Here is a 117,188-nt window from a genome sequence, read left to right as displayed (position 1 = left end):
TTATTTGAAATGCCTGCTCTTTTTGGAATTGTATAGTCATTCTATGTTGCAAAATGGACATGTACACCTGGGTTTTGATATTTGTGAAACTGTAAAAACTGTGGTAAGAAATATAAATTATCCATAATGTATTTAATAGTATCAATCTGAACTTTTATTACATGTGTTCATATTACGGTGCCAGCACTGAGCATAACCACCAGAACTGAGAAACAATCCGTTGCTAATTAACCTCCTGCTAGGTTCACTCCCCGGAGGACAGTGAATCTGGAACCTGGCAGCTACTATCTTGTGCAGTGTTAAAATCTGTTCCGTGATAAAATCAAGCTGTGGGCACAAAGCTCCTTCTATGGGGTGAGGAGAATGTAAGGAATGCACACCGGTGTGCATCACAAACAGCATGATACGGAAGTGGGCAGGACATCAGGAGTGAAAGTCAAAAGTGGATTACGTTGGTCGCCTAGCAGTTTGAGGTGAAGGCTCTTAAGGGCAGGTCACGCCAGCTTGCATGGAAATATTTCTAATTTCTGTTTCTGATAAACTGCACGTATTTGCAGTAATGCACCTGTTCTCTACAGTGGCGCATTTGCCTGGAATTTATTTATCTATTTTTAGATGTAGGGAACTTCATTTTTTATTATTTCAGCTGTTTAGCTTGTATGCACACAAACGTTGTGACAGGGAGAGACATCAGGGGCAGTTCTGCTTTGTTGTTCCTATGTGTCTAACCTTCGGACCTCGCTTGTCATCTTATGGATTGGTCTTTGTTGCAGTTTGGGTCTGTCGTGAATGGAGAGATGGAAGAGGCAGACTCCTACGGGGAGATGTGTTCAAGGTTTTGAAGCAACCACAGCTAACGCACAGTTTAAATCTGCAGCAATGGAGGAAACTTCAGGATATACACACACCCTTCTGTGTGGCTCCTCCCTGTTTTAGGTCCTGCAGTTCTGGAGAGAGTAAGTGCTTAAGGAAGGAGAACCACATAGCTGAAAAATACTTTTATTTAAAAACCCTGGAAGTACAATACAGTATATCAAGTATAGTGTACAATACAAAATAAATATGAAATTTGTTTTTTAATTAACAATGAAACAGAAGATAAATGTAATTCATTCTTTGTTACGGAAGAAAGGCTGCTGTGATAGTTAAGGCAGTGGATTGACATCAAGATTCTGTTCTCAGGCTTTCTGCTTGAGCTCTGGACACCACTTGCCAGTAGTGTTCCAGTTAACCTATGTAATTCCATACACCACAGGACACTGTGCAGGTAAACTCGCTGTTGGCAAAGGGCTCAAATGACAGCAGTTGATTCTGGTGGGTTTTGTTGATGATGAAATGCTTCCAGTGTTGGAACAGGCTTGGGAGGATTTTTAAGGTCAGCATCAGCTATCCACTAAAGCAGTCATCTTTCTGGCATGTTGCTACACTTCTGTTTTGCATGTGCTTAGTAGTTTCCTGCTCTACTTCGGATAGTATTTACCTATCCCTGGCAAATGATGAACTTTATAAACTGTAAGGTGTTTGTTTTTTTCCTCCCTGTTGGAATAGGTTTGTCTGGTATTGTTCTTAATGATCTAGCAAAAGGGAAAGTATCTGAAAAATGACACAGCCTATTTTTGCATTTAATATATCACATAGGTAAAATGTTACCTTAATATATTATCTGGCTATCGTATATAAATATATATTTTATACTTATGAAAGGATAATCACTGCCTCAGTAGAAAGAGGAAATCCAGAAAAATTGTGGGTTTACGATAAATCTGATTCTCCTGCTTGGCCTCAAGTTGCATGGATGGGAATTCGTAGCCAGTTAAAAAGTACACTTTCAATTACTTCTTACAGAAAACAACTTCATCCTAGTGACAGAACCTACCTGGCCAAGCCTCACATTTGAGTCTGGGTGGTAACTTAACTGTGGACTTGGTAGTAGCAGCCTCTCTTACAGGTAACTCTTAAACTAGTGGCCTGTCTATTTTTTAATACTGTGGACTTACAAGTGAATGTATTTTGGAGCACCTGCTTGACAGGGTTTCTCTCCCTTAAATATGCTATAGATTGTGCATTTGTGTATTTATAAATATATGGCACAAAAAGGTGTTAGTTATCTCCTTAGTGTACAATGGAAGCATTCTGTCTGAAATGAAGCAACCTCTTAATGATATAACTGAGGAAGGACTGCCTAAGTGATATTTTCAGGCACAGGATCTGAGTCACATTCTACACGGAGGAGCTCCTGGAATGCGGTACGGCAGCACTTTTTAGCACTTTTTAGTTAGAGGTAGTGGATTTTCACCCTTGTCCAGAGATGGGCAATGGGGAACCACCGGTGAGGTCATATCGTGGCACCAGGCACATTACAAAGAAAAGAGATCCCCTTGAAAGCAAATAGAGTCTGGTCTGAAATCTCCCTCTGGAGAGCAAACTTCTCCCCACCACAGGCAGTTCCTGGTGGATTTCTAAAATCAGGTGGTGGGAGAAGTAATGGTCTTGTGTGCTCTGCAGTTTGGAGGCAGTAAAGGAAAACAAGGTGAGGACGGAGGAATATAGGGATAGTCTTTAAAACAAAAGGAGAAAATGACCTCTGCAGGTGGAGTAACTTCGGAGATGTGATAGATCCCCTAATCTCGTACTGTGTAGTACATTGGCTGAAAGACATTTCACTGTCTTAACCTTCTCTCCCCATTCTTTGCTTTTCCTCCCCATACACCTCGTGTGTAAGTCCAAAAGAAGGATGCACAAGGAGGTAGGAGCCAGGTATCCCTTTCTCCTTGTTTTGCCAGGAATTACTTTTCTGCTTGGTATTGAATTATTAGTTAATTACTGAACACAATGGAGCCACGTGTTGGTCATCTGTATTCCCCATTACATGGCTGTGCTGCAGCTCAGCTGACAGCAGTTCCTCCAAGCAGATCAAATGGCCTTGCTGTCTATTGCCTTTTCTAGGCTGTTCAAAGGGCTGAGCAGAGGGCAGTACCCTTCTGAGCTAAGGGGAGGATGTAATGGAAAGCAATAGTAAAATACGTCTGGGGAGGGAAATCTCCTAAATCACCTGCAGTGGTCAGAGAGAGAAGCAGAGGACTGAAGAAAGGATCAGCAGAGGGACCTGTGGAAGAAGGAAGAAGAGTGTGTGAAGGAACAGGCATGGAAAGAACAACATACAGCACAACTAGAGCAGGGAGACCACGAACAGAATGATGTAAGCAGAGCAGCGAAAGCTCAGGCAGGGTTTTGAAGAGTGAGAGGAACTTAAAACAAATAGAGGATGCAAAATGAAGCTAAGAGACAAGCTGAGCCAGAAGAGCAAACAAACCTTGCTCAGCTCTGGATCTTTAGCACTGAAAAGATGAGCAATAAAAATAGTTTATCAGCAAATTAACAGCATTATTAAATTTGCTACCATGTAGGGTACTTAATAAAAGTAGAGCACTAATAATGGCTTTCTTTCCTCAAGTGCTCAGCACAGAGGACTTGACAATGAATGGGGCTAAAAAAGATGCTGTGTTTACTAGAGGTAGTATCCTTGGCAAAGCAAGGCATCACCATGGGACAGCGTGCTGCTGGTACTTGCTTTGAAAAGAAGCAACATTTCCTTTCCCAGTTAAAGTACCAATAGTATGAGATCCTCTTGATGGTTTCCTTCTGCTGCTCTAATCAGGCAACATCAGTGATACAGGAAATAGTCTTTCAGAAATGTTCATCCCCCAGCATCCACAAGAAATCACCAGGTATGAGTTCTTAGTCTGCAGTCTTCCCTTCTGGGACAAATACATTTTCCCTTTCTCCCTTGTTATGGTGTTTTCCAAAACTCAGAGCAACTCAGTAGCATATGGAAATGAAATCTGTTCACGTATTTCATCTTCATCCACATCATCTTCTTCATGGGTGGAGTTTTCTGTCTCATCCTGCTCAGATTCCACCCTTGTGTCAAAGAGCTGCTCTTCCAGGAAGAAGCTCCCAAAGCCGTATTCCTTATCATGCGCCTTTGTTTCTGCAGCTGAGACGTGGGGAGATCCCAGAACAAAACCTGCAAACCTGCCAGATTTTTGAAGGGATCAGCTGGGAAGGTTTTATGTATTTTTATATATTTGTATGTATGTATACACACACATTGTAAATGCAGGAGATGCTGCCAATTAAGCAGAGATGTTGTGAGGACTTGCCTATAGGCTATGCTGGTCAGGGGAAGTTGTAGCAGGAGCTACGGAGTCAAGCACAACAGGGAGTAAAAAGCAACAGATGGCAACGACTCTGAAGATTTGTTCTTCTGCCTCATTGTCCTTTCTGTTTTCAGTCTTCCCTATATAAGTAACTTTTGCTCTTCTAGAGGGCATCTGTACCATCTTGTGACTAAGCAAGACCTGACTTCGTTTTCTCATCTTGACAGTGCTTGTGGGGTAACCCAGAGTAAGCATTTGTATCACTGGATAGGTGGTATTTTAGCTTCTAAAAATAAATTAAAGCTGTGGAACAGTTGAGACAAAGGCTGTTAGAATTTCAGGTAAGTTGACATTGCTAATGAAGGGAAAACTGGTGAGAATTTAGCACTCCCACATTCCTGTGCTATCACCTTACTTATGGTGCTGCATGCGTGTTCCAGGCAAGCTGAAACTAAGCTTGCCTGCAGTTGCCAAAGAATTCCTGCTTTTGGTGAACTTTGAGCTGCAGGCTGGGAATTCTGCAGCTGCTCCAAGCCAACACCAAAGTGGAGGTTCGGCTGAACAAAGCGTGAACTTAACACTGTTCCTACATTTCAGTTCGCCGCACATCTTACTTTCAGTGGACAACTACACTGAAGATACAGAACGGCAGAGCTGGAGGCTTCTGGCAAGCGCACGGAAACAGACGGCAGTTCTGACACCTGGGTAAGTGTCGACAGCATCAGAGAAATGTAAGAAAAAGGAGCTGCAGCTACACTCTGCAATTCTGGTAAACTGATCAATAATTTACATTTAGACTTAACATTTCTGTGAGATGAATGGTGTCACCTCGCTCCTCTTGGAAGCACTGTTAGTCTACATGGGGAACAGAGTTGGACTGCCTCTGTTTTAGAGGTTTGCCTTGTGCTGAGCCATCTTTTAGTGGCAGCTTAAAGGGATACTCAATTTCAAATCAAACTTCTAGTTCTTTTTATTTTTGTATTTTTCTAGTGAACAACTTGTAAGAATATTAACTAAATGAGGGCTAGAAAATACATGTGCCTCATTTGCTTGTCCTGTGCATTTGGTGATATTTTTTTAGAGTACTGTAGCGAGTTTTCATTTTTTGTATCTTCAAATCATGCTACAGAATGCAAGTCTCTTAGAAAATAACAGTTTAACAGTAAATCTATATCTAAATGTAAACCTGGCAGAGAGGCTGTCTCTATGCCCGTCCAAGAAAGATGAAGGTTCTGAAATTAGTTTTAACTTTTTTTTTTAGTGGTTAAATTCCAAGCTGACTGGGACTCCCTTGAAATTGTGACATTTGGTTCTGTGGCAAGGGCCAAGCCTTTGTAGCAGGCTACTAGGTGAAACCGTGCTCCTAACATCTTCAAGTGTTTGATTTTGAAGGAAATACGTGGTGATTATGGTTAATCCTATATCCTGCAAGATTTTCTGGCTGCGTTTACTGGCTCTTCCCTTCACAACATGTGTTTGTCTCTTAAGCTGTATCTGGAGTAGCTCCACTACGTGCTATACTACTTAGGTGCAGATACTGGTATTTTCTCTGTATTCAGTCTTAGATATTCTATGATGCTCCTACTTCAAGTAGTAGGTTTCCTTGGCTGTGCAGACCTGCAGTCAGAGAGCTTAATGCAGCAAATATTTGAGCAATATACTTCAACCTGCCCCAATTTTCCACCGTATAAAAGTGTACCGTTGTAAAAGCTGATAAAAAGGGCATTTCACTGGTTAGACAGTGATCTGGGTCACTGTGTAGGAACTTGCAGAGGCACTGTAGGTAGCCTGGAAGCTTTGGGGAAAGCTGTCAATACCATGAATTAACTGTGAAACTCAGCGAAATCCCAGAGTAATCTATGGTCAGAGAGGAATCAATGGGGCTTAATACCACCAGCAAGTAATATCCTTGAGACATGGGCTGTGATCTTTAGTGGGATTACTCAGTGGGTAAAGCCGAATTTTCTTACCGATGTGGGGACTGGAGTTTGGATACTGCTAGCCATGATGGGAAGTCAGGGTTCCTGCAGAGTGAGCGTAGCTCCTCCAGAGCTCTGATAGTTTCTGCTTCACCTTGTTCTCGGTATTCTTCTTCAGTAAGCCATCTAAACACTAACTTTTTTGATTGCAAGCGGTTCTTCATTTTTCTAAAATAAAATGAAATCAATTAATGTTTCTGAAGTCTTCTAGCACGTAATTATGGCCCATCGTTTTTCTCTACTGGCTGCTATTAACATGCATTAATCATGACCTGGGAGGTCTTTTCCAATCTTAATGACTCTCTGTTTATCCTCGTATGAGGAAAAGCTACATACTTGCATTAGAATGAAAATTTTAAGACAACAGGTTTCATGTTTGCAAGCTGCTTTCTCTAGGTCTTATCCAGCCTTCCGGAGAATGCTGCTTCAGAAGAGCTTTGGATCAGGTCCTTACTGTGTATGCACGGACTGTAATCTCAGAATTAAATAGATGTCTACTTGCTCAGCCATTTTTAGGTGAAATATGCAAAATGTGTCTACGCAGAGACATGGGCTGAATCAAAACCCAGTCTGCATATGTAAATTTAAAGATAAGCAATGCTCTAAGTCTGTTATGAGTTGTTCATGTTGTTTACTAGATCGCTTCTCTTAAATCTTGCTTTAAATTACAAAACTGAGTAGTCTGAGGCCAAAATGTTTACAATCTGATGTTTTTTTAGCTGCTGCGTAGCGATGTATAATATAATTAGATATCAATTAGAAAGTGTGCCATGTTCTGTTCCCTTCTGTCGACTGCTTTCAATTTAAATGTTGTGATGAGTTAAGATAAGCAAGGGCTGCATGCCCATAAAACTTTCAGCTCTGTATAAAAACACCTGCTCCAACCAGCAGCGTTCAACTTTCCTCCTTATTTCCCTGAAAAGCAAGAATGAATTACAGCCCTCGTCCAGGTCAAACGGCAAAGGTCTTGCTGGCTCGGTGGAATCCATATTGATCTTAATGCAAGATTCTTAATTTTGCTATATGTGCTGCTCTTAACTCTGACTTCTGTGAACTCCTAGTCAAATCTTACTGATTTCAGAGCAAGTTGATCCTGCTTCTGTCAAGTAAGTACTGATACTGCATTACTGTTGAAACTGCTGGTGCTTCTCAGCTGCTGCTGGCAAATCAGTCTTTGACAAATGAAAAATTCTACCTAAAATAATAAAGCTTCAACATGGTCCACAGTGGAACATCTAAAAGGAGCAGAGGAGCAAAGCAATATGTTCTTCAGAAAACTAAACAATGCGTCAAAGACTAAAAAAGAAGTTGTTTCTTATTCTTTTGGTGATGTTGGTTCTAGCCTTGGCCTCTTCCTGGTTCTTTGAGGTTCAGCAGCAGTCCACAGCTATGGAACAGGCCGCACTAAAGAGTTTTGATCTGGATGTCATTGCTGAAGGTAACAAGCAGCTGTAAATTGTGAGGGCTTTTTAGAATCTTCAATTGAGTGTTACATCTGTGATAAAAAATGCTTTACATTCAAGGATGAGCAAATCTGTTCTTCCCATATTGCTAACAAAATACTTAGCAAACTAAGATCTACATTGTGAAGGCAGTTCCAATTCCAAATGCCACAACATAAAGGGGGCACTGCAAATATGGGAGGGAGAGTGTCCCCCCAGTAATAATTGATTGCTTGCATGTACTAAGGGCAGACGTACATCTATGGTGATAACCTTAGAATATTAAAATCAGTGGGAACCCTTATTTTGGTGAAAATGGGTTTTTAGTCTCTGAACTCTACAATGACATTGAGAGCCATCTGGCCTACACAGAACAGTCAGTTTTTAACATACACTTCCTAGGTGATAGTTCACTTTATCATGTGAGATTCAATACAAATTACCTGCAGATTTTCTCACAGCAAGTGATACCAAGGTGATATTGCTGCACTCTAACCAATTAACCAAACAGAAATGTTTTGATTGCCATATGCTGCAGACTAGAAGGTGCCACATTTGTACTTAAGAGCACCGTCACATTTGTCCATAAAACAAAATTCATGTTTATAACTGCCAAAGGGAAAGTAATTAAATTCCTGTGTCTTAGGGATTTAAACTTTTCCTATTGTAGCTTTATATTTGGTTAAAAGAAAAACAAAAACTAGCAATAGAAATTCACCAGTGTTTTTTTTTTTTTTTTTTTCCCCATTATTAGCCTCTAATGTTTCCTGGTGGTAAAGGGACCCGGACAATCCCAAATACATACAAACCTGCCTATGTGACAAGCAGCACCAAGGGGATAGCACAGGCCTTTTGAGCAGAGGCTGACTGCTATTATTGCATATGCAACTTGGGGTATGGTGACACCGCAGTAAATCAAGACAAAGGCTGTTAATTGCAGCGTCCACGTGAACAAGGTTATGCTCAGTTCACTGGTAAGCGGTCCATGCTGATAGCACGTGGCAAAGCTACTCGTTCCAACAGCCAGAAAATACCCTGTGGAAACAGGAAAGAATGACATGGAGAAAAAGATGAAAACTACTCGTATAAACTGTACTAGGTTGGTTGACAAAGCTTGCAACTTCTCTGTAGTACAACCTGCTGTTTCTTGTGCTGTTTTACAGGTACTTGCATTGAATTTTATGAGCTCTGTGTTTTAGTAGTTCACGGGGTGATCTATGAAGAGCCATTGGGTAATGCTGTAGGAGCTGCAGTGCAAGAACCTTGAGGCAGGTGCCAGATCAACAGATTTGCCAACCCCAGCAGTTAGCAGTTTGTGCGTCCCGGTCCCAGATTCAGCAAAATAAAAACCATCATAGCTGCCCGTTCCCTGTCACAGGGAAAGTGTACGTGATGACAAATCAGTGAAAAAATAATGCAGGCAAAATCTGCTGTTACAGCTGTTACTGGCCCACTATACCAAACTCTTTATTTAATGATACGATGTGAGTAAATGCTCACTGAGTACATTAGGAACCTTTGGAATATTACATCATCTTTGGCTCAGGAGAAAAAAGTAATCCATAAATGAGCTGCTTGACTTTTTTTTTTTTAACGGATGGGTATTCATCTAACCACTAAATTATCAAAAAATGTACTGCGGATTTTAGTTTAATTTTCTTACCCAACAAGTATATCCTGTGTTCGGACCATAACCACTCCATATTTTCTTTGAAACAGAAAATAACATAGAGAGAGGACATCCAGCAGCCACTCATTAATATCCAGAAGGTACTGTGCTGAAAATTTACAAAAAAATAAGTAGGGAAAATACAGAAATCTCGGTCAGAATCAGGACCGTTGTGTGCAAGTGAATTCACAGGCAAAAACAGATGTGCTATTTGGTAGTCCTTCAGGGTTTCTGATCGGTGTTGGACTTCCACTGCACTTGTGCCAGTTCACATCTGCCTTGTGATAAATTCTCTGGTGAATGGAAGAGAATCCATCCCAGTTGCCACTAAAATTACATTCTGATTTAGAGATTCATATTCTTAAAACTAAGCTTAGCTCCAGTCCAATAAAAATAATTTAGGTTTCGGAATAAACTTTTCTCCTACATCAACAATCTCCTGTTAGAAGCAGCTAATTAGAACTTGATTCTGACTTAATTATATTCACTTGACTCCTGTACCCATTTCAGGGGAGTTACCTGGCTACAAAAACAGAGCAAGGTCAGAATCTGGCCTTGGACTCTTGACTTCCTATATTATTATTATTATTATTATTATTATTATTATTTTGTTTTTGCAAATGTAGATTTACCCTTGGAATAAATCTTTTAAGCGTCAACAGGACAAAGACTAGCAGAGCAAGAACACCCAGTATTACTCCAGAAAGGTAAAAGAACTTGGTATTCCTGTAAAAGAACAAGAGAGGACACTGTGAGAAGTATTTTCTAAGTTGTAATTGGTTAAAAATGCCAACATTTGTAAAGATAGCAGTAATCTTCAGGAAGGACTTAATGCAGCTGTAAGTCAGAAGTGGTAGTTACATGGTTAACAGGCCTGGTTTAGATTTTAAATTCATGCCAAAAAAAAATCCAACAAATGCTATACAATGCACTGGAATTGTTACATGCTAGAAGGTTTTTAAATTATTTTTTAAACACTCACGCTTTCTGGTTTTATTGACTTGCTAGTCACTTTATTTTCTCGTATGTAGCAATGTGGTTCTGTACCGTAAGAAGAGTGGTTTTTTATTTAAAAGGAAAAAGCAAGTTTTTCTAAGCTTACGCATTGGTAAAAATCTGATTTAAAAAATATAATTTAGTTAAAAAAGAAAATACTGCTGCTCTGCTTGTTTTAAAGGTGCCTCCTGACAATTAATTTGTGACTCATTTTGCTTTGAAGTCATGGGCCAAGTGTTTTGCTCTAGCAGTAAGTATCCTCCCTTATGAGCTATGCAAGACATGCATCAAAAGAACAATGAGGAAGGGTTGGCAAGAAGGTGGAGGCAGACCAGGCCCCGGATGACCTCATCCTAAGCATTTCTGCCTGCAGGAAGGCATCATTTTTGATGCATGCGACATTCTTTAGCATTCAGCCAATCTCCCTGGTCCACAAAAGGGAGAGAGGATTTTTCTGAATCCACACTTGCTTGCTGAGGATTGTCCTGGTGTTGCCCAGTGCAAGATGCCAGGATGCAGCTACCTGACAAGTCCTCCTAGATATGTAACAGTCTGTCCAGGCACAAACGGTATGAAGTATCATTACTTTTAATATATGTTTAAATATATGTCCAGTTTCCTTATTTCACTTTCCCAGACAATCGCATCTGCAGCTTAGTAAAACAAACCAAAGATGCACAGACTTTGGGAGAGAAGGTCAAAACGCAGCAGCTAGTACTCACCTGCTCAGACTGTTTGCAAAATGGAACAGAAAAATTCCAGCTACAAACAAAAACAAGAGCTTTCCATCTAGCACTAAAAAGGGGGAAAAAAGACAAATAGAAATGGACTTTAGAGTTATACAATCTAAAGCATTGGTTATATATAAAAGATCAGCAGAAAAGTGCCAAGCTTCTTAAAAAGAGATGGTACATTCATGTACACTGACAATACCAATCTATCTGTAATCTGAACTGAAAGCTTTCTTACTTACTTTCTCGTTTCACACTCACGATGTACAGTTCTTTCCTGAGGGGCTGTATTTTGAAGCAAATATCCTCTGCATATTGTTTTATTTTTAGGAAGGTTTCTGTAGATGTCTCTGGTTGCCAGAAGATTTGAACAGCACATGCAGCAAACTCAAAAACAGTTTCTGAGTTACGACAGTTGCTTTTTTCTGAAGTAGGCACAAACCTGAATGTTTCTGTGCTGTTGATTTTTACCTAAAATCAAACAATAACAAAATACGTAGAGGAATAGCTCAGAATCAGTTTTTTTTCTGTCGCTGCTTTTTCTGACACACACAGCATCTATGCCATACATGTGCTAATGAGGCTTACCACAGAAACCTAGAGAACATAATGTTACTGGAATTTTAAGTTGTTTAATATTGGTTATTAATTGTATGCAAATATTAGTTGTTTGGGCCTTACAGCATGCTTCAGAGAAATCCAGGTCACCAAAGGTCTATCGAAGGGCCTCAGTCCATCCACAGGCTCTGGGGGTTTGGTTTTACCATGAAACTTGCCCCCACACAAATTTCTAACAAAACTTGCAGTATTTGACTGACTGCTGTTTCTTTTGTGGATATCCATACTCCTTCTCATTCCCCTCTTTAACCATAAGAAATAGTACTTGCTTTTCTTGTAGATAATAATGCGATATTTATGTTAGGGACAGATGAGAGAGAGGGAAAACAAAAGGCATCATAACCAGAAATTTAAATACAGCACATTCCTGTTGCTTATTTTGGTGTTTCTTGCTAGTTCCTAGCACACTCCCCCACCATAGCGTAAAAGATGTCCATCTTCTGAGATGGGGTGATCTTGCTGAATGTTAAGTTTCATTGTGAGCTCTTGATCTGGGCATATTAGACAACAACAAAAAAAAAAAAAACATGAAAAAAGCGATGCCACAAATAAACCAGGCTTCTACTGGGGAAGAGTCAACACATCAGCAAGCAATTTGTTTTGGGAAAAATCTTGACTTCCTGCTTTTAAGCACTTCCTCCAGGAAAGCTTGTGTTGCTGTTGGAGGGCTTTACCACCTGAAGCCTGCTACCATTCATAAAAACATCTGCAGCACGTTCCCAAGGGAAAAAGTCCTGGGAACGGACAAAGAGGTGTTCCACTTCCATATCTGAGAGCCAATTTCTCCAACACAGAGCAAAACTATTTACTTCCCTTGACCAGCAACATTATTCCCAGGAAAAAAAAAAGAATCAGATACTCAGCTTGTTCCTTAACCTGTTACTGCTTCCAGTGTTACGAGATTTTGATATTGTATTGCTGATCAGTAAACATGTTTCTTTTAAGATGACCCTCTGTGTCAAACAAAAAAACAGCAGTAGCAGTATATTTCTAATTTTCAGGGTAACAATCTGATACATCTTTAGTTCTTATACTGGGGATGCTCGTACTCTTCCTCATTCCCCTCCCATTCCCCTCCTGAAAAGCAAGTCTAATTTCTTATGGTTCTTGTAGACAACAATTCAATCTTCACATTAGGGATAGAAGAGGGATGCTACAAGCAAGTGGTTCACAGAACTGCGGTTTATCCTCAAATTTAGAAGCTGTATAAAGGTGTCGTGATGCAAAACATTTCTTGCTGGGGTTAACAGCGGTCCATCAGTAGGAAAGATGCGCATCAAAATAAGATGCGACACTAAGTTAATGTTTGTTTGGCATCCTGTTGTAACACTGTAAACCTGGTTGACAACCTTTTAATAAAGGGACAGCAAGCTTCACCGCATACAGACTGAAGGATCCCAATGCTGTATTTTTATCATGCTCCTACCTGATCCTGCCAGCTGGTCTTATACTCAGCTGGGAGAAGTTCTTGTGAAGTGTAGGGTATATCTGGATGAGGTAAGGGACTCTTACCTCTATAGCTGACCAAACGTATTGTAAGTGCAGGGTTCTGTTTTGCACGTAACAATAGCAGTTTTCATCCCGTTTCTGGATGACATCCCCTTCTTTCAAGAGGCTACAGTTTTCACCTGGGGAGGGAAAGTTAACTTTAAATATGTATCTAAGACAAATGTGTAATTTTCCTCCTTTTTTTGGTATATGCTGAGGGAATCACAAGCAATTTGCAGATAATTGAACGTAAAAACTATGCTGCAGGGTAGCACATCGAATTTGATTTAGACAAAAAAATCAAATGACACTTCTCATCAAGTAATTCAGGCTCTAAAATAAACAGTAACACCTTGGGGGAGAAAAAATTAATCTAGGGTGAGATTTTTTTAAAAAATGCAGTCAGTAAAAGCTTGGCATCTCCATCCACGTTTTGATGGCACAGGAATCGGGCCTCTGGGCCAAATTCCCTGCTGGCACGAGTGGGCGTAACTCCACTGTAGTCGGCGCTTATACCAATGGTGAATGCAACTGTGGGAGTCTGAGCAGGTAAACAGGCTCACATATTAAATAGTCATTTAGCACATGACATTGCTGCTGACTACAGAAATCACACCCATCTCCCTCTGAAATAGTTCGAATGTTAAATAACATAACTCCTCTTCTTAATTTGTACCTTTAGCATCATTTTCCCTGACACAGTCCAGCCACTACATGTTAGCATGACAACTGCACTGACAGCTTGCCAGAAGTCTCAAAACATGGATGCGTACTGGTATAACTCTCCTGAGATGTTGGTGACCCCCTACGATCCTCACAATTAGATTGCACCTTTCAGCAGAAATGCACCTGAAAGATTTATGGAGCAAACCTTCAAGAACAACGTACATTCCTATCTATATAGATGTGTAAAATATGCCCTACAGTGCCTTGCTGCAGTGTTCCAGGAACATAATTAAAGAGCAGAATAAAGGAAATTAATACAGATCAGAACAGAGGGAATCATCTGGCTCGCTGAATAGAAAATCTAGGTCTAAGCCAAGCTCAGTAATAACTGCTGAAACACTCACACACTCAGAACAGCAATATGAACGTGTCCAAAACAGACTCAATCTGGACAAGGAAATACTCTTTGCAGGTTAAAACCTGCCTTGTCTCTGTAAGGAAGCTAAACCTAGCCTAAATTATTTTTTAAACAATTTAAAGCAATCAAAAATACCTGAGTGCATGTTCTTATCTAAGTTTATTAAGCCATTCCAGAATTAGAATGTGTCCACAGATGATCCTACTAAAGTATGCTGGCTTGAAACTTTAATTTGGGCGTTTTTGTTGTGAAATACTAACCATCTGATTAATTTTAATCCATACCAAGTCCAACGGAAGAGAGCACAGCACTTCAGACAAGGGCTGACTGTCACTCTTGACAGGCATTGCCTTTCCATAAAGGTCATCAGAGGAAGCTGCAAAAGGATTAACTTGTCTCCCAGAAGTGCAACTGACTAAGGCAGCTAACAGGTGAGGCTGGGTGTTATCCCAGGGCTAGAAGTGAGATAGGTTCAGTGGCAGGAAACAGCAATGCCCTAGCAGAACCAAAACACAGCCTGGAGCACAGATGCCTTTCCTGCAAGGTGTATTTATTACCAAGAGGGTTTTCTGCCCAGGGCAAGCCACTGTGCTCCTGTGCACACTGGTGAAGACAGAGCCACTGTGCTTCTGTCACTGCTGTGGTCCACGCTGGTGGCGGGCTGGACAAGCAGAAGCCACAAAGGATATCAGAAAAGCCTACAAGAAAAGGAGGGATGGGAGAGGGACAGTCCAGGTGGGGGCCAAAACGAATGGCTAGGGTAGGTGTTGGCACATGAAACAAAAAGCATCCAGTGCCGCTAGTCCAGGAGAAGGGAGCAGGGACCTCTGCAGAAGCTGCTGCATTTGAATTTAATTGTTAGGAATTAATTCTCCTGTGGCTGGACAGTTTATGTCCTCAATATACAATACTAGCAAGTGTTCTCGCCTCCCTTAACTTTAAGGCACTTACATGCCTTTTCTTGAGAAAAAGCTTTTGCTTCAGACGTGACATCAGCTCCACAGAGCGAAACGATCCATTTCCAGAAAGAAAGAGGCACCTGAACAGGTGGCTGTAGCTACAGAAGGACTTTAGCTGCCCACAGCGAGGGCAGGCAGGGGGCCAGCCCCCACTTTTTCGGGTTAGGAGCAGCAGCCAGCACCGCGCGGGAGGCCGCAGACCCTGGATGCGAGCGGGGCAGCAGCCCCCAGAGCTCTGCACTGCTCCCCCAACCCACAGCCACCCCCTGCTGCCCCCTGCCCCCTTTAACAAAGACACGCCCTGCCCCAACCCCCCCAGAGCCCGCCAGCCGCCTTCACCACCCCTCCCTCGGAGCTCCCCACACCCGGCCTCGCCGCTAGGCCTGCGCCGCCCCGCCCGGTATGGCCCGGCCCCGCCCGGCCCCGCAGCCCCCCGGAGGCCTGAGGGGAACCGAGTACCTGCCGCCGCCGCCCCGGCCAGCACCGCCAGCACCACCAGCAGCGGCCCCGGCCCCGGCCCCGGCCGGGCCCGGGGAGGCCGCGCCGGGCCCATGCGGTGGCTGCGGCTCCGCCTCTGAGGGGCCCGGCCCGGCCCTGCCGCCGTCAGGGCCGTCCCTTGGGCTCCTCAGGAGCTTGGGGCTTTGTGCTTGGAGGAGCCGGGGGCGGTTTGGACAGAAAGCGGGGCGGAGGGGGAAGGCTGCGGGTCGGGGTTAGTGGCTGAGCCCCCAGAAACGCGCTGCCTCCCGGCTGTGTGTACAGAGGGAACGGCCGCAGCCCGGCTGTTGGGCGAGCCCCTCGGGCTCTCGGTTCGCACCGTCCCCTCAGCGCTGCGAGCCTTGCTGACCGGCTTTTTTCCTGGGAAAGGAGACACACCGCGCTCAGCTCTCCCTGTACATCCCTTCCTACAACTCTGTGCACCTCGCTGCTAATTGACTTTGTGTGACTTGTCAGAGCACTGCAGTCAGTCAGTGTAACCCTGTCAGAAGCCGCAGCGCTGGGGGACCGCGCTCTGTCAGACACAGCTAGAGACCCTTGGTGATTCCCCACACCGTGCTCGTCCAGGGAAGGTACGGCAGTGTGACACCACAGCACCAATTCCTTCATAAGAGACACTTCCTATTCTTTCATGATTAATTATAATTATAATGCGTTTTCATCACTTCCAGTCTGAAGCACACGCGTGTGTTTGCCTTCCTAAATGGTGCTGCTGCTCAGGCCAAAGGTTGGACTGTGAGCTTAAAAGCGGTATTTTTAACTGTTTGCTTACAAATACTGCCACTGGTGAAGCACATTGGTGCAGCACAGCTCACCAAAGCTCTGCCCTTGTCAGCTCTCAGGCCCTGGGTAGAGCTGAGGGAGATCCCTCCAGCATTAACAAAGCCACACATCCATCAGTGGGAGGAGGGATGGACAAATTCAGTAGCACGTGAACTGCCACAAGTTCCTTTTAGGACAGAGTCGAAGCCCCGGTATGTGACACTATGCAGACACAGCTCTTGGAGTAGTGCATCCAGTGTTACCTGAGCTCAGAAGTGGGGGTTGGAAATATTTACAGGCTGCTAGCTTTTAGTCCAATGCTCTTTCAGTGAGGACAAACTTCTTAGTCAGACCTCCCAAGCCTTAAATATTTTACGACTACAATCTGCAGTGCCCTTGTTGAGCTGCTTAAAAGCTGAGTGCAATGTTAGATGTAATACCGAATCCTCTTTGCGCCACTGAATCCTTTCAGTCCCACAGAGGCCCTGGGTGCTGACACTTTATTTGCCATGTACAGTCATGCAAACAGACTACGGCTGCATGGTGGCGAGGTTCTCCATGCTCACCAGAGCCCTGCCATGTTGGGTGCTGCTCTGAAGAGCCATCACAGCCAGCCCCTGTCCCTGCCACCATGGGCTGCAGCCTGGGGAGGAGGCATCCTACCAGGTGATGCTCACCACCCTCCTTCAGCCTCCTGCTTCTAACTGGAGCGGGCGAGGGTTTTAATTCCCAGGTGTGCCACTAACATCTCAACATGTGCTCCAGATGACTCAGGGCACTTCCTCTGATTTTTTTTTTCCCTTCCCTCTTCTTACATCAGCAAACGGTACGCTTTGTTTGCAGTTATGGGGCGGTCTACCTGTCTTTGGCCAGGACCAAGTGGCTGCAGGCTTGTGAAAGCAATGGCATTCCTTTTTCCTTAGGCTGGCGTGTGGGCGTTGGATTGTGTCATTCGTAGGAGGTGAGCGTCAAAGGAAGTGGGATCAACTGCTGGAGATTTGTAATCCAGGTACTTAATATTTGGTTTCCTGGAAAAGAAGGGAAAAATAGAAAAACAGGCAGCCTTTGTGTCTTCAGCTTTCCCACGTAGTCAGAATAACACAATACCTATACGTGCCTAAGCGTATTTCTGGTTTTTTTTTGCTTTCATTTACTCGGGATGAAGAGCTACTCTGTTGCCTTTTAAATAGTTTCATATGTTTTGGTGGCTTCTGTTGAATGTTTATTCCAGTAATGCAAATAATTTGTGTTCCATAAGTGCCCTCACAAACAATGCAATTTATTATCAGGTACATTATGTTGTCTTTTTATTTGATGTAAATGGTCTCTTAGAGTTAAAATTAGACAGAAGAGCCATTTGAGACTATTTTGTTCATCTCCAGCTGTTTTTTCAGGAGTGCATTAGTTTGAAGTATTTCACTGGCAAAATATTGAGTTATTTTTTGGGGAGCAAAACTATCTACAAAAGATAAGTATAGCTACTTATTTTTTCCAGTAGTTTTATGGTAATCTCTATTTTATTTGACACATATAGATACTGAGCTAGGTACTGCTCTACTAGGGATATTTATCTCTCCTAAACTGCTCTAGGCAGTAGATAATCTTTTACGATCTTTCTTCAGGCTAAACTTATAAATGAACAATGGAAATGGTGTTTGAAAGGTTACCCGTGTCATATTTTACTGATTAGGCAAAAGGGCCTTATTTTTTCATTATGCTGTTATTTTTTCCTCTTTTTTTCTTAAACCTTTGCATGTTTAATCTGAGTGCAGGGCACTTACTGTAGCCACCCATGCTTTCAAAAACCAAAGTGCCAGAACACGTGTTTTGCTGTTATATCACTGGTGGGGGGGGTCAGGCAATCCAAGGCAATCCCAGTGTTTTTAGATAAACCACTCTGAGTAACGCAGCTCTTTCCGTTTTGTGTGACTTCTGACTTACGCAGCCTTCCTGGCATTTAACCCTGCGTTCGTTGGACGCTCACTTTCCCATCGATCTCAAAAGGACCTCTAGGTCAGAAGGGAGGAGAGCTCAGCCTGCTGATGGCAGAGTGTTTGTGGGAGGATGTATCTGCAGTTTCTGGAAACATGGTACTTCGCTCTGCCTTCAGCCAAGTATTTTGGTGTAAGTTCATTGATCCCATTGATGTTATTCCTGATGTACACAACAGTAAGCAAATTCAGCTCCAGGCTTCTGCTAAGTAGCAGTGGGCATTAAATATTTATCTAGTTTATTTTTAGCACGCCAAGTGTAGCTATATTTGTAGCAAGGAAGCAGCGATATAAATCTTACTGGACTCCTCCTTTGCTTTGCATCTGCAATAGGAAGGCAGTTTGGGTTTGTTTGTTGTTGTGTGTTTTTTTTTTGTGGTTGTTTTTTTTTTTGTCTCGGAGCTCTTATTAGTGATGTTAAATTTGCTCTGATTAATATATTATAGATTTTTTTTCAATCACCTCTTAACTCCCATGTTTAAACTGAATGGATCTTGTTACTTATCTAAAGGAGCACTGAAACAGCCTAAGGAAATAAGAGCCATAGCCATTTCAGTTACTTCACATACCACCCTGCAAAGCATTTCCAATTCCCACTGATACCACAGTCCAGAAAATTACTTACTGCTCCACAAAAATAGCTTTTCTGCCCATCTCCTCTACAAGCAGAGACTTGTCTCATATGAGGGGAAAATGTTAAGAGCGCATTCATGACCCAAGCAGCTGTAGGAAAGCAAAGCCTTTTTAACTAAAGCTTTTGAGAGTAAAATCTGAGCCTCTTTTAAAATGCAATTTAAATAAGGTGACTTGTAGCAGAAGTCCCTGTACCCTAAGTGTATTCACTTGTGAACTGCCCTTCCCAGCTTCCTTATCTGAGGCCCTGGGTGCTCTTTGCACGAAGTTTGATACAGTGCTGGCTCAGACCCTAGGGAAATGACCAGTTCCTGCACCAAGACCGTGTGCAGGCACGTGAGCAGCTTGGCACAGGGAAGTCACGTTCACTGAAGGGCCTCACCCCTGTGACAGGGCATACACCAAGGCACAAAGCACAGTGCTGGAGCTGAGCATATCCCCAGGACATGCTGCAGCCACCGAGTCCCAAAATAAGCAGTCTGCTGCTACGCTGATGGTGCGGAGCAAGGAGCCAATGATCCTTGAACCAATTATCAGATTTTTAGCCTCTTTCATTCCCAACTCTTACTGCAGAGCTAGAAGGAGATTGGGGTAACAAAGTAATAGCAATTGATTTGGTCTTAGAGCAGCTGTGAGCATGCCCTGAGATGGTGTGTAGGCATTAATACCTTCCATGGAGGACGGTCCCGATACTACAAGAAAGTTCATGGGCAGAGACCATTAGAGCAAACATTTTGAAAGCTGCCTGTATGTTTTAAGGACATCTAGCACACAGAACAGATAAAAAAACAGACTTACAGTTGGTTATCTGCTTACTAGCAAAGCCCTAAAATAAAACATCTCCTCTGAGGAACTTTTGCTCGATATAGGACAGGCAGATGGCCGCGCTGATGTGAGGGAGCCCACGTTTGTGCTGTGTGGTGGGGGAAAGGCAATTCCTCTGAAAAGACACGTGAAGGATAAACTAGGCTGGTGGCTGGAAATGTTGGAAAACAGCATGTGGTAGGATGGCATGGCTCAGAAATGAGCACTTTGGGCTCTTGCGCCACTGGTTTACATGCAGCTCTCAGCTCAGTAGTTACCCAAATCTATTACTTCCTTTTGATTATGCAGATGGTCTGCAGTAAATAGATCCTAGCCCAGAGATCAATTGCTAAATAATCACAGCACAAAAGCCAAGCGCTACTACCTATGTTGGGATCCCAACTGGTAGGCTCAGAAATGTGTCCAGGACTTCGATGGGAGCTGGAGAGTCCTCACCACACAGAGGCAGAAAGGCAAGTCGTGGTCTTGCAGGGCCACTTCTCTTGCTGCATCTGTCCGGTAGGGAAACAGGACTCACCCATTGTCATGAACTGTAAAACATCCTTTCAAATCACTGAGTTTGATTTAAAAACAGATCTTGAAAGCCTGGAAGGGAAGGAGAACTGACAGATAAAGTGAATCTCGTGTGTCTGCTATTAAAATTCACGGGACGTGATATGCAAGGAGGCCATGGGAACAGTGTGTTGTTTGTGGATAAGTGTATGTGTGTCTCTGTCTCATGCTTTCGGTTTTATATTCATATTAACTGTCGTTGCTTGTTACTACGTTTATGTAGTAGCCTCTAGTAATTGTTCTGGGGCTTGACAAAGCACTCTTGGAAAAATGAATTGCTAGCAGTATTAAACAAATGTGAAGAGAATTACTCTCTTTCCAATGAATCTTCATTTCCTGAAATTAAATTTTAGCCCTGGTATGCCCAACTACATTCATGATTAATCTCTGTGCTGTCAGAGGAGCTTGTCAAGCTCTTTTAGATCAAGGGAGGTTGTTAAGAAGATTCTGACCATGTCTTCCTATCACTTTGTAACCACACTTCTGCAGTTACTGGTGTGCCATTGTACCTGCAGGGGAAAACCAAGGACTTTGGATAAGCCAGGTGCAAGTTTGGATGTCACCTCTTCCTAACTGTGACTGCCCAGAAGCCAGGAACAGCAATATACTGCCTCAGGTCCTTCGTGTTAATGCTCTGGGCATGACTACAGTAAGTTGTCAATGGTCAGTTCTTTTATGGGTTCCTTCTTGGGAGGCTTCACTTCATAAAATGCTCCCATTAAATTTAGAAGATGGTAGCCTGCCTCAGCCAAGGTGTCAAGGACAGAAGAACTCAAGAGAATGGCTTCTGTAACCCTGTGTGTCACAGCCCAGCACTTTGTGTTTGAAGCAGTCGTCACTGGTTTTAACAAAGCAGGTGTTGAGCAAGAAAGGGCAACCTGAGCCATGCTAATATCGAAAAGGCCCAGAACAGACAACCCTTCTTAAAACTTCTGGGGACAATACAAAGGTAGCCTGTGGTTTTCATCTGCCGTTTGAGCCATTGAGTTTTTGGGTGTCTTGCTGCTTCCTATTTTCTTTTCTGTGCATGCTCAGACTGGTCCAGCTCAGGCTGTCTGTTCTTAACACACCCTTAACGAAGCATTTGCAAACTCTGTAACACTTCTGCTCTTTCAGAGCCTTTTCGTTTTCAGTTGTTCACTGCTTCTTTCCACAGCCTGCCTTTGCTTACCTGCACATCTCAGTACTCCTTTACCTCTCTCCCCCATAAAAAAAAATCCCAGGTTTGCCATTCCCATTATTAGTAAAATATGCCAGTTTGGCATTCATCCCCTCCACTCCCAGTACTCCTGGCTTCTTAAAATTTCTTCCTTTCCTGCTTTCAGACACAGTCCTCCTCCATTAAAAAGTTTCTTAGCCTGCTCAGGGTGCTTTAATAATAGGTGGATCTGAGAAAAAGAAGAGTTTGTCTCTTTCAGGTTTGAAGTAAAATACTTAGCATATTTTATGACAGCGAGCATATATCTTGATACAAATGCATCTCCAGACAGGCTGTTAAATTACTTTTTTTTCTTCCCTCATCAAGAATTTTTTGACTACTGCATTTTTTCCCTGCCTAAATGTAAACATGGGAGAGACTAGGAAAAAAGGGCTATCGAGTGGTTAGGTGGAAATACGCGAGTAGCTTTGCATGATTAATGGCTTTACCTTAAGTGTTGCACATAGGCAACTTACCAGTATCTTTCCCTAAAACAAGGTGATTAAAGGGCTATCCTGTGTAAATACTGAGGAGCAAAGGACAGCAATGCACGTCTAAGCCCCTAGGTAGGGAGAGCCAGGATGTACAGTCATTTTGCCCCCGCTAGTCACAGCCGCTCTTGCCGACACTTGAGGAATGCAGGATGTGCCTCAAATAGAGCTTTACAAATATTCTCTGCTGCAGTCATTTCAGCCATTCCTGGTATTAATATTAGCTCTCACTGACAACAGCTGGGGATTTTAGTGACAGCGACTGCAGAAGAGTATAAATGTGGGTTGTTTTTTTTTGTTTTTTTCCCCCCCCCTCTTTCATGCCAGCTGAAAAGTGAACATCAGACTCCCTATACTGACTCAGATGAAAGGTTGAACAAGCCCAGGCTCCTGTCTCTGGCAGTGGCCAGAGAAGCTTAAAGAAAGCATAGAAGAACAAAACAAGCATAAAATAATCCTTTCCCTACTCCATCCTCCCCACAAAGTGAATCTTTTCAGTTCTGGCACCTATCCTGATGAGATAAGGAAGAATAGCTTAAAGAATCCAGTGGCAAGGAGGGGAGGGAGGTGCTCCCTTCAAAGTACTGGCAGGTTTTTGTTTTCTGATCCAGTGCCAAATGCTACAGTGGTACTTGCCAAATGCCCTTGACATGGTGCTTGTCCGAGGGCTTTACAGCATTACACCATGCTGTCTGTGCTGCGCTGCTTCTGCTGAAGTCTGTGGGATTCCTCTCGTGCTGAAACTACTAATCGTGAAAACCCAGCTTGTTTGGACATTAGTGTGCATCTCTGGAGCACGAAGAACAGGAGATCCCTGCCCATGCTGTTAGCGGGACAAGCAGCTGGTAAGAGATGTATTTTTTCCTTGTCTGGCTGAGACTGGAGAACACGTATGCTGCACAGGTGGGCATCCTGGTTTACAGAGCTGTCACAGAGAGCTGGGAATCGAGACCACGCTCTGAAAGGTAGGGCAGATGCTGTGCTCATCTAAGGACTCCTGGACAATCCCACCTCAGGATTAGGTCTGCGCAAAATGATGGAGGCACAAGTGTGATTCCTGAGGGGAAAAAACACATCAACTTTTTAAGCTCTTAATTTTAAAAGCGACACAGTCTGGAAGCATCAGCATTTGTTCTGTCTCATTAAACCTCAAGCCTGAGTTCCCAGAACAGTTTTTCCAGAGGAAAGCTTCCATAGGCAGGTGTTTCTTGCCAGCTGATCTGGACCTTCAGCAGTTCCTAGCTCCAAGCAAGCTTCCTCAGCAGAGGGACGCGCCGCAGCACCGCTAAGCTTGCAAACGCCGTTCGCTACTTCAAAGAAGTTAAAAGTACCAAACACACCAGCAGACCTTGCCAGCTCCATAAGCCAAGCAAACTGCAGTTTAAGGAGGTCAGAAAGAACTCAGACACACCTGGAAATACTCATAAAGCTCTCGAGCCTAATCACTGTTGCTCAAGGTGTCCGGGAGCTCTGCAAACATTTGAACAACGTGTGTGAGCCAGACAGGTGTGGCTTCAGCAGCTCCGATGGCCAAAGGAACCCAGCAGGCCAGGAGCACTCGTCCATTTCTTAATTCGTTTGGGCCAGGATCAGCTCAGAGACCATCCTGCTCTGCAGGCAGGTGACCGCTGCTTGTGCTGTGGCTCTACTCCTCCCCATCCTGTGCACCCTGCCCGCTGTTGGGAACAGCACCTTCCAGCCCACATTCTCTAGCCTGATCTCCCTTGGCCATAGGACACCTGTAAAAGATGTTAATTTTGGAGAAAGATGGGGCGCAGCCGTCCTGGAGAATGAGATGCTTTTAAAGCATCTTTAAGTGACTGAGGCTTGCAACGCTCCAAATAGTTGGCTGTTGTTATGTAGGCATATATGTCTCTGTGAATGTTTCCCGTTGTTGGTTTTACTTCCCAGCTGGGCATTCAGGCCGGGTGTTACCTCAGTTTCTTTCGGTGTGAGTCAGCACCACAGTTTTGAGAGATGATGGCTACATCTACTGAAAATGGAGGCTTGAAACGTTCACAGAAGAACAGCGGAAATCAAAATATTGTGATGGGACTAACAATTATGTGCACAGAAACTGGTAACGAAAGCAGAAACAGAGGTAGGGTTTCTTAGCTGTGGGGATAACACGGCCCAGAGCTCCTCTGGGGCTGTCTGCAGGAATCAGCATGATTTGGGTGCGTCATTTAGGGGGAAAAGCAGGAAGCAAGCTGAATCAAAAATAATAACAATAATGCTAGAACCCATCATGGTACGCTCCGGCTGGATCTCTTTTGCTACGAGAAAGCAATGTTTAGAGACACTAATGCTATTGTACTCGTTAATTCCGAGGTGTTTTCTATAGATATTTCTTGATAGCTGCTGTCCCAGGGGGAAAGACAATAGCTATTGTATTTGCTTAAGACAGTGCTCCAGAATTTCAGCAGCTGGGGTAAAAATAGGAGCACGGAGACTGAACACAAGTAACGTCCTGTTGCAGCAGAAGGGTGGGATGCACAGGGGGTCACTGCACTCCGTTAATTCGAAGGATAATTAACCATGAAGCTTTGAACTCTTACTTAAATGGCTAATGTCCTAAGGATGCTCAGAAATGGAGCGTGGTTGCCACTGTTGTGCTGTGGCTGGCTGCCTGGCCCAGGGGAACCTGCTTTCGGGGGCATCCGCACCAGCCAGCGCTGCTTCTGCGAGCCTGCTCGAAAAGAGTTTCCCTTCCTCCTGAGAAATGCTGACGAGATTGTAATTGTTTCGGTGATTCTGACACGGAGCCTGTTCAAAAACCCAGCTGCAGAGCGGTGGTATTATAAATACTGTGCAGTTATTGTTCTTAGTAGTGTCATTTTCAGCATTACTAACAGCCTGTGCAGACCGTGCTGTGCGTCGCTCGGTGCTTCTCTGAAGTGATGTTCTCAGGGCAAGGTTTTCTCGCTCCCCCGATGCTGTAATGCACCACACTTTTTCCAGTGCAGAGGCAGCGTCCTGTGCTCGCTCTGTACTGGCATTTTCAGGAAAGAACATTTCCCGTTCTTGGCTGAAATAATTCATTTTCTGTGGGAGCTGCGTGCTTTTGGTGTGTTAGTGGCAGAACATCAGACTAGAACCAGGTTCTCTACTTAACTGGCTCCAGAAGAGCGGCTATGATCACTAACCACATATTTTTTAACAACTTGTAGACTGTGGGGAAGTTGAACAACACCTTAGCAAATAAGTTATTTTACATTTAAGACTTGTGCTTTTCCAGCCGGTCCTCTGTGCTGCCACATGCTGAAACTGGACCTACTGGTGTGGAGTGGGGCGTGGTGCTCACAGCTGCAGGACCCCGCCTGACTTTTGGTGCTGTTTGCTGTTACCATACCTGAAATGAGATGATGCTCATCACAACTGTGAGTGAACCTCGATCCGATGTCCTTCGGAGTAAGGCAAGGATCAGTGTTTGTGTTATTCTGATCCTGATGGGCCTGTTTTATTCTGTTTGTCTAGAGTAAGGATAACTTTCATGTTGATTTTCGGCAATTCTGTGCTGGGCAGCAGTTTTTCACAGCAGTGGCTCCTGACGGTGAGGCTGGCCCAGCTGGTGAGGTGTGAGCTGTGCGTACTGCGGGGGGATCTGAAGGGAATAAACTGCAAGATCTGCACGGGCTGCATGGGCTCCAGCCTCCTGGGACTGTCCTGCAGCGACAGAGGGTTGGAGAGCATCACTGGAGAGCTTGGTCCTGTTATCAGTGCTGCTGAAAGAGGTCATAGAGCATCTCGGAGGAGCTGCCTGGGGCAGAGAAAAGGCAGAATGGGCATGGCGGCTATGTCAGGACTAGGAGGGAGAGGGCGAGGCAATGCAGTGCCAGCGTGGATGGGATACGAGTGAGCAGGACTTAAGAAGCCTTGGTTTGGCTGCCGGTCCTCCCAAGTGCAGCTTGGCTACAAAATGGTGCACCTTTGGCAGCTAGGAGCTGTGATTTCTTCCTTAAGCTGGTATATTCCATGCAACAGAAACTCTGTTAACTCCTTTAGTGACAGTTTGTAGCACACATCCTGGCTGTTTAATTGGATTTATCATGGCTATTGGGAGCATAAATGTGTTTACAGATTTGTTGTGAAAGCTTTTTAGTCTGTTTTTCTCATAGCAAGTCAACTTCCATGTGGTGCAATTATGTTCAAGATGTTCCCTGTAGCACTGGAGTAATGTCAATTATATTGTGTGTGCATATTGTTCTTCAAAAGGATTTCATCCGAGGCACAATGCGCCGTGTCAGAAGAAGGGAGTCTTGGTTTTTATTAAGAGAGGCGTGCTAAGCTCAAAACACAGGAAATTCTGTCAAATCCTCTCATCTTATTAGAGAGAAATGCTTGTCTCTGTCTACTGAAACGTGAAACTTTTCCCCATTAACTCCCCTCCTGCAACATCTAGCTCTGCCAGAACTCAGTCCGTCCATCTACAGTTTTCCCTGCTTGTAGTGCAGCCCAGTGCAACCTTTTCAGCGTTGGAAGTTTGCAGCAAACGGTGAGACATTTCAGAGAGGAGTCGGGGCGAAGAAAAGAGGACTTTCATTTGGTTTGAAAGGTTTTGTAGCTCTTGTTTGGTTCATCACCCCGTGTAGTTCAGCCTGGAAACTTCCCGTGTGCTTGATGTGGTCGTGCTCAGAAGGACTCTGAAGAAGCCAAAGTTTGTGATTCCCTAATAACGTCGTGGTGGAGAGCAGTAAAGCAGTGGCTGTAACAACTGCTCTGTGCTGTAGGTGCAGAAGGAAATGGGGCGTGCTATCCGTGGGGCTGGATGGGGCAGTGCCACCCAGGGCTGTCCCTGGGCCCCAGCACCAAACGCGGCTGGAGGAAGCTTTCTAGCCTGAGAAAGAGCTGAGGCACTTCTGTAGGAAATAAGAAGCTGTTCTCTGCTGCTCGTTCCTCGATCTGGTGGCTGAACCCATTCCTGGCCTCGTGTGGCTGCTGGAGGCTCTGAGGTCCCGCAGGGCTCGCTAGGTGGGGTGGGAGCAGGACCAGGCGTCAGCCCCTGGTGCCCCAGCTTTGCCTATCACGTCTCTGTCACCAGAGCTGTCTGAGGAGTGTGCTCCACCTCACAAAAAGGCGGCTGAAGCATCTCAGCAAGGAGAAAGCAGGCAGGTGGAGGAGAGCAGGCTCCCATGAGCAAAATCACCACCTGCCAGCACTCCTCTGGGGACAGCCTCGCATGGCTGGAGCCCAGCGGGTACCAGCAGGAGCAAGACACAGTAAAAGTTCACGTTGGCTTCTTACAGGAGTGGTAGTAAGAGGATGTGGAGCTGTGTGGCTGCTGCAGAGGGGACGTTTTGGTCCTGGACCCGCAGTTGGATGTCAGGGGCTCCACCAAGCAGTGTTGCACCAAGGATGAAGCTGGCCCCTAATGCTCATTCTTGAAGTGTTGTGTTGTGTTTTTTTTTCCACTTAGGTAACAACGCGATTTCCTCTCTGATGACAGTTCAGATATTAAATGTCACATCTGCCTAATACTTTCATTCTTAACTACAACAAGCTTTCCCAGTGCTTCTAAAGCAGACATTTGTGGTACGTTTCCCAGCTGAACGATACTCAGAAACCAAAATTTGTTCTGTAACCCTTTATTATTGTTGTTGTTGTTAGTAGTGAGTCTTGTACGGGGATTACTCAGAGCAGCAGCACAACAATTCTCCCTAACGTGGGAAAAGTCAGGGTTTTCAGATGCCACCATTTTGAGCCTGTAACCTGTATTTCAGTAGCAGGTTTTCTTGTTCAAAGTTGCACTGAAGAACAATTTCCAGGGACTTTCCTCTCTTCTCTGTCCACAAGGATGCAGCTACCTGCCCTTCTGTCTTAAGCGCTAAAGAGATGAGGGAGCAGGATAAAGGACACAAGCAAATGAGAGCTACGTGGGAAGGAAAATCCATATTGCAATTGTTTGATAAAAATGCAAGGGATTGCTGGCAATCGTGTTTTTGGTGGCCCTATGCAGATTCACATCGGCTGTGAATCTGGGCCAAGAAACTGAGAGTACAGCTGTGACCATGTATGCACAAGCTTCAGCTGATCTTTCTCATTGGTTTAGTATATCTAAATCTGCAGGTGTACTTTGCCAACTGAAAACTTTGGCCTTGATTTATTTCTTTTTTAAAGTCTGAAGGTTTGTACAAGTATATAAGAGTGTACCCAAGAATGCAGAAACCTTTGCGTGTGCGCTTAATCAGGTAGATATTTGCCAGGCTTTCTAGAGCAGTTTAATGTACTTTCAGAAGAGGGAAGAAAAGGAAAAAAAAAAAGCATCTTTAAAAAGCACAAAATATACTCTGTGTACTCTATGGAAGCTCAGGGTCCAGGTCATTTTACAGAATTCAAGTTTTTGCTATGCTTCAATCCAGTTAAAAAGCCCGAAAGATGAGCCATTTTAAAGTACTTCACAAGACCCATGAGTCATGCAAAATCCTATCACATTTTTCCCTCTGCTGGAAATCACAGAAGTTGTGAATGGTAAACGAGCTATTAAATCATAGATAAAGAATGCTGCAGGATGGGTTGGTAAAAAAAAAAAAAATACATATATATATATATATATAATTAAATAATAATTTAAAAAAGAAAAAACAACAACCAAACACATAGTTTTAATCTAGCTTCTAATTCTCTGGGCATGAATTCAACAGGTAAGATTGAAATATCACAGCTTACCCTCAAAAAGGAGTGGCATGCAGCTGTATCCTTTGGAGAGCTGCTATTCCTTTTCTTGTTTTCTTTACTGCTCCAGGCATACAAAGATTTTAATACTTCTCCTTTATCTAGCACAGTTAATTTCCCCGCCCTATACCAGCTGAACTTCTCCAGCAGGTATGTTTGGGGGATTGTGGACCCAAGCTTTCATCTGCTCCCAAGTCTTCTGCGAACAAAATTGAGCATTTGTGATCCCACAGAACTGTCTCCTGGCCCAGCTGCTGCTCCGGTAGGCAGGGGAGAGGCGACGCAGTGTCCATACGCTCACATCTACAAGTGCAGCTCCGTTGGGTGGTGACCTAGTGGTTCCCCCAGCACAGGCCAGCTTACACTGGTGGCCATCCAAGGAGGAGACTCCTGAACACGTGCAGATGGATTGCACGGTGAATAAGAATTTGGGAAACACTGTTTTTTGCACTCAGTAAATCATACAGGAGCAACCTGATTTACAAGAGCTTTGCTGCCTTCAGGTCTGCGCTCCCAATAAATCACAGCTCTGCCCAGTGTCAAAATTCAGAGACTATCAACTGTCTGACATGCACAGTTAAATCCTGATTGAACAAAACATATGCTTGGAAATGAGAGGCCAGCTTTGAAGTCTGACCTATGAATTCTTTGAATCAAAAGGAGATTATGGCATATTGTGCTCTTAACACAATTGCTGAGCAATTACAGTAATAAGTTAGTAATAAGCTTTCTACGTGCTATCTTTTAAGGTGAAGAGGAGGGATTAGGTTCAGGTATATAGAAAGAGACAGCAAATCTAAAATCCATGTAGACCAGAAAATCTAACCTCTATTATCCTTCTTATCTAGTCTAGCTCTTTGCAATAGTTTTTGACTTCAGAAATTGATTGTGAGGATATCTATATCCCCTAGATATTTTTATTACTAGAATAAAGCCTACCTGAAACTACTGCTTGGATCCATAGATAAGTGGTGCAGTGGCCTTCCATTATTATTGGTTTTTTTTCGATACTTATGTCTTATTCCACTGTAATTGTTAGGATTCTTCTCCTTTTAGTTTCTTTTCCCTGAAACACTGTGGTCAGATTTCCCAGATCTTGCATTCTTTGTTGACCAGAAATTTCTAAAGGCTGAAATAGAAACAAAGGAAAATGCTAGGCAAGGGGCTTTGTGACCATAAGCCATAAAAGCACTTTATCAGACAGGAAGTCTCACTTCCTATTTCAGTCTCCATTTTTCAGGCACGTATTCCAGGTCAGAACCTTTGGCGCATATAGGATAATAATTAGGATAATAATAAGATAAACATTTGCCTTTTTTTTTTTTTTGCCAGTGTACTGTGAAAAGATTGAGGGAAACAGTTATGTTTCTACACATACATGGTTCAAATCTAAATGATTAAACTGTTTTTTAGCTGAGGGAAAATAGTGTAGTTTAGTAACTTTGCTTGTTGCATAGAGAGAAACAGTTATGCTTCTCAACAGACTGAAACAGTCTCACTATTAAATAGATTTCTGATGATTTCAAGCTACTTTTTCATGTTTCCATTTTCACGCATTTTTTTCCTCTCTCATAGTCACTTTATCCTCTCTTTAACAAATTCCTGCTTGAGAAAAATAGAATGGAAGAAAAGTAACCAAAATCACCCTAAGTAAGAATTGCACGTGGTATTTTCAGTGACATCTTAGAGCTACATCATTGCCATCAGACACATGATGGACAGCAGGGAACGCAAAACCCTGCTCCTCAGTGGGGAGAAAGCAGTGCTTACCAAGCATGGCTGGTCCTCTTTTAGCATCTTTTAGTGGTTGCTCTATAGCCTAATCCACTGCTCTTTGCAATGGAAAGGCAGCAGGCTGGCAGCAAGCTTTGGGCATTCTGCTTCTTTGTTATTCCCCACCACTGTGTTGGATCTGCCATCTGATCTTCCTTTTAGTAGCACGCGTGAGAGGCCAGTAACACCGTTGACAATGTCCTAGGTAAAGCTAAACGTGTCCTGTTCTCAGATGGTTGCAAAATTCCCAAGTTGAACCTCCACTGTAATTGAGCTGAGATACTCATTTATTGTAAAATTACTTTCATGTATGCTAACTTAATGAGCTAGGTATTGCCAGTGCTATAAATAGGTCTGAATGTAGATAAGGCCTATGGAATGAACAAAATGGCTCATTCCCACAAAAACGTCATCTGTTGTCAAAAATATCTGACATGTAACATCTCTCTAGCTCTTTCTTGTGGAGTAAGAGCAGACCTGCTTAACGTGCTTCTGAGGTAGGGGCTCTAGTGAGGGATTGCAATGTCTTGTGTAGGGAGGATGCGGATGTAAGACTTCTGAAAACAGGTACAAAGTTGCATTGATTTTAAAATATTAACTTAAGGTAAATACGTGACATGAAAAATTTAATCCAAATGATTAAAGTTTAGCAAGATCAAAGCATCTCAAAAGAGGGTGTCATTACAGGAAATGTTAGGTAACAGATGAAACTCTCAGCCCTGCTAGTAATCATCACATTAAGATGGATCAACACCTTAACAAGATCCTGTATTATTCTGTCTTTGAAAAGCTGGCAGCTTATTTTGAAAACAAAAAGGCCTGTACAGCAAGTGTTGGAATGAACCTTGCAGCGATCCACATATTACTCAAATGTGACCGCGTGCTTTCTGCTTTGTTTCTCAGCAAACCCCTCTGAAAAGGTCGTGCGTGTATTTTATTTCACTGCATGTCTGTGACCTTTCTCACTGATGTCGAGCTTGCACAGAGGAAAGCAAGCCACGGTCTTGACTTCTGTTTCTTTGTTACTTTCTGGTTTTGGTCTGTTAAACCCTGTGTCTCGCGTGTCTGTCTCAGCTACCAGTTGCCTTCTGACAGACACAGAAATCACGAGGCTAATCTTTATTCCAGTTCGTGCAGCTGTCACTTGTGCCCTCTGAGGCACCCAACCTGGGCCTTCCAGCAGAAGACAACTTTTGCTGCCCTACCTCAAGGAAGCAGCTAGAAGAAAATGATGGCAGAACACCTTACTCTAAATCAACAGCAGCTGTAATGTGGTGTAAGCTTAGAGGGTTTTGCTTTGCCCCAAGCACGAGAGGTCTTTAAGGACTGGAGGAAGAAAAGTTGCTCTTCATCTGTCTGTCAGCAGCACCAGGATAACTCAAGCACAGGTCAGAGCCCCGTGGTGCTGGATGCTGTTGACAAGACAACCCCCATGTTAGGAGATAAGAGGATGCTGTGTGGAGTTAGCAGATGGTGGGATCAGTTTGAGGAGTAGATACATTTACAGAGTTTTGCAGAAAAAAATAAAATCGTACTTTCCTAAGGAAAGAGTGACTTGTTGGCTTCATGGCAGGAGTGCCTTTGACAGCAAGATGTCTGCTTTATACCTTTGGACAGATTTCTTTCCACAGGAAGAGCACTCTTTCTGGAATGTCAAATGCACATGCTTGGTTATCATGCGGTAGATTGTTCCCATGCTTTCTTGTCACGACGGTGCTGGGCTAAGAAAGCTGCAGATCAAAAGCTTTACAGAGCGGTACGGCTAAATTGTTTCTTCTTTCATCATCCATTTAAAAAAAAGTAATGGAAGATGAGAAGCTGCCCACTTCAGGTTTGTATGCGAATAATTATAGGACAAGGCAACAGCAAGGTGCTTTCTGAAAGATGAGTAAATGGTTGGGCCTCTTCAGGAAATCTGTGGTAAGCAGGTCATTCAAAAATAACTTTCTGAGGCTATGGGAAGTGGGTGAAATGAAGTTAAAAAAGAGCTACTGAAGAGAGGAAAATGCTGATGAAAGAGAGTGTTTTATCTGATATCAGAAACTGTTGGTTTTCATTCTGATCCTGTTGTTTTTTTTTTCTTTAGGTAGCTTTTAGAGTGCCCTTAAGTTGTCTCAAAAGGTTATTAATTTTCCACTGGCATCAGAAAGGCTGAAATGATATTTGCAATGAAAGTAAGTGACTCCGTTGAGGTTTTCGCACCCACAGCTCCAGACTAACTGGAAATGCATTTAATAAATCTAAAAATTGATACCTCTCAGCCCTTCTTGCTCCAGGGCGGTCAGCAGTGGCTCTGTCAGTTGGACCAGAACAGCGCCACGGTATGTGCCCCACAAGGGGCATACATGTGGAAAAGCTAAGCTGTCCAGAATGAATGCCAGCTCTGAAGAGCTCTGGACAAGGTCTGAAGCAGACTGAAGCAGTGAATGCTAATCCAGAACTGAGACCTGCCATGAACAGGGGATTGCTTCAGTCACTATGGGAGGACTGCAGCAGCCACGTGGTGATGCTGAGTGAACCTTCCTAGCAATCAGAAAACTCACACTGGTTCGTGCTCCTGGGGAAGTAATGTCATCTCGGTAATGTCTAAGACATCGAAGCCTATTCCTGGTGAAAGCTGGTGTGGAAATCAGTAATGAAGACCACAACAGGTAGTCATGTGCGGAGCCAGAAGTTGGACTTGATTACCCTTGTGGGTCCCTCCCAGGTCAGGATATTCTATGATTCTATGAATAACAGCTGCAATATAAGGTATGCTGTCATCTATACAAAATCTACTTCATTCCAGTTTATCTGGAAGCAAAAGCATCAGTAAAAGGGCAGTGATAGGGACTGAAAGCCATATGCTGAAAGCCAGGCTGTTTCCTAGGGTCCTTTTGAAGGTTTTATTGCTGGTTGGAAATAGATCATAAGGTCTATAACACTTGTCATCACTACTTTATCCTCGTTTTGTGATTTTCTTCATGTGTAGAGAGAACCATTTGCAATTTAAATCGGTGCTAGATATTGTCAATATAAAAAAAATAAAAATGGGCATGCTACATGGACGAAAGAGCTCTTAGAAGATGGACAAATCAGCACAGGGGACGAAAGGATAATACCAGCAAAGTATGTGTATGTACACACACCCCTATAGACAGTTATATCTCAACTGTACAGAAGTGTTCCCTGCCTCACCATTGGTTACTAACTTGCTGTTTTCTTTCCAGAAAGAAAATCCTTGACAGAATTTAAGCGATGAGTAATGACTCCATTTTCTTCCCTCCTAGCTGCCAGGCAGGCACATACGTGGGTCCCCCATTGGCCAACAAAATGTGAACATTTTAACCTTTTCTTGTTGTCCTGCGCCTGCCCTGTCACTTGGTGCTTTTGCAGCGTTTTCCCCCTTTAGCCAGGTCTACTTCTCTCAGTAAGCAGGGCAACTGTATTTACAAGAAGCAAGAAAACACTTCACTGATAACAGCAGCATGCGTCTGGGGAGAATGTCAGCGCTTCAACCAGAGTCTTGCTGTTCCCTTGGCGTTGTCATTGCTGGATCCTCTGCCCTTCCTTACAAGTGGGTTTGAGGAGGTGGTTGTTTTGGCTGGAATTAGAGAGGCACAGGTGGTATCACCAGCTGTAAATTGGAGGAGGCACTTCCTGATTATGACCACTGCCTACACGTAAATCACTGCCAAGAGAGGAGCTGGGAAGCATAGAAGCCTTCTCCTTACTTGGAAAGAGGGCCTGGAGTGTAATCAGAACTCCCCTCTTCTGCAGCTTTTTCACCTGTGGGCTTCAGGGTTCTTTGTGAGCGCTTGGCTTCCCAAATGCTGTGACATGGAAAATCCTTATCCGTGTTTGACAGAAGGACAGACTGAGGCATTGAGCATTTAAGCTCATGCACTTACCATTTGGGTACTCAAGTCCCTACAAAGCACTAGGAGCTCAGGAGACACAAGTACAGGGTGCACTGGGGAGTCAGGACGTAGATTCAGGTGTCTGCTCAACCACGCCGAAACATCCCCTACGAGTGGTGAATAACCCCTGGATCTCTGTCAGGTCAAGATTTTGCCCTCTGGCTTTCCATGTTTGTGGCGAGAGGCTTGTCCAAAGCTGCAGTGAGCGCTAACCTGGGGTCTCTGGCAAGGAGTTTGGGTGCTGGTTTTGGAGGGCACTGCTGCACAGGTTGGCAGAGTGCTGCTCTCAGGTGCCAGCACACCCAGCCAGGTGTACTTATGTGCTTTCATTGCCAGGTTGAGTATTTTTTAATTTTTTTTTTTAATTACTGTCTGGTGCTCACTTCTCTACCTAATCACCTGCACATAATGAAGGCCTCTGCTGCTGGCCCTGACTTGCTTTGTCTGCAGGAAATTTGGGGTGCCATGTCTCCTCATCTGCCTCCTGCTGAAAACTGATTCTTTGGGGTGATCGCTCAGCCCGTTGTGGGCTCATGGTCTTGGTTTTGGGGTACTTTTTCCCTTTTAACCCATTGTGTCCTAAATGTGGGTCCACTGCATGTACAGATGGAGAACAGCGAATGAGGGAGAGGTGTTGCAGAACCAACCCACCAATGTGTGCCGCTCACCCACACACATGGGGAGAGGGAAAGATTAAAAGATTAAAGTTACAAACTAAAAACCGCCCCAGGCTACCGCTGAGATCTGAGTGACTGCCTGCGAAGCCAAACTCCCACTCTGGAGGTGCCGCGCCACGCTCGCTGTCACTCACTCCACACTTGCTTTCTCCTGCCATTCCTTCCTGCCGCTGGCTTCGCTATTTTTACAGACCCCAAAATTAAATAATAATTTAGTTTGGCTACAAAGAAGGGTCCTGAGCAACTCCTGGGCATCGCCTGGGGGCTCATGGGGGTAGTTTTCCACCCCTCATTGCACTCCTGGACGTCTGGACCCTGGAGACTCCTCTGGCAGCCTTCTCCTGTGCCTCATTTGCCCACATCACAACCAGTTTCGGTTCAGTTGCGGCCCAGGACTGGCGTGGGAGGGACGGCAATTTGCAGCCGTTAGAATTTCGGTACCAGTGTGGGGAAGTTTGTAAGGTCTTTAATGCTTTCCCTTCCCTCCAGAGAGATGTCATGCAAGCCTTATCCTATCAAGCTTACAATGAAGTATGCCTACAATTTTATATTCCTTCCTGCCATTTGTTAGTGTTTTCTCACATTTTTTTCCATATCTTCACTAGGAATGGATGAAGCATGGCCATTTTGGTTTTATGGCTGAACGGCACAGAAGTAAAACTGAGGCCTGGGCTCTCCCAAACAGATATTAGTGTTGCACCTGTGTTGGTATGTATGATACAAAATTAAAGAAGATTATTTCTAATTTGGCTGTAGTGGTTAATCTGAACCTAAACGATGGTTTTGTTTAATACTCAGAGTATTGTGCTCCAAAAGTAATTTTACCAATTTTTTTGTTGTTGCTGTTTTAAAGTTTGGGGGTACTTTTTATCACAAACAGGCTGTTTCAAAGCAAAAAGTTCAGCTCTGCTATTTTGAAAATGTTGAAATGGTATATTTTGACATCTCCAAAGTTCCTCCTCCTCCCTCTGCTTTTCAGATGAAGGTATTCGTCAGACACAGGCTGAACTTGCGAATATGTTCGGTTCCTCTAGGGTTCCATATTTAATCAGGTATTTCACCCAGCTCTGCGTAAGCACTGGGGTGACACCAGAGAAGGGGGAGCACTGGGACCTTCTTTCTTGCTCCTGCATGGGGCACGTGGGACAGCTGGACAGCCAGCTCATAGCTTGGCTTCCCTGCTGCTGAGGACAGCGGGAACCTTGCAGATCAGGACACGTTCAGGTGACTCGTACCTGCCCTTAGATACCTGGGCTTCTTCCGGCGTGACTGGTTTCTCTCATCTGCTGCCAATGGTCTTGTCAGGGCAAACGTGCTGAGCTGATCGGATGCCCTGGTAGGGATAGCTGCAAGGGGAGCTTTTCAACCCTGTTGCTAGAATTTGTGAAAATGTAGATGCTGACGTTTACGGCAGGACTGGAACTATTGATGTTGAGGAGTCGGATGGTTCCCCTTTCTGCCCTGAGGAAAAACTGACTGTATGAGAATGTGCAAGTACCTGGCTATATATAAATAAATATACATATAGTTATTGAAAACTGCTTCTGTCCACCCTCCTGCTTGTGCCAGGCAGGGTCCTGGGCACGGTGTCAGACAGATAACACATGTCTCGGGAGCAGCATCCTGCTGGGAGTTTCATGATGCAAGCACTCACAGCCCTTCATGCCGCTCTTCCACACCTTTGACAGAAGAAGCTCAAATTGCTTGGGTCTGTGCCTCGAAGGAGGCCAGCAGCAAGATCTGTGCTTCCCACGGGAGGTGCAATTCTTGATAAGCATCTTGCTGTCTGTAACGAGCATGGCTAAAATACCACTTTGGGCACAAATCTAAAATGGAGTCATTTCCACGTTCCTTCCTGTTTTGATGACGACTAAATGAGAAATTTTTGCAGTCTTGTTTTATGCGCTACATGCTTGCATGGCGTCTTTGTGATGAATCTGTACCCTCCAACTAATTATAATTAGTGTGCTAGTTTGTTTACATAGGATTAATCTAATTCAAATGACTAGATGAAATTCTTTGATCTTCAGGGTAGAGGAGGTCAGACTATGATGATTTTACACAGTTGCTCCCGGCCGTAAAATCTATTCATTTGACAATCAATAGAAAGATACCACTTGCAGTGTTGATAATTTCCTCCTCTCATCAGCCCTGACCCTGTTTTGCTGGTTTTCACTCTCCTGTCAAGTTTAAATCTCTTTTTGTCTTGGAGCTCCACTCTGCTCCATCGTGCCCTGCTTTCTGCCCCCACTGAAGCCTTCACACCCTTCCATTTCCTAGTCTCCACCCAAGCTTTTTCCGTGACTGCCTTCTCTGCCCTCATTGCCCACGGTCTTGTCTATATGTGTGGGTACTGTCCTTTTAATTTGAAGCCACTTTCTCATTTACATTCACAAAGTGTGCAAGTTCTCTTCCAGAACTCTTCCTAACTGTGCATTCAGTGAGGTGGTGTAGCTGCCAAAAAAAAACAAAAACAAACAAACAAAAAAAACCACCAAAACATTCTGCTCCATATTTGTTCTTCATTCTGTTGCACGAGTTGGTATGCATAGCGTTTGGGAGTCTGCAGGCTTTCTGGGGCATGGTCTGTAACAAGTCATCGGTCCAGCCAGCCCTGCCCACTGCACAACTCTGGATACTATGAATATTTATGATGCTAAATAATCATCCCTGCCTCTCACCTAGCACTCTTCACCAGCAGATCTAAAGTTGCTTCAGTGAGGACATCAAGTCGTGATTCCAGACAGGGAAATGGAGGTAGTAGAAGGTGAAATAACCTGCCTGGCATCGCCCCATCAACAGCAGAGAGCCAGAAGCCACGTGCAGCACTCTCTGGCCCCAGTCACGTGTTCCAGCCGCGAGACCCTGCTCCACGATAGCTAAGAAAATAAGTGCTTATGCAATGCATTTTTGTCTTCTCCATTAAGAGCAAACAATTTGAGCGTTTTCCTCCCAGGCATTAATAGCATCCTTGAGAAATATGTTTCAACATGCATTTTCGGTAATACTTGTGTGTGTGTTACAACCCAGCTAGCAGTTGTGACCTGCTAAAGGAAACAGACTGCAGCGAGGGGGAGAGGCGGCACCTACGCCCCCGCGCTCTGCTCTTCCTCCTCCTCCGCCCCTTAGCTCTTCTGGTGGCAGTCGGAGACACTGGGGACCAACCACAGAGACGTTCTGCACGGAGCTCTTTGGGGAGCTATACCAGCTGCTGTGTTGGCAGCCTTGGAGTTGCCTCTGGGTCTGCCTTGCCATCTTGTCTCCTTGAATATAATTGCTTGCTGCTGATTTTTTTTTTTCCTTTGATTCTGTGGAACTCATATCCTACTCAGATTCCTTCTCAATCTTGCAATCTGGGGAGTCGGAGGAAATAGAGAACTGATCAGCTGCCTGTTTCCTCTGTATATTATGAAAGTGTCCCTATGCCATGTGTGATTTTAATCTTTTTTTTTTTCATCTGATCAGACAGCACATCAAAGAGTCAGACTGTGCTGGCGAGGTCTGTGCTCTGAGCAGGGAAGGATCCGTTCCTGCAGAGATGCTCCCTGCTCTCAGCTCCACAAAGGTGACAGCAAATCTATCACTCCCCCCCTCTCTAACCCTGTGCTGTACCTCCCCCCCACCACACACGCTATTCAGTTTTGCCAATTTTATGTGGCAGAGCATCTGATCTTTCTTGCAGAGCCCTCTGTGGCAGGAACACTTAAGGAGCCATGTCTAAGGAGACTCCTTCAGGAGTGGCAGAATATGCCTGCCTGGGGACCTGCGCATACTGTGAATAAAGCTATTTCTCACTCTTTGGAGGTCACGGGGAACCAAATCACTTCATGGAACTAACCAGAATTTTAAGCAGTAACTACTTTCTCTTCTGTGTATAAATGATACCCAGCTCACCTAGGACAGTGGTAGAAAAAGCACATGCAGAAGGCTGGGTGGGTATGCTTGGACATAAGGGCATGAGTGCTATGTGTGCATTTGGACATGCATTACAAACTTTGGAGCGCTCTGCAGGGCCTGTGTCACCAAGAGATAAGACTAGATGGTCTTCAGGCTTAAAATTGCTGGCTATGATTCTGTAGCTTGCTATTATTGTAGAAAAAGAAGGTCTGATGTAGAGGTTGTCTTCTGAGCTACAGTTCTGCTACCTCCATCACTGGATCCACCTGATTTATTTACTTTCTTAATGTTAGAAATCCTCGCTTTCACCTAACCAGTCTCGGCGCACTGCAACCATTTCAAAACCAAAATGTAAAAGTGTGAAAATAGCTGTAAAGTTACCAGACCTCTTTCCATACCATCCTTCCGTTTGCACAGGGCAGACATCTTCAGGAGACTTCTACCTCCTGATGTCTGGGAGAAGGATCAGACCAAGCACTGGGGTGTCCTCTGGGACACGAGCAGAAGCAGTACCTGAGTGGGAAAATATTTGAATTTTAACAATAGAGGACAGTGCTAAAAACTACTGTAAAAGCACTTCCCTGCTTCTCAGTGGGGAGGTTTTAATTTGTCTCATCAGCTGCCTCTGGCTTTTTGCCCAGCACTGTGAGATCGACTCGTGAAGGGAGACAGCAGAGCAAGTTTGTCCTATTCCTCTTCCCCAGCGCGCGATGCCAGATGTGAGCAGATAACGCTGCCGCTCCTGCTCGAGGCACGGACCACGGAAGGCACTTGTAGAAGGGGGCTATGATCTTCTGAGCCCTCTCATCCATCTCCCTGACGCATTACAGAGCCCAGGACAAGGCTGACTGACACATCAGTCATCGCCAACTCCCAGAAGCGTGGCTACATATGGTTGGCGCCTTGCTAACCCACTTGAGCGCTTCCGAAGAGGTGATTTTAGTCTCTTTAGGGCAGCCGCGCACGGTTCTGGGTGGCAGGATTGCAGCACAGGACTGTGTATGGAACTTTTTGCCACAGAAGGGACTTCCATCCACCATCAACCAGGCCTGGCGAAAATGTTACTCCCCATCTTGCTGTGCACCCCATAGCCGTGGCTGCGTTTCTGTCGCACTGCACGTGCTGTAAATAAAGCGTTTGGGCCGAAAAGTCCATAGAAGCGTGATACTACTAATATTTTACAGCCCTAATTACCATGATTGTAGTGCCTACAGGCGAATGCAAAAACACTTTGAGTGGGAGGGGAGGAGGCAGCGCTGTGAACATTTTTGTGGTTTCGCCGGGCACTGTGCACCCGAGTTTTCTCATGGGAACCACGGCATGCCAGGGAGCGGAGAGGAGAGGAGAGCACCCCAAAGGGGTGAGCGGCGGTGGCTGTGTGGTAGCCGCGAGTCAGCCCCCTGACGGCCGCCATTTCAGGGGGGCTAGCGGCGCTGTGGGGCTGTGTGAGCAAGTGGGGTTCCTCCTGGGGAACCTGGGAGTGGGGCTCGTGAAGTGATCCCAAGCTGAGTGAACCCAGCGGGGGAACCCGACAGGGGTTGGAGCCTGAGCGGGGCCGGTGCCGAGCCGTGCCCTCAGGGTCTCTCACACCCCCACACCCCCCGCCGCCATGTCAGGCCCCATGGCGGAGGCGGCCCCGCCGGGCGCTGCGTCACGCGGCGGCCGCGCGTGGGCGGTGGAGCGCGCGCGGGATCTCCCCACGTGACCGGGCGGGGGGGGGGGGGCGGTGCAGGGCCTCCCCTCCCTTCCCTTCCCTTCCCTTCCCCTCCCCTCCTCGTCCCCTCCCCGCCAGCAGGGCGAAGCCGGCGGCGGGCGGCCGCGCCGCGCCCCCCCCCCCGCACCGAGACGGCGACGGGGCCAGGGACGAGGGGGCCGGGGACGAGGGGGCCGTGGCCGGCTCGCCCACCCGATGGGAAAGGAGGAGCCTGCGCGGGGGGGGGCACGGCAGGAACTTCGGCGGGGCTGAGGCTGCGGCGCCGGGACGGCGGTGGTGGCGGCGGGCAGCCCCCCGGTAGGTAGCGGGGCGGGGGAACGGGGCTGGGGCGGTGCGGGAGCCCCGCCGGGCCCCCCCGGCTGCAGCGTGGAAGTTGGGTCGCGGGGGTGCTGGGGCACGGCGAGGCGGCTCGGTTGGCGAAGTGTGGCTGGTGCTGTGGCTGCTGCGTGCGATTTTCCTTCCGTGCCCCGCTGCCAGCCCTGGGGAAGCGCTGCAGGAGGGCGATGAATATGCGAAGCGGCCAGCGCTCGAATCCAGACCCGGTTTGTCCGCGGAGAGTTTGCAAAACGCCCAAAGTGGTCGAGAGGCATTATGAAATAATCGCTGTTGCTTAAAACACAGGAACGCGGTGTTTTGCACTTTTTCCTCGCGTGCGTTCTCCTGGCGGCTCAGGCACCGCTCACCTGGGGCAGCATCCATCTCCGCACACAAACCCACAGGGTCGCTCCGCTGCCCTGCTTCAAAACCAGCTGCGAAGAGCCAGCGTGTTGCTGGCCGAGTCCTTGCCCCGTGCTTCTAGCCCCCTGCACCCCCATTTCCCATCTCTGTTCCCCCATACCCACAGCCATCTCCCTGCAGCCCCCCAAAACGGGGAGAAACTGGCAGCTCCCCACCGGCCAAGGCGTCCAGCTGGGCTGCTGTCGGAGCATGTCCCCTCGGCGCAAGGAGTTGGTGGCAGCGGCTGCTTGCAGAGAGTTAGGAGCGCTGCCCTGTCCCCATCGTCTTTTTTCTTTTTTCTCCACTTTCCTCTCTTCCCAGGAGCCGGGTTTGCGGTCAGAGTTCAGGTGGCAGCCAGTGTGTGGAGTGGAGGGAGTGCAGCACAGTGGGGCGATGGGCTCTGGGTGTCAGGGAGGTAACACAGAAAACGAGAAGGCAGGGTCGTGGGCTGAGAAGGCTGAGCGAAGGTCTGACTGGTGATTTCCTGGTTCTGCCGGGGCTGTAGCAGTTCGCAGCCTGAAATGTATTTTAAAGAGCCTTTCTGTTACAGGGAATTTCCTAGCTTCTTTGATAGGTCTGTGCATGAAAAATGTAAAGCAACGGGTGCCCTTCCCTGCGTGTTCCCACACCCCTCACTGGCAGAAACGTTCAGCAGCCGAGGGGGAGAAGCAGCAGCTCGGCTGTCACCGCCACCTTGGTTTACCCTTGCAGACCCTCACATGCTGGCTTCTCCTTCCTGTCGTTTGTCGTGAGAGGCTTTGCAGCTGGATGTCCTTTAGAAGATCCGCCCGTAAGGCGGCATATTGTAGGGGTTAGCTCCTCAGAGTTTGCCAGAGGACGTTACCAGCTTGCTGCTCCCCTGGTAGGTTTGTTTGGGGCTGCCGACGAGGAGGCCCGAGGCTTACCAAGCAGGCTGTGGACGAGGAGTGTTGCCCGAGGTGCTTTCCCTGGTGAGGAGCATACACAACTCCTGGCTGCCTTCTCGCTATGTGACCTCTTCACACGCCTGCCCTTTGTCCCAGCAGCACTGCCCGCGCTGCGCTCAGGAATGGGAGCAATGGTGAAAAGCGTGACGTTAGGGCTCTTAGAAGCTGTTCTAAGGTCACCTGAGGGACCTGTGGCACTGGGACCTGAGTGGGTGTGGTGAGTCTTGGACGCTACCCGATAGATCCACAGGGCCTGGCAGCAACAGCTGTGCTGGGTAACCTCCAGGTTAGCGGTCCCCTCTCATCCCGGTGCTGGCTCAGCAAACCTTTTCTCTTACCTGTCCTCCTGAGCCCTGCTCCCCAGGTTGACAGGCTTACCTGCTCCGCTGCCTTTGTGGCCTGCGAGCTGAGCTGTGGAGCCTGACAGGAGGCAGGAGTGCCCGAGGAAGCGGCGCAGCTGGCCGCGTGGCGAGGCTGTCCTGGCAGGGACAGGAGGGGGCCTTTCCGCCTCACGAGCTCCGAGACACCCGGCATGGCGGCGGGGCGAGCGCGGCTAGACACAAGGAGCTCAGCTTAGTGAGAGGAGAAGAGAGGTCAAGAGGGGGAGTGTTCAAAAATGTCTCCTCTGCAGAAATTAGGAGCGATCTTAAATGGAAAAATTGCATGGCCCTCTGAGGAGTTACTGTACTAAATTTGGAAAACGGAGTTGGTCTTCCAAGTGCAAAACAGAGGGATTTCAGTCGTGCTTTTAATGCAAACCTCAACACAATCTGAACCGTGGACCCGCTACTGACACCTCCGTAGTACATATTAATCCAGTTTTATCTGTCAGGAGGAGATTTGTTGATTAGGAGCCTCGAGGTAAAGACTACTCCTGGGCTATTGCTGCTTCTTCCAGCCTGTGGGCTGGAAAAATTAGCTCCATGCCTTGCCTGGAGCACTTGGGCTGTGTGTAATTTCCCTGCCACCTTCATCTCGGAATTCAATTTAGTTCTCTGCACAAAGTCCGTTTATGTAGATTTATGTAGATTTGGTGCAAAGATGGATGACTCTCAGGAAAAATGCTGATTCTCGCAGCAGTTGTATAAATAAGTTGATTTGTGGTATTGATGGAAGAGAGTCAACATCATTTGAAATGGGAGGCTAGGAACAGTTTACTGAAATACCACTAATCCGTAAGCTGTTAGTTTTGTTTGTCTTGTCAAAGTTTGTGTGGAAGGGGAGGATTTTTCAAGGAACTTCTTGAGAAGTAATGACAATTTTTAAAATACCGAGTTATGTACCATTTAAAGGATTACCTTAAGTGATTTGCTTCATTTTCCTTGTTGCAGCTCACATCTTTGAGTGCAGTACTTAGCTGTTTTTCTGCAATTAACTATTATTTTCTACAGTTCAGCTGTATTTCTAAAATAAGCATCTCTTCAGTGTTTCCAGTTTCACCCTGAGTTCCCAAGCATACAGTTGATTAGGTCTTGGTCACACCAGCAGCTCCTTGAGGAGGCTGCCCAGATCTCAACAGCTAGCGCTGTTAGTTCTGTTTTACAGATCCCAACGTACAAAGAATGATATGTGCAGCTGTTTTATTTTTCAAGGCTTTTTTCCTTTTTTTTTTTTTTTTTCTCCCCTGGAGAGACTGTCTGCATGTATCCTGTTGCTACCACACGGATCTTTGTAAAGTTTCTATTGGCCTCCTAATTTTAATTTTTGCTAGTAAAATGTAATCAAAGATTTGATTTTGAACAGGAGTCTGATCTTTCAGATGCCCCCTGAATGGAATTTAGGTTTTGCTTGTTACATTCGTACATTTATTTTGAGTTGTTAATTGTAAAAAAAAAAAAAAAAATTATTTTTCCCGTAGTTCTACTTCTGATTACCAGTCTCCCAGTGACCATAAAAATACATTTATTCTTTCATCAGTTTTGTGGTGTGCTTGTTTTGTTTGTTTTTTAATGCTTGTTATTAAAACCATTTCCCCCCCGGTGTGTGCAAATCATGCCATAAGTGCTGATTTTTAGGTTACTACTGTGTTGTTGCTTTTTGAAAAGCAACATGATAGTAGAGCCAGAGTAATGCTATCAGACCAGCTCCGTTTCAGTTCTGTTACTTTCACAACCAATATAAATTGCACGCTTGAGGTCTTACCGATTGGATGGTTTAGCTTAATGCTATAATACGGGAAATTAACCGCTTGTAGTTGTGAAAGCCACTGTGTGTGTGAGAGACCTGAGGACTCTCTGAAGAGTTTCTATTTGTGGGCTAACTCTGGATAGCATGAGTTTTATGGAAACAGTGTTTTCTGACATTGAAACTTGTGGAAGTGTTTTTTCTCCAGCCATAAGGGGGGTAGGACTATGCAGCTTGTCTCTTGGGAGCCTTTGGAGCGCGATTGCTGTGTTGCCTACTGCTATTTCATCTTGTAGGGATCAGTGACACACAGGGCTCTTAGCAAATGGAACGGGCAGGTGAATTCAAAGCAATGTTTTTAAACTGTATGTGTTGTAATCCATCAGAATTTTTGCTTCCTCTGTGGATGTTGCTGCTGGAATTAAGATCAGCAGAGGCATTAGATCCTTTTTTTTTTTTTTTTAATATAAAATGGTGAAAACTAGAAATTTACTGAAGCAACCTTTTACTGATCTGGCTTCATTAATTCTCTGGGCTTCTGTGAAGCATCTCTTTCTTCTTTGTTCTCCTCTTGCAGTCCTCCAAATTGCTATGGGGGAAAATGATTTGAGAATTAAGGAGAATCACAGCTGATGAGTTTTTTTTTTCCTTCAGGTGATCAAATATTCAGTAATTCTTCAGATTGTTTTGTGATCATTTTGATCTGAAGATATAAAAAAGAGTGTAGTAGAAGCAGTGAGCAATATTGAATGACATTCTCGGGAACAAACATGAAGTGGGAATGCTGAAAACAAGCTGGCTTCGTGTTTGAATCATCTTCTTTGTAGGTGCATCGCAGCTATCTGCTGATTTGTTTTTTCACAAATGTTTCAGCTAAGTCTCTTGTTTGATAATATATTATCAAAAAAGAGAACTATCTCCCATTTTACCATTTCCATGTGTGTGTTTGTAATGAGAGAAAAAAAATCTCATCCCTTGAGTTGACAGTCTCAAGGAGGGATGGGGGGTGGGGGGTAATATGTCAGAATGCCAGCATCCTGGTGTTCACCCTCTCTCTGTTTTTACTGTTTGCAGGTTCTGTCATCCGTGATGGCGTCAGCTCTACCCAGAACCCTTGGGGAATTGCAGCTGTATCGAATACTACAAAAAGCAAATCTCTTATTCTACTTCGATGCCTTCATTCAGCAGGGTGGTGATGATGTCCAGCAGCTCTGTGAAGCAGGTGAAGAGGAGTTTTTGGAGATAATGGCTCTCGTAGGCATGGCTAGCAAGCCACTTCATGTTCGAAGGCTGCAGAAAGCTTTGAGGGACTGGGTCACAAACCCTGGTCTTTTTAACCAGCCTCTCACTTCCTTACCGGTCAGCAGCATTCCAATATATAAACTGCCAGAGGGGTCTCCTGCGTGGCTGGGGATATCCTGCAGTAGTTACGAGCGGAACAGCAGTACCAGAGAGCCTCACCTGAAGATCCCAAAATGTGCTGCCACAACTTGTGTGCAAAGCGTGGGTGCGAGCAAATCTGATGTGGTGGGGAACTTATCTCTACAGAGTGGCAGTGAACCGAGACTCTGGCAAGGACACCACACTACAGAGAGCGAACACAGTCTTTCCCCGGCTGACCTTGGCTCTCCAGCTTCACCAAAGGAAAACAGTGAGACCTTGGATGCTGCTGCTGCTCTGTCAGTTGCTGAATGCGTAGAACGTATGGTTCCCTCCCTGCCCAAAAGTGACTTGAGTGAAGTCAAGGAGTTACTGAAAACAAATAAGAAACTGGCAAAGATGATTGGCCATATCTTTGAGATGAGTGATGAGGACCCTCACAAAGAGGAGGAGATCAGGAAGTACAGTGCAATATATGGCAGATTTGACTCAAAAAGAAAGGATGGCAAGCACCTTACCCTCCACGAGGTAAAATCCCTTGAGTGACAGAGGGCTCCCTCTCCTGTTCCTATGCCTTTTTTGAGATGCTGCTTAGAGGGTACACTTCTTGTATGGGCACTTTTCCCAGGGTGATGAGAGCTGCGTGTCTTACAAGAGCTGTAGCCAGCCCTGTCCAGGAATGGAAATCCTGGGTGAAGTAGAAGCTTCCTTTCCTGGGGGCGTGTGTGTGTGTGTATGCACTGATGGCTTCAGCTTTGCGTCATCACACTGCTCAGTCCTTGTATGGTCCCTCAGACAGGGTCTGAACGGTTTGGCACTGAAATAGTGAACCAGTATTGCACTGAGCATGTTCCTTGGGTTTCCAAGCGTATGGCAACTTTTTAAACCAGTCCTGTCTTTACATTCCCTTGCACCTTTGAGGCTGTTTGGAAGTTTAATAGCAAAAATGGATTGTGTCTGGTAACAGGGTTGCCTGGCTTGGTTACTGCACTGCTGTCCTCCCTCACCTCTAGACCCTTCTCTCTAGCTTGTGTGAGGTGAAAAACGTTCTGCCGATGAGGTCCCTAACCCTGGTGGCGCAGGGTTTTTGTATTTGGATTGGTGTGAAGCTTAATTATACAACCCGTGGCACTTTTTTTCAGGGGACATAGTGGACTTAGGCCAGCCAAGTGAAGTTCAGGCGATAAGAGTTGTGAGGAGGAAGGGGAAGGACTGTCACCACTATTGAGGGGTGACTAATGTGCAGGTTTGCCCTTCAATACCTGCGTACCATCTGCTCCTTCCTGTCCTTAAAAGTCTGTGCAGGCCTCCTTCACTTCTGTCCTGGCTTTCTCGAGGCTCACGCTGCATGTGTTGTAACGCCATAGGTGTGTCTGTGTTGGGAATAGTTCCCTAGTGCCAAAGTACAGTACAAGAGAACAAACATTAAGTCAAAGCAGTGCCAGAACACTGTTGATACGAGTGCTGCATCAGCATTTTCACGGTTAACAGTGATTGCAAAATTTCAGTTGGATTTAAAATTTGGCATGTAAAACTGAGTTCCCAAAAGGGAAGGCAGTGTTTATGTTACAGGAGTGCCAAAAAAGCTGTACTGGCTTTAGCCTTTTTTCACTTCAAAAAGAAGTTTTTTAGGTGTGTTAACTGTAGTGTAAAACTAAGTTCTCTTTATGCTTCTGAGTGGAAGGGTAGGAGGAAATGTTTTTTTACATTTTTGCTTCTGTATTTACACTTATAAGGCAATTGTGTATCATGAGCAGTGACTTCACAAGGACTTGAACAAACTGGGGAGACACTTCCAAGGGAAGTTGTCAGTAGTGAGCTCCGTTTATGTCACACGCTTTTAGTTGTGCAGCTTTCATTTGCGTGCTTTGTGGCTCTGTGCGGCTACGTGTGTAACCTATGAATTCACCCAGTGTGCAGGAACAAATGTAGCCTTTCTCCCCTGCCCTTGCAGAAGTAAGTCTCTCCTGTAAGAGAACATGTGGCTGATGAGGTGGAGGCAGGGTTTGAAAGGCTTAATTGTGTAGGTGCCCTGTGCATGTTGCCGCAGCCGGGGTGGGAGAGAAGGATTCTCCTCACTTGGGGATGGTGGCAGGCGAGGCCTACAGCGCAGCGTGTGCGGCTCTGTGCTTTTTCCATCTCCCTCTGGAATGGTGGCTGCAGAAACACCGTGCAGTCTGGGCAGACAGTTTGCTGGCATGCAGAAACATAATATGAGGTGGGTGCTGGGGCAGCGCTCGCCTCAGGCGAGCCAGGCCCTTGCGTGGCTCTGCGAAGCTGGAGGAGTGAACAGTGGGGCTTGGGAGAGCAAAGAGCTGGAAGGAAGGAGGACCGCTCTGCTCTGTGACTTTGTTTTAGTGCTGCTCTGCAGATCTTTACTACATCACTGTAAAATCATGTTTAAAAATGGAATGAGAGCATGGTTTAGCTTTGGGAAATATTTCTATCACTATTATGACTAAGGGCACAGGATCAAAGGAGTATGTGGTTGACTTATGCCTCAGTTACGCATGTGGGGCCTCGCTGAACTTGATGGGAACTGCACACATGCAAACAAGAGGAATTTGCTCACAATTGGTTTGCTGTTTGTTTAAAGAGGCTGGATTTCACAAAGTTTTGTCTTGAACAGTTTTCTCTCCATTTCCACTTTAAAGCAAAAAATACAGAAATACTACATGATCATTGAGACTTTTTTTTGTTTAAAATTTGGTTAACCAGAGTTTATCTCTTGTGAAATCAATTTCAATGGATTTTTATTTTCAATGGCTTAAACAATTTGCTGCTCAGAAGGCAGGACCGTGAACGACCAGGGAGGTAAGTTTCTGCTCATCCAGATACTGTTTCTGCACATGTTAATACATTCAATACATTCCAAGGCTGTCACTCTGCCTCACAGTTCAAGGTTTCTGTGCAGCTGGCAATGAGCAGCTGAATAAACTTCTCTGTGAATTTAAAAAGCATAAGTAGTAGATGGCTTCTTAAGGTAAAGATCAGGGCACCTCTGACTCCTCAGGCGGGGTGGAGTTGTGTGCAAACTTGCCTCAAACTTCATGCAAAATTAGCGGTGAATTATTGAGAATATTCTCTGTTAAGTGTGAACACTGTAGTATCTCAAAGGGCTTGAGCAGCCATTACAGGCCAGTGAGAACTGGAGATACTGAGCTGTTCTGAAAGTGCATGCTATTGGTAGGAGTATCTGTGTAAGGCACTTATCCAGACTAAGTCTGATTAAAAAAAATATATGTATTTGAAACTAGGAGGTTCCAAAACTAATAAATGTACAGTCCTTAATCCATCCCATTGTCTCGGTATTACACACCTTTTCAGTCAGGGAGAGCTATTCGTGTTTAAAGTTGGACTGGAGGAGGGATGAGTATGAGACGTGCCCTTGAACTCAGTGACTCTTGCATGTTTGAGTCAGATTTGTAATTTGCGTATTAATATTTCAGTGCTTGTTTAGGTACCTATAAAACTGAAAAAATCCTGTTTAATAGTTTGAGAAACAGGAGTAAGAAATGCAAATGATAAATTTTGTCTAACTTGTTGTCTTCCCTTTTCCCTTGTTGACTCACCAAAACAGTAGGACTTGATATTTAATTATGTGTTTCTAGTTAGGGGGGGAAATTTATGAACCCCATCAGATGAGAATATACCCATCCCTCTCTGTAGAGCCTGTACGGTTACGTACTGCTCTGTCATCAAGGCTTCCAGCATACAGAATCATTATTTTTAGGCATACAGCACTTTCTGACTGCAGTATTATGCCTCCTGAAAAGGCAGGAAGCCATGATGCACTTCAGTTCAGTAAGTCTGGATGTGACCTGAAAGAAGAAAGCAGGAAAAACAAACAAACATTTGGCTTTTCTCCTGTGTTGAGGATAAACAGCATTTGTCTACAAGTACCCAAAGCATTTCAGCCCTTTCAGCTCTTTGCAACCTTTCAACACTTTATTGAGGGATTAAAAAATACTTTGAATTATTTTGTAAACATTAGCAATATTATTCATCCTGGGCAAAGTAATACCTATCACTCTGACCAAAATTATTGCTGGCTTTGATTGATAATCCTTTCCATAGGTGTTGTATTAATCTTTTATTTTTGTATTTTTTTCTCCGTCTTTCTGAAAAGACAGACATTATAGAACAACTGTTCCTCTCAAACGGGTGGTAGTTTATTTTAGCATTTTGTATTGTAGGAATGTAGCGACCTAGAGATGTTTCACAAGTTAAACCTTAACTTCCCACCCTTGTACATCTGATCTCCGTCAGATTTTTTTGTCTGTACAGAGACTAAAGGATCAGGCAACATACCTAGCTTGCCTGTTAAAGACACGTTTTCAGCCTGCTTAGCATTCAGGTATCGCAGGAAATGTCCTAATCAGATCAGATGCTTTTCTGCTAAAGATGGTGAAAAAATGCTTACGAAATATTAAGAACAGCAGTTTCTTGTGAGGTGCTACTGGGTGCTGGCTGCTGAGAGAGTCGCAACTCTCCTGGAACATATTTTTGCTTTTCAACCTCCCTGGAGAACAAGTGTTGTGTTAGACAAAATTTCTCATTTGGGTGACATAAAGGCCTCTGCCCAAGGACAGTTTGAGGGCTGTTCACCTCATGGGACAGCTTTGGTCTTTAAGGGATGGAGCGTGCAGTAGTTCAGGTGAGTTGCTGGCCTCAGATCTACTTCACAAGTAATGCTCTGTCGTGTGTTAGTAGGTGTGAGCTTCCCAGCCTTCTTGCCAGGAGGCAGTGTTGATCTGCAGCCCCACTGGTCTGTCCTCAGCTTCACCTCTTTCTGCTCGCATGGAGGGAGGCGATAAGGACGGCGTTCTTGGTGTTGATGGCATTGGAGGCCGCCTGTGTGCGCTGCTGCCCATCTTCAACCACGTACACCCGCGCGCTGACCTGCCGTTGTTTTGTGCTGCCAGCTCTGCCAGCTCGAGGGTTGGCAATGGCACGGCTCAGTCGGTGTGAATATGCTGACTGTGCTGTGGAAAACGTCGCTGCTTTTTAATATTCACTAGTCTGAGACAGATACAGAACGTTTTGTTGACGGTAGCAGCAGAGCTTAGGCAGAGCTCGTTTGTGAGAAGCCAAGCCCATGCGAAGCAGCTTTGTTCCCAAAAAGAAAGAAGATTTGAGTGCACTTTGGAACAAGTACCTGCAGCGTTATTTTGACCTCTTGCTGTTAGGCCTAATTACAAGTGCTGGCTGCTCTTCAGCCGAGGAAGAAGTGAAAATGTCTCTTTAGCTCCTGTTTACTGTGGGAGGAGCAGGGAATCTCTTCTCCAGCATCTCAGTTTTGATTTCTCTCGTTACATTAATTCTGTTGTTTGTCCTTAGCATTGATCGTTTGCTTTTCAGACAGCAATATTATAAAGCTGGTATAATTCATGATGATATCACCACTTCCTATAGGCTTCTGAAGAGCATTGTGAAACCATTTTGAGCCTTAACTTCAGGCTTTTTTTTTTTCCTCTTTATGAAACTATTGCCAGCAGCAGAGACACTAGAAATGTGTCCCAGCAGGCTCGGGAAAACATCCTTGAAACAAGTTACATTTGATTCATGTCTGAAGATAGTCTTCACAAACATGAGGGTGAGAAACATAGCTAAAAAAAGTTTAACCGTTTCTTAAACCATCACCTTCTACAGAATTTATGCTGTATTCACCAGGGAAAGCCATCTGTACCCACACTGTCAGATTTTTTTTTTCAAGTCCTGGGCATATTGCAGTTATAAAAATAGTATTCCCTGTAAACCAGGCTTTGGGAGCCAAACACTGTGAATGTTCAGAGCTACTGTTTTATACTGAGATTTAATTAATGTTGGGTTGAGGCACAAGCAGGGCACATTGAGAGTGTCTTACAATGATGTTTTACTTGAAAGGACTTTAAATGCACCAGCTACATTTGTGTCTTTTCTCAGAGGCTTACCTGTGTTATTAAGGATATAAAAAAAGTCGAAGAAACCCATCAGGGTGTACTATACGGTTACAAGTAATTTTACTTGGCATTGAAATCTTTCATTATTTCAGAAGAAGGGTACTTCTACAAATGTAATGGGTGAAAGTATACAAAATCATGAATCTCTGTGTTTAATTTCCAGCTGACAGTTAATGAAGCAGCCGCTCAACTGTGTGTGAAAGATAATGCATTGTTGACCAGGAGAGATGAACTCTTCGCACTAGCTCGGCAAATCTCTCGAGAAGTTACATACAAGTATACTTACAGGACCACCAAGTAAGGTTTTAATTAACTCAAAGGACCTTTACTTAATCAATTTCACAGCATTTCTTTTAAAGCACAAGAGATGCTTTCTTCTTGCTCTCTAGCTAGCAAAGTGCTCTTCTGAGGAGGTTAGTAAAATACTATTTAAGTCATAAAGCTTTCAAACTGCTAAGATTTAGCTGTCTTGAATTACCTTTTTAGTTGTTCTCTAGTTTTCCAGATTTCTGCAACGATAGCGCAGGTGGAGAGGCATCTGAGAGGCTAGCATTTCAAGTATTTGAGGCAATTGTAGGCTTAATGTAAATTGGCAGAGTAGTCAAAGCTTCCTAATGTATCTTTTTTTTTTAATTTTTTTTGAATATATACTGATTGGGTTTGCTAGTTTCCAGAGAATGGATAAGGTCATAGGGGGAGTAGCTTACAAACCTGCTTAAAAGAACTGGAGCTGAGTCTTAATTTCAGTTGTTAATGTTCTGTTAAATGAACTGCTGTTATGAAAAAGTAACAAAGGCTTAATAGCATTTAAGTACAATTAAAAATGAAGTTTTCATCATATTTATTATTTTTAGATACTTTCTGTATATTGCTTTCAAATTTTAACTGACGTTTATTGCAATGGCCTTTCAAAATACATGTTCATAACACTTCTGGGGGCTTTTCGTGGTTTTCTTTTGCTCTCAGTTCTTCAATACGTATTATATGTAAATACACATCCATTCTGGGTAGTCAAAGGCACTTCTATATTTCTGTGTGCTCAAGCAGATTTCCTTTCTGTTCGGAAGAAGAGTGCATGAGTCTTGACACTTCTGAAAACAGCACAAGGCACTTGTGTTCTTCTCCTGTATACTTGAGTGACTTTTACTGCCAAGTCCAAGTGAATTGGAGGCTTTTTCTGAGCATCTCGTTTGTTCTTGCTCTTTTTTCTGTTTCTTGACCATTTCTCATGAGTATTTCTGGTGACCAGGGTTAATTTGATAGTGTGCGTGTCTTGTCTTCTAGATCTAAATGCGGAGAACGGGATGAACTGTCACCAAAGAGAATCAAGATAGAGGTACAGTATTGAGACTCCTATATTTTAACCTGTGTGCTAAAACTGACTTCTGTTTTGAAGGGATCTGTCAAAGGAAGTTTGTCAGAAAAACATTTGACAGGCAGTTGATGGGTGTGAGAGAGAGGGTGAGATCCATTGCCAGAGTCTCTGAAAATGTAAATGCTTGTTGAAGGAACCTGTAGGAGCAGGGGTAAAGAGTAGGATCTGCTTTATGGTGAAGTTGCTCTCAGTGTTGTGCACTGTGCGTGTAGGAGGGGAAGGAATGGGACTGAGTGATTTCCTGTGGTGGAATAAACGCGAGCACTATAGGAAATGTCTTCCCATAAGGCCTCTCGCTTTCAAGTCGGTGTGAGGTGGGGTGTTGTTTTTTCTTTTGTTTGTTGTTTTTGTGTTTTTGGTTGTTTTTAAAGATCAGCTTTTTATCTTGTTTAGAATCCAAAGTTCTGGATAAGGATTGATTGGGGGAATATTAGCTAGCTCTGACTATGCTATGAATTCTAGAACTGACAATATTAAAAAGTCAAAAGCTAACAAAAAGCTGTATACATCAACACACATGGTTATGCCAGGAGTTATTAATTTACTGGTTTTTGTAATTACTTTTGTGCCAAAAGCACAACAAGCATGTATATGTGGCTAATATATACACCTGCACAAGATTTTGCTTATGGAAATGGGTGTTCTGCTGGGAGTTTCATGTTGAGAGTACAGGGTCAGCATATATGTAGTCTACCTTCTTGTTGAGTTGCCACTACTGAAAAGTAAATAGGAGGGCTTTTTAAAAAGTCACTTATTTAAACAAACAAATTGTCGTAAATATGTATACCTGTGTAACTCATGAAAGTAGCAGATCTTCCCCTTTTATTTATTTTTTAAACAAATTACTGTTTCGCTTTTAATTACTGTTTCACTTTTAGGTGGATGTCTAATTCATTTATAGCATTGTGGGGATTTTACTGTGCTGTCTGCTCCAAAAGGTGCAGATTAAATGTACGTCGGAATGTGAGATGGGCCTGAGCTGTAATTAATGTCACACAAATACGTGATATTCTTTAGCTGTAGAGGGGAGCTTTATAGTATTCTGGAATGTGGATGTGTTTCTCATACGTAACTTGATCTGTGGTAAAGGATGCACCAAATGCAAGCCTTTCATTTTTTCAGCAGTGCAGTGCTTTGTTACCTGTACAAGGGCTTTTCCTGTGTGGCAAACCCCAGTGAGAGAAGTTAGTTTTGAAAAGGCAGTTATGAATAGGTATATAGACATGTTCATATTTTCTTTGTGATTTTTTTATAGTTCCACAAGTCTGTGTACAGTTGTAGTTTGAGTTTATACAATGCTAAATATGTGTGTGTGTTGAGGGTTTACTCATAGCTTTGAAAATAATTCTGTAAGGCCATTTTTAGTCATGTTGGGTTGTGCTTTGACCTATGCTTGTTCTTCAGCCCTTAAAAAAGATCAGGTAAAAGCTTTATTCAATGATTTTATCCACCTTCACACCATTATCAGCCTTGACCAATACATTGCAAGTTGGTTCCTTGATTCTCCCTTCTTTTGTCCAGTCTAGTCTTAATTGGCAAGACCTGGTGGGGAGCTGCTACTCGTTGCTTCACATAGTACTTCACAGACAATTAGCTTTCAGCAGCAGAAAGCCTGTCTTCATTCACTGATAATTGATGATGAGCAAGTATCTAAAATGACACGCTGTAAGGGAGGTGCTTTTTTCCACGGGATCTTCATTGAAAGAAGGAATTAAAAGCCTGAAAAATATGGTCTGAAACTTCTTTTTTGGGAAGGAGAGGGGGCAGGCAGAAAGATTAGGACAACTTTAGGGGACATGCATTCTGTTATTTTCTGGATGGTGAAATCTTAACAGTCTGAAAGGCCTGCTTTCTCTAGACGCTGTTTTAGTTGAGTAATTTTGAGAATGGATGTTTAATTCTATCTACAATTGCCAGTCATATTTTAAAAAGCATATGAAAATCTAATTGTACGAATGATTATTTCAGGAATAAGACTGTCTCCAAAATAAGAAATTGTAAATGAATTTATCTTTCATATGATAGCATAGTATTATTAACTATGAAATGACTGCTGTCATCAACGTAAATGCCTCTTTCCTCTTTCTTCTGAACTCCCAAAAGTAAATTGTTACTTTGGTGCATAACAATTCTGAGGTACACTGCAAATCACAATTTTCTTCAAAGAGAGAAAAGAAAAAAGAGAGGCAGTATTACTCAGAAGATGATTCTTATATCTGATGGTTTGTGTTCTTAAGGGTTGCATTCTGGAAAAAAGTACTTTTTTTGGTAGTAGCATGCCTGGGAATTTTATTTTTTTAGGAAGGTGGAGGTAAAATGAAAATAGTAGTAAGTGCTGCGGATTTTTCCTTCTGTTCTGGATAAGTACTCCTTATCTTGTTTTTAAAGTTGTAGTGCTTCAATGTGGCTTGATTAGCTTGCTGTCGTGCTAATACCTTTATGCAGAGATCAGAACGCAGGTGACTTGTAACTAGCTCTGGCTTTTCTTTTTTCTTTTTTCATTTTCTTTTCCTTTTCTTTCTTTTTTTTTTTTTGTGAAGGTCGTTTTGCATTTCTGTTATAAGGCCAAACTCAGGATTTTGATGTGCCATTTCTTTGCCCATTAGTCATTAATATCTCTTTACAGTGACATTAATGTCTCTGTAGTCTAAAATACTAGGTTGGATTTGGAAAGATTTCATACCCTGCTTGAATACTGTAAAAAGTTACTTAGAAAAGATTAGTTAATTTCCTGAAATGTAATAATACTTCACACAAACACAAAAAAATCTCTGGAGAGACTCTGAAGGTCATACTTGGGCAGAGCTGGCAGGGCTGTGTGTGCAAGCCTAAACATTGCTGGGTTACAGCCACCATTGTAAATTTATCCTCTTCATGAATATGAAACTCACACAAGCATTACAAAGAAACAATATGCCATGAATTACATCAAATTACCTGTAAAAGCCTTTCTCTTCCCCTGTGTGCTCTCCCCCTCTTATTCATAGAGTGGGTGGGCAAGCTGTGGGAGTGAAGTGTACAGAGGAGAAGGGAAAAAAAAATTCCAGGCAAATGAGAGACTAAAGGTGCCGAGGGAGTGAAAAAAGGAATGGAATGAATTGGGCTTTGGAACCAGATTCTTTAAAATAACAACAACAAAAAAAAAAGGTTGGGAGGGGTGCATTTCCTAAGTCTGCCCCAGACAAAGAGCAAATAGATGAATAAGGATGGAAACAGCATTTCCCCTTCCAAAGCAAGGATCTCTTTTTACATAGGTGTTGTGGGACAGGGACAGCCCTTATTTTGTCATCTTGCCTGACTCAGTACCAGCACCGCTCAGAGCAATGAGATGAGCTGTTGCAGCAGTAGCTTAGAAAGCACAGTAAGTCACAGGTATGTCACCCAGTAAGCACAGAGGGAGAGGCCGTCATCACTGCCGCTTTGTGTTGTGATTGACAAGGTTCCTCTTCCAGATACACTACTAACAGGCAAGAGAGCAGGGCCACGGAGAGTTGAACGTGTCCTTGGTGTCCGTGGCATGAAGGAGTTGTTCTGTGTGTCAGCGTCGCCATTCAGCTGAACAGGACAAGGAGGAGAGCTGGCGAAAGCTGGTTATACAATGCTCGGTGGGAACTGGGGGGCACGGGCTGGAAGACAGGAGCAGAGGCTGTGAGGAAACATCTTCCCTTGGTGGGAAGCACGGGTAGCGGGGGAGAGAGAAGAGGCCCACCTCCACCATTGCAGCGACAGTTGAAAAGAAGATCAGCGCGAGTGTGGGATTTCTGTGTTTTTCACGAAAACAGCAAAAGCAGTCGAGTCTACTGTTTGCATAGGAAAAATGTCATTAGAGGGAGCAAAAAAGCACATGTGGGACTGAGAACATCTGCTGTACGAAGCAGCTTGAAAAACAACTGAGCAGCAGCAGAGGAAAACAAAAAGCGCCGCATGCAGCAGGCCGCTCCCGGGCGGAGAGGGAAGAGGAGCAGCAAGACCAAGTTGGTGCAAAGCAGGTCATCGCCTAGCACGACCTGTTTCTCATCATCAAGGCAGTGGGAATGAGATCAACCAGCAACAGAGAGGGAAGATCTCCAAGGTGGGGATCCAGAGTTGCGTTGTCATCAAAGAATGAGGTGGAGGAGTGACGGGTGACAGTCGTGGCAGCAGGCTTCGAGGCCTACTTTTAGGAAACAGCCTTTGGTTTTGTACTGGCGTGTGATCACAGATGCGTTATAAAGAACCGTGTTCCGATCTGTTGCAAAAATAGGATCCTGAGCGATACGTTTTTGTGTATTCGCTTTTTCATCTGCCTACGCACAGTCATTTTTCCTTTCCCAAACAATTCCAGGCCTAACTATGAAAATGGTCAGCGCTCATGGAAATGCACTGCGAAGTCTTTGTTTGTAGAGGATGAGGTTTTGTTGCAATTTACCTGGTTATGAAATTTTACATACTTATCATGTTTGTTTTTCCCCGAGGGAATATGTTGGGTGGATAAAAGCCATACGCAGTCATTCAGACAGACTTATTTATTTTTTTTCCCTGAAGCATGAAAAAATAACTTTATTGGCATTACATCATGCTGAGGGTCTCACTGCCACTGTGCAGGGCAGTGTGCAGCCTGCCAGCTGCGTAGTCCTTGCAGTCTTTCCCCTGTCAATTTTTCTGAAAGATTGAGTTTCTTGTTCTTGGATGGTAACCTGTTTGTTTGGCTATTGTCAAAAGTGCTTTTACTTGCATGCATGTGCCTCCAGAATCCGAAAGGAAAATCTACGTAATTTGGCATGCTTTTGATACTTGGGTCTACAGATCCTCAGTTACAAATGTCACGTCTTTCAGGTTTGGGTCTGTTTTAAGATCTCTAGCATCCTCTCCCATTTTAACACAGTCACCTATATTCTGCTTTTGTAAATGTTTATGGATGTTCCTCTGTTTTACATGGGCTTTCCTTATAACGCCAAGCAAGATAAATTTCTCGTCCTGAACCATTGCTCCGATGATTAATTTATTGTAATGGAGTCTGGCAGGCTTTCACAAGAACTTTATTTGCTTTATTTGTACATATGCAAGCTGCAGAAGAGATTTGCATGTTATAACTGTTTGAGACTGAGAGAACTCTTGAATCGTTATTTCCCATAGTATATAAGATCTTTGCTACTCTGCTTCTAAAACTATTTCGTTTTGTAAGACTAGGGTAGTTTTTGTGTGAAGTATGCTGAATTTGGGGAGGCTTTACTCATTTTCTCAAGGTTAGTATATGCAGCTGCTGTGCTTTAGTCTTGACTACATATAAATTTGATTTCTTAATCTTCAAAGCAGCTATATGTAAAGAGTGACAGAAACGGTGGACCTAAATTTGCCTGGCAAAGCTTGATGTAAACTAGTGTAATGTCAGTGACAACAATAGGATTCACCTGAAAGTGTGAGAGATGAGATACAATTGTCTGGGTATGCCATGTTAGATATGGCCCTCACTGTAGAGGGGCTGTGTGTGTTTTAGACAAAAACTTAAATGAAATGGGCAGTACAAATATGTAAACTCAGTCCAGAATTCTCACAGATGTTCAGGAATGTTGCTTGTTTTGTTTTGTTCTTGGGTATAGAGAGAGACAGGGTGCAGAAAAAAACAATAATATATTATTCTTCTTGGTGTTTGGTTTCTTCTTATGCTTAATAGGATGGTTATCCTGACTTCCAGGACTCAGTCCAAACACTCTATCAGCCAGACAAAATGCCACTTGCTTTGGCTAAAGGAAAGAGTGAAGACTCAGCAGCTCTTAACTCCCAGGTAAACCAACTACACAACACTGTGAATAATACGGGCCGTGTCTTTGTACATTGATTTTGATGCATTGCTTTGATGACTAAAGCAATTACCTTCAATTTTCAAAGGCTACCTAGCTTAGCTGTGATTGCATCACTTTTAATTTGGGTTTACCTTCTGAAACTGTTCTGACATGGTACTACAGCTTTAACCTTGTTCCCTCCAAGGAGGTAAGATCTAGCATAGAAGGCTTGCAAATACACGATTCCTGTTGGAGCAAGTAGTGTACTATTGGTACAGCTTGTGCTGTTTTACTTGTGTTACTAGCTATAAATGGAAAGTTCAAGTTGTTGAGCCTGGAGGAATAAATAGAGAAGGGGAACTTGGAGTCCTCAGTTTTGACGTTTCTTTTTAAGAGGCAATGGCACTATATTTAGGAAATAGTGAACCTCTGGATCTGAGAGGATAAATTGCCTTTGTAAATACCATTCAGCCTGATAGAAGTACAATGTTTTTGAGTATCTGGAAGGCATTCAATAAACAAAGACAGGTTTCCGATTCTTTTCTTTGTCTTTTCTGTAGTGTATCCTGGCCTTGAGGTAAAATACACATCTCCTACTACCTATTGTTTCTAAGGAGGCATTTCATGTTAAATTGCAACAAATTTATTTGGTATAACTGATTTGGGCAAATGTAATCACCAAACTTTCACATAAGATTACATTTGGGAGCTAGGCTCCTGTTTTCTGAGACCAGGTATGTTAGCCTGGCTTCCACGTTCTTCAGTTGCAAAGCATTGTATGGGCATGCAAATTCTGTTCATTGTGCTGCATCAAAAATCAGCTGTGCAACGTGTTCTGATGTCACGTAATCAATCGGTAAACAAACTTGGTTTTTAGAAGTTTATTTTCATCTTTTATATGCTTTCAAGTTTTCATTGGTTGGCGCTGTGTAACTACTGCAGGTGCATTTGAGTTTAAAACAAACCTCTTTTCCACTGTTAAGTGGAATTTGTTTTAAGCTCAAATGTATCTGTAGCTCTCTGGGTTTTCCCCATCGTTGCAATTTAAAATACTTCCTGTTCTTTTTATTCGAATTAAGCAATGAAGATTACGTGAGTGAGAACTTAAATGTTTCATTCCTTTAAAAATGGCTTAACCGTTCAAAAGTCGCAACAGCACTGACAGAATAGCAAAACTATAGCACAATTGAATGTAAACTATTTGAAAATAGTTTTTTTTATCCTACCTCCCAAGACCAAGCTTGAGCTCTCAGTGTTCTTCTGCAGAACCTGATGACCTCTAAGTCTGAGTAAGTAAATACTGGTTGTGTCATTACCCTGCTGTCGGGGTCACCGCTGTGCTGCAGAAACTCAGCTTCTGCTGGTCTGTTACGCTGTCACCGTATTTAAGTGTTGAACTGTGCAGAGGAAGCAGACTTTCTTGGGAAGTCAGGCTTTCATCATCTACCAGGAAAAGTTAAGTGCTCTTCAAAATGCCGTTACTTCTTTTTAATAAGCATGTGTACTAGTTGAAACAATTACGGAATTACCTAGAAGAGAAATGAAATCCCTCCTATTGATCCTAGGTGTTAATTTTGTACCTTTTCTGTTCTTATGTTCATTGGGGCTCTTCTAAATCAACTTTTTTTGGCTTGTAATTTTCTTTTTTTTTTTTTTTTTGCAAGATGCTTATTTACATTCTCAAGAACAAGATTATATTGAAAGTTAGAATTCTCCTGGCATTAAATTCAATGACAAACATTCAGACGCCATTTCCTCCCACGTTGCACTGCATTGTTTAATTTCACTCTCTAGAGGTGTATAGGTCTTGTTCTTCTTCTAGACAGACATTTCACACCTTTATCCCCCACAAACATACTGTCATCCTACACTTTCAGAATGGCAGATTTTTAAGCTTGTGTAGTGCTGTTTCTTAAAATAAAGATTCCAAGATGTCTAGTGAAATCTTGGCATAAGTTTTTAGCAGATGTTGCCATCACTCTTGGAATACTTTGTGAAGACGTGTATTTGAGCAGAGCTAAGCTGGATAATTAAGACATTATTTTTTGCTTTTCTTGAGATTCTCTTCACGTAACCCGCAGTCCTAAAGTGCAGAAAGTGTGTTTTTGATGTGTTTTCTAAGAACAGAATTTAGCGTTGCATTTTTTTTGTGTGGATGAACTACAGCAACTTGCATTTCAAGTATTCCTGAGTGACTCAGATGTACAGTATGAAAATCTTTATGGGTGCAAAAATATTTTGTTTGCTTGATAGTTTTTGAAGCAACTGTAAAGCACACATCTGTACATATGAGTCAACAAAAAAACTATATCTAGGCTGTTAGTCTTTCATCTGATACTGCTTTTTTCCCTGTGTTTTGACTCACTATATGTATTTAAAGAGGCGTTTTTTGTGTTTTTTTAAATTTATTTTTTTATTTTTGTGCTTTATTTGCAGTCTGAAAAGGTAATGGCAAAACAGATGGAGTTTCTTTGCAGCCAGGCTGGATTAGAGAGACGTCTTTCCACAGGATGTTACAGACAAAACTCAGAAGAGCACAGCCCCAATGGCATGTCATTAGATAACGTTGATGGACAAGGTATAGTAGCTTCCAGGCATGGTCTTGCTGCCAGCAAATGCATTTGATATTATGCAACCTTTGTCAGTGGTGCTATTTATCTAGTATAGTATAGCAAAAACAGAACACCGAGCACTGAATGGACAAGACAAGATCTCTGCCCTCAAGTGCTTACAGTCTAAATAACGCAATCAGATGTGCAGTCATATTCTGCTGTGTTACTGGGCAGACTGCTTTCCCTACAGATAATGTAGGGAGGGAAGAAAGTGTAGGGTGCACTGCTGTTAGTGAGGGCAGAACTTGGCTCTAGGTCTCTCCTAAGTTTTGAAAACAGAGCAGAACGTTGCAGGTCACTTGTGTTCTTGCTTTGTGGAGATTAAAGGTAAGGCTGATAATGTAGTTGGTACTTCTTTTTGTTTACCTGTGTGTGCAGTCTAGGAACAATGCTTGAGGAGTTGGCTATGTAAATTACTCAGAAGTAAGCAGATTCTAATAATGTGCTTAGGAGCTTGCTGTTCTTCACAAAGCTCAATTTTTTGGTTATCTATTTGATTTACCAACTGCCTATTCCCTAGCTTGCATTAATTTTAGGAATGTTCCGTTTGATTGCTTTCTGTTTGGATGTTGTGAAATGAGAGAAAATGTTAAACATGGACAAGAAATATTGCAGAAGACTTTTTTTTTTTAAGAGCTTGTTTTTTTTAAGGATGGAAAAGAAGCAGTAAAAGGAAAAACTAAGGGAGCCAATACAAATAAGCATTAGAACATAGGTTTTCATCTGTGTATATCGGTCAAGCAAAGCAGCACTCAAATACCCGGAAAGAAATAGGTGTGTGGATCCAGCTCCTCAGATGGTACAAATTTCTTTATATGTTGTGCAGTGGGAGAGGGATTTTTGGGGATCTCAATGGGCTTTTGGGGCAGAATAAGAGAGTTTTGTATGGATTGGTGCCCCTTTCAAGCAATGCTTGTGGAATAGTCTGTATAGCACCATATTTATATAGCCCTTGTTTTGCTAGAAATGTTCCTAGGCAGCTGCTATTTAAGATGAACTTTTGGTGGTAGAATTAGTATTCATTTAAGTCTCTACTTGATTTTTAATATCACTTTTTTTTATTCCATCCATGTTTCACTGTGAACCACTTACAGGTGAGAGACCGCTGAATCTCCGAATGTCAAATCTTCCCAGTAGACAGTTGCAGCACATTTCACTTGATGGTGAGCAGCATGTTGGAAAACCTCTGTGCAGCGAATTGATCCGGCTTTACCCTGGTGGTGAGGCAAAGTCCCAGTCCTCGGGTTAGTGCCATCCCTTGTAAATGAATCAGCTTTTTAGAAAAGCCTTGATGAAGTACTTAATACAGGCTGTCTCTGAGTGAGGAAGGTAGCTCAGTCTGACATGCTTTGTGTGTAACCTTTTAACTAAGGCTTTGGACAAAACATCAAGAGTGGTGTTACTTGTTAATTTAGAAACAGATTGAATATTATTTGGGATAAACTTGGAGTTGGATACAGTAACTAGATTAAGGTAAGCAAGTTCTGGCATGTGTCTGTCCTCAGAGAGGTATTGACCCAAACTCCAGCTGTTATTACATTGCTGCTATTGCAATGCAGTTTGGTTGTAACAAGGCTTCAGTCTGTATAAAGGAGTCACATTATAAACATGCTTTTTATAAAAAGATTTTCTAACCTGGCTTATAAGGACCTAGCGCTGTTTCTGTACTCTGTACCACATCATGCCACGTGTGCCTTGAACTAGGTTTCCCATTCACTGAGTTCTGCTCACTGTTTCTCTTATCATTTCCCTTTGGCTTTGGGAAAAACTAATTTGAAGTTTGATAGAAGATGGCACAAGTCCTTTGTACAGTGTATTTGGACGGTTTCAGTTTCACGGTTGGCTCACTGAGATGAAGTGAGGAATTCTTGAGACTCACAACTGTGGGAAAAATAACAAAATTCCATCTGAGTTTGGAAGGTGCAATAGGAAAGAGGTTATTGAAAGATGAGAAGAATCTTGCATCTTCTGTTCTGGAGTATTGAAATCTTAGGTCAGCTTTTGTGCAGTTCGGCTGTCCCAGTCCCAGGAATCATTCACCAGGCAGAATTTCCCTTTCAAATTGCTAGTGAAGAGTGCATCTGCACTAAGCCCGGCTCCTGGGGAGAATTTAAGTAAATCCGTGGTGATTACTCTGTCATCACTGTAATGTAACACAAGGTTATAGCCCAACTGGGTTAAAGCCCACAAGGAAGAGGCAGGATTTATTTATTGCTTCAACTTTCAGTATCTGTAAAATTCATGGACTTTTTTTTTGAAGTAAGAACATAATATGTGTTTTCAAGCAGTACTTTTAACCTCTCTCTTTCTCTTATTCTCGCAGAAGGCCTTGGTATTCTAAAGGATTTTCCTCACTCGGCTTTTAACAACATAGAAAGGAAGGTCATAAAAACAGAACCTGAAGACACAAGATAGTCATCCTGCTCTGGAAACCAGTGTCATAATAAGGAATGAAACTTCATAAGAGAAAAAAACAAAACAGCCTTAATAACCAGTGTTGCCTCATTCAAATAAGAGATTTCAATAGCCAAAGCCTAAGAACTGGTACAGTAATCTGTGGAAACAGAAAAGCAAGAGACACTGCAAACTAGAACAGTAATACAGGTGGATAAACATTCCTGTTAAAATGGTTTTATAACGTGGAAAGATTCACAAATTAATATTGTGGGTCTACATTATTTAAGAATGTATTATGTATTTGTATAACTTATCAAAGTAAATCTAGATGTCGGGACGTGTATAGTCCAGTAGATGTGGCTACAGTTCATTTTACTTGAAATTTCAATGTCTACTTTAAGTGTACCTAGCGTAGATGTGGTTGTTAAACATTTGAATTAAAAATCCTTGGAGAAGTAGGAATGCGAACCTCGTGATACAATTAACAGCAAGTTTGCAACAATATTTGTAGAAAAAAGGAAAATGCATAAAATATTTCATGGTTTAAAATGTTATGTGGATATAGCATTTAATAGACCTAGACCCGGATTCTGTATTATAGCGGACTTACTTGACACTTACTATTGTTACATCACTTTTAATGGTTTCAGCAGCCTTTGTGTAACACTTACAGTACAATAGCTATCTACAGTTCAGGAATGTAGAAGATGCCAAATAGAGTATGGAAGAGTCCATATTATTGGCTCCCAGTTCGTTGTGAACAACTGCAGTTTGATATACTGTACAATTACTGAAGTCTCAGCTGGTAGGAAACCCAAGAGACAACGTAGCATGGACAGGGTTGCAAAAATTGTGATTCAGACCATTGTAACTTTTTGGACTTCTCTGTGGATCTTTAAAAAACATAATAATAATACTAAAATGCATCCTAGGTGTGGCAAAACTGAAATATGATGCAGGATTTATGCATCAGTGTAAAAGGTTGCACCTGATATCCAGAAACCATAAGATCTTTTGGAGGAGAGAGACAAGGGGTTACATCTTCATATGTGACTCCTTATTAAGTGCTGTCCAGCCCACATGATTCTATGAATATACCGTATACTGCATACAGTATGCCAATACGTTTCTTTATATATGTGTTTAATTAACATCTGTATTCTTTATTTATTTGACAGTTTTTATTTTTTGTACATTTTCACTTTTTCAGATGTCATTTTATCTACAGAAAAACAGTTGGCTTGTAACTTGGGATTTACCATGCTGTGTTTGTGTACATCCATTTTTCCCTCCGTGCACCTCCCACAATAAGGGTTGCTTTCCTGCAGTCGAGTAGTTATATGCCTTAGTTTCTGAATACAGTTTTTGCCTACAGTGCTTTCTGGAGGGGAAAAGGAGGGCTGAAGAAAGTAAGTTACCATGCAGTGGGTAAAATTCCACGTTCAGGTGTGCACTTCATGTCTGCAGTTCGCTCTGTGTCATAGGTATGTGTTAATAATTCAGTCACAGTCTATGTTGTACTGAAGTGATCAGCAAAATGTGAGCTGAAATGTCTTCACTGCAGTCTCTTATCACTGTAAACATATCTAATTATTTTATCACTTTTGATTTGTGGAACAAAGCTTTATAGTAGAAACACCAGTAAACAACTTTTTATACTATTAAAATGTTTGTTTTTTTTTTAAAAAAAATGTTTCTTGAACTGTATGGTACTGTTTCACTTACTGAAGTATCTTACTTCAAGTGATGGAGTTTGCAGCTTTGCTGTTAGAAATAAGAGATTGAATGTGTAGTTATATTTCCTCTTTCCTGTTGTGTGAGCTAGTTAATATGGATAAGATATTTCTTCAGTTTGTAATGTTAGCTGGTGCACTGGTTAGTATCTGAGTAGTTTTCATGAGATGTGTATGGAATTGTTAAAGGACAGCTTAAGGTTTGAACTGTACAGCTTGAGTAATAGAATGTATCGAGCAACAAGACTAGAGAGATGCAGGAAACGTTCTCTTATTTCAACATCTCAACAGTTGTGCATGGATCACAGAAGAAGCTCTTAAGCTTGCTGGTCTTTTCAGTTGAAGTGAGAGGAAGGAAAAGGAACTTGCTAAGCAGCACGCTGTTTCAGTTGAGTCCAGAATTTATTTTGTAAACACTAATGTATTAAATTTGCTATAAATTAAAGTATATAACAGTTATATTTTCGAGTTGTAAATACAGTACTTTGTGTCACAACCAGCTGGTTATCTCCAGAATGATATTTCAGTTTATAGTCCAACAGACCATTTCAGTCTCAGTTAGCTGGAAGCAATTTTTTTTTACTGGTTTGCAGCTCTATGATTTTTTTTTTCACCCTGAGAGAGGAGGGGGGGAGGAGGGTTAATACATTCCAAGATTGCACATAAGTTTGGTAATAGCATATATTCAAGCGTTGGTTTTTCCATGACAAAGGTCTTGGTGGACTGCAACTTTGGCTAGTCTCTGGTGAAGGTTCACCTTCATCTGCTCATGGAAGGGTTGCTAGATTCAGGGTGCTCTGGATCAAAGGCCAGCCCTGCAAATTATGCCTGTTCTTATTCACATGTTTATATTGTTGCTTACCAAATAAAAGTCACCGTGAGAACTCTTTAGTTTCCCCAGGGTTTTTTCTTCCTTTTTTTTTTCCATTGTGTTTTCTAAAGGGAGGTAATTTTCTTGGGACAGGGGAGGAGGGAGCATCTTGAAGTGCAGCTCTCGCTGGCAGAAGGCTTTTCCTGCTCTTGTGGTTGAATCCTTGATTATGGGTAGCCTTGTTACGTGCACAGCCTGCAGGGCTTTAGAGGGCCAAGGCAAATAGAGGAAATGAAATCCAGAAAGGATCTGCAGCAATGGCAGACTCACTTGATGCCACTTCCTGCACTCTTGCTTGTGTATGGCAGTGTATTTGTTGGAGAACAGTGATTTTTTTGGGAAATGGGGTATAAAAAGAGAAACAGGCCAGAGATGAGATGAAAAATATCGAAGAGAAGGGTGGTGGTGGTGTTGGGGAATCCGAGTTGCTGGGATGGCATAGAAGTCTGGTGTGATTCGAAGCAGGGAAGCAAATCCGCTCAGCCTACTGGGTTCAGAGTAGGGCACAATCCTTTGTGCCTTCTCCAAGCCCAACCAAGAGGGAATTAAATGTGGGAAATCAAAACAAATAGTTTAATGTTGCTGTTTTTTTATCTGCACTTGCAGTGTGATCCTGCCCTGTGCTGGAAAAGGAAGTAGGAGAAGGAAGGAGCTAGGCACGACTGTCTTAAATGTGCAAGGGTGGGTCACAATAAGCCGTGAGCTATTGGTGATGTTCTGGACTGCACACAAAATCAGAAAATGTTTAGTTTTTTTTTTCCCCATTTGTTCTGGGCAGATCAATGACCGAAGTTCAAGAAAAATGCAGTGGTGTTGGTCTGTTGCAGCCCCACCAGGGCCTACAGGCTTGGGTCAGCCCTGCCGGATTCAGTGTCCCATGGAGGAGCTATGAGGCTTAGTACTATAACGTCTTTGGTTGGAAACTGTTAAACAGCTATTACAGGAGGGTTGTTAGTGCTCATTTTAAAATTTGGGATGTATCTGTTTCTCATGCAGCCAAAAAGCTCAGTGTCATTTAATTGCTAAAGGTCTCGTCTTTTCCTAAATAAGCAATTTATAGGAGGGTCTGAAGGGAAAGCATCCACTCATGGCAATGGCTTTGCCCATGGCAACAACCACAGAATTCATTTTCTTTTTGGAATACAGAAATCGCGTATGCAAACGTCAGGTTGGGATGTGGCGATGAAAGGTCTTCCAGGGCCCCTGCTTAAAGCCCAAACCCTTGTTCCTGCAGTGGTTTGTGTTTGGGAGCACTTTGGCTTCCACCCGACCCCTGCAATTTGCTGCATGTGAGGCTGGCCCGTCGCCCCATGCTTCCTCCTGCAGAGGCGGGTGAGCATGCCATGCCGCGGGCACTGCAGCCTGCTCCTTCCCTCCAGCATGGGGCAAGTTTTCAGCTGACAGGGCAGAGCTAGGAAGGACCCCTGTAATTCATGCGTGACCTTGTTGTTTTAGCTGCTGCCTTACAGTATGTAATAACGTCGGTTTAAATACATGTTATGACGGCGATGCGTATGCAGAGGAATTGCTGCAACGCGGTGCTTGCTCTGAAATCACCTGTAAAGGTGGCGAATGATTTTCTAGATGCAAGGGGGAAGGCATGGGTGCTGGATGGGGCAGCAGAACCCTAGGGCATCTGGCCTTAGGCGGGCTCGGCTGTAGTTTTGGGGCACCAGCTGGTAGGAGGGCATTTGTCTACTCCCCCAGGCAGGTCTCGGCAGGGGCTTGGAGGTGTCGTGCTGGTTCCCAGCTGGGATGCAGCCAGGTCGCACTGTGGAGCTGACTGGGTGTCTCCTTAAGCAGGAAAATGAGGAGAAATAACACAGGGCTTTTTTCTGCTTGTACAGAAGGGTTGAAAAGATGTTGTGCTGCAGTGATTCAGTGGGGAAAGGATAAATCCCTCACATACACCTACGCACCACCACGAGCAAGAACTCTGTGGGCAGAGAAGGAGCAGAACACGCAACATGAATTTCCTTGAGTTGATGGGGAAGGCCAGCTTTCCAGAGCCCGTCCTCTGGCGGCTCTGCTCTCGCCCTGCCCGGCCAAGTAGCTCGGGAGCAGATGGGTGATGGGGGACACCCCAAGCAGCCCTGACACGGGGGGAAAGCCCCAAGATGGGGCTGCTCACCCTGCCCTGACTGCTTGCACCTGGAGGCTTCACCCTGGTGAAGGGCGAGCCCTCTTCTTGCATGGTTTTGGGCTGTGGCTCCTATCCAGGGAGCCTCTGGTCCCCATGTAGGTCATGGTGGAGGTGGCTCCCACTGTGGAAAACCTTGGGAAGCCCCAGCATGGGCTGCTGCCAAGTGCTTGAGTCAGCAGTGCCCCAGACAGCTGCTTTCCCCCCCAAAAAACACCCCGATCTGTGATGCTAGTGGCTCCTTCTTTGTGTGAGTCCACCAAGCACCTCGTGCGAAGAACAAGGCTGTCATTTGAGATGCTGAAAGGTCTGGTCGTCTCTTTTGCATACTTCAGGAAATACTCAGAGGGCTTTTGTGGGGTGTTTGTCTGAGAAGCTCACCATCTGCTGCGGCAGCTCGTGCGGCAGGCACCGCGCAGAGCTCGGCGCACATGTGGGTGCCCGCAGCAGCCCCTGCAGCAAGGGTAGCCGCTGCTGGTTGGGGTGGCTTCACTTCACACTGCGAGAGTTCAGAGTCAATGGTGTTTGCTCTCTTAAATATTTTATGTTGCCACTTAGTAAATTTGCATCCCAACTATGTCTTTAAAATGCATATGTATGCAGTTAATTTCTTAATGCCCTGGGGATTTCAGACAGCTTCGTTCTCAGAGCTATTTAGAAAATTATTTAATCACCTTGGAAAATCCAATGTAGCCAAAAATCTTATGTTTACTTATTATTCGGTTGTATATTGGCGGTGTGAAATATAGCAGTGCTGGGTTGTAAAACTGCACATAAGTCTCTGCTGAAATCCAGTGCCAACATAAGAAGAAAACCCATTTAACTCTTCACACACTGACACAAATGTGAATTATTATTTTTCATCGCACGAGTGGGCAGGAATTTCCGAGGTTTCTGCACAGCCTCACAACCCAGCAAATGCACGGTAAATCATCGGTGACACACCGAATTAGGATGCGATCATATTTACGCATTTTGAAACCCTGTAATGACTCATCTCTGTGCCATTAGGAGCTCGCACTCGGTAAATTGGTGTTTGACTGCTTAAATGGGGCTGTGTTAAACGCCCACGGGATCCTGGGCAAGATAGCCCTTCCTGCTGCTGCTGCTGCACACAAATGTTCGTGTTTCACACAGAGCTTTTAAAATAACTCCCCTCGGTGCTTCGTGAGACCCCATGTACCGACTGCAGCTTCGGCCGGCAGCCACGGCATCGCTCTCGCTCATTCAGGAGCTTTTACTTTTCTACGATGCATAAACCTGTCTGAGCAGAAGCTCTCTCCTTTCTCCCTTACCTGGCTCAGGTCCAGTCCTTGCAGTGTGCGCCTGGTTATTACTTCAGCATCCAACGTGCTTTCCTTCAGATTCACATCTTTTGCACGTACTGGCCCACTCACGCGTTAGAGCCACACCGTCTTTTTTTCCTTCTTTTGCTTTTTGCTCAGTGAAGTGGTGATCTCTGGTATAACAGCAGGTGATTTAAACACGAGATAGGGAAGATTTTATGTTAGGGCTTGAAATCAGGTTTAAATCGTGTCCCTATTCAAACAACTTGAGGTGTGATCCCTCCGAAGGTTGCACCTGCCTTGCTGGTTTTACTGGGAGCGTTTTGGTTGCTCTCTCTGAGCTCTGTAGGTATTTCAGCCCTGCATTTATTTGTTTTCCAGCTATTTCCATGCATCTGGTGGAATTCAAAGAGGTTTGACATGACCTCCACAGCAGAGATGCTGTTCCAGTGCCAGAGCCTGCGGAACAGGTGGTGAGCCTGCGCTGAGTGCAGGGAGGGAGAAAAAAAACTGCAAACCAAAGTGAAAGGCTTTTAATTAAAACAGAAAGATTAGATCAACAAAGGTATTACAACAGGTGGTTAAATCCTATGGCTTTGTTCTCCGGTTCTGATGCATGTGGAGAAACTTTCCAGGAGGCAAAGGAGGAACCCTGAATGTGTGGCGTGGAAAGCAGGCTAGCGTGTACGAGTCCACACGGCACAACCAGCACTTGCTATTTGTGGGCAGAAAGTGCAGACATGCAAAGGGACGGCTTCCATTTGCAGGCCCTTCTTGATGGTGTCAAAGGTTCTCATGGCCATGGCATGGAGGGAGGCCATTTTGTTTTGCTGCTTGCTGCATCTGGGCGAGGGGCTGGGGGTGCTTATGTGCACCTGGGGGCTGCTTTTCTCACCAAACTGTCCCCTGAATTTGGGCACAGCCACCCACCTCTCGGTGCTTTTATCCATGTTTCTCAAATTACTGTAAAAACTGCTTCTTGTTTGCCCTCCTGTTAGAGCTGGTGCAGGTAAGCAGGCAGGCCCTGAAGGAGTAATGCTTCTTCCAAGTGCAGGCTCACGGCTTCCAGCACCTCCCCGCTCGGCACCGTGCACCCTTTTCCACCCCATGAGGAGGATGTTCCTGCCCAGCCCGGGGCTGCCTCCTGGGGGAGGACAGATGGTCCCCGGTGAATGCGTGGGACTGGGAACTGGGCGCTCCGCATCCTTTTCCCGGCTCCATCGGAAAGTGCTATGCGGCACCACCTACTTCTTTGCCCACGTTCCCTCCTCCTCCTTCCCTCTCGCTCGCCGCTTTCTCCAGACCTTTCCCCTCACTGTTTGAGCGCTTTTCCACACCAGCACTTCTCGCAGCAACAGGAGCCTCCCATCACGCTGTCGCCGGCACTGGGCTTCTCTTCCCTTGCCCTGCTGCACCAGTGGGTTTTCTGCCAAACAAAGCCCTCAGCGCTGGGTGCTGCTTTTCCTGCCTTCAAACTGTATGTCCTCGGGTTTTCGTTTTGCTGCAGCAGCCTGCTGCTTCAGGGTGGTGTCTTCCCTTTCCTTTTCCAGCTGGAAGGCGCTGTTCAGTGGGCTGAGCCCTGTCCTTAAGGTCCTGCTCGGCTGGCTCCCCCCCGGGCCCACACGGGGGTCAAACCACCATGGTCTTCTCCATGTGTCTGCCCAGAGGGGCTGGCAGCTCCCAAAGCGAGGGAGCCCTGCGGGAGGACACCCCGTGGCATTACCTCAGGGCCCCGCTCCCCCGGCATTGCCATTAGCTCCAGACGAGGGAAAGGCCACGTGTTCTGGTGGTCCCAGCTGCGCCAGCGGGGCTGTGAGTTCTTTGAAGGGGAAGATTCAAATTTGGTGTTTCTAGGGCGGAGAGGCCATCTAAATTTAACACAAACAAGGTTTGATTCAGTCCAGGTGTCACCTCTGACAGGGCCACCACCTCTGGTGAGGCCACCACCTCTGGTGAGGCCACCACTTCTGACAGGGCCACCGCCTCTGACAGGTCCACCAGGTGAGCAGCAGCTGGGGGCGGGGATGAGGGAGCAGGACAGTCCAGCAGGATACAGGCCTGTCAGTCGGGCCCAGAGCACACACCTGCAGGCTTGGGTTTTCCAGGAGGGCCCTGAGGGTGGGATGAGCGCTGTGGGGCTGGATGCTGCCTCCAGGAGGCTTGTGAGATCCCAGCATGGCTAAAGGTGAGGCGGGAGCAGGACGCATCTACTTTTATAACCCCTAACATGTCATGCATGTAAATGAGGTGCCTGGAGTATTCCCACCACCATCAGCAGGATTTTTATCTGGCTGCAGGAGAGGGAGCTGGGTAAGGACCTTGTCTTACCAAATAATCCTGCAAGAGGGGAGGATGCAAGAATTAATTAAATTAAGTCTTATTTAATACTTGGCTTAGAGTTAGCATGATAATAAAAGAGAAGAAAATGTTTCCTTGTTGTAACGCGGTACAGCGTTAATTAAAAAAAAGCCTGAAATTGTTGTGATGCCAAGTTTCATGAATATCCAGCTGCTGTGCTTTACGTCTCCCAGAAGACTGAAGCTGTCCTTTAAAACAGGACTAACTCTGTGTGAGTGAAAGCAGCAATGAGGGCTGAGGGGTGTCAAACATGACAGGAAGCACAGCTGCTCTGTGGTAGGGGGCAGGAGAAAAGAAAATACAACCCTGTGGTCCTTTGAGCCTCTCCTGCGGCCACCGCCTCCTCCAGCAAGAAGTGATGCTGCACCCATGGGGCTTTTCCCTTCCACAGCCAGAGGAAGAGATGAGGGCAAAAACAAGGGGCTGTCGCTTCGTCCCTGAACTCATCATCTTCTGTGACATCAAGGATTCTGAAATTTCTTTTGGCATTTTTGGAACTTGATTTTGCACAATACTTTATAACAAAATATTTTGATGTTTCAATCAAATATTATTTTTATATTTCAGTATATAAACGTGTCATAAATTTAAGGAAAAATCTTAGGTTATCTATCTTCAGACCTCCTTGATAAAATTGAAACATGCCTTTAAAATATTCTGATTTCATTAAATGTGCTTTTTTTTTTTTTTTTCCCAATGGAGAGCTGCTGGCTCAGAAAGAATTCAGGATATTCTTGTGATAACAATTCCAAAATAAATTAGGCTTCACCAGCAGTCATTTGAAGATGACATTTTGGAAAATGAGTAAGAGACAGAGGTATAAAGCTCATCAAATTTCAGGATTCTTCTGAAATTTCACATAGGAAAATAATTTATACAAGCTGAACTGGAGCAAAACCAAATATTTTCAGTTTCTATAAGCTGGAGTTTTGGAAAAAAAGTCTACTTCTTAGGATTTTTGAGGAATAATTTGTTTGGGTATTTCAGGATTTCTTTAACATATAGGGATGTTTTGCCACTGCAGTGCTTCACATCATACCTGTGGAGGCAATGCCATGTGCCTTATAACTACGAACACATCGTGACATGATATAAGGGTTTAAACAATTTTTATTTTTATTTTTAATTAAGAGCAGTTTGCACTTGATACTGATTAAACGGCCTTCCCTTTGTGTCTAGATCAAAGTGTCTCTTGTTTGTGTTGTAAGGAAAGGGTTTGACAGCTTCGCTGGGCACCAACAGGAGACACTTTGATCTAGACACAAAGGGAAGATGTCTCAAATGGTTCCAGGTAACAGCCTCTCTTTGTGATTGTAATGGAAAATAAAGTGAGAATATTTCAACTATTATTCCTGTCATAATATGACATGATACAATAACTACTGCTGACATGTCGTTTAATAGGTAAAAATAATGTTGTAAGAAGGAAACTCCATCAAATAAGAATAACTTTTTTTTTTTTTAACAGAGAACCCTTCATTTGTAAAGCAGAAGTTTTCATCAACACATGCATTTGCCCTGAAGGCTGAATCCTGTTGCGAGTGCCTTTGGGATGAAAAATGCAAAGTTTGGCCAACACTTTGGAGAGGGGGCTCTGGTTGGCTGGGAGTGCAGCCGTGATGCTCTCGCCTATGTGTGGTGGGGACAGCGTGGGGACTTTGTCACTGCTGCGTCTCAGAGAAGGCTGTTGGTCATCGTGGAGGGCCATGAAGCATCCCCGCTGCTGTTACGCTCCAGGGCTGAAGCCCAGCAGCGGGTGAGGGAGCACGAGCCCCATCCCAAGCAGCCGGTGAGCTTGGCTGAGACCTCCAGCGCTGCGGCAGGCTGTCTGGCCAGCCCCAGCCCCAGCCCCAGGTGCTCTGGCGAGGAGCAGCAAACAAAAGTTTAATTGTTCTGAGTATGCAAATTGTCTCCTGAAACAGGCGTTTGGCAACCCTGGCGGTGTTCTGCACACTGGGGGGTGTAGCCAGGAACTAAAATAAGTACGTCTGTAGGAGGAACGGGAGGTGGGAGATCTTTTTATATTACTCCCCTTGCTATATTAAGAGCCACCATTCCTTTCCTGGCTTGAGAAACATCTCTCCCTGCTCTTCCCCGGCTTGCAGCGGTCTCCCCTGGTTTAACCACTCAGAAACTGGGATTTGGAAAGTGAATTCGGGTGCTGCCCATTGGCCCTTCCTGCCTGGAAAGCTCCTGAGAGGCGAGGACTTGTCACCTCCCCTGGACCCTGTCCAGGAGGAAAGCTGCCACCCTTGCTGGGGGACAGAGGCGTTATGCTCACATCCCTGTCCCACAGGGGCATGATGAGGCTTCACCCACATGCTGTCATAGAGTAAGACTGTGGAAGTGCCCCATTCGGTGGAAGAAGGACTGAACTTCTCAGAGTCCTCTTCTGGATCTCAGCAAGCTTTGACCGAGATGCCCCCCACACGAGCTCCTTGGGCAGCCGACCACCAGTGGGGATGCTGTGTTGTCCTTCACCGTGTCTGCCTCTGGGATCTCAGGTCCTCCTGCTGGCTGATGGTGCTACAAGAGACCTCTGGCAAGTAGGAAAGGTGCTGCTATATGGGAGGAAAACCATCAGCCTGCTGTGAGGGTGCTTCTGGCCGAGCAGGAGGGGAACGTGGATGAGGTGGTGACCACCCAGTGGTTGTGGAAGCTGCCACCAAGGAGGAGACGTGAGAGCAGGCTGCTTTCCCCTGCAGAGGAGGGGTCCTGCAGAACCAAGGGGGAAGAGAACAAAACTTCAACAGTTCCCCACCAGAGGGACCGTGTTTACCATCTGCTTCACGTAGGAACAGGCTGTCTGGGGCAGGCCCAGTCCTGGGGAGTGACTGGCTCTGTATTCTCACCGTGTGTGTTTCTAAAGTCAGCAAGTAATCCCTTTGTTAGACGTTACATGTATAAATGCCACTATTAAATGCTCTATTTTATTCCCCTTTCCTCTGTCCTTTTCCACTTGTTCATATTTTTTAAGCTCTTTAGAGTGGGGTCCTGATGCTGGTTGGATCCACAATTTGCTAACATGATATAAATATTGAGTAAATCCAAGATATCTTCCTCCAAAGAAGAAAGAGAAGGCACAAAGCCCTTTTGCCTTGCAGATCATCTTTGAGTCCCACCTGCCATATTCTCACCACCTTTTTGTTGCTTGCAAATGGAGCCAAATACATTTTTAAATTTATTTCTTTAATTTATTTTTTCCCTATTTAGCTTGAAAACAAGGTGCACCTGTGAGAGGGACAGCAGCTGCTGCCCATTCTCTGGGGTTGATGAGAATTGCCCTGGGCAGGGTAGGTTGCTCGTAGGAGCTTGTCTCTCCTTGGGCTCTAACTCTGGGTAATTTAGTAAATTTTTTTCCTCTGAAAAGAAGGCAAAAACATATATAAGCAGTTGCTGCAATTATCCCTGTTTTCTTTGCTCTTTAGTGAGGACTCTCCTTGGGAAGGATGGAGGAGGATGCAAGATGAAGGAGCAACCATGCCATCACACCACCTAAGGCTTCGGTGGAATTTCAGGAAGACATCCTCGCTGTTGCTGTCATTTGTTAGTCAAAGGTAAAGTGTGGGTGGGATCCATGCTTGAGCTGCAGCTTGTGTGAGTTTTGCCAGTTGTCACCCACCTTGTCCTGTGCTGTGCTAACCCACGTTGCAGCAGGGCATCAGCAGTCCTGTAGCATTAACTTGGCCCCTGTTTGTGCAGAGAGGCACCCAAAAATGGGACTTGTAGAGTTAAAAAAAACAACCAAACAAATGAAAAAAACCCATTGTGGGCACATCCAGACTTGGGCTGTGCTGTGCTGGGTGTCACTTCCCATCTACAGGAGGTGCTATTGGCATTATTGGTGTTAAAGAGATGGGATAATAACCCATAAAGTGTACCCTGCCACTGAGATTTGATATAAAGGGCTGACCCTCAAGTGGGTGTTATGCATGGATGATTTAGGTGTTTTGATTTCACATCTTTAATCAGATTTATTATAACAAGGCTCACCAGTGTTGGTGCAACCAGCATGTATGTGGTGATGCTGAGACCAATTAGCAGCTGGATGCAGCAAGACTGATGCACCCAAGTGTCGGCCACCAAAAAGCTTTTAGTCTGGCAGCAAAATTTGGATTTTGGTTACTAATTGGCCATGCAGGAAGGGGGTGAGCTGGATTTATGCCCAAAGAGCAAGGGAAAGCATTTGAGTCATTTCAAGACTTGGAATGGCCCTTGTGGCCACTTTGTGTAACCCACTTGGCTTCTTTTTAATTTATTTTTTAAATTATTTTTGAAATGTGAATATCAAGTGAGTTGTCTACAGTGATGCAACATCCATTCTGCAAAAGTGCAAGCTCTCTGCACTTGGTGCTTCCTACCACCAAGTCCAAACCCGCTAGGAATGGCATTTCTAATGGGGTTTTCCATCATCGGTAACCCAGGTGTGTAAATCAGCACAGGTAAATCAGCAACTGCAGGGCACGAAGAGGTGAAGATTTGGGGTAACGAGGGACCAAAACTCTGCCAAGTGTTAGGTGTGACATCCCTGATGGTTGAGGCATCTTGGTGGTTGGTGTCATTGGGTGTCACTGCTGCCTTCCTCCGTGACAGCAGCCAAATGCATTCCTGCCACCTCAGTTAAACCTCACTGCCGGTGGCAGGCTGGCTCTGTCTCCTGCTGAAATGGGCATTTTAGTGCTTGGCACCAGCGCTTTGCCATCTGCAAGGCGAGGAGGAGGATACCTCGCTCTTGGAGGTGGAGAAGGCTGCCTGCTGAAGCACCTCTAGGTGATGGAAGGGGTTTCAGAGCATCACTGTGACTGCACATCTGAGAACAACGCTATCCCCGTGGTATTATTTTTAGAGCACAAGTAGTTCTCGTTAAATAGGAAATGACAACTCTTCCTTTGGGTAACTCACTTATGGAAGACGCTCCCAGGAATTCTCTGCTCCCGCACACCCGTGCATCGCAGCAGGGTCCGCTCTCTGCGCGAGCCGAATTCATGCAAAAACAACACCCATGCGGGCTCCGGTCGGCGGGGCTGAGATCAGAGATGACTCCGATGACTCACAGGAATCTATGGAAATAGATCAAAGTAGCAGCACGCGTTTGAAGGGAGCGTTCGGCGGGGAGCAGGGTTTTTTTGACAACCGCTCCGAGCATGAGTCAGAGCGTGGGCTGGCGTGGGCGGCCGCATCTGTGGGTGTCGGACTGAGACAGACGCGGAGAGATGGCTGCAATTAAGTAGTTAGTGAAATGGCTGCGATAGTAGGATGAATTTAAAGGCGCAGGCTCTGAGGCAGCTCCCTCCCAGCGTGCCTCGGTGGATGTTTCCATGTTGGGTGTTCGTTGCCCTTCTGGTGCTGGAGGCATCTGGGTCCGCTTCTGGCTGGAGAGCAGCCACCACCCGGTGGGGATGGGTGGCCAGGGGCACCGACACAAGGGCACGGGGAGCAGGGAGGGGTGGGAAGGCAGGAGGCAAGGCAAGAAGAACAGATCTGCATTGAGTGGAAATAGCTGCAGAACGCCCACGTGCTCTGTGGGACTAGGATCATGCCCAGAGCTCACAGAAAAGCCAAATCTTTGTGGTTTGGTTTTCTTTTTCTTTTTCTTTTTCTTTTTTTTTTTCTTCTTTTATTATTTTTTCCTTTTCTTTTCTTTTTTTCATTTATTTATTTTTCTTCACTTTCACATGTAAAGCACCAGATCCCACTCCTGCTTCCTTGGAGAGGTCTGGGCGATCCGGTTCATAAAGCCTGGCCTTGGGCTGCCCCTCTGCCCTTGAAGAACATGCAAAACACTTGCAATTAATTACCTTGAGGGACCAGGATCTGGCTCCTCTGCTGCCAGTCCTCGCTGACCCTCTGCCCGCAGGGCAGGTGGGTCCTGCACGTTTTCAGGCTGGGCAGATCTTCTGGCTGGGGATCACTTGTGTCCTCCAGGAGCCGCATGCCAGCAGGGGTGACAGTGGGGATGGGAAAAGGGGAGAGCGTTGCCCATGCCAATCCCTGCATGCTTGGAGATCCTTCAGCATGGTGAGCAGGCTTTCCTGAGACCCACCTGTGCGTGCCTTTTTCCTGAGCAGTGTCCCAGAGTGGTCTCAAGCCCCTGGAGGGACAGTGGTGATGACCTTGCAGGAAGATATTGGCTTGTCTGTCCTTGGGCTTTCTCTTGTGTGACACCTGGCAAGTAGCTTTGATTAAGAAAAAATAAAAATCAATGTTCTTTGAACATTTTTTTCATAACTACCGAGCATTGAGTGATTCATTTTTTTAATTTATAAAAGGGGCTAGCAGCCCAGACAAGGGAATCAGTCTTCCTCGCTTAAATTCTGGTGGAAACCACCCGTGTCTACCAGTGGTATTTTAATAAAGACCTCGTGCGGATCTTTTTTGATGATGCCTCTTGGTAAATAGCTGTCCTTCCCCCCTACCCTCCCTTGGCTGGCCTTGCGAAGGGACACGTGTTGTGGGGATTTCCTTCCCCGAGCAGATGGCTGCTCCGTGGAAAGGAGGATTTATAATGTATTGATATTTATTTATTTATTTATTTATTTATTGAGAGGGTTCAGCACAGACCACAGGATTGCTCTTCGATGCGATTGCTACACAGAGCACATTTCAGTGGGGAGAAAGGGTGTTATTTTGAATGTATTTTTTTAATTGAAGTAGTAGATGTGTAAAATTAATGTATTTTTAAAAGTGTCAGTATAAGTGCTGCTAAATGTGGCCACTGTAGCACACGCTGCCCACGCAGTTGCAGCATTTCCCGGCGCGAGCGAGCGGCGCCGTCCTTGCTGGCGCCTTGCAGCCTCCGAAAGGCTCGCCCCGTGCAGCGCCCGTGTGGGTGCCTTGCTGTGGCAGGAGGAGGTGAGGTACCCACAGGCGGGCCGGAGGCCTTCATGGCTGGGTGTTGGATATAACGCGCGGTGGCGAAGTGCCCTGTGCTCACCGCGCGCCTCACTGCAGTTCCTGGGATGTCGCTGCAAGTCGTTTCGGGAACAGACATCACTGGAGACAGCCCAGGTTTACTTCTTGCACAGCATCTTTATTTTCTCTTTTAATTTTCAACAAGCGCTGGTCTAGAGCAGCATCACTTATCATCATGTAAAATATTTGTATCCCAAACTATGGACTAGAAAGGGGGAGAACATAAATTGCAATGTGGTTTTTATTATTTATTTTTGATGTAAACATCTATTCCTATCTGTTCTCAAACTGGGGTGCAATTGTGGCGTATCGGAGCTCTGAGCTTCACCTCCCGCTCTTGGTTGTCACGCTGTCAGGCAGACGCTGTTCCCCACCTCTCAGACCTGTAATTTAGCTGTTGCTCTTCCACGACACTTGCCTCTGCTTTAATTACAATGATCACTCCATCCGCAGAGCTGCTGAAAGAAGATGATGGCTGGGTGCCTTTTGAGCCATTCAGACCAGGGAGAGTTTGGTGGGGGCCATGGGCCCCCCTGTGCATGCACAAAGCCCACAGAGAAGTCTCCTGCTCCAGAGAAGGTTCCACCATCACCCTGTTGTCACCATCACCCCTCTCTATCCGTGCTGTACCAGCAAAGTAGGCTTTGAGATAAAAGCATATGAATAACAAGGTGGGTTTTTTTTTTTTTTTGGTCCAAGTTTTCCCCCAGAAGAGAGAGCGATGGAAAGGGTTGGTTTTGTGCTTGCCACCTGCATCCTCTGCAGCAGATTGCTCCCTGCTGCAAGCATCCTGGAGCTGCTGGTCATGGGGCACATGAGAGCTGGGATATGGAGTTAAAAACCACAGCCAGGGAGGTGGAAGCTTTGCCAGAGCATTTTGTTTAAGTAAAAAATTTTCTCTCTTTTTTTTTTCCTCTTGCTCAAAGCAGTTCAATGGAAAAATCACTAGCCACCGTTTCTTACAGATGAATCATCTCTATTTGAAGGTGTTTCGGGTCAACGTAGTCTGATGGAGCCTGTGCTCAAGTAAATGGACCTGAGGGTGCTTGAAGCTCTGCAAGGGGATGTCAAACATCAGTACTCTCACGCTTTTATGGGGCTGTTGAAAAATCAATTTCTGTGAAGCATCCATCCTGCTGTTTGTTCCCCTCCTGGAACAAAAACAAAATAAGAAGGCTATGGGGACTCTGGAAAGAACACCAACTTTTCTGGTGGCAAAGTTAGAAGGAAAAGAGAGATAATGTGGCATAATTCAAGAAGGCTCCTCTCTTTATGAACCATAGTAATCAGTGGCTGTATTTAATGGGGGTATTATTGTCTTGATTTGCTTTACTCCTAGTCATGAGACTTTAGGTCCAGCAGCTGTTTTCGTGGAGAGCTAGCGCAGGCAATGGGCGCCTACTGGGTGTTCAGGAACTAAAGCTCAGGTCCCCCCTTTTCAGGCCAAGCAGTGGTGTCTGCTCCAGAGAGAGAAGACCATGGTCCTCCAACAGCTGGAAGACAACTCTGTGTGGTCGTCAGGACCTCGTACTCCAGACAGCTTGGAGATGGGGACAGGTTTGTGTTGGGTGCCCCTGGGTGCTCTGTGCCCCAGTGAGGGCAGAGAGATGTAATGTCACCTGAGAGGAGACCTTATTTCCATGTGACATCTGCTGGTAAAAAGGTGGCATGGCTGCCTTATAGCAGCAGGATATCAGCCCTGTGTGTTTTTATTGTTGAGGAATGCACACAGCTCTTACAACTTGCCTGTGTCAGGCTTCTCAGTGTTCGGAGTCAGTATTCTCACTGTTGTGACTCATTCTGGCAGATTGGAAAGTATTTGTCCAGAAGACTTTTCTCTCTAGTTAGTAGGGTTTGTTGGTTCTACAGAAGATGAGCTTTCTGAAAAGGAAAAGGAAGAAGAAAACCCACAAACTGGTCTTCATGTTATTTCAATGGCAACAGGAATTGTGAATGTGAACCAATGCAGCGCAGCCTAACGCCATCGCTTTAAAGAAAGACGACCATGTTTTTGCAATGGTACAGAGCTCTAACACCACCACATTTTTATTTTATACTTTACCATTTTATTGGGAACACGTGATCTGCTTTGTGTAACCTCTGCTCTTTACAGTCCCTAACCTGCTGTCTCTCTTACGGGGACGGGGGTGCGGTGACGGGCATGAAGTGATGGAGAGCTCAAGTGCGGAGATCCCCGTGGATGCGGGTTGCTGATGTCATGTGTCCTGACCAAAACCCTGCCAAAATCTGGTTGACTGCTCTGGTGCAGGAGGGTGTGTTCACACACAGAAGCAAAGCTGGAGCTGAGCAGGAACTGCAGGTGTTTTTATGGGGGAAAAAATACAGAAATTATGGAGAAAGTAGTGTGTCCGGTGCCCAGTAACGCTTGTGGTGGGGACTGCTCTCTGGCTAAACAGAAAATCCCTCTTTCTGCTCCTGCAAATCCACCTCAGCTTGTTCTTAAATCCAGTGCTGCCCTGAGAGCATCGCACGTCTCAAGCGTGGTCCTCAGTGTTGTAAATGTTGCTTTATGGTGAGGCTGTGTTCTTTTGCAGGCTGTTTAAGAAGAGTATCGTTCAACAAACAGCAGTTGCATGCATTCACGTCAAGTTAAATCATTCTTTTAAAAGGTTTACTTGTCAGGTATTCATTAAAGCGGGTTTCACATCAAAATGATAGTCACTAATACAGTGAAAACATCTTTTACAGCTTTCAGGATTCTTATGGTGCTTTGTAGAAATGACAGGTCTCCACCGGTACGGAGACGTTGTTGTGGACCTGCATTTCTTGTGTCCCTGCCCGAAGAAAAGGAACGGTGCACAGCAGTGCCACGTGCGGGAGGAAGAAGGGCATCGCTGAAGGGTTTTTACGTAAATAGGGCGTGATGGACTGTGTCTGCAGATTTAGTACGGTGCTCGGGCTCGCTGCAAGTCGGGCAGGCACCTAAATACGGATTGAGGCGTCTCACTTCAGACTAGCTATTTTTGAAAATCCTGGCCCCAGCTTGCGAATTGATGGCACTTCGGTTTCGAGGAGCAGATGGCACCCACTAGTGATCTGGGACAGCTTTTTTGCATCGGTGTCAGAAATAGAAAAAATGCCAGCTGTGTCGCTTTTGGGTCAGTGGAGGTGGGGGCACAGTGATGTGCACAACCTTGCAGCAGAGGGGGGAAATACACGAGCTCCTTTTAGTGGTGCAGAGTGCTTTTAAATGACTTCAAATGCTCTTTTTGCTTGTCTTTTTGAGCAGATCAATTGCCTGTGCGTACCGCTCAGCAGTAAAATAAATTGCCTGATGTTATTCTGCTTAGGCTTAGACCTTAATTGGTGCAATTCAGTACTTGCATCCGGCGCCCGGGGAGAGGTGGGAGGCTGTGGCGGCGATGCACGGGCACATCGTGGCCGTGTCAACAGGAGCCATGGCTAAAATTAGTGGCGCTAAGCGGGGACCGGAGGGAAGGAGCTGCGGTGCCCTTGCTTGCCTCCCGTAAATCAAGTGTTACAGGGTGGGTGGGAAGCCTGCCAAGCTGCTCAGCGATCGGTCAGGAGAGGAGTTTGGTGGGAGTTTGGGTCTGCTGGAAAAACAGGGGTGGTGTCCGTTTCTTGGCTTGCTGCTCTCATTGCTGGCGTTCGATTGTGCTCTCAGCCTACAGGGAGGTGCATAGCATCTATGCGGATGACCCTCTTTCCTTCGCTTAATTGGGTGCCCAGCCTTCTTTTTGACTGAATAAAGCCATGATGCACAAAGAAGAGAGTTGGCATCACTTAAGCTGAAAACCGGGCTGTGTGTGTGCAAGGAAGCTGATCTGCAGGCACACCCTGCTGGCTTGTGGTGAGAGTGCAAAAGGAAATACAGGCATTTCACAGCTTGCCTGCCTTTTTATAATCTTCGTTAACTTTTTCCATGCTACCTCGCTCTTCGTTTTCATTTCTGAAAGCACACGTGGTGATGCATGAGCCGCTAAGTTTTCCTAAGTGGGAGGACTTCTGCAGCAGATCCCAATGTGTTTGGAGACCTCTCTACCAGATTCGAGTGACTTCAAGAATGATTTTATAACGTGTAGCTTGAAATGGTTGATTTAAAGTAGGCTGTGTTTGACACTTCTCCATGCCCTAACAGAGCTAAGCAATACTGTGAGTGTGACCACTTTCAGGAGTTTTCCACATGAAGAAAATTACCAGAATAGTAAATGATGCTGCTCTGGAATTTCTCCCAGAACCCTGGGTGATGATTGCCTCCATGTGGCTTTAAAAACACAGACACACACACACACACACACACACACACACACACACACAAAAGGCCTCTTTTATCCACAGATAAACTGTCTGCACTGAGAGTGGTTCTGAAATTGCTTCTGTGGTTAACAGCATGGCTGAATTGCCTCTGAGCAGTAGGTGTCTTCCAATTGTATCTGGGCTTCGCAGACCAAATGTTACAGATGATGTTTCGAAGAGTCATGGGAGATCATTGGGATTCCCATTTCAAACCTCTCAAGTGGAACCTGTTTTGAAAAATTGCTGTGTAGGTGAACGTTGGGCTTGTTTAGAGATGTTGGGAACAAAACACCCATACTTGTTAGCTCTGGAGCGGCTGAACACACATGCTTTTCAAGGTGCATACTACAATTTCATGTATTTGGGACATATTTCATGTTTTCCCCAGCCAAGATTAGGATGACCACAGCACAGCCCTGCCTGTGAGCCCTGCATGCCCTAGAGCTGCAGGTGTCCTTTTCTGTACCAGCTTCTTGAGGTTGTGGCCCAGCTCGCTGGCCCTGAAGACCAGGAGCCTCACCTGGAGGTAAGCCACCTTCTCCTGTTGCCATTTATCATCCCTGTATCCAGTGTAAATAATGCTCATGTGGACTCCAGGTTTTTCTGACTTGGTGGGAATGAGATGATGTGACCAAACACAGGGCCTAATTCACTACTTCTGGAAAATCACTTCAAGTCTCTGAAGGAAAAAATCATCATTAAGATGGTGATTCAGCTTTCACGCACCCAGTACACCATGCCCATGTTCAGAACTGGTTTTGAAGTCCTCTTTCAGCCCCTTCCCCAGAAAGGGTGGAAGCCCTTTGCCGTTTGCTGTTGTGAAGAGGGGTTTGAGTGCTCCATCCTGGGCACCGTGAAGCTTGCATCGATTGCCTTTGTGTATGCAACCCATTTTACCCCGTAACAAGGTCTTTATCTTCATGAAGAAATTGGTTTGTTTTTTTTGTTGTTGTTGTTTGTTTGTTTGTTTGTTTTTTTAATGCTCCACCTAATAGTAGACAGGAAACAGATGTAGTTTTGCCTGGGACAAAGACAGATCTTTGTTTCAGCAAGGACACCTCTCCAACAGGCTGGGTTTCTTGCTCTATAGGGTCATGGGGTGAGCTCGTCTTGGCAGCTGCATGGTGCGTCCCTATTTGTACCCGGCTCAGCGGAATGCTTTTCTCTGTCACCCACCGGGGGGAGATGCTCAGAGCAAGATACCAGGCCAGGCTGCTGCTCGTAGGGGTGTATTTCTCACCAAAACTTCCAGGAACGTTCAAAGGCAGAAGCTTAGCTCGAGGGCTGCAGTATCAGCTTACACCTGCAGGTTGTGCTTAAGGACAGCTTTTCTCATCAGCTCTCAGTGCTCGCAGAGTCCTGTCCTGCAAAATGACGCACTTTCTATCTTGCTTCTCTCAGCTTATATTTGTCGAGGAAATAAATTATTATTGCTTGCATTTGCCCGATTACCTCTGCATTTGTATACGTCTATAACGAGCTTGTGATAACTCAGGGTAAGATAACCATTGCACAGCAAAATAAGCAGCAAATATAACAACTTCCTTAATAATTAAAACCCATGCAGATATATGCTTGTGTGTGTTTATGATACTTTTATATGATGCCAACAGTGTGCTAAGCACTTCAAAGAGTTGGAAGACAGATCCTTGCCCTGCAGGACTTGCAAAGCAAACAAAAATTTGGGGAAGGGCAGCAAACACAGTGGTTACACCTGAACGGTAACGCTATCAGTTGCATAATGAACTTCATTGGCATGAGGAAGATGCTGGGGCTGATGCGTTTTCCATGATCAGGGCTTTTTTAGGTTCTCTTTTCTTTGTTTGTTTTCCAAGACGAAAGATACCCGTCTGACCACACCTGCTGATGTGTTGGTTCCCAAACTGTGAAATGCGGTGAAAGTTGGGGCTAATTTCCCTGTTGCAGCAGGGAAGGGCTATGTCTTGAATTGCTAAATGGAGAACTAACTCAAATATGGCATGCACAGGAAGAAGTATGGAAAACAAGTTGAATTTAGTTACAACGGGTTTTATTTTGTTTTGCCTAAAGGCTTTGCTGCCGTGCTGTAGAAGAAAAGCCATCACTCATTTCTGTATATCCACTTTGCATTTTTTTTAAGCGTGGTCCTCTCTTGATTCTCCTTTTTCTCACACATGAGAAAAATGTTATTTTGGATGAAGCTGTCACTGTGGGATGAGCAGTGGTGCTGTGCCAGGAAGTAAACAAACAAAAAAGGGCACTTGCGCTAGCGGTTGCACAGTTTTGTGCATCACAACTCTTCTCCCACTGCAGACCTACCAGTCAAAAACATTTTTATGTCCTCCAGTAGCTTTTATGATCTACTGGCCTTAGCTCATAGTGCTGCAATGGCGTTTGCAAGATAACCCGTAAAAGCAATGAGAGATACACACCCTGCCTGGTAGACAAGCCTCCCGTAACACAGTAGTCCTGGTGCTTATCTAGAACGCAGTTTGAAGTGATGAACAAATACCTTTGATTAGTGTGAGATTGTATTTGGGTGGGGAAGTAAATCTGCCAGTGACTTTGCACATGTCTATGTGCTCATTTGTCACGGCTCATGCTGCTGCCAGAGTGCATGGAGGCACCATTCTCCCAAGACTGAGTACAGGCAACATAGCCTGCTCTCTAAACAACTGCTTTTTTGTGTGGAGAGTCCACCAAGCCTTATTTCAGTGGGTGCTCATCAGTGTCCCTTCCACAAGGAAATGGCGCTTAGTAAGAATCACAGAGTGGTTTATGTTGGAGGGGACCTAAAAGCCCATTCTGTTCCAACCCCCTGCCGTGGGGGACACCTCCCACCAGACCAGGTTGCTCCAAGCTCCATCCAGCCTTGAATGCTTCCAGGGACGGGGTAAGATCCTGGCCCACCAGAGAGGTACCAAATGTAGCACGTAGCAGACAGCAGCCACAAGGTAATGGGTTGCAGCTTGTCCCTTCAGCTAACATGTCTTTTTTCTTCTCCCCGTGACATTATTCCAACTGAATGTTCTTGGAGTTTCAGAAGCTACCACGTCACTTGTGGGCAAATGGAATTTCAGCTTTGGAAGTGAGTCACCCCCTTTGAGCCCAGGAGCACACAGTGACTCCCTTGAACTGCAGAGCAGTGAGTAGCGCTTGTAGCTCCAGCCCTCAGCCTTTAAGCAGAGCAGGCATAGGCCTACAGAAAAATCACCGTGGATATTGCTGATCATTTGCAAATAAACAGTAAATGCTGCTACTTTGCTGTCCCAGAGCAATTGCTGTTTCCCAGCTGCTTCAGCAGGGAAGGCTGAGGGCCAAGAAAACTCTTGGCTGCTGGCTTGCTGTCCTCAGCTGCTCTGTGTGCTGGAGGTTGTGGTCTTCCCTGTCATGTTGCGTTGAGAATTCACTGAGTCTGTGCCCTGAACTGCATTTGGGCAACGTTTTCTTGAAGAAAAGCACGTTTTCAGGTAAATGTTTAATGAACTTCACGCAGCAGTCAGTGAGGAGTTAATTTTTAAGACTTCACGGGTTAGGATGCTTGACATGGAATAATTTCACCTAGTGTGTCATGACCATGGCATTCATCTTGAAATTGGTTTACAGTCCCTGCATTTGAGGCAAGAGTTGTTTTTGGCTGAAGGCCTGAGAGGGAGCTAGCTAAGCTGGTGTGTGCTATTTCTGATTCTCCAGTACTCTGGGGAAGGATGAGTAAGGACCCAGCCCAGCCTCCTGCAAACACAAGTCATTGCGGGGCATTGTTCGATGGGGCTTTCTGTATTTTCCATGACACCTACGTGGCCGTCGTGCCCAGCCATCAGGGACTGGGGGCAGAGTTCTGTTAAGCACTGCACAAAGACATCATGAAGAGACCAGTGCTGGTAATTTAGCTTCCTCAGCTGGAAACTGTAAACACCTTTGGGGCTATCAGGCATTTACAGCTGGGTGGAGAGTGCTCTTTGCCCTCAGTTTAGGAGGCCTTCTTGGCTCTAGCTACTGGCTGCCACCACATGTCCCTCCTGGAGCTGTCACCTCCAGCTCCTGGGCCAGGGTGGTCTATAAAAGCTTGATGAAGAGACATGCCCAAGAGGACCACGGGTTTCAAGAGGGGAAATCAGGCTGATGGGGCTGCTCGTTGTGCCTTGGTTCCCTTCCTGGGTCAGCCTGGTGTTGGTGTGCTGGCTTAGCAACGAAGGTAATATATTTTTTAACAGGGTGAGCGGTTATGAGACACCACGAAACCTTAAATAGACATTGACAGAAACAGTTTTGTTGGATGTGTAATCGATCTAAATAGATCTGTTAATGTCTGCCGTGCGGCCACATGACTGCCTTGGGTTTCAGCGGCTCGGCTGGGAAAGCCTCGAGGCAGAGGAGCTGGGCCTAGGAGCATAAGGCCGCCTTTGTGAGCAGGGTCTGCCCCACAGCAAGGCGCTGTGGCAGAGCTCCAGCCCCCGGCTCTGCTCCTGCTCCCTCCAGACAGAAGCAGCATTTGCAAATGAGCAGATGTAGGGAAGTTCCCTCGCTCATTTTAGAAAAGCAGGGCCAAAAGCGAGAAAGAACCACACGCTTGCCACGTGTGGGCTGCCATGCGTGATGCCAGGCCTCGCAAAGTCCGCAGGGCAGAGATGCCCGAGTGCTCTGGGGATTTGGATAAAGAGCTGATGTTAAGCGAAAGCTACAGCTCCCCTCACCGAAGGAATGACAGTGGGGGGTGGTACCGATACGTACTGCTGTGTGTGGGGAAACTTGTGCAGAAACACCTGATAGCCGAGAGCTCAATTAGGGCAGGTGAACAAGCTTGAAAGTCACACTGTGGGAGCAGTCTTCAGAAGGGCAAGGGTGTTGTCTCCTGGTAAACGTGTAAGTAAGTGGCTCTGCAAAAGCCTGAAATACTGCCTGTGGAAAAGAGGTATGGGGAACAGGACACCTTGCGTCTGCTTTTAGCAGGAAATCTTAGAAAGACCTAAACCCTGGGTGTTTGTAAAAATAAATCCTTTTTTTTTTTTTTTTGGCAACATTGCTTCTATTTGCACTATAAAAAAGTGAATTTAAGTTACTCATGATTTTCTTGCCCTCAGTTCTTGCTGTAGTGTCCTTTGCCCCAGCAGGACTGCTTCATGGGACGTAACCTCCTGGCTGGGGGAGCAGCCCACACCAGAGCCTGTCAGATCTGGTGATGCATCTGTCCCTCAGGAAAGCTAAACCTGTACGCTTCCATCTCAGGCCAAAGTTAATAATTGATCTTCCTCAGATGCAAACTACATGCTTGTAAGAAAATAAAAACAAATAAAATAAATTTGTGCCCTGAGCAAATGTCCCTATGCCTGAATGTGAACTGCTAATGAGTAACTTCAGCAGTCTCTTCAGTTCAGGGGAAAAAATGTATAAACACTTTTGTGTGAGCTGTAGTTAAAACTCTCAGCTCTCCCTCTCAAAAGTATTGCCATCTAGGCTATACTTTGCTATATTTGTGAGCATTTCTTTTTCTAGCCTGAAACTGGGGGTCTCATCCATAGGTTTAGACTGAGTAAGCCCAGACATGTACATGACTGTCCTTCCTAGGTAAAACCTTATCTATCAGTCCTTGTCATGGGTGAGGAACAAGACCCAGAAACTCTGATCCCTAATACCTCCCTGCCGTCCTCAGATGGCTCCATAACACCCTGGTAAAGGGTTCTGCAGTTCCCTCGATTGGCTGGACCCAAGATAAGGTCACAGTGGCTCCTTCAGCTCGAGTGCAAGCTATCTTTGGGTAGGGCTTTGGAAGTCAAGGGTCTAAATTATGCAACTAATACATTTAAAGTCTTCTCACAGTTGCATGTGATGATGATTTTTCCTGATTTTAATAGCTTATATGATTCACTCAATGATGAAAACACTTAAAAGCAATGTTGTAGATGAAGAACACAACTCTCTCATTTATGGTGTGATTTAGTAAGACAAGCATTTGACTTTTTAGCCATTTTTCATGTGTTTTAACTGCATACTTCAAAGACATAAGCGGGTCTGAATGGTGACTGGAGACTGTTGAGGGAGTGCAGTGGATCAGGGAACTCCAAAAACCACATGGAAGAGAAGGATGTGTGGTTCCCTGTGTTACATGACATTGCCCACTAGCGAAGGTCACTGCTGTCTGTGCAATACCACTTCTATCGTGTATTTTGATGCAGTCTTGTCTTCTCAGTATGAACATACCCTTTTTTCTCCATCTGAAAAACCCTCTGCAATGAGGTGCGCAAGCTCTGCAGGTCCTCCTTCCTCCTGAAGCTCCTTCTGGCTCCACTGGCAGCCTTGCCAGGTAGCCAGCAATGTTTGGCACGGCGGCAGGAACCCTGGAGATCACCTGTGGTGTTAATGCCCCTGCTGTACGGGGAGAGGTGAGCACTGCTTGTGACAGCTCATTTGCAACTTCGTATGCATCCAAGTCCTCCTTGCAGAAGCTTTAAGGAACCAGAGCTGTTCTGGTTTTGTCTGCCTGCGTACACGGTGTTCAGCATGGGGTGCTGGAACCTGTTATGCTGTAATGATTGACAGTAAGGTTTAACACGTAGCAACAGACCTTAGATGGCATGCCTAAAATCTGCAATGTCAGTGTAGAGTTATTTCCGCCTAGAATAAGGAGGATGCCAAGGATCTTAGCATCTCAATAGCTTAATGCTGTGTCTCTTCAGATACTCCAAAAGTAGTGTCTTGCTGTGTCCCTTTTTATCTGCAGCAAGTCACACAGATTGCTTGAGAACAACTGCAATTCACTGCTGAACACGATGTTCAGTGGTCTCACGGCTTAGCATCTCTCTCAGCTTAGCACAGCCTTCATGGGCATCACAACCTCTGTAAGATCTGCGATGATATGAAACAGCCTTGGTGTTTTGCAGCACTTTATCCAGCATTATAAGACGATAGCTTTTAGTTAAAGGTTGAAATGTATGATGTATATAATGTATCTTTTTGTACTGTAGAAGAAAAATCCAAACTGTGCTTGTGGTCATCATAACCTAATGCTTTAGAAAACCAACTCCTTACTCTGACTGGGAAAACCTGGACAATTGTTTGCTTTGTTCTTCATAAATATTGTTTATGAGCACGCATCTTAAACAGCTGTCTGTATTGTCAACAGACTGCTTAACCACAATGGCAATTGCTTTCTGCATTTGGAAAGATACACAGTGCCTTATCTGTGTTGCTGCATCCTTGTTATAGCTACCTGCAAATTAATATGACCATTGTGTAGTATTATTTTTTTTGCTTAAGTTTAGCCAAAATTCACGGGGTTTGGGCCCGACTTTAGTCCAAGGACTAGAATTTTCACATGTACTTGCATTGTTTCTTTTTTATCGCTTTCCTCTCCCTTTGCTTACAAACTCCTCTGTGCCTCCTGCCAGAAGAACCACTGCATCTGGGATTTCTGCTCACTTTTCTCTCCGATTAACGTAGCCCCATCACCTTTACATCTTCTGCTTGCTTTGGTGTCTTCTCCGTTCCGCAGGGCGATGTTGGCTCTGAGCTGTGTGGAGGGAGAAGGAACCTCTCCAGGTCCTGCCAAATGGAGGCGGACGTGCGCAGTATCGGCAGCGAGTGACTCACGGTTGATATGTCAGCTATGTGACCTTCTGAGCTGTGGCTCGGCGCCAGCCTGAGGGCCCTGGCTGGCCGGCTCGGGATGACTCCTACTTTCTTTGTTATCGTTCTGCAGGCTTTTCAACGCCGTGCCGCCTGCTCCTCCCAAGGCAGCTGCTGAAGCACTTGACCACTGGTGCCACTTTCTCGGCACGGCTCAAGTATTGAAACAAGTACATCGTCATTTGTGGCTTTTTGTTTTTGTTTTTTTTTTTCCCACCTCCAGATGAACAAAAAAAGACATCTTCCACTTGCTGTGTGTCAGGCCTCCTGGGATGGCTTAGCATATCCAAAAACGCAATAAAGCCATCCAGATGCTTCACAGACACAAGACACCGTGTTTGCGCTGCTGCGGCTTTCATACGACAGCCTCTGTTTTACCCTGGGTGCTCCCGCCCCTGTGCCACCGGGACACTGGGGAAGTGAGGTCAGAGACCCCCCTATGCAACGTGGGGATTTGCGCTGTGTCGGGGGGGGGATTAGGGCAGCCTCCCTGCTGCCCTCACGCTAATCTTGGAGTCTGCTCACGGGGCCACGGCAGTCGGCCCCAGTGTGTGTGTCCCTGGTGGCTTAACATGAGTGAGGAGGACACCGAAGCCCAGCATTGCATGGAGGAGACACCGCCACAGAGCTCACCAGCGGGCTCCGGCTTGCAGCTGCTTTCAATAATTCCCATTTCCTGTGTGGCAGCGCTCATTTCCTTCCAGATCTCACTTGCCAGGGAGCGCGGCAACATCTGCTCCCCCAGGTTTTGTCAGAGATGACTTTCCTCACAGGAGAAGAGTCCATTTTTTGTTTGATTTGTCCTCTGAACAGTTGCTCTGAGTGAAGAATTTCAACTATCCCACTGCCTTCAGTGGAAGCCTAACATCTTCTATAGCCTCTTGGCACCTTCAAGGACTAAAGGCTTTTTTTACAAGCTATTTCATAAAGGCATCACATGGTGTTTAACAAGCTGGCACAACCCTCTGCATGCACGCAAGCCTAGGATATCCCCTTCTGCCCAAGGAGAGATGGAGAACCCTGCTGCCACCCCCTGCCCACCCGGCTTTGGGATAACGCGTCACAGGCTGCCAGGACTCTCAGGAACGACCCGCTCCATCCACGCGCAGCTCTGACCTGGACACCTCTGGTAGCTGAAGGTTAAGTGGTTCGAGATCCAGCTGGCTGACTTTATAAATGAACTCTGAATCAGGCTTGCAAAGGTTGCACCTGTAACTCTGGCAGCACAGCTGCCTGTTACCCACGCCCTTGAACCGCACTGGGCAGTAGGTGACAGAGGCTCAGGGAAACCAGCCTTTTCCTGCTGCAGTCAGGCTGAAGCCAGCCTGCTCTGCCACAACTTGTTTCAGAGCACAAAGTGCTCAATGCTGAGCTTCAGCGGTGCTTGACCTAGGATCTGGGTGACAGCCTCCTGGGGACCACACCGCTCCCGCCCCTGATCTCTCACGCGATGCTCATCTGGTTTTTAAGACACAAGTCTCAGTGTGCCAATAAGTGTCCCTGAAAATTAAAAGCAAGATAAGCAAGCAAGAAAGCACAGCTGTAACACTATCCGAGGTGCTATTTTTTTTGTCCTCCCAGTAATGTTGAAAAGGCGACATTTGATCCAGTTGCATACCACCAGTTCAGGGATGCAAAAAATGTTAGCGGTCTTTTTTATCTGGAACTACCGATACCCGTGAAGAAAAGATCCAATCCTTGTGGTTTTCTCTTCCAAAATAATCATGCCAGACAATTCTGAACAGTTTAATGCCATTCGGCTGGGGTGCATGGGAGGCCCAGAACTGAGCCCAATATTTGGAAGATGACCAGCAGCATTTCAGTGCATGCATCCCTCTGCTTATCCTGGAATACAGTGTAGTTAGGCTGAGGGCATAATCTTCATATTCCGGATGTTTGCAGAAGATTATCACTCACTAGCATGTGAACCCTGATTGATTATTTCCAGTTCTAGTAATCATTAACAACAACTAGTAGTCTAAGAACAACTTTTTATTTCAAAGGGTAGAATTTATCTGGCTTTGCATCAAACCACGCTACGTAGTTGTCACATTTATCTCTTCAGTCATATGGCAATACATCCTTCTGCTTGTGCTGTTCAACTCTGAATTTCACCTTTCCTAGTAATAAAATATGTCGACACATCAAGCAATGTAACTGATAGGTAAAGCAGAACAGAATGAGTCACTGTTTTTAAACTTTTTTTTTAGCACATGCTTTCTCTATTAAAGTATATCAATCAAAAGACAAAGAGATACAAATTCAGAGAGAGATAACTAGAGGAAAAGGTTGTAGAAATATACAAGATGAGATAAACTGAAGCTGAACAGCACCAGAATACATATAATGAAAGTCCAAGAAATAAACCAAATGTAACTTCTTGACTAAACATAATTGTGACAGAGAAATAATTGTAAGTAATATATGGCCTTCTTCATTCTGAGAGCTTTCCCAAACCGTCTTTCTGTTCATCTCCAGCACTAACATTTAGAATACCCTTGAACGTTTAAATAAAATGAATAGAAGTAATAAATAAACCAAACAGTGGGTGAAATATTTTGACTGTTGTGACCGCCATCAGGAATATCTACTTTCACATTAGTGATCTAAATGGTTTCTCTTCTGCTGGTGGAAAAAGGAGATGCTTCAGTTAAACTAGAGAGGCAATTTTCGTTCAGTGTTTGTATTTAAGCCTGTTGGTGTCAAAAGGATGCTGTAGGAGAGTGCAGCTCTCTTTAAAAGCTGAGTTTTAAGAAAGTCTCTGTGTCCTAGACCAATTTTATGAAATGTTAATACATTTGGAGATCCAGAAATAGTTATCCAAAAGCTTTCCTTCAGTTGTCGCAAGTTGCCATTGTAGCCACCCCAAATAGATCTCAGAGAGCTTCAGAGCAGGTATTTCTTGCACAGTGGCTATCAAATGCTGCTGCTCTGAGATTCAGAGCTTTGACCCCAGTGACTCCAAGAAACCTCTACAGCATGTAATGGATTTTACACCTACGGTAAGTTTTCATCGGTTGTCTTGAGTGGCTCCTGTTAACACCGCATTTATTTGTATCACTCCTAGTATGCCACAGGTCTGTGTAATACTGGAAGACCCTTGCCCTGTTGTGAGATTTTGTGATCCTGCAGCAGACAAGGTGCAGTCAGTCCAAACTGGGGAGGAAGAAGAAAAGTGGCTGGCTGGCTGATGTTTTCCTTGCTACAGGTACATTGATTGCACGCATCTGTTCTGCACACCTTTGGCCCAAAATACACCATTCATTTTTGCATGTATTCTCCTAAAGTCCTCTTTTAGCTGCAGTATCTTCCCAAGATAGCCTGGCTCTGGTCTCGTTGCTCAGATGTCCCTTTGCTCTCCTGACCCGATTTTGGCAGAGCTGATCCTCAGGTGTCTAATGAGAGTCTCGTCTAAAGCAGTGTATCTAGCAAAAATAAAAAATAGTATTGTGTGGGCTCCTGGTAGGCTCTTTTAGACGTGCTCTCAAATTAGGCCCATGATGCCATGATGTCTTGGATGACTGCTGTAGGGGATTATGAGGTTATTTTGTGTGCAAGGATATGACAGAATAAGGGGTGCTCTGGTAATTCCAGAACTGCTTATATTTCCTCCTGAGATCAATACAGCAATATTATCCAGACAGACGAGTGGCTTGGCTCCATGCTTTCTCATAAGGACATCTCACTGCCTGCAGCTCTTTGTTGATCGAGCCACTCAATGAAACTTTATCTAAATATTCAAAATATCCAAGCACTTGCTCATCGTTTAAAAATTGTCTGTGACAGGAAGGCTGTGAAGCCTGTGGTCTGACAACATCCCTTTCCTGTGGTGCAAGGCCAAGTGTACAGAGGGAAGCAAAATTATCAGAATCTCTCAGCTGCTGCTCTTCCTTTGAGCCGCCCAATACCATGTCTAACCCGAGGCTCCTCAGAAGATGATTCACAGATTTGTGGTGTGAAAGTCCTCTTTCCCAAAGAGGAGAATTACAGTTCACCAGTTCTGAGCCCTGGCTGCTTCCCTTATGCAGCTCACAGCGCGACCCAGTTAAATTGCTGCCCGAGAAGAACAGCGAGGGGTAAGGGGCTCTGGCACGTGTGTGGGAACGGGCAACTTTGCCACCAGAGATAACGACATGCCAGAAACGCTCCGAATTTCAACAGTGCAACCCAGACAGACGAGGCAGAAGCCCACGTAATTGGGTCTAATACTGCTATGGAAACTATGCTGAGGGCTAAAAATGTGCCTTAAAAAGCAGAGTCTTTTCTTGTGCATTCTTCCACGCCGTGTATGAAAAGATGGAGGGTTATGAAGCAGTAAAAGATGATGTGAAGATGCTCTGTGACACCAGTGAACTCTAAAGAAGCACAATTCTGCTTTCACAAATGTTTCAAATGCACCAAAATTTACTTGGGAAAATTTTGAATGTTTGTCTTCTTGTGAGTTAGGATGAACACACATGCATTTAACCACTAAACTGGCTACTTGCAAAAACTGCTGCTTAAACCAGGCTAGTTTATAGCCTTGATTATTCCTTCCATCCTTCTTCTTTTTTGCTTTTTAATCTCTGAATCCAGTTTCCCAAACCCTAAGTCCCCACTGGCCTACTGTTGTGGAACTGTTCAAAAGTCCTTGTCTAAATATTAAACACCCTTGGAGTGTGGCGGTACACGGTGTGCAGCCATGTGGTGCGGTTGCTGGTTTCGGCTTGCTAGCACAAGGTTGGTAGTTGAGGACCAGGAACAGGAGGAGAAGGTCCAGGTTTGCTCCCACTCCCCAGCCTGCTCTGGTATCAAGAACTGAGCTGCAGTTTGGCACGGGTCTCCTGAGTTAAGCATTAAGTATAGTTGTGGGTTGAATGAATGGGGTCTGTAACATTATGATAGGTGTATCATAGGGCAAACAATATGCAGTGTGTTGGAGGCATTGGAATATTTCTCTTGCGGGTAAGCTATTGGCCTCTGAAGGTGAATCCTCTGATGTGGAAAGAATTTCGCATCTGAAGAGTGCTATAACCAATAATGTGCATGAGGAATTATGGTGCTCTCTCGCTGGTGATGATGAAAGGAAACAGATTAACAAATAAAGTAATGGGAAAAAAAAATGTAGCCAACAGACTGAACAATTAAAAACATAATTCTGAAATTGCAATGCAATTTGCCCATGTAGCTGTGAGGAGGTTTTATCCTCAGTTTCTCTGGTAGACATACAGGTGACACATGAATGTGGGAGTAAAGAAATAAGGTTACCTGTCAGTCACATTTTACCATTAGAGCTAGAGTATTACTTGGGCATTAAGAATGCATGTTTTCATGTATTCATGTGGCTTCCCTTTGGAAGTTTTAGCCAGAAAGGACCTGGCAATTTATGTCTTTAGTGCATACTCATTCAGTTGTACTTTAAATAAACCCTATTCCTTTTTTTCCCCTTTAACACCCATCACTTTTCCTCATTTGACTTCACAGCAGTTAACGAAGGAGGTCAGTACTGAAAACCAAGCTATGGGTAAGAGACCGAGACATCCCATCAATGCCAAGAGCAGGGAATGAATTTTGTCGTGAGACTCCACTCCTGTGCAGTGATTGTCAGTGGCAGACAAATTTTCGTGATACTCAGGTTAGGAAATAAGTCAAAAGAGAAGCATTTAAAATGTTTTTTTTTTTTTTTTTTTTTTTAAGATTTATTTTTTGTATTTTAAGCACCTTCTTTGCAATTTATTCAAAATCAAATGGCAATTCCATGGCTCTGAAGTGTTTCTTTGATTTCATTCATGACTTTGTGTCAGTCCTTGCAGATCATCCTCAAGAAACTCGCTTCTCTTATTTGCTTACTCTGCCATCTGCACTACAGGAACTTTGTATGCTGTCTCTTAATCATGCTAGGAATGTCTCTGGCCCCTTTAGTCTCTCGTCACGTCAGTCTCAGCAAATCCTCCAAATATCTTTGCTGCTTTCCTTTGAATTCATTCCTTACTGCCTTACTACCCAGAACGAGCTGATGAGATACGAGCTATGGTCTCATTGATGTGCTACATGTGGGGCAGATGATTTCAAATTTTTGCTATTGCTTGTCACTTAAGGTCACTCCCTCCCTCAGCTATTACCTTCCAGGTAAATTATTTCTCTCAGTTTTTTCCCCCTCATTGGATTTCTGAGCTATCATGCTTAAATATTTTACCCACCATTTTCTTTGATTAAATTGTAACTTTATTTACTGATTATGATTCTCTGCGCAGAGGCGACTGTGCTTTATCCCTTGTGCAATCCAAGAGGAAATGTTTCTTGTGGCTGAGCACCTTTCCTTCGAATTGAGATCAAAATGGTATCCAAATGTACAGCATGTTAGCCTCACAAAAGAAAAAAAAAAGTACTGTTAGGGACTGCTGCTAGAATGAGTAGGAATACACGAATAGAGTCAAGATTGTGGCATCTGGTCCTTGGTTCTCCTTTGGAAAGCATTACCCAGCAACAAATGAAATGGAGCCAACATAACCATTTAAAATAGCAAAGTAAACAGTTCATGGCGTAGTCAAGATAATCCTTAATTTCTGCTGCTTATCTGAGATCTGCCCTGCCGATCTGATGGAGGATTTAACCTTCCTGAAAGCTGTTGTCACTGGATGTGCTTGAACTGGGAAGACCTCTTTCCACTTGCTTTTCAGAGCTCTTTCTCCTAGAAGATTAACACTGCTTTTAGAAAGAAAAACCTCTGAAATATAGATTATTTTGAGAGGGCTAAACTAGGAATATTTTGCTAGCATACAGCTTAAGGAAAATACTTATAAAACTAATGCCCATTTGAACGATTTTATTTTTTTCCTGAAGAAACATGGCATCTTAAATTGGCTCTCATAATTTTTGTCTTACAAAAATACACAGGTAGTTGTGGATATTAAAAGAGAATCATAGGTTTATGGTTACTGCCAACCACGTAACTGACTCAAAAGTTAGAGGGAATTTTAATTTCAAATTACTTTGCAGTATGTTGGAAGGCATTTCTGTGATTTTCTGTTTCTCTTGGGATACGATGTGAAACACAATGACAGAGCAGACAGCCTGTCTTCTATTTTCAAAAAGACAAGTAATGTCATGCTGTTCAAGAGGGAAATCAAAAGGGGTTTTCACAGAGGTATGGGAAAGCCCAGTATAATATCTGAATCAAAACAAAAATTAGAGGCAGTTTAATAGGTTTTAAGTACAACATTTTTCACAAGCAAATGGCCATATTTCTGATGCTCTTCCTTCTACATTTCCTAGGGCCTAATTTAAAAGCAAGAAAAAATCATCTTTAAATTAAGACTCTCTGGTCTACCTGTGCCTTTGGCAAAAGAGGAGAGAATTGCTCTGTGAAATTTCTTAGGCTTAGTAATAGCAAGAGCCTGTGGTGATGGCCTGAAATATGCAGCAAAAGGTCTCAGAATAGGGAATGAGTCACTATCGCCCTTGAACTTTGTGAATCTGAAACTATATTTATCATTTGCATTGTTCCCAAGTTGTGTATTTCTAGTTACACAGAGCAACTTGCCTTCTCTCTCATTAGCCCCTGCAGGGCTAAAACACATACAAGGAAATTTCCCGGGAGAGAAGGTGAGGATTCATTTCCTGAAGTGAGTTTTAAGAGACGCTTTATGGAAGAACACTTGCATTGGGAGATTATTGACGTGAAGCTGGTACTAAAAGGTCAAATAAAGAAATACAGCAATAGCATACAAAGTAAAAAGAGGAAATGAGTAAATGAGTTCATGTAGAGTCAAGAATGTGTAATGCAAGGTACTGTTATGAGAGGCAAGTATTTTTGTCTACGTAGTACTTTTTTTTTCTTTTCTTTCCTTCCCACAACCTTACATGTAATGTTCTGAACAGAAACCAGAGCACCAAAAGGAAAGATCCAGATCATTACATTTTGCATTCTTCCTTTTCTTCCTCCTGCAGTACAAGAGATGAATTAGAAGAGATTTTCAACCAGGTCAGTGGCTAAACAGCTGGCTTGTGAAAAAGTGCAGCTGTCGCACCAAAAATAACACCTTGGCAGTAAAAATCAGCAGGGAGTCTTGTAAGTGTCTGTAGGGCTGTGTGTTCAATTAGTGACCATATGCACATATGGGAAACATACTTCTTGCCTCTGCACTTGGAGCTGGAGCCCCTGCAATGAGAATGGAAAAGGTGCTTGGGATACTTCCATCTTTGGAATACAGAATTTAAAAAATGAGAAATATTAGTATTGGGCAGCAGGACAAAAGATGCAGCTATTGGCTTGCCAAAAGGTCTAAGCAAATGGAAATCTAGACTTAGTTCCAGGAAATGTAATTGGTAACCTAATAAATATGTGAGAACCGTAGGCACTTTGCGTCTCTGTACGTGAAGTAACCGTAGCACAGGATTACACATCCCACACTGATATTTCAAGTTTTCTTGTTCAGTGGGAGGGAAGGCCAGTGGTGTGCTGAGGCTCATTTTATAGGCATAAATTATCAGCTATCTTCAAATCTGCTTCCAAAAGTTCTCATGGCTGCTGTGATGATTTATTAGCAGAGGGAACTCCTGTGGGCATTTGTGCCATGGTGTACGTGTAAGCTTCTGAATGTGTATTTGCAGTCATTGTCTAAAACTCAGAACGCACAGAAAGCAACTAAAAAAAACCCTCTGTTTTATGTGCTTTTAAGTGCAATTTATGGTGCAAAGACAGCTGAAAATTTCAGTCAGGAGGGGGAGGTGGTAGAAATTAAAATATCAGTATTTTTAGAGTGAAACATTTCCAATAAAGTTTGCAGTAAGACCATTTTAACTCAGAACTACGACTCCCCGCTGATCCCAAACATAGTGATGGTACCGGAAGAAATAAACCTTAAGCGTTGGTAAATTGCTCTTGAGAAAATTTAGCAGTAATAGACTCAGAACTCTGAAAGTATTTACATTTCTGCTCTGAAACTTTTGGTTCCTACAAAAAAAAAAAAAAAAAAAAAGAGAGAGAGAAAGCTATCAGGAATTGTGATACTGCCTTCCACCTTGGCATTACTGACAAAGTAGGATGACACCGGTCTCCTTCTCTACAGTTATCCATGATGGATACAACTACTAACATAGACAAATTTGGGAATTGGCTGCATTTTGCCAGGTAACCGCAATGTCTGTGACCTCCGTGCTCTGAGCAGCACCTCAGGGTGCTGTGATGGAGCCCGAGTATGTGCAAGGAGTGACATTTACCTTGGCACTGGAGCCATATGGCCATTTTGTGCTGTGCAGCCTAGTTCAGCCTTTGGCCTTGTGTTACTATTTGATGCTTGCCTGAACGTGAGCCGGCAGTGTGCCCAGGTGGCCAAGAAGGCCAGTGGCATCCTGGATTGTATCAGGAATAGTGCAGCCAGCAGGAGCAGGGAGGAGGTCATCCCCAGGTACTCAGCTCTGGTGAGGCCGGACCTCGAGTGCTGTGTTCAGTTTTGGGCCCGTCAGAACAAGAAGGACATCGAGGCCCTGAAGCGTGTCCAGAGAAGGGCAACGAAGCTGGTGAAGGGCCTGGAGCACAAGTCCTACGAGGAGCGGCTAAGGGAACTGGGGGTGTTTAGTCTGCAGAAGAGGAGGCTCAGGGGAGATCTTATTGCTCTCTGCAACTGCCTGAAAGGAAGCTGTGGGGAGCTGGGGGTCGGCCTCTTCTCACAGGTGATAGGACTAGAGGGAATGGCTTCAAGTTGCACCGAGGAAGGTTTAGGTTGGAAATTAGGAGAAAATTCTCCTCAGAAAGTGCAGTCAGGCATTGGGACGGGTTGCTCAGGGAGGTGGAGGAGTCACCATCTCTGGGGGCGTTCAAGGAATGGTTGGACATGGTGCTTAGGGACATGGTTTAGTGGGTGACATTGGCAGTAGGGGGATGGTTGGACCAGATGATCCTGGAGGTCTCTTTCAACCCTAATGACTGTGATTCTAGTTCAGGCTGAGGCCTGTGGCAGTGCAGCCACTCAGCTTTTGCTGACTGCATGTTTGAAGGAACGAGCACAGTGAGCAGCCACGCTCGATGTGTCTGAGTATTTTATTTCTTGTTCATGTTTTTATTTTTAATAACTGTGGAGGGCTAGGCAGGCAGGTTATGCTGAAGGGTGTTGGGTTTTAATGCACGTGGCCAGAACCCCACGAGTGGGTTCAGGGCATGAAGGGAGGTGCCTCGCATGAGGAACTGGGGAACCACTCTTTTCACATCCCTTTGTCTCCGCGGCAGGCGGCGGCGCACTTGATCACCCATTTTTTTAATTTTTTTAATATATAAAAATATAAAAAGGGCCCGTATCCATGACAACCCGGCCCGGCCCCATCCTGCCCACACGCCGAGCAGCGGCGCCGTGGGGCCCCCGGGCGCGGCCGGCGCAGCCCCGCAGGTGCGGGCCCGGTGTGGGTGGCAGGCGGGCCGTTGCCTGCCCCTTGGCTGGTGCCCGGTGTCCCCCGGCTCCTTCCCGGCCACCGGGCCCGGCCCCCGCCGCACCGCGGGGGCGGTGGTCGCCCAGCCTCCCCGCTCCATAAAATGGAGGCGGCGGCGACGGCGCTCCCGGGGCCCTCTCCCTCCCGCTCAAGAGCGACGCGCGAGCCACCCAATCAGCGCGCCGCCTGCCTGACAGCTAGGCGGCGCCGGCCAATCGGCGCGCGGCGGGGGCGGGCGCGGCGGGCGGCGAGCGGCGCGGCGGGCCGGTGGCGGGCAGTCGGCGGCGGGGCGGCGATGATGCGGCTGTGGCGGGCGGCGCTGCTCAGGGAGCTGCTGCGGGGGGCGGCCGGCGGGCATGGCCCCGGGTCCGGACACGGCTCCCGGCGCCTCCCGCCGCCCCCCCTGGCAGCCCGCCGGCGCGTCCCGGCGCGGGGGCTGTGCACTCGCTCTGAGGGAGCCCTGGAGGAGCCGGGGAAGGGGGCGCAGCAGCAGCAGCAGCAGCAGCAGCCGGCGGCCCCCGGGGAGCCCCCCGTCACGGACAGCGGCCGCAGCAAGAACCACGGCGGGGGCGCGGAGCTGGCCGCGGGAGGGGAGAAGTGAGTGCGGGGCCGGCAGGGAGGCAGGGAGGCGGCGGCCATGCCACGGCTGCGGGGCCGCGCACGCGGCTTCCCCGGCAGGTGCGGGGCTGGGCACGGCGCGCAGGGAGGGACGGGCAAGAAGGACGGGCAGACGGACGGAGGGGCCCCGCCTGGAGGCGCTGCGCAGCCCCAGCCGCCGCCTCAAGGCCGCGCCGGCGGGGCCATGCAGGGTTTTTTTGGGGATTTCTGGGCCCGCAGCCCCGTGGTCCCGTTTCCCTTCGCCCTCTCCGGCCCCAGCCAGCGCCCCCGGCGGCGTTAGGGGGAGTCCCGTCCCCTGCCCCGTGCCCCCCTCAGCCCTCCTGGGGGGTTGGGTGCCTTAGCTGAGACCCCCGGGCAGCCCCAAATCCCTGCTGGGCCGTGGGGTGAGCCCCCGCCTGCGGCTGGCAGCCCCAGCCCCGGCCCTGCCCGCTAGCCAGGTGGTGAAAGCGAAAGAGGAAGCGAGGCCAAGGGAAGGGGACCCTGCCTTCGCTAAGGGCACTGCCTTTGTCAGCCTCACGCGGAGAGGAAGCCTGGAGGGATCCCGTGAGGTCAGGCAGGAAGACTTCAGCCTACTCGTAGCTCTGCTCTTGGGTATGGGCTTATGCTCCCTCAGCCTGGCGCGCAGGGGAAGAAGCTGCTGCCTTGTTCTTTCCTCCCTTGTTCCACCAAGTGTCTTTACTGCTTGGCTCGGTGCTAGTCTTTTGTTTCATTGCGATATAATCTTCTTCAAAGGCGTTGGGTATAATTCCAGCTCACAGGCGCCTTAAAAATGCGTGCAGGATGAATTCTAGGATCACATGTAGTATAGTACGCAATCACACATGTATTATTGTATTTGTACTATTGTTACACACATACGGAGCCTCCTGTTTGAATTAGCTCTGCATAACGTTTTGGCACAAAAAGTTTTTTTTGGCAGTGGCTCGAGTAGGAGTGGCTTATAAAGGTTAACTTCCATTTTCAATGAGAAATGCAGACGACACCATTAAAAACTTAGGAAAAAAAACAGTATTCCAACATCTTCAACCCCTCTTTCACAGCTGGAAAGGTGATTTATCAAAAAGATAATGTTTCCTTGAACTGAGCTTTTATAACACTTCCCAACAGCTAGCATCAATTAGGGAAGTCATGAAATTTCTAGTACATTTGATGAGGTTTTGTAGTTACAAACCAGTTAGCTTTTTTAATACTTTCTGACCTTTGACAAAAGGTGTATTTGGAAGTCAGATAGTTGTGCTTTGAGTCTTGCTGCAAAACGAACAAAGAAAATTGCATGAAACATACAGCATGTAGTTAGGAATAAGGAAAAGGCTGGAAACAGCTTCTCTTCAGTTCAGGCTGGGCAGGAATTCCTGGTGGCACATTAACCACTTGCATTCTAATTTGTCTTAATACAGGATTGCAAAAAGTTCCCTCAAGCATTCTTAATATGGTATGTTACATGTGGAAATCATTGCTGTGTTAAGACAAAGTGCAGGGTTCAGAAGAAGAGTGAAGTGCTTCAGAAGGCAGATTTCTGGACTAAATTAACAACTGGCCCACGTCAGTGCAGGCTATGTTCTTCCAATTCCAGCACTTTGCCATCCAGCAGACATTTGAGTTGTGTTTGGTAGATGGATTGTGGACGCAAGTGGGAGGGCAGCTGTCCTTTTATACTTTTTTTTTTTTCTGTAGTGGAATAACCTAAGTCAAAGGAAGGTTTGCTTGCTTAATAGTCCCCCTGTAGGGAGAGCAGTAGTTGCAAGCGCAAACCTAACGTGTTTCTTGCAAAGACTATACAGGTATTTAGAATGGCTTAGTCCTTCATATGGTAAGTAAATAAAGGGACCTGTAGGTGATGAAATAACGAAGATCTGACTACATAACCCATATATTCCTCTGGATCCCCATGTGCTTTTTTCCCCTGAACATCTTCCTCCCACACCCTGATGTCTGGTATTTAACCTTCACTCTGTGTGTTCACCTGAAACTTAATGTATTTTGGAAAGAAGAAATATTTGAGATTAAGCAGAGGAGTGGTCATAGGCTGGTAATTTTGCTGACTGAAGGCTGTGGATTAAAATGTAATCATCATTTCATGCTTAAATATTTAAAGCACAGTAACCTAGTACTGTCTTAAATTATAAGCATGTAAACCTGTGTAATGTTTGATAGAGTCTGTACTTCTCTGTTAAGTATAACTGTGTTTGCCTTCCAGTATTTTATACTGGACAGTAATAGGATCAAGCGTAGTTCATCTTAGTATAAGCTACTTCTGAACTATGAAGGTGTTTATTAGGGCAAGGAGGAGGAGCAAAACATGAGTGACTGATGTAAGTGCAGGTAATTTACAAGAGAGGAGGTACTTGTGTATGGAATACAGCAAAATGGCTGTGCTTTTACTATTTTAATTGTTTTCCTTATAAAATCACAAAGGAGCGCTAGTGCTCCTTTTCAAGGACGGTGTGAATTCTGGAGATACCTTTTTAGATTTTTTTTCTGCTTTCATACCCACGCCAGGTTCCAGACGAATAACTCCCTATTAACCAGGCAGTGTTGCATCTCACTGTGCTCTCCTCAGAGAGTGGTATAATACAGGTGCAAGGCACTGTTAGAAGAGAGTTTTCATTAAACTACTCATAACTTCCTTAGAAGGTTAGATTTTGAAGCAGCAGTTCTTGTTTTTGCCAGAAGCACTCTGACATCTACTCGGAGATGGCCGTCTTTGGCCTGAAAGTTACAAATGCACAGCTCGCTCTGCATCTTCTAAGTTCCCAGGTAAATGGTTACCCACCGCTGCTGCTGGGCTCAGTGTCTGTCTGTGCCAGTGGGCAGCGGCTAGGTGTTCAGTGACTTGGCAGGTGTTGAGGTCTTTGAGGTGGAAATCAGTCACCAGCAGGGTTGTGACCACTTCAGCAGGATGCCTGCTTCATACAGAGGAGCTGCAGGTTGCAGCCCTTGCAACTTGCAGTTGTGGGCCTGTGTTTTTATGGCTGGCGTCTCCTTGTTGGTAATGTCTGGTGTGCTGTTAGCCTTATCATATCTTCGTATTTTCTGTTCTGTTTTGTATTTTGCCAGTTACATCTTGAAGTAGGAATGTGCTTCTAGGAGAAGGGTTCCTGGCTTTAGTCTCTCTTCCCTGATAGGTAGCACAAGTGGCAGTCTGGTCAGCGGGTGGGTAGCCTGTGTGGAATGAATTCTAGCTTCTGTCCGTCTCTTTGAAGGCATTGGCTAAAATAAGACAAGTCAGCCACCATATTTGATATTTAACTTTTCAATTATCATCTTAATTCAGCTTTGGTTAGAACAAATTTCTCCATGGAGTCTGGTCTAAACATTGTACTGACAGAAAAGGAAAAACTGAGGGAAGGAATGACAGGGACTGCAAAGTCCTTGGTTGTGGACTTGGTGCATTCAGACTTTCTTTAAAGAGCAGTGTGGAGCACCCAGCAGTGTTCACTTGGCTCACAGATCAGAGTACAACTGAATTCTAGCTGCAAGTCCAGGTTTGATTATTCCTCTTTTTTAATTTCACCAAAAGTCACTGTTCACAAAGTGGAGTAACCTGGAATTGGTCATTAATTCCACTGTTCTCCTGCCTTGAAAAACAGGGCTCTTTGCAACCTGTGTTGAGCAGTGTTATCTTAGTAAGTGTGCTCACGGTGCCAAAATACTGCTTTTAGGTTAAGCAAACATTAGTTACTGCCATCATTGACCTGATAAACTGCAGAGCAAGCCTTTCCACCTCTATTTAACTGATAAACTTTATCAAGAGATGGACTGTTTGACACAGAGCAATTTTCTGCAAATATATTGAACGCCATCCTCTTTGCTCTGGCAGTCGGTGCAGATCCATTGCTAAATTAAGCTGACTGACCCAGTATTGAACAGCAGCAGATGTGAAATATATGGAAACTTTCAAGAGAGAATTTACTCTGTGAAAGGTGCATCTCTGTAAGATGAAAATCTGAGGAAGAAGCAGATAAGAATCTAGTTGAAATGTCTGAAGCTTTTCTTTGCTCTCTCCCAGACAGGAGCTCCCCATTTGGATCAGCTGTGAGGTGCTGAGTAACAGCTCAGAAACTTGTTATGAGGGAGGATGTCAGCTAACTGGCAAACACATCCAGAGGCTTTTCGTTGAATAGGGAAGGTTCCTCTGACAGAGCTTCAGCCAGCCAGTAACAAGTCTTGTCCTCAGGAGATCAGAGGTGCAGTGTGCTGCGTGGAAGACGTGAGCTTTCTTTAGGGAAAAAGGGTGTTTTCCCTCCAGAAATTTGCTGGAGGTAGTTGCGAGCATTTGTCTCGGTTGAATTGCCAGCCTGTCTGTGCATTAGTCAGCCAGCTTCAGTTTTTAAAAAAAATCCAGCCTGGAAGACAAGGCAAGTTCTGTTGGCTTACAAAGCTGTCTTCTGTTCTTAGTATGTAAGGACAGAGTATTAAATACGTTGGAAAATGAGAAGTGAGATTTTTACTGCTGATTTTTGCTGCTGGTTATGAGGAGAGGAAGGAGGTAGAGTGCAATCTGAAGGTTGCCTTAAATTTAAAAGGGTATGGGGTTATAATCAGATTTTTATTAAAAATAATGAATCACAAGCCTGACCTGTCGCTGAACTATGGTAAGCTAGGGCTGTGATAAAATGCCACTGAATGTTCCAGTTTCAGGTAGTAAGTGTCAAGTAGGAGCTTCTATATACTTGAGTATAGTAACAAAGTAGTCTGCATGTTATTAGGTTATAGGATGGAGTTAAAATCGATGGCTGAAATAATGCAAGACTCCATATGATCTATTTCACGTAGTTTGTGTGTACCTTGACTGGGAAACTATTTTTGCTTGTCAAACATCAGCTGGTTGGCTTTGTCGAAATTGACTTTGTCTAGAAACAAACCTGAGTGCTGCAGGGGGTTGAGAGAGGAGATGTGAGGCCCTTTGTTGTTGCTGCCTGTAGCGGTTTGGAAGCGTTTGTTGCTAGAGCAGCCTCCCAGCTGTGTGGTCCAGCACACATGGCATAAAGAACTGCACACAGCCTTGCGCCCCTGCCTGTCGTGGGGCGCTTCGCAATATCAAGGAAAGGTGAAACTCTGAGGTTAAGCCCCTGGGGGTCTTCTGAGGGGCTGCTGAGCAAGCTCTCAGCATTGCAGCGTTCCCCTTTGGAAGGAATTTTTATACCTTCATCTTAAAATGGAGATGAGTTAGGAACCCGTGCAGGTGCACCAGGAGTATATGCTCTAGCAAAATGGTTAACACGTGGAAGAATTTGAGAACCGCTGTATGATGCTGATAAACACACGGACCGTTGAAGATGTAACTGTACTGCGCGTTTATTTATCCTGCTCCGTCCTTGCGCTGAGCTGCTGCTTCTGGTGCCTGAGCTAGTTCAGGTTTCCGTGTTAGGCTGCAGGTGGCTTTGCTTGCTTTCACTGTAGCTAATGTGGCTTATATAAGCTTCCCAAAGGAGAAGGGACTTCAAGGGGTTCCTAAACAAACAAACAAAAAGAGGATTATTTTGAAGAAAATGATCCACGTAGTATCATCTCTTGCTTTCTCTTATCTGCAAAACTCTTGCATCGGTCTGTTCTTCTAGTTTTATTATGAGGCATGTGGGTCTTTAAGTCTTACAAATACTTTATGCTCTGCGCAAGTAATGCTTCTGTCCTCTGCAGCATAAAGTGGAGGGAGCTGTGCTGAATCTGCTCTAAAGAATTGCTAAATACAATTTTGGAAGTTAACGTATGTCAGTAAAAACATGAGTGTGGTAAAAATGTTTTTTGCTTTTGTGAAGTGTCATGTTGTATACTTTAATATTACCATTTTTCCTACCTTAAGCTGAATTAATCTTCAAATGTTAATAAAAGCATTCTTTGAATAGCTGTTGTATTGGTAGCAAAAATGTGTTTTCTCGTGAATAATGCAAGCATAAATAAAAATACTCACTAATCCATGCGTGCATTTTATTTTTTTCAGTAAAGTGAAGCAAGGTCTCCTTCCCAGCTTGGAAGATTTGCTCTTCTATACTATTGCAGAAGGACAAGAAAAAATACCAGTTCATAAATTCATAACTGTAAGTTTACTATCCCAAAGCACTGTATGAAAGCCAACTACTGCAAGCCTTTTTTAACACTTGAAATGCAAGAATATAAATCAAGGAATGTTGTACATAGTTAGCTGCAACAAGGAATGTAACTGCCCCCCAACACTGTTGGTGTAATTAAGTGAATGAGAATGCTAGTGTTTTTATTTGCTTATTTGCTGTGCGAGAGAATGCATGGAAGCTTCTCTGTCTGTGGCAGGGCTAAGTAATATTTGCACTTGAATAAAATAGTTGGACCGCTGAATTTTAAACCAAACCATCATAATCCTTTGATGTGAGAAGTATCCAAAGTGGCAAAAGGATTAATAAAGGGTGTCAAAATGCTGTCCAAATGTTGATGATGCTGTGGCAGGTGCCTTTTAGTTTAATAAATACGACTCAGCATTAGAAAACCTGTTTGTAATAGTATACGTTTTTCATTTTAGTAATTATTGTTCAATTGTGATAGGCACTCAAATCTACAGGATTACGTACCTCTGATCCCAGGTTGAAGGAGTGCATGGATATGTTAAGACTGACCCTTCAAACAACTTCAGATGGTGTTATGCTGGACAAAGACCTTTTTAAAAAGTAAGCTCTCTGTTGTTAATGTTACAATTGTGAATGGATGTTGCATGGGTGTTACTGACGCCAGTCGAGGAGAGACGTGTGGTATATAGCCGTGTAATTAGTTAGAAAGGAGGTCAGACACGCTCCTGCTGTTGATGTTACCGTGTAAGTTTGTTCCATGGTTTCACGCAACAGATAGATGGGGTGATGTCCATAAAGGTTTCATGTATCAGCGTTACCTGCATGTGTATCTGACCCTGGACTGCAATTCTCAGTCAGATGCCAAGAAATAAATTGTCTCAGCAGGGAGTATTTTGTATGGGCATGGAAACTCTCTGCATCACTGGTTTGTAACCCAAAGTTCAGGGAACTGCTTCTGTGTAGCGTGAGATGTCTGGACCGTTTCTGGCATGGAGTTAGGGACGTGTATGTAGATAATTCTAAGTGAATAGTTGAAAAACAGAATGAAGCTATACTTCAGGGTATGTAGAGATGAGAACAATTAGGACTGTATAAGTCGCTTTGTACTGTTTTGGAAAAGATTTGTGTGCCATATTTTAGTGATACCACTTTTTTTTTTTTTTTGAGAAAAGTCTGTGGTGAGTATAGTTAGCTGAACAAGTTGAGCACTGTTCAGCTTGTCTTCAGTTCATTCCAAGCACACTCCTTTGCTCCAGTATCTACAGTTTTTGTGTGCCAAAAAATTTTAAGCTTAGGTGCTCTTAAATCTTGAAATGAAGTTTGTAGCCTATTTTTGAGTCTATTTTTGTTCCATTTACAGAGTAAATGATGTAATATGTAAAAGTTGCTTCTTCAATGAAGAGCTTAAATGATACATTTCTGTTCTGTTGTAGAACCACTTTTTGAATTTGTAAATTAATGGTGTATACTGCTATTTCTGATTAAAGTGTGTGCGTATACACATGTATACATAAGTGCCTATAAGTATGTGTATGTATATATACACATAAACATATATAGTGCTATTTCTTCTCTTTCAAATATGTATTATATACATATAAAGTACATATATAGTATGTTTGTGAAATATTGATTACATTTATATATGTTATATATATATAAACATATAAAAGTGTATTTGTTACGCATTTCAGTGTGTGGCAAATTAACAGACCTGTTAACTCTTCAGTCTACTGATGTGGGTTACTTCCTAAAGGTACATAGACTAAATTCTTCCTTGCATTTGAGCTCAAGACCAGGTCTTTGTTGGTTGTTTGTCAGCACAGTAAAAGCTGTATTTGTAGGGTGAGGAACCTTTCTGGGGTGTATGGTTGAATGAGAAAGGAAATATTTGCTTTTATATAAAACATTTATGCTAGAAGGCTTGTTTGTATTGGTGAACTAGTAATTGCGTTTTAGATGAGGGCTCTATATTAAAACTAAACAAAAAAATAAACGAAGTCAGCAACTATTTTTTTAATTAGAGAGCTATTTTGAGACTCATACGAGGTTCCTGGATTTTTCGTTCTTTTCCAGGTGTTTGAGGTGTGAAATACAATCATGTACCCACTCAGTTGTACTTACCTCAGGACTTTGAAGCTTCAGTTTCCTAAACATGAAAGTCAGTGCTGTAATTCTTCTGTCAGATTGGAGTCTGTTAGATCAATTAAAGCAGCAAGGATAAATAACTTGGAGCAGTGATAACAGAAACTCAACTAAATCAATTAAGCACAGTCCAAGTTACCTGTAAAATATCCTAGGTCATGCATCTTTGCAGTCTATCATTATCACAAAAATTTTAACACCTTTTTACTGGTTGTAAACTGTAGATTGCAATTTGACCTAAATGGCCTTACTTTGGAGACTTTGGGCTTTTTGGTGTCCCAGTGTTAAATTGAAAAACTTGGATGAAATCTCCATGTTACAGATAGAACAGTTTTGGTTTCCCATCTTTCATCCCTGGAGTTCTCAGAATTGAACACTCCACAGATGCACTTGTTGCAGCCGGAGTGCCTGCTGAAGCTGCATTTCTTGAGTCAGCTGTTGGTGCTGCATCAGTGTAACACACCACATGGTCTTGGTAGCATGATGCCTTACAGAGGAAAGCTTCCTAGAGGTGTTGTAGCATGCCAGTTAGCTTATGGTGTGATTTTTGCTCTTTATCTTTTGATATCCTAGCTATGGTATGACTTAATAAAGTATTTAGATGAAACTTAAGCAGCTATACAAATATGGAAGATTATCCACTCCAGTTTTCCTCATGAAGTGTGCATGTTATGACACGTCCTACTAGTCAGATCTATTTTATGACATTTTAGCAAACTTGTATAAAAATTTCTAACAATTTTTCAAAAAAAAAAATCCTCCCACCTACCCCCTTTGTTTTTTCTTTAGCTTACAAATTGTTGCTGACAGAAAAAGAGGACTTGCAAAAAGCACTGTTTCTTAACTGACAATATTTTGGTCAATGTGTGTGGCAAAAAGGAAAAGCGTAAGGTGTTTGGATCTTATTTAGTTTGACAGGGGTGTAAAGTTCAGTGAGATGGTAGCTGAGCAACACTAATAACTATGAGTTTAAACTTGATTGATTTTCTGGGTAACTTGGCTTTTTAGGCTTAGCCTTTGTCACAAGGTACTGTCTGTCCTGCTTTATTGACCTAGAATTGTGGTCCTGATAGCCAAATCTCCTCTGATCTGCTGGTAGGAAGCAGCAATCTGGGTCTGTTCTGTTCTAAGCATCTGTTACTAGATCTCAAACAGGCTTATCTATTTCCCATGGAACAGCTGTGCTGCTCTCTAAATCTAGGCAGCAAATCCTGAGGAACTTTAATTTTAGATGTATTTAACCCAGGTATTAATAAATGTTTTCATCCTATTTGTTTGAGGAGTTAAAAAGCCTTTGACAGAAGATGTAGAGGACTTTCGCTATGCTACTATAAATACCTCCTCTGTCAAAAGCTGTTAATGTTGAATTTATTTTTCTAAAATGTCTAAATATTTTGAGTGCTTACACAAACCTAGTCTTGCTATCTGGAAACAGAGCTTCACATAGTACTTGTTCTATAGCTTTTTAAGCAGAAAGATCTGCTAGTTTCCCACTCTGCTGTTTAGCTAGCCTAGCAATTCTTCAAAATCTGTGAGAGTTCAGAGTCTGTGTTTTTAGCAGGTATCTACTTGCTTTTGGAAAGTAATAATTGGCAATCCGAGCCAGAACTTGAAAAAAGAAGGGGTACATGTAACAAGCTGTATGATTTAAAAAAAAAAAAAAAAAAAAAAAAAAAAAGATGCAACCCAAACCTTTACTTGCAGATTATACAAGTCGTTGATAGTTACGACAGATCCGAAGACTTGAATCCTAGTCTCCCATTAGAGCGTTGTTGAAGGGCATTTGGCTGTTTGAGTGACATATACTGTGAATTTGGCAGTTTTGTCCTTCTCAGGAATGAAGTTAGCAAATTAGTTACAAACCTGCTGTAGGGAGCGGATGTAATGATTTCTTACTTGTCACTAAGTATTCACAAGAGAGTCATCTGTGAACATCTATTCTCTTTGCTCATCCATCTTTCTGGTGGGAGCTCATTGAACTTAATCCCTGGTTTACCCTTTGGAGAAAATAGCTTGTTGAAATGTGGTAGTAATGCGTTCCTCTGAAATGCACATCCCTGACAGAGCACGTGCAAATGCAGCACATGTCTGTAATGGACAAAATTACAGGGGGATTCAGAGCCCTTGACAACCATACCGCTGTCTCTTTCACCTTATTTTATTTTGTCCTCGTGTTCATGTGAATTAGCAGTATGGTACTATTGCAGCCTAAATGCACTGCGGGAGGACAAATTGTTATGGTGGTGTGAGTTAGGAGTTAGGAGAAATGAAAATTTGAGATGAGGTGGTAGTGTTCCTATCTTGAGCTCTATTAATACGTGCAGGGCATAATAAGGGCTTGTTGTTAAAGACTGACTGTAGCAGGATTGTTATTTATTGCTATATTCGTTTAAATTTCTCCCTGTGGTCTTTTCATACTGCTCCATTTATCCTGAGCCGCAGACCATTCTTCACCAATGGGTTGCTTGGAACTTTAGAAACTCCGCTGGGGAGATGTCAGTTGCAGAGTATTTATTAGAGGCTGTCAAGACTGGTGTACTCTGTTGATTGGAAGTATCACTGCCCCATTAGCCAGAGCTTATTAACACCCCTATTGTTTTGTCTACTCAGTAATTGTTGTGAATTCCCAGCTAGATTTAATGAACCTCTGTACTTAGTGCCTGAGTTCATACTGTTTGCCTGGAGTAAGGAGACACTAACCTTGGCAGAAGTCTAGGAACAATAACTTGCAGAAATGTGGTCAAGTCCTTAAGCAGCACAGCTGTTTCTAGAGTGATGGTCAGTCTCCAGCTTAAAGTGATTGAACTAATGAAGTGAGCTATTAGGCTGGGTGTAAATTGGTGTATGTAAAAATGCCCTTCCCGTTGCTTCAGCAGAGTAACAAGAGGACTGCATTCTACCTTCTTATTGCCATGTTTTTCATGCTTTGTGTTCTTGAACTGGTTTAATAGCTGTAGGTGAGCTTCAGATTTTTTTTTACAAGAGTACTTATTGCTGTCCAGGTGATATACGTGATGTCAAAACAAATCCAAAGGTTAAACTTAATGCATGTGTATGCTATTTTTCCTTCTGCACACATGGCTGTCATAACTCCTCTTAATTACTTCTGAAAAGGGGTTGCTCCACCTGGTGAAGGTATCTATAATTGGAGGTTGCTGGGAACAAAAGTGAACAGGGTTTCTGCAAGCTGTGTGAAAAGAGGGTGAGTAAGCATAGCAAATGACAACAAAACCAGCTGAAACTGTTGGTTTAATGTAGGCGAACAAGTTTATTACAGACAGAGCGATTCGGAAGATATCAGTGTGTGCAGAAGAAACTTCTCTGCTGTTTCTCTTCCACTCTTTAACACTCTTGGAGAGTAGGGCCTACCAGCATTTGAAGTGGTTGTCAGGTGGATTTGCAGTTACGGTCTTCAAAGTACAGCAGAGTTCGAACTATGTCTGCTTGGTGGTCTGTATGCAACCTGATTCTAATCGGGTGATGACTTCGAATAACAGGATTACTGGAAGTAATGTTTGAAGTGAAAGTATTTCCCTAAAGAGTGGTGTTTAACTTTGCTGAGTAACTCCTCATTGGAAGAACAAGTTCTTCCTAGTAAGGGCCTCTGTGTTCTCCACTTCTCATCTGTCTGAATGAAGTGTTCCTGCTTTTGTCAACACTACCAGAAAGCACAGTCTGAATGTTAACAAAACTGTTAATTTGGAGTTGAAGCCTCCCTTTCTCTTTCTTGCCCTGGGATAGGGCTGTTAATCCCCTTTATCAGGCAGTGCTTTAACTGCTGCGATAACGCTCCCAGTTCCGCTCCCATGGACACACCACTTTGAACAGCTTGTCTCAACTTATGCTCCCATCCTTCCCTCCCTCTGTTCTGCCTAGATAAGTCCTTTTCTTTTCACCTCATCTCTTTTTTTGTAGGCAGCAGATGGGCTGGTGTTTGGAGGGCGGGGGCAGTGATGTGACTGTTGTGGTTTAAAGGATGGCAGAAACGGTGACAGCCTGAAACAAAGGCCTTTGAGTGCTGTTAGTTTTTTAGTTTGGATGTTAGCAAGGACTTCCTTGGTTTTTCTATTCTAACAGACTATTTTTTAACTCGGTTCAATTTGGGCTGCTGGCAGCTTTCTTGCTTGTTAGCTCTTCTTTGAACAAGGCTGGGCCAGACAGCTGGCACCAGCGCTGCTCCTAGGAAATGGGTGGCTTAGATCCCTTGGCAAGCCTAGGTGCTACCTGAAGGCAAAGTGATGTTACCTCACTGTACAGCCTCACGGCTGGAACTTGAAATGAGAGCTTTAAAAAAAAAAGGCATAAAAGTGAATATAACGGAACAGTTGTAGCTAATGCTTAAAAATATGGAATAGAAAATTCTTTTAGGCGCATGACTTAAAAGGACTGACAGTCCTTGTTTAAATAACATGTAAGTGCTTCTTAAGTAGGCTTTTTGTCAGCTTTGTCAAACTAACCATTTTTTTTAACTTCTTGCAGGTGTGTACAAAGTAATATTGTATTGCTTACTCAAGCTTTCAGGAGGAAGTTTGTCATTCCAGATTTCATGTCGTTTACTTCGCATATTGATGAGCTATATGAAAGTGCTAAAAAACAGTCTGGAGGAAAGGTAACCATGCTTGTAAATTCAATATGAAACTTCTCTACATTTGTTGATACTAACCAAGTTCATTTGTTCTTTTTTGAGTAGAGAGATTTTTCTTCACATTTTTAGCAAAATGTAAAACTGATAATTGATTAAAATAGTTATGGAAGTTCAATTGTATTTGCACCTTGTAAACTAAGATAGAATTTTAGCTCCATACCTTTAACAGTCTTTTGAAGTTTTGAGGTTAAAGAGAGAAAATAGTGGTGTTCATTTTTAATTTTACCTAAATTATAAAACTGCTGTGTAATTTGTGAGACTAACGTTAGTCTATAAAAGTTATACTACTTTACGTAGCTGGTAAGTTGTATGACAGAAATAATTGTCAATACTGCACTGAAGTTAGTAATTAAAGTTTATTCTAGTGCTTATTTTCAGTGAGCAATTAATTAAAAACCCCAGACTTTGTTACAAGTTAAAATATTACTGTTTTGAAATCCTAAATCTGACATAAAATAGGACACATTGCTCCTAAAACATGCTGAGTTTGTTCTTTCATTGGAAAAATACTTTATTTGATAATTTTAATATCAATATAATAATTTATGAAGAGGTTTTAGATTTTTGTGGGCTAATTCAGTTGTATCTGTTATCCTTTCCACAGGCATTTATTAAAATTAACATATGCTAACATATACGTTATACCATCCAAAATATTTAGCTATGTTTTTATTTTTCATTGTGATAGGTGGCTGACTATATTCCACAACTGGCCAAGTTCAGCCCTGATTTGTGGGGCGTGTCACTTTGCACAGTGGATGGACAGAGGTATATTTTTAACTTGCAGATTTTACCATTTCAATGATTTAAACTCTGATACATACAGTGCTTCATGGTATTGTATCTCTGACTAAACAAAAAGCTTTGGAGTTGTTCAAGAAGTAAAAACTACATGATCATCATTCTTGATTTTTTTTTCCAACTTCTGTGAAGCTGAATTATTTTTCAGTTTTTAAAAAATACCATTTAAATAGTATTTGTAATTACTATTTAGAGTAGGATTATATTGTTCTTTTGAGCTGACAATAAATTGATAAAGCTGAGGGTAATTTCAGTGATTACCAAAGGGCAAAATAGAGACAAAGCTTATGTAAACTTTGCAAACTGATGATCTTTATCCAATAGCATCCATGCCTTGAGCTATGTATTGTTTTTTGTAGGCCATGACGTTCTTAAAAGTTAGTAATAGTGGTTTGGTAAGAACATTAAAATGCAGAAAAGGAATTACGATCACTGTACATCACTGAAAAATTTCAGATGCGTATTCTGCAAAAAGGAAGTATTCTCTAAGGGAAGCGCTGTACAAGTGTTTTGATCTGCCTCCTAAATGCATTAATTTTCTGAGCGAAGTGTTAGACTAGTGTTTCAGCTTCCTACTTAAGTGGCTGAATTATAATGTATTGATAGTAAAATCCCTTTAAAAGGGGGAAAAAAAGTTCCCCTTTTCGATCTCTTGAATTAGCGTTTTTCTTTGGTTTGGATATTACAACATATACTAATGGAAGCTTTTATAATATTAGCTTTTATAATGTTTAATGTTGTCTAATGATAGCTTTTGTAATGCCAAAATGTTTCTGTGAATTTCTTTGAATTCTTCGCAAATTTTCTGCAAAGAAAAGAAGCAAATGCACTTCTGATTTTGCCATCAGACAAGTAGTGTCTTGGAACCTTTTCTTCTAAATGGGGCTTATGCTGCTTGTTTAAATCATTCTTTTGAGCAGTCTGAATTAGGTGTTGAAAGTAAACTTTCCAAAAGGTGGTATTTCATGATTGCAGTAAAATACCTGTGCCAGTATCAAAGGGAATATATGTCCAGCCTTTCAACTTCTGCCCTTAAATTCCAAAACTGATCTGGCTCTCATCTTTGTTTTGATATCCATCAACATGTACAGGGACTATATTCAGATTGACTGTACTCTGTTGAATAAATGTGGTACTAGTGTTCTGAGGTGACTATTGCTCTGGTACAAACCCATTTCTTAATTTGCTTTTATTTTGCTATATCTGTAATAATGGCCAACAAGTGACTTTGCCTTGCTCAGTTTATGGAGGCAGTTGTTAAAACCCAAACCTTTTTTGTTCTGCTGTTTAGGATGTAGTTTACATAATAATCTGTTTCTTGGTGGCTGTTCCTGTTATGTTGAAGAATAAATGAAGCATTTAATATTGCACTTGTCACAGATAGCAAACAGGAGATTTTAAGCATCTTCATCTGTGT

General features: G+C 44.3%; 3 protein-coding genes and 1 long non-coding RNA gene across 8 annotated transcripts in view; 3 read left to right on the top strand and 1 right to left on the bottom strand.

The window, feature by feature from the left end:
- Window positions 1-983: 983 nt before the first annotated feature.
- NEMP2 (nuclear envelope integral membrane protein 2) lies at window positions 984-28,773 on the bottom strand. Of its 3 annotated transcripts, none has more exons than XM_035572544.1 (9): window positions 28,740-28,773; window positions 13,108-13,223; window positions 11,220-11,448; window positions 10,969-11,041; window positions 9,883-9,976; window positions 9,245-9,359; window positions 8,391-8,616; window positions 6,131-6,307; window positions 984-4,035 (listed from the first exon to the last, which is right to left on the bottom strand). In XM_035572544.1, exons 1-9 carry the CDS (start codon window positions 28,756-28,758, stop codon window positions 3,810-3,812), a joined length of 1,275 nt encoding a protein of 424 aa, XP_035428437.1. In that variant the 5' UTR covers window positions 28,759-28,773; the 3' UTR covers window positions 984-3,809. The 3 variants fall into 3 exon arrangements, with proteins under 3 accessions (XP_035428437.1, XP_035428429.1, XP_035428445.1); XM_035572536.1 differs by lacking the exon at window positions 28,740-28,773 and adding an exon at window positions 15,586-15,696; XM_035572552.2 differs by lacking the exons at window positions 984-4,035; window positions 28,740-28,773 and adding exons at window positions 4,057-4,463; window positions 15,586-15,696.
- Window positions 18,342-35,802, top strand: LOC118261649 (uncharacterized). The gene is made up of 3 exons (XR_004782433.2): window positions 18,342-18,507; window positions 20,900-21,033; window positions 35,700-35,802. It is a non-coding gene; the product is annotated as an uncharacterized LOC118261649 (long non-coding RNA).
- A 4,966-nt stretch (window positions 35,803-40,768) lies between these two features.
- Window positions 40,769-66,560, top strand: NAB1 (NGFI-A binding protein 1). Of its 2 annotated transcripts, none has more exons than XM_035572507.2 (8): window positions 40,769-41,002; window positions 45,547-46,380; window positions 51,958-52,091; window positions 53,079-53,130; window positions 58,823-58,933; window positions 61,368-61,509; window positions 62,638-62,706; window positions 63,867-66,560. In XM_035572507.2, the coding sequence occupies exons 2-8, from the start codon at window positions 45,562-45,564 to the stop codon at window positions 63,956-63,958; spliced, it is 1,419 nt and encodes a 472-aa protein (XP_035428400.1). In that variant the 5' UTR covers window positions 40,769-41,002; window positions 45,547-45,561; the 3' UTR covers window positions 63,959-66,560. The 2 variants fall into 2 exon arrangements, with proteins under 2 accessions (XP_035428400.1, XP_035428392.1); XM_035572499.2 differs by having other exon boundaries at window positions 40,770-41,002; window positions 62,638-62,787.
- A 35,230-nt stretch (window positions 66,561-101,790) lies between these two features.
- The window catches only part of GLS (glutaminase), a 58,651-nt gene continuing 43,253 nt past the window's right edge, over window positions 101,791-117,188 (top strand). Inside the window, exons 1-5 of one of the 2 annotated variants that reach the window (XM_035572462.2) lie at window positions 101,791-102,121; window positions 108,084-108,180; window positions 108,659-108,780; window positions 114,805-114,934; window positions 115,659-115,738. In XM_035572462.2, the coding sequence (XP_035428355.1) occupies window positions 101,820-102,121; window positions 108,084-108,180; window positions 108,659-108,780; window positions 114,805-114,934; window positions 115,659-115,738 (731 nt within the window). In that variant the 5' untranslated portion in view covers window positions 101,791-101,819. The remainder of the gene's footprint in view (window positions 102,122-108,083; window positions 108,181-108,658; window positions 108,781-114,804; window positions 114,935-115,658; window positions 115,739-117,188) is intronic. The other variant, XM_035572470.2, reaches the window with a different exon arrangement.

Source organism: Cygnus atratus, chromosome 6, assembly GCF_013377495.2.
Source record: "Cygnus atratus isolate AKBS03 ecotype Queensland, Australia chromosome 6, CAtr_DNAZoo_HiC_assembly, whole genome shotgun sequence".
Classification (NCBI taxonomy): domain Eukaryota; kingdom Metazoa; phylum Chordata; class Aves; order Anseriformes; family Anatidae; genus Cygnus; species Cygnus atratus.
This window is presented reverse-complemented; position numbering and strand designations above follow the sequence as displayed.

What these genes read in the sequence shown, in the direction of transcription:
- NEMP2 (XM_035572536.1), bottom strand. Translation starts at nt 15,679, where the DNA reads ATGGGCCCGGCGCGGCCTCCCCGGGCCCGGCCGGGGCCGGGGCCGGGG. An exon ending in GGCCGGGGCGGCGGCGGCAG is followed by an intron (nt 13,224 to 15,585) that starts GTACTCGGTTCC and finishes TTCCCTCCCCAG; the next exon opens with GTGAAAACTGTAGCCTCTTG. An exon ending in ACGTTTGGTCAGCTATAGAG is followed by an intron (nt 11,449 to 13,107) that starts GTAAGAGTCCCT and finishes GTTTGATTTTAG; the next exon opens with GTAAAAATCAACAGCACAGA.
- NAB1 (XM_035572499.2), top strand. Translation starts at nt 45,562, where the DNA reads ATGGCGTCAGCTCTACCCAGAACCCTTGGGGAATTGCAGCTGTATCGA. An exon ending in CAAAGAGAATCAAGATAGAG is followed by an intron (nt 53,131 to 58,822) that starts GTACAGTATTGA and finishes TATGCTTAATAG; the next exon opens with GATGGTTATCCTGACTTCCA. An exon ending in CAGCAGCTCTTAACTCCCAG is followed by an intron (nt 58,934 to 61,367) that starts GTAAACCAACTA and finishes CTTTATTTGCAG; the next exon opens with TCTGAAAAGGTAATGGCAAA.